This window comes from Cydia strobilella, chromosome 18 (genome assembly GCF_947568885.1).
Source record: "Cydia strobilella chromosome 18, ilCydStro3.1, whole genome shotgun sequence".
Classification (NCBI taxonomy): domain Eukaryota; kingdom Metazoa; phylum Arthropoda; class Insecta; order Lepidoptera; family Tortricidae; genus Cydia; species Cydia strobilella.
The window spans coordinates 16,264,595-16,404,934 of NC_086058.1; the positions used below are offsets into that span (position 1 = coordinate 16,264,595).

At 39.8% G+C, this 140,340-nt stretch overlaps 9 protein-coding genes across 9 annotated transcripts; 3 read left to right on the top strand and 6 right to left on the bottom strand.

Annotated features, from left to right (window-relative positions):
• Positions 1-6,673: 6,673 nt before the first annotated feature.
• On the bottom strand, positions 6,674-20,404 carry LOC134749600 (uncharacterized). The gene is made up of 5 exons (XM_063684613.1): positions 19,771-20,404; positions 16,358-19,238; positions 15,829-15,976; positions 12,130-12,445; positions 6,674-9,230 (listed from the first exon to the last, which is right to left on the bottom strand). The coding sequence occupies exon 2, from the start codon at positions 18,842-18,844 to the stop codon at positions 16,952-16,954; it is 1,893 nt and encodes a 630-aa protein (XP_063540683.1). The 5' UTR covers positions 18,845-19,238; positions 19,771-20,404; the 3' UTR covers positions 6,674-9,230; positions 12,130-12,445; positions 15,829-15,976; positions 16,358-16,951.
• Positions 20,405-25,219: 4,815 nt separating this feature from the next.
• Positions 25,220-27,776, bottom strand: LOC134749364 (pyroglutamyl-peptidase 1). Its single transcript, XM_063684284.1, has 3 exons — positions 27,402-27,776; positions 26,146-26,381; positions 25,220-25,659 (listed from the first exon to the last, which is right to left on the bottom strand). Exons 1-3 carry the CDS (start codon positions 27,624-27,626, stop codon positions 25,437-25,439), a joined length of 684 nt encoding a protein of 227 aa, XP_063540354.1. The 5' UTR covers positions 27,627-27,776; the 3' UTR covers positions 25,220-25,436.
• Positions 27,777-27,954: 178 nt separating this feature from the next.
• Positions 27,955-32,306, top strand: LOC134749363 (dnaJ homolog subfamily C member 2). Its single transcript, XM_063684283.1, has 3 exons — positions 27,955-29,075; positions 30,755-30,898; positions 31,413-32,306. Exons 1-3 carry the CDS (start codon positions 28,206-28,208, stop codon positions 32,250-32,252), a joined length of 1,854 nt encoding a protein of 617 aa, XP_063540353.1. The 5' UTR covers positions 27,955-28,205; the 3' UTR covers positions 32,253-32,306.
• Positions 32,307-35,437: 3,131 nt separating this feature from the next.
• Positions 35,438-42,747, bottom strand: LOC134749696 (uncharacterized). Its single transcript, XM_063684715.1, has one exon. It carries the CDS (start codon positions 42,449-42,451, stop codon positions 41,135-41,137), a length of 1,317 nt encoding a protein of 438 aa, XP_063540785.1. The 5' UTR covers positions 42,452-42,747; the 3' UTR covers positions 35,438-41,134.
• A 607-nt stretch (positions 42,748-43,354) lies between these two features.
• Positions 43,355-46,813, bottom strand: LOC134749697 (glutathione S-transferase 1-like). The gene is made up of 7 exons (XM_063684716.1): positions 46,696-46,813; positions 46,475-46,613; positions 46,248-46,306; positions 44,539-44,686; positions 44,149-44,345; positions 43,750-43,847; positions 43,355-43,460 (listed from the first exon to the last, which is right to left on the bottom strand). The coding sequence occupies exons 1-7, from the start codon at positions 46,734-46,736 to the stop codon at positions 43,363-43,365; spliced, it is 780 nt and encodes a 259-aa protein (XP_063540786.1). The 5' UTR covers positions 46,737-46,813; the 3' UTR covers positions 43,355-43,362.
• Positions 46,814-56,620: 9,807 nt separating this feature from the next.
• LOC134749308 (glutathione S-transferase E14-like) lies at positions 56,621-61,393 on the top strand. The gene is made up of 5 exons (XM_063684207.1): positions 56,621-56,747; positions 57,074-57,230; positions 57,308-57,505; positions 58,901-59,017; positions 61,129-61,393. The coding sequence occupies exons 1-5, from the start codon at positions 56,680-56,682 to the stop codon at positions 61,306-61,308; spliced, it is 720 nt and encodes a 239-aa protein (XP_063540277.1). The 5' UTR covers positions 56,621-56,679; the 3' UTR covers positions 61,309-61,393.
• A 174-nt stretch (positions 61,394-61,567) lies between these two features.
• On the top strand, positions 61,568-98,494 carry LOC134749636 (epidermal growth factor receptor substrate 15-like 1). The gene is made up of 23 exons (XM_063684653.1): positions 61,568-61,631; positions 62,062-62,106; positions 64,345-64,479; positions 71,825-71,923; positions 72,228-72,416; positions 73,483-73,593; positions 73,955-74,182; positions 74,452-74,738; positions 75,193-75,343; positions 79,504-79,665; positions 79,702-79,815; positions 79,852-79,965; positions 80,002-80,115; positions 80,152-80,265; positions 80,302-80,415; positions 80,452-80,565; positions 80,972-81,061; positions 81,766-81,963; positions 82,708-82,878; positions 82,979-83,155; positions 83,651-83,749; positions 84,541-84,675; positions 91,423-98,494. The coding sequence occupies exons 1-23, from the start codon at positions 61,605-61,607 to the stop codon at positions 92,230-92,232; spliced, it is 3,798 nt and encodes a 1,265-aa protein (XP_063540723.1). The 5' UTR covers positions 61,568-61,604; the 3' UTR covers positions 92,233-98,494.
• A 4,519-nt stretch (positions 98,495-103,013) lies between these two features.
• Positions 103,014-112,028, bottom strand: LOC134749340 (uncharacterized). The gene is made up of 3 exons (XM_063684259.1): positions 111,215-112,028; positions 107,134-107,364; positions 103,014-103,298 (listed from the first exon to the last, which is right to left on the bottom strand). The coding sequence occupies exons 1-3, from the start codon at positions 111,992-111,994 to the stop codon at positions 103,119-103,121; spliced, it is 1,191 nt and encodes a 396-aa protein (XP_063540329.1). The 5' UTR covers positions 111,995-112,028; the 3' UTR covers positions 103,014-103,118.
• Positions 112,029-132,873: 20,845 nt separating this feature from the next.
• LOC134749694 (uncharacterized) lies at positions 132,874-140,228 on the bottom strand. The gene is made up of 3 exons (XM_063684713.1): positions 139,954-140,228; positions 134,146-137,824; positions 132,874-133,074 (listed from the first exon to the last, which is right to left on the bottom strand). Exons 1-3 carry the CDS (start codon positions 140,226-140,228, stop codon positions 132,874-132,876), a joined length of 4,155 nt encoding a protein of 1,384 aa, XP_063540783.1.
• Positions 140,229-140,340: the final 112 nt, after the last annotated feature.

Here is a 140,340-nt window from a genome sequence, read left to right on the forward strand (position 1 = left end):
AAAACTTTTTTTAATTTCTCTTTACGCTTAAACCGCTAAACCGATTTAGATAAAATTTGGTATAGAGATAGTTTGAGTCCCGTGGAAGAACATAGGGTAGTTTTTAACCAAAAAAATGGAGACTGCGTTTGCATGGAGAAGCGGCCGTGCCCTTTCCTCTTAATAATGGTCACGAAGGTGGGTACTTTAAAAAAACATTTTTCAGTAAATGTCAAACGATTTGGGACTTAAACGCGTTACCATGCCTTCCCGAAAAAAATAGAATCTTTCGCAAAAGTCTCGCAATGCATTGCGGCCACAAGGGGCACGGTCTCAGGAGTCTGAGAAAAACCACGGTGAGAGACTCAGTGGCGCTCTAGCCAGGCAGGTCGCTTCGCTTTCGGCTGAAACGGCAAGCCAGCGCGAGTTCGATTGTGATCCCAAATATATCGTACGTAATACATATGTAGGCGCAGATCCTGACGGTGTGTGGCGCCGGAGAAGCCGTGTTCATCCCGCGTATCCTTCTCATTCCGAGCAACTTCCCGTTCCGCTTCAAGCGCCTACAGGTCCCCGTGAGCGTCTGCTTCGCTATGACCATCAACAAGTCGTAGGGGCAGATGCATTTCCCACTCCGAAAACAAAAAAAAAAGGGGCAGACGCTGCCCGTCATTTGACTGATTTGACTGGAGGACCGATTTGGATGACATGATTTTGATGGGAACACCCAAATATTCCGAAATATGTTTTTCCGATTTTTATAACCACGACTTTCATAATCCCGATTATTTATAAGTCCGAAATATCAAAATTACGATTTTTAAGAACACGATGGAATAAAATCACGAATGTGCTATTTCCGAAAACTTAAAATCCGATTGTCACTTGATAGAAAGCTTAAAGTTTCGATTTTACACTTTTCCGAAAATATTTTTTTTCCGAATTCCTAAATTCCGAAAAATCATTGTCCGATCGGAAATAAAATAATTCGGTATTCAGAAATTCGGTTTTTTACAAGATCGGAAAAATGAAATCCGTGATATTCAAATGAAGACTCACGTTTTAGTAATTATTACGGGTACCTGTCGTGCCGCATCATGTTAAATTCGGCATAAAATATGTTTGGCATAAAAATTCACTTAGGTTAGGTTAGAATTGCGACCCCCAAGAAAACGAACTGTTGCCAGAAAAGTGGGTTAGGTTAGGTTAGAACTGCGACCCCCAAGAAAACGAACTGTTGCCAGAAAAGTGGAAATTTAAAAATTGGGATATTTAAAATAGGAATCACGTTAATTCGGAATAAGGGCAATTCCGAATTCGTGATTTTGAAAATCGTAAATGTTAAATTCGGTGTTTGCCACCATCGGAATTGTTATAGTCGGAATTATGTAGTTCGGAATTTACAATATTCGGCTTTTTGGGTTTTCGGAAATAAAAATCTTCGTGATTTTCATCATTCGTAATTATGACAGTCGGAATTTTGATGGGTTATCATTCCGATTTAAAATTCGACATTCTAAAATTCGAAATAAAAAATTTCGGAATTATGTAGTGTACCCGATTTGCATAGGTACAGTCAAGGACGTAAAAATACAAAAATGGTACTGTATCGTTCGATATACACCTACTACTCTATGCCATTTAAATCACGTCAAAAATTTGAATAAGGGCAAAAAAAATATTCATTTTGTAGTGTAATATTATTTAGTGGTAGCAAAGAGGATATAATATTATAGAACGGTACTGACATAGTAAATTTTGTAACCACAGTAAATTCACTGCCATCTATCGACACACTTTAAAACTAAAAATGAAGATTTATTAAAATACGATAAAATGTATTTAAATATGGATAAATGATCTTTTTTATTTGCATTAATTATTTTTATTATTTTGACCCATGTTCTTTCACTGATATGCGTTAAAATTGTTAGATAATAACAAACGAAACCGTCAACGCCCTCTATACGAGAGTAGGCAAAAGGTAGTAGCGACATCTGATCGAGAATCAAATTTTCGTGATTTTCGAGGCACGTTTTTTCCTTAGACTGTATCCATCTATTACGGAGTTATATCTATCTTTGGTGGTAGGTACCTAATTGTAAAATATTTTATCTGGACTACAGTCCTCTAGCGTATCCATCTGTCAACTTTACTTTAAGTTCTGTCTCCAGGGGACAGGGAGATAAATTAGGGGTGAATTAGCCGCTTACTGAAACAGACCGAATTCCACGCAGGCGAAGCCGCGGGCACAGCTAGTATACAATATATCAATAGCAGCCTTATGCTCATAATTTGTACATAACTTATTTGCACATGCACATTCATGGAAACAAACAGGAAGATCTATGCTACTTAATCGCTCATGACATTCACTTGTGAACACGTCCCTCTGTTTCACATCTCGGTTACCCCAAATTACCTTATCTTTAACTATATGATCAAAAGACTGGATGTTTAAAATATTAAAATCGCATTCAATGATGAGCGGGTAGTTTTATGTACACAAAAAAGTTAAACTCTCCGTGGATGAAGGTACTAAGTTCGCAACATAGCATGTGCTTCCAATTTTACTCCGTTGACATGGAAGAACGTGTCATGTTTGGTTTGAATCATAGCATCTTCATCCATGTCGAGTTGTATTTAATTTCGCATATAAGAGTAAAGTGTCAGTATTGCGATTAGGTTATTCTTCTGTTAAAACAGTATTTTTTTATTGAACTTGAATAGGTATATGACTATGTCGAAGACAAGTTTCGAAGTAATGGAATGTTAGATCATTGAGCGAAAACAAGAGGATAAAAACATACTAAGGCAATTTTTAACGTGGATGAAGGTGTTATGTACCTTTTTTCATAAATAAATATAGTAATATGTATATTTCTAAAATAAGGATTAAATTTATTGGTCTATCAGTGTATAACTTGCATTTTCACAAAAACAACATCGTCATATCGATTGTTAAACATTTTTTACAGCTGAATAATACTCAAAATTATGTTTTTGTAACATAGCACGTTCATCCACTCACGTCTTCAATTGAATGATTAAAAAAAACCGGCCAAGTGCGAGTCGGACTCACACACGAAGGATTCCTTACCATTAACTATAAAAACGGTCACCCATCCAAGTACTGACCCCGCCCGACGTTGCTTAACTTCGGTCAAAAATCACGTTTGTTGTATGGGAGCCCCACTTAAATCTCTATTTTATCCTGTTTTTAGTATTTGTTGTTATAGCGACAACCGAAATACATCGTCTGTGAAAATTTCAGCTGTCTAGCTATCACAGATCACGAGATACAGCCTGATAACAGACGGACAGACGGACAGACAGACGGACAGCGGAGTCTTAGTAATAGGGTCCCGTTTTTACCCTTTGGGTACGGAACCCTGAAAAAGCATATTTTATCATAAATTTTACTTTATTTACATAAATAATGCCAAATAACTCAAAAGTAGCACAGGAAAAACGGTTATTAAAACGGTTAGCGAAATCTACTCCACACTCGCGTTCGCGGCTTCGCGCCGCGTAGTCTGAAGCGGGCTATAGACATAGTACAGTAGTTACCTAATCACGAGGGCCGCGAACGCGAGGGTGGAGTCGATTTCGCTGATTAGCGAACTAGACTCCACACTCGCGTTCGCGGCTTCGCGCCGCGATTCGCGCATGTGTGTGGAGGGCCCTTTTGAATGACACAAATGGAAACGTGTGTGTTTATTCACACGATGGCGGTAGCGCTTTTTATCAAGCGTTGTTGGATTATATTAAAAATTTAAATAAAACAAAAAAAAACATTTTTTTCTTCTTTTGGCCTCAGAAATGCGTGGTTAAAATCTTTCAGTTCCTCGTGTTACACCGTGTATATGAATGGGCCCTGGAGGGAAAGTACCTCAAAACCTTAAGTTAGCTCATTTTGCTTAAAGGAAACATTCTTTTATTTTTGAAAATAAACAAAACTGCGTTCAAAGATTTTTAATTTTTTTTCAATTTTGCTTGTCTAAAAATATTCTTGAATACTAAATGTTCGATTTTAATGATATTTTGTACGACGGACGAGTGTTGAGGCCGCTCCAGACTACGCGGCGTTCGCGCACTAGAGGGGGCTTAATGTATAATGTTTTTTGGATGCTGTATCGAATAGAAGAATAAAATAGCAGGTGTTTATTTTATATTTCTATCTAATAATTAATTACTTGTGATTCGTATGGATTAGTGATGATATCTACTTTATGATTTGAAAAAATCATCAGTGCTATAAAAGGCCATGCTTAGGATAGGAGATTTATTGTTTAAGTTTTCTAAGAAAGATTGCATCACTTGGTGAATTTTTTATATCTGCCGGAAGAGCATTATAAATTTTAACGCCATATACAGTGAGCGACTTACGCGTCTTGGCCAGGCGCGCGCTCGGCGCGAGCAGTAGGCGCGGGTGGCGGCGCGCGTCGCAGCCAAGAAGCTGCGCGCTGCTCATGTATGAGCTTAGATTCAGTCTGACGTACTTGCAAGCCTCAAGGATGTAAATGCTATGCAAAGTTAAGATTTTGAGTTTTTTAAATAATTCTTGCGCCGGGTAATCAACAGGTTTTCTAGTACCCGGATGGCACTTTTTTGGATTTTAAAGATCTTGTCGCGATCAGCTGCGGTACACCACAAATCGATACCGTAGGTTAGAATGGAATGAAAATATCCATAGTATGCTTTCTTTATATTATCTACAGACAGACTGGGAGCCAGCCTAGATAATGCATAGGCATAGGACGCTGAAGACAGCTTGTTACAAGTTTCATCTATATGTGACTCCCACGTTAGCCCCTCATCAATTACAAATCCTAAGTATTTTACGCTATCAACTTGCGGCACAAGTACATCGTTCAAACTTATGTCGAGCTTTGTGTTGTTAGTTTTGCGCAGCTGAAAGTGAATTATATTCGTTTTATCTACGTTTACTTTAGACACATACCATTGACTGTGAACCAGCGAGATATTAGTTTCATAACTTCTCCCAATTTGAATTTTAAGTCTAAGAAATTTTCTGCATTAACTATGATGCATGTATCGTCCGCGAACATAACATACTCTGGGCCGATACATGCTGATGTGATATCATTGACGAGCAAAAGAAACAGGTAATTTCCCATTGTCGAACCTTGGGGAACAGCAGCATAAGCCATGGTTTCCAGCTTAGACTTTGCATTTAAAACGTAGGTACACTGCTTACGATTCCTTAAAAATGATTCAATTAATTTGTGAAATTGGCCTTCGATACCGTATCGAGATTTGATGTATATTAACCATACCATAGCTATGTCCCTTCGTTTGACTTTTTTTGATTAATATTGTGAAAATTAGAAGCGAAAAACAAAATCTATCAAATTTGTGAATGCTCCTAACTTATAACAATTAAAAATTCGAAAAAAATCAAACGTAGGTGTAGCTGATACCAATGAGTGCTATTGTTTTTTTGCTCACCAGTTGGCGCCTCTGTTGATGGTGGTCCAAAAGACTAAAGAACAGCTGTCAGTCATTGAAGTGACATTTGACATTTCGAACTATGGAAAAGACCACCATCTACACTAGCGCCCCTAGCGGCGAATTCATACGCGTTAGCCCTCATTGTGTCAAAATATTTTTAAATAGAGGGTATTTGACTACTAGTCAAATCAGTTTCTTTTTCCGAACTGTCAAAACGATTTTGCTACTATGGAATTTATATGAAACACTAGCGAGTGTGGAATCTCGTTCGCCAATCAGCGAAATCGACTCCATTGGGGGAGCTTTACAACGACCGTCGTGTATGATCGTGCGAACACTGCTTAATAAAATCAAAGATATAGCTGGTCAAGCAAATCTTGTCAGTAGAAAAAGGCGCGAAATTCAAATTTTCTATGGGACGACATCCCTTCGCGCCTACATTTTTTAAATTTGCCGCCTTTTTGTACTGACAGGATTTGCTTGACCAGCTATATACACACGGTGCCCATGAGGAAAGGGAAAAAATTGAACTACGCATTCCTGGGGTCATAACGAGTAATAAATGTTATTACAACCTAGGTCGAAGAATTATGCATTTTAATTTTTAAAATTTTTCATACATAATAAATACATAACGTTTGCTTCTCTAGTATAAAAGTGCCTTAGGACGAGCTGGCAACGTTTATTATTGCTATCTCTTTTTATATTTTTACGAGGCAATGATGGAGGCATGATGGAATGGAGGCAATGTCATGAAGACTTTTTTGGGCATAGATTATTCAAAGCCGGCAACAATTACCCCACTGAATATTTAATCAAAAGGTTGGTTAATACAAAAATACGAATACGAATTATGACGTCTCTTCGTCTTTCTTGCTTCCTGTTTTGTAATATGAGTTAAGCATGAGGCGATTATCCACTAGATGAATCGTCTAAAGTTAATACAAATTAAAAATCTTTACTTACACATCACGTAACAGAATAAGTTTCAAAGATTTGAAACTGCAGCAGCGCAGAATGAGAATCTTAAGGGGGAAATTCAAAAAGCTAGTGGGGGTAACCTCGGTCAACATCGGGTTTCTAGGAGCGACGAAGGACCCCACTACACGGATCAGAAGTCAAACTGCGGTCCGCAATTTTTGCAAACGGAACTTCACTGAGAGTTCGGTCTATTAATTTATTATGTTCATGTCAATTTTATATAAATAAAACTGTAAAGTATAGCAAACATCGTTTATTTTATTTTTTTAATAGGCGTATTGACAGAATGTCATAATGAACCAAAAAGCAAGTATTGCTTCAATTTTTTTTTTAATGGCTGAATGCCATGATGCTGTGTCACAAATATATGTGAAATGGAAATTAAAAAAAAAAATAGCCACAACCGAATACAGAACCTCCTCCTTCTATGAAATTGAAGTCGGTTAAAAAGAGCTACTTTCCGGCCTAGGTCTGCAACTATGTACGAAATTTAATTAAATTCCTCTCGTCTGGCCGCACCCGAGACGTGATACTTTCCAGCCTAATATGAAGAACATAATATCAATATTTCATTGCATGTTTGAGAAATAGTACATTATTGCAGAGGCCGGGACAGGGCAATTTGTGGACCTTATCACTAAGACTCCACTGTCCATCTGTCTGTCTGTCACCAGGCTGTATCTCGTGAACCGTGATCGCTAGACAGTTGTAATTTTCACAGATGATGTATTTCTGTTGCCGCTATAATAACAAAAAAAAAATAATGGGGCCGTTTGCCGTTTATTGCGTAATGGTACGGAACCCTTCGTGTGCGAGTCCGACTCGCACTTGGCCGGTTTTTTGCTTCATCATCTAAACGGCAAATGGCGGCCACTTTTTCCGTTTAGCTAAAGAAGGCAAAGGTAAGTAATATAAAACTATACGCATCACAAATAATCTTCATCTTCTCAAATGTTTTTTTCGCCCAAGTCAATAATCTGTTATAGATGGAATCATATCAATTGAGCTAATGCACTTACCTGTTTACTCAAAGAGTCTCAAGAATACAATGCCATTAAGTGGTAAACCACAAATTAGGATAACTACCTCGTAGTAAAAGCAGATTATAACCGCCTTGATATGTTAGTATAGATTAACGACTCTATTTTTTAAATAGGCTACAAAATACACTAACTAAATAATGGCTAACATAACTTTATTTGCATTTTACAACCGTCGACACCCAAAACGAATGCACTCTGTAGAAAACCATATGTTACAACATGTTTTTATTTTAGACCATTTTAACCCCATTCAACAAGGAATAAGGTTAAAATAGTAGATTGTGTTACAAGGGAGCAAAATGACATATTTACGGCGAGGGCGTACATTGAATCTTAAACGAAGCGAAGGTTTCTATAATAGAATCCCGAGAGTAACGAAGATTCTAAAGTAGAATCCTGAGCGTAGTGAGGGATTCAAGTGTGTTACGCCCAAGATGGAAATAATTTTGCTACCATGTGACACATACTGCTTTTCACATCACCTATGAGGTAATTATGATGTTTAAAAATATTATTTAAGCTAAAAAAATAATGTGCAATTGTTTTTAAATAGTGTCCTAGAACAGAAAAGTGTTACTTTGATCCCTCCTAGCAGGGAAGAAAAGTGCCACTTTGATCCCTCCTAGCAGGGAAGAAAAAACCCTTTTTCGAATTGGTGATGTGAAAATTGAATATACATGCAATGCACTTCTAACTTATTTTGTAAGTAACTAGTTGGCGTGGCGGCTACGAGAACAAAAGCGGATAATAGTATTGTAATAATACGATGCCATTGTTAGTACAGGTGAGTGCATTAGCTCAGTTGATATGATTGGATCTATAAACAAAAGCCATTGTCTCTATTGTAACGGGCTCCAAGCTTCCAACTTTGGCACGTGGCAAAGCAACATTGCCGTTTAATAAGCAACTGAATCGCGATAGTACTAAAGTTGAAATCTTACGAGCGCTGTGTATTCTCGCCTATATCGGGGTGGTCGACCGAACCATCCACATTACGCAACCGTGTTATCTTGAATGAGCTGTCAAAAAGATTTGAACTATAGTACTATCGCGATTCAGTTGCTTTTTAAACGGCATTGTTGCTTTGCCACGTGCCAAGTTGGAAGCTTAGAGCCCGTCACAATAGAGACAATGGTTTTTGTTTAACAGATTACTTAGGTTTATAATGTATTCTTAGGCTAAAAAATGATTTGAGAAGATGAAGACTATAATTAGATTATAAATTGGGAAATAAAAAGGGCAAGAATTTTGTTATAGGTACTGATTTATACAGAAATTAATTGGTAGACAAACCAATCAAAATAATCTTAGAAAGAAAAGTCGTGAAAGTGAGAGTGAGAGTCGGACTCGCGCACGAAGGGTTCCGTACCATTATCTATTGTTTTTAGTATTTATTGTTATGGCGGCAACGGTTGTATTCACATTTGTCAAGGCTTCACGTGACGGCCGCCACACATCAGGCGGGGGCGCGGACGGGGATGGGAGTAATCTATATTATGATATTCCCATCTGTGCCCTTGGGGACTTGGGAATATACAGAGATAAAAAGGTAAAATAAAAATGTTAGCCTAGCTAGGTCCATCGTATTGTCATGTCAATTGGAGATCTAACACCGGTTGTCGTTTTTGAAGAAGGTGGAGACACGGCGGGCGCCGGTAGAGTTGTAGAGGGCGCTGGTGTCCGCTCTGCAGGGGCGAGGGACGGGGCGGGGGCGCAGGGGGCCGCGCTGGTCCCACTGCTGCTGGAGGTTGCCTGTAAATGATAGGATCGGTATCAGATGCAGTAGACGTGATTGCGGACAGTGTTGGTGGATTTGGTCAAAAACTTTTAATTTATTTAAATAATAGCCGTGTATAGTTTTTACAAGAATTCATTTTAATTTAAAAACCGGTCAAGTGCGCGTCGGACTCGCTCACGTAGGGTTCCGTACCATTATGCCAAAAACGGCAATAAATCACGTTTGTTGTATGGGAGCCCCACTTAAATATTTATTTTATTCTGTCGTTAGTATTTGTTGTTATAGCGGCAACAGAAATACATCATCTGTGAAAATTTCAACTGTCTAGCGATAACGGTTCATGAGATACAGCCTGGTGACAGACAGACAGACGGGCAGACAGACGGACAGCGGAGTCTTAGTAATAGGGTCCCGTTTTTAGGGTTCCGTAGCCAAATGGCAAAAAACGGAACCCTTATAGATTTGTCATGTCTGTCTGTCTGTCCGTCCGTATGTCACAGAATATTTTTAATTAATTCTCTGAAACTATAAGAACTATACTGTTGAAACTTGGTAAGTAGATGTATTCTGTGAACCGCATTAAGATTTTCACACAAAAATATAAAAAAAACAATAAATTATGGGGGCTCCCCATACTTGGAACTGAAACTCAAAAATTTTTTTCATCCAACCCATACGTGTTTGATCTATGGATAGGTCTTCAAAAATGATATTGAGGTTTCTAATATCATTTTTTTTCTAAACTGAATAGTTTGCGCGAGAGAAACTTCCAAAGTGGTAAAATGTGTGCCCCCCCCCCCCCTGTAACTTCTAAAATAAGAGAATGATAAAACTGAAAAAAATATATGATATACATGCAAACTTCCACCGAAAATTGGTTTGAACGAGATCTGGTAAGTAGTTTTTTTTAATACGTCATAAATCGTAAACCGCAATTTACCTTTCACTCACGTTTCGCATAAAAAATACATTGTTAAATGATGTAATGTACGGAACCCTCGGTGCGCTGGTCAGACTCGCACTTGGCCGGTTTTTACTCCTTTTCTTTTAATACACTTGATGATTTTGGTTGTCGTTTAAGTGTTTATATAAAAAACGTATTATTGATGTTTTAACACTCCCTACAAACTAAGTACTTCTTTTAGTTTCTTACACTGTATTCCAAGTACCTACCCAACATATTATGCATAATCAACCATTCTATGTTGTTGTTGACACCGGTAGTCCTTAAGACTGACGGTGATTAGTTTGACTCTGAATGAACATTATTCATGTTAATTAGTGGTAAGCGGTGTGGGCCACACATATTGTAGACATTGTAGTAATTAGTATAATATGTATTACTTGTAGTGGCTGTTTGTGTACCTAAATAAATTGAAAAAAAAACGGTGCCGAGGTGTGGGCCCGTGCGGCCGATTCTCGAGTGCGAGTTTCTCGCACGTTTTGGGTCGAGAAATCGTATGACATTATCGTATGCAATAATAGCTAGGCGAGTATCGTATAAAAATGTTTACATTCATGCGAGAAATATAAACTCGCCTACGATAATGTCATTCGATGATACTCGCACGGAGATTATCGCCAGGCGAAATAGTTTACACGAGGAGCCGCATTCTAGAGAGATATTTGCTTACGATTTCTCGACTCGTCTAAACTCGTTCTCGTATGACATTTTTTCACGTACGTGCGAGTATCGCACGAACTCGCACGAATCGGTCCGAGCCGATTTTCATACGAGTTTTGCCAGTCAACTTAAGTGATTAGTTGCTAATCATTTACCACTAGGTATACGTATAATGTAAATATTAGTAATAACAGCCTCTTGCAATGCACTCATGATGACGACTGAAAAGCATATAAACTCGGAATACGATTCTCGCATTTAAGTTTTGTTTACACGGAGACATCCAATCATCAAAGGCGAGGAGATTATCGCCCCTACTTGTACGATATCGTACGTAAAGTTTACATCATGCCATATTTTTTTTCGTGCTACGATAATCGCATGGTCGAGGCGAGAAACTCGCACCATGTAAATGGGCCTTAAACACAAGCTTTCAAAGTCAGAGCGTCCTCCGTACATTATGGGCCCGTCCGTGTATAACAGACTACCCGCAGCGGTCAGAGATGCAGCATCCACAGCTATTTTTTTAAATGTAGACTGCGAAAGTGGCTCCTAAATTTAGCTTTGTACAGCGTCGAGAAGTTTTTTGAACGTACACATAAGTTATCAATGTACTTAATACACGCTGTGTTAACTTATAATGTTACGATCGCATTGTAATGAATAATGAATATGTATAATTAATAATCTGTATGAATAATTTCGTTTGATATATTGGCTTACATTTGTACCTATTGTGACTTGTAACTTCGGCGTACATCGGTAAATAAAGATTTGTTTTTGTGTTTGTAATCCTTTATCATCGTATTTTCACGGAAACGTTGGTATTCGTCATGCTACTTCAGTCAAGACTGACTGAAATAGCATGACACGTTCGTACGTTTCCGTGAAAATACGATAAATAAATTAATAAACATTACAGGGACATTCTTACACAGATTGACTAATCCCACATACAAAACATCCATGACTCAGGTACAAATAGCTGTGCCCATCACTCGGGACATTATCGGGATTCGAACTCAGGACCATCGACTTCATAGACAGGATCACCACCCACTAGGCCAACCAAGCCCCCATGGGCCGGCTCAGCCGGCTGCCGGGGGCGCAGTCGAATGCTGATAGTGATCCTGCGGCGCTCCTCTACAAGGCGGAGTCGATATTCGTTGGTGGTTTTAGACGGTAGTCCTACGTTAAAAAAAAAAAAGGCCAACCAAGCCGGTCGTCAAAATGGTAAAGGATTATGCACTACACCTGTAATCTACCCCGTGAACTTGAGTAATACCTACCTCTGGTAACAAGGCGAGTAAGAGTATTGTGTCTATCAGTTTTTGAGAGACGTCATCATGCTCGCTTGTATAACTATTCGCATCTTCCCCTGCAACTGGCGACTGGCACCTGGCACGAAGACGTCAGACGGCGACTCAGCAGAGACTCATTCTGGCTGCCTGTATCCAGTGTTGGCCGAACGTTAATTGCAATTAACCATTAACCAGTACAAATTGAACCGTAAACCGTAACGGACAGTTACAGTTTACGGTTCAGTTTGTACTGGTTAATGGTTAATTGCATTAACGTTTCGGCCAACACTGCCTGTATCAGCTCCTGAAATTTGAGGTAAATTTCCATTAGAATCATAACTACATTGCAAATATTGCAATTGACTAATATCACTACACTACTGGTGAGCGTCAGGATGGCGGGTTGATATATATCTTGCATTATACCTACCGCACTAAAAGTATGCAGTTATATTGTACTTTCAGTGTACCTCTGTAAATATAATCACATTTAAATAAATAAAATCTTCTTCTTCTTGCTGTGCCATATCCTCAGCGGATGTCGGCGACCATCTTACGGAACTTGGTTCTATCCTGTGCCAGTCTAGACAAACTGGCAGTGTCATTAATATTGGACCAGCTTTTAATGTTGTCTATCCAGGTTAGCTTTCTCCTTCCTCTGCTCCTTTTGCCGTCGATTTTCCCTTCCAAGATGTTACGAATTATGTTATACTTGTCGTGTCTATAGATATGTCCAAAATATGAGGTTTTCCTTGTCTTTACGGTGGTCAAAAGTTCAAGTTTTTTGTTCATTCTATTCAGAACTTCAATGTTTGAAACTTTGTCTCTCCAGGAAATTTTTAACATTCTTCGGTATAACCACATTTCGAATGCATTGATCTTAGCCTCCATAATCTTATTAATGGTCCACCCTTCGACACCATAGAGAAATATCGACAGCACGTAGCATTTGACCATGCGCCATCGTAACTTTAAGTTAATATCCTTATTTGTGTAAAGTTTCTTCATTTTCATTAACGTACTTCTGGCAATTTCTATTCTGATGCGTATTTCTTTTTCTGGATCCCATTTCTCATTAAGTGAGCTACCCAAATATTTATAACATTTAACTCTTTCTATTATATTACCGTTTATAGTCAATGAGGTCGGTTCAGTTACATTCTTACCCACAATCATGCATTTGGTCTTCGCTATATTCATTCTGAGGCCGTATTCTTCTACTACAGAGTTGAGACGATCTAGTAGCTGCTGAAGTTCGTCCATTGAGTGGGCAAGAATAACGGTATCATCGGCATATCTGAGTTTCACGTTTTCGAAAGCTTCTTGAAATATAGATTCTGAATAAAGGTTGAACAACAGCGGTGACAGAATACAACCTTGTCTTACACCTTTTAGGATATTGAGGTCGCTCGTTTTCGACGTTCGACGTTGCTCGCTTGATGTTCCTACTTTTATGTTGGCTGTTTGATTCCAGTACAGGTTCCTGATGATTCTTTGATCCTTGCCGTCTACATCCGTTTTATTGAGTATTTGCATTAGTTTGTCATGTTTCACGTTGTCGAATGCCTTTTCAAAGTCAATAAAGCATGCGTAGACATCTTTGCTGAATTCCAAGCTGTTCTGAATCAAGACCTGCACTGCTACTAAAGCCTCTCGCGTTCCCAACCCGCTTCTGAATCCAAACTGAGTTTCTGATATATTTTTATCTATTTTATTGTATATTCTCATGTGTAAGATTTTCAGAAATACTTTTAGTGCATGACTCATAAGGCTTATTAATCTATGATCTCCGCATGTTTTTGCGTTCACTTTCTTGGGTAATGGGAGGAATGTGGATTTGAGCCAATCTTCTGGAAGCTGTCCTGTGTCGTAAATGTCATTGTAAAGTCTAACTAAAATTTGCATGCTTGTCTCATCCAATAACTTTAACATTTCCGAGTATATACCATCGGGTCCAACAGCTTTTCCGTCCTTCATGGTATTGATTGCCTTTTCTATTTCAGCTTTTAGGATTGGAGGACCTTCCAAAAATTCTTGTCTATTTGTGTTTACCGTAACAAGCTCTCCTCTTTAATAAATAAAATAAAAAAATAAATAAACCTTTAATAGAAATCAGTATATCTATCCCTAAAACGACCTAAGCTCAAAACAAGGCTCAAAACCTGACGTCAGGTTGGCGGGTGGACTTATGAAATCTCGTATTATTTCAAGCAAAATGTATGTAGTTATATTGTACCTTCGCTTCAGTGTACCTTCAATAAAAACCATTGTAGGTATACCTCTACCTAAAACGAGACATTTAAAAAGTAAGGGTTATTGGACACAACTTACTTTTGGAAGAGGTAAAGCTATTTTTTTTCATGTAGTTTAGTATCTTGCCTATTATTACCAATCAAAACTTTACATCTAAACATTCTAAACCCATCCATCCAGAAAAATATAAACTTTTCTATAAGACGTTTTTCGTCTCAGAGTGTACTAGTAGTCCATCATTTGGATTTGTTGATTTTTGAGTTTTGACCGAACTTGGTTTGTCATGGGCGGCACTATCATTTAGAGCCTCAAACAAACAACCAAAACCAAGTATTTGGTCAACAATCAACAACAAAGTCCGAATGATGGACTAGGTAGGTACTCGTACACTGCTACGAAAATCGTCTTATAGAAAAGATTTTTTTTTCTGGATGACATGGGTCAAAGCTTTGATTGGAATGATTGGAAATAATAGGCAAGATACTAAATTACAATTATAGTACACAATTGTATTTCTTTCATAGGGTTCTATCATCCATACTAATATTATAAATGCGAAAGTCTGTCTGTTTGTCTGTTACCTCCATACGCTTAAACTGCTGAACCGATTTACATCAAATTTGGTATGGAGATACTTTGATTCCCGGGGAAGGACATAGGATAGTTCTCACCTCAGAAATCATCCCTTATGGGGGTGAAAAGGGGGGTGGAAATTTGTATGGAAAACTATTAAAACGGATGTATGTAAGTACATATTATGTCGATGAAATTCGCATGGAGATAATATTTTTAGTTGCGAGGAAGGTTGTAGAACAGGTTTTATTTCCAAAATCATCCCGTAAGAGTGTAAGGGGGTTCTCATCTCTTCTCTTCCCGTCTCTTCTCTTTTCTTCTAACACTTAACGTGCCGCTGGTAGTGTATGATAGATGCAACTCAAGACCTGGAACACCTGGAGTGCTGCTGGGTGCAATGGATCAGGGGTAACACTCAGTATGACTACAAGCTCTTTTGATCCTTTTAAATCTTGCAGTTGTACACATACTCTAGAAGAAGGAGAGAGGCATCCATAGTCTACAGCAACTGCTTAACATCAGGCGGGCCATATGTTGATATACCAGTCTGCCCCACATTGACCTTAAGTCATTAACAATGTTGTTACATGACCATTATAAATTATCATTAAATAAAATTATTAAGTGCTTATTATTTTTATTTATATCTATGCAGTATACTTAGAGCATACATATTTTGTAAGTGTTATGTTTCTTTGTATAAAGGGGATGCACCAACATATGTATCCTTTTGTAGTTTTGCTGAACCTACAAACACAAATTTTTTGCTCTTAAGATCTAGTTTTTGATGGTGTTTGACCCATTGACCAGTGACCCAGTCCATACATTACAGGGACATTCTTACACAAACAATGGACTCACCCTAATATATTTTCCAGAGACCTGCACCTTGCTGTCTCAGCCAATTTCGATAAACCAAGATATTCTATTGAACAAATGGCCCATGTCACTGCTGGTTTCAATCTGTGCCCTTCATAATCTACATACTGCTGTCTGTGCCTCATGTAGTCTGCAAAAAAAAGTAATGTGGGGTGTCAAAGTTACCAAGCTTTGGTTTTACAACAAGATCGAAAGCTTTTTAAAAGTCAAATTAAGCAGTATCAGTGGTGCTACATGACTAAGAAGATTGCTAGCCGTACTTCCTTTTGGTACTGGTAATCACTCAAGAAATTTTCCAAATTTCTGGGAATACTTCTAGCTTGAGACAGACCGTATTTAACAATATGTGCAATAGCGGCTCCGCCAGCACCATTCTACAGTCCTTGAATACGCGCGTCCATCCGGACCAGAAGATTTTTTTTGGCTTAAGTTGTTGAAGGGCTCGCCGCACGTCTCTAGCCTGTCAACCTGAACCCGCGCCGCGCTGTTTTCGGTGCTCGCTGCCACTTACCTCCAACTTTGGCTTCTCCACGCTGACCACGGAGTGAAAAAACCTAGCAAATTCATTACTTGTTCACCGGACAAAGGTTCTCCATTAATTAATATTTTTTCCGTACCTACCTCTACTGCTTTTAGAATTCATTTAATTCCAAAACGATTAAGGATCTCTTGCCATGATTTCTTGCATACTTGTATATAATGAAGACATTAAGTACGGAAAAATATTAGGACTTTTGTTGCAAAAAATTAAAAAATTATAACAAATTGTAAACCAAACAAGTGTCAATACTGTCAATGTCACTGAAAGATGTCACTAGAAAAAACCGATTATTTTTAAGCTGTCACGAGCTCGAGTCAGAACGTCCCTACTAATTTTGACAGCTCTCTTAAAAAAAAGAATGTCTCTGGTTTTTGGCTTCCTATTATTGGGTCGTACATTATTGGGTCGGGCTTTCTCGACGTGTGCCAATAATGCGCAGCCCAATATTTGAAAGCCAAGGACTCAAATTAGTGGACGCGTATTATTGGGTCGTACATTATTGCCCTGTGAAAAGAGTGGCTTCGTATTATCGCCCCGGACCAAGCCTGCGCGGACCGAGAATGCTCAACCCAATAATACACGACCCAATAATAGACGTACATCATGGACGCCAATTATTGGGCTGTACATTCTTGGGTTGAGCATTATTTGGCTGTGTATTAGCGGTTCCCCAAAAAATATATGGTTAAGATCAGCGGGATCAGCTCCACAAATACATGCGGAGCTGGCCACACGATTTTGCAGTTTCAGGTGTTGTGGAGTACATACGTGACCCAACCTCATTCGGATTAACATACTGGTAGCCGGTTTTGACAAAGAGATTTTAGCAAACCATGGTTTGATAGGAATTGATGATTGAATGCTTCGATAGTGTAACGCAGAAGCAGTACCTGTACCAGATGTCCACTGTTTCGACCACTCCTTTCGTAGGAATAATTTGGGTAGAGCTAATAGGTCTTCAGCAACATTTTTAAATGGAAACATGTCTCCACAGATAATGGCATCTCGAGCTAATTCATCAACTCTTTCATTGCCTTTAATCCCTCTATGACCAGGAATCCAAGCAATGGAGACGGAATACCCTTTAAGATGACATTTTAACAATAGGCTACGAATTTGATATATAATTGGGTTGTTGGATTTAGATTTAAAAGGAATTTTAGATATTGCTTGAAGAGAACTTAAAGAATCCGAAAATATAATTGTTTTTTTAAGATGCATAATGATGATAAACTCTAATGCTTTCAGGATTCCAAAGCACTCACCACTGTACACAGAGGATTCGGGAGGCAACTTTATCTTTTGGTAAATATTGGATTGAATATGAAGTACTCCAATACCAACACAACCACTGACGGACATCTTAGAAGCATCGGTATACATATGGTTAGCATCCTGACAATCAGTGCCAATAAAACCCAGAAATTGTTGGTTTTGTTCTATATCATTCTTTGAAATACCTATATTCAGGAGAACTGGAGGAACTAGTGTAAGAGACTCATATTCATGCTGAAAAATGGGAAGTGTAGAAGAGCTAACAGTGGGAGCTGAAATAGATTTAAATTTTTGAAAACTTTTGATTAAACAAGGAGGACTCTTGTGTGTCCAATAGTTGGAAGTAGTTATTTGAAGAAGGAGGTTAGACAAGATTCTCCAGAGTTGATGATTAGAGAATTGGGAGCAACGGAAAAGAAATCTATCACAAAGATATTGGCGTCGTAAATGTAACGGAGGCTCTGCACACTCAACTTGCATAGCATTGATAGGACTAGAATTCATGGCACCACAAATGATTCTAAGGGCTTTAGACTGAATACGATCTAGTTTTTGGAAGCCAGCGACATAACCTGGCTCTAGCAAAAATGTCCCATAATCTAAAATACTTCTTATTAAAGCATTGTACATTAGTTTCATGCAAAAGGGATGTGAACCCCACCAAACACCAGAAACACACCTAAGAATATTAATATTTTTTTCACATTTAGAAACTATGTACTCACAATGTGGGAGACCTGTTAATTTACTGTCTAAAATGACACCAAGGAATTTAGTTTTAACTTTTACTGAAATGGAGTAGTTATCAAATTGCACTTTGATTGGAGGAGGAAACAGTTTTCTAGTAAATAAAACCACAACACTTTTAGGAACAGAAAGTTCTAAACCATTAGAATCTAACCATGACTTCAGGAAACCTAAGGAACTAGTGACTGATCTACTGGCCTGTTCAGGAGAAAGATTTGATGAATAAAGTAATAAATCATCAGCATACTGTAAGACACTAACTGTACCATTTAGCGATGCCTCTAAATCAGATGTATAGATATTGTATAACAATGGACTTAATACAGATCCTTGTGGTAATCCTCTCCACACTAAACGAGAAATTTTATTGTTGTCATCGATAAGAAGACTAATGGACCGTTCAGATAAAAGGTTTATTACAAAGTTACTCAACATTTCTGGAATGCCTAACTTGAGAAGCTTATCTTGTAACACTGAAACCAAAACATTATCATAAGCAGCACTTATATCAAGAAAAGCAGCTACTATTGACTCATTTTTAGAAAATGCCAATCGTATGTCTGCAATTAATATTGACAAACTATCATAGGTAGATCTACCTTTTCGGAACCCAAACTGACTATGAGATAGTAATTGATTCTTTTCAACAAAAAATTCTAACCTGTTTTTAATTAAGTGTTCGGCTACTTTTGCAAATACTGAGGAGAGGGCAATAGGGCGATAGGAAGAAACATCTGATGCTGGTTTATTGGGTTTTAAAATAGGAATAACTACTTGGGATCTCCATGAATCTGGTACTATACCGGACTGAATAACCAAATTTACTATGCTTAAATAATAAGAAAGTATGCCATCGCTGGCATTTACTAAAAATGAGTAAGGCACTCCATCTTCACCAGGAGCACTATCTTTTAAATTGCTTAATACACCCTTTAATTCTTCCATTTTAAAAGGGCCATTAAAGGTGGAATCTAAGCAAGGATCATATAAAAAGGTTGCAGGTTGGAACACATACTCTTCAGGAACAGATGAAGGAGCTAGTCTGTCTATAAATTGTTGTGCAAGATTAGGGGGCAATGTGCGGCTTGAGGGTTCGTTGAATGCATGTCTGAACCTTTTGATGTTGTTCCATACTATGGAAGGTTTTACATTAGGATTGAGAGACGCACAAAATCGTCTCCAACCTTCATATTTCTTCCTACGCAACAATTTCTTAGTATCACGCGCAACCTGCATGTACGATTCAAAGTTTTCAGTTGTCATAGAATGACGGTAAAGTCTTTCAGCCTCTTTTCGTTTTTTAATGGCTTGGGAACAATCCTGATCCCACCAAGGAGGAGATGGAATTTTATTAATAACACTATTTTTTACAGGAAAAACATCATCAGCTGTTTCTGTGATCACCCGGGCCAAAGCAACCGAGCAGCCAACTACGTCAGTATCATCTAAACTTGGCAAAAACAACAATTTCTTCTCTACACAGCTTTTGAAATTTTTCCAGTCAGCATTACATAAATTGTACTTAAGCCTAGGGCTAGGTTTCGAAGGTGGTCGTTTTGTTGAAGGAAATGAGACTATAATTGGAAAATGATCACTACCAAATGTAGAATCTAGAGTTTGCCAGATGAAAGAGGAAGCCAGTTCAGCGGAGCAAATGGATAGATCAACAGCACTGGGAGATTCTGTAGGCGCTGTACGGCGAGTCGGAGAGCCAGTATTTAGGACACATAGATTGTAATCATCTAGAATTTTTAAAACACGATGTCCATTATAGTTGGATGCTGAACTGCCCCAAAACTGATGGTGTGAATTGAAATCTCCTAGAATCAACAAGGGCCTAGGTAAAGAAGTGATGATTTGTTCTAATTCGTTAAAAATAGAAGATGATTGATGAGGAATATATACAGAGAGAATGCAGATGTTATTTACAATGGCAGCAACAATTGAAAAATCATCACTATGAGATGGGAGATGAAGAGATGAGAATGATTCAGAATTCCTGATGAGTAAAGCTACTCCACCCCACCCATCAGGACGGTCCTCTCTGAGGCATGAATAGCCAGTAGCTCTTAGAAGAGCTCCAGGCTTGAGCCATGTCTCAGACAGGGCAAAAACACATGGATTAAATTTATTTAATAAATGAATGAAATCATGTTTTTTATTGATTATGCTTCTGCAATTCCATTGGATTATATTGTCCATTATTTTTAATTGCAAATGTAAGAGAGTCAATCATAGGGGCAACGTGGGACGGTAAAGTAAGGTTTGGTGTGGACAAAAGAGTTCTTAGGGCCTCGATAGACTCGGCGATTACTAGTCGATCTTCCTTTTCTGTTTCCTGGCGTAAAGCACAACCGTTTGGAGAAGAAGGGATAGAGTATTCATTTATAATGGCCCGATGTGCAGCCACATCATAGCCATGGGTAGTCTTTTTAACAGTAGGACGAGGTTTCAAAAAAACAGTTTTTCTGCTGCCATGGCTAAGAGGGCGCACATTCGAACTAGTACCTGGAACTGAACTTTGCACACTGATACGAGGTAAATCTGATTGAGTATGTGGTTGTGACACTTGTGACTTAACCATGTCTGCAAACGATTTTGATATGGCTGGGTGCAGTTTAACGGCTTCTCCATAAGAGATGCAGTTATTTGCCATACTAACTTTGATTTCTTTTTGCCTTACATGTTCTGGGCATGACCTGTTTGTGGCGAAGTGAAAGCCATTGCATAAACAGCAAATGGCATCCTCCTCCTCCACTACACAGGTATTTCCAGGATGCATTTCCCCGCACTTAAAACATTTGGGCTTCGAACGACAGTTATTTTTAGTATGTCCAAATTTACAGCATAAAAAACATTGAATGGTCGGAAAAATGTACAATTCGACGGCAAGAGAGTTGTAGCATGAAAAGACTCGTTTGGGTAATACTTGACCGTCAAATGTCAAAACGACTGTCTCTGAAGGTTGCCAGGTAACAGAACCATTAACCACAACTCTGTGGTTCAAACGTCGTACTTTTAAAACTTTTCCACACCCCATAGGTACGGAAATATTGGAAACAATTTCCTCCTCCGACCACTGTGCAGGAATACCGCGAACCAAGCCCATACGGGTCACGGAAAACGACGGAATGTATGCAGTAAAATTTTCTAAATCAAGACACGTATCAGTAACAAATAAGTTCGCATCGACGTAATTTGAAAACGACATTGCTATACGTGTCCTACCAATGCGCTTAACACTTCCATTAATAATGTTTTTGAAGCCTTTTTTGACTAAAAATTTCCCAAAGGACACCGGGTGCAGAGATGATTTTGCATCAGTTTGTTTAAGTTGAACGTGTACCGTAAAGGGAGCAACATCTAAAGATGAAAATAAATTCCTGCCAACCTTGGTGCTAGTAGTGTCCTTATTTGTATTTACTTTATCCGAAGAGTTTATGGTAGACTGAATGTTAGACTTTGAAGGAGCTTGGGTGTCTTGTATGTTCTCCTGACAATCGCACGAATAATCCCCGCCATCATTTTTCCTTCTTTTTTTATTACATGTTTTGCATCGTTTGTGACTCTGACTCTTATTTCTTTTACGTTCACTCCTGCTACCTACAGAAGTGTCCGTGTCCATGGCCGAATCTATTGTGACATTACTTCCGACCTGGAGGTTTTCACCTCCAGGGTCGGGGGGGTCGTCGTCCCCCATTACATATATACAAGAAAACTTACCAACTACGACGAAATCACACTAATTATATATACAAATACAATAATATATACAAACTATGAGAAAAATTATATACAAATTACCGATTCCCTGATCTACACTATTAAAATTGAAATTAAATTTACAAGAAACCTAAAACTTGACCGCCACGTTTCACGTTTCCCGCGCTTTTCCCACAATTACGCTTAGTATACTTCTGGTCAAGTCTACCCTCGGTGCGCGAGTTAAACGAATTTGCACGACCGGTTATTTTACATAAAAGCAAGTTTCCTTGCGGTGGTTCTTAGAATGACATGACTCACAGCCCTACGTATGTGATGTTCTACTACGCATATTTCGGCCCAATAAATAAGTCATACAGAGGTGTACCTACAACCTAATCAGCGATATCGATACGTTATCAGTATCGGCGGGAATTACATAAATATCGCCAAAATTATCATATTGAGTTTACGAGGAGTGCTTACTGGGCGTCGGCTCTTTCGGAAATATTTAGTGATAGTAAATAAAGTTCTAAGTGAAACTTCGGGACTGAGGTAAGTGCATCTACTTGGGAAAAATATTAGACCAATCAGTCCTCAAAATAGAATTTCAGTGGACGACACGTCCGATCGTGCGAAGTGGAGAGAAAGGACAAGGAAAGCAGACCCCACAATCAGATGGGAATAATAATGCTAAGGAGAGAGAGCCCTCAAAATAATCAGAAAATCCTACTAGCCTAGAGGTACAATCGCCATCAAATATCGGAGTGGCGAAGGTGCTAACAACTGATAACACCGCTGTTATATGTTAAGGGCTCTCCACACTCGTGCGCGAAGCCGCGAACGCGAGTGTGAGTGGTCTGGAGTCTAGTTCGCTAATCAGCGAAATCGACTCCACACTCGCGTTCGCTGCTTCGCGCCGCGTAGTCTAGAGCGAGCTTTACATAGGCACAAAAAAAACTACCTATACCTACAGCAAAAAGTAGTATAATATATAGGACCTACAGTCTAGCAAAAAAGAGTAGAAATTAAAAAGTGGCAACACTGTAGTGTCGTCCCGTTTTTCTTAGATATATTTGAAAGGGACGACACTAGTGTTGCCACTTTATAATCTCTACTCTTTTTTGCCAGACGTAAAGTACGGACACTTAGCACGAACAATCTCATACATTCACCCGCCTGTAGATAGGAATCTATGATATTTAATTTATCTCACGCCCATAATTATATTGCCGTCTCTCTCGCAAAGTGGCATTGCCCGCCGCCATCATGGGCGGGACAGCAATATAATTGCGCGCGTGCGACAGAGATAGAAACAATGCACGAAGTTTTTCGTTCTTGGCGTCCTTACTTTAAGAGCTTATTACACTATCCTAATTTAGTGACTAACAAGAGGGACGCCGCTATACGTGAGAAACGATAGGATGTATCTCTTATCGCGTCTCACGTATAGCGGCGTCCCTCTTGTTAGTCACTAAATTTAGCAAAATGTAATAAGTCCTTTAGGTGCCACCTAGTAAAAGGCAAAAAAAAGGGTAAAAGGGTAGGGGTTGGTTGTCATTACCTATAGGGAATAAAGACGTTCGTTATAGTTTATGTTCAATTGTTTAGACATTTTTGGGTACGTAAGAGCTTATTACACTATCCTAATTTAGTGACTAACAAGAGGAACGCCGCTATCGTGAGAAACGGTAGGATGTATCTCTTATCGCGTCTCACGTATAGCGGCGTCCTTCTTGTTAGTCACTAAATTTAGCAAAGTGTAATAAGCCCTTTAGCCGCTACAATATTGTATATGTGACCAGTTTAGTAAAAAGGCCCCACTTTGTCGATGCTTTTAGTTCTATCTAATTTTAATAGTTGCAGTGTTTCAGAATGGGTCTCTGCTTATCCTGCTGCTGCGGGCCGGAACCGCCACCGCCGCATCACCACGGCCCGGGCTTCGGTCACCACCACGGCCCCGGCGGCCCGGGCTTCGGTCACGGCTCGGGACCGGGAGGGCCGGGGTTCGGCCAGCATGGACCGGGACCGGGAGGACCGGGCGGGTTTAGATAAGGGATCTACCAGACGCATTTATTGATAGGACATTTTTGTGATGCTTAATAAAGTTAGTGAATTTAACATTTTGTGATGTGACCATAAAATTTTAATACACCTAATAAAATTAAGAAACAGAGAGTTACCAATGACTACAGTAGAGTCAAACCACACCAAGTTGCCAAGTGATACGTCAAGTATGGCACTGCTTTTCTGTAATTCTGTATTAGATATGTAATTTACGGGCGGGCCGTATGCTTGATTGCCACCGACGTGTTATAAAAAAAATCTACCTACCTATGCATTGTTACTACCTAAGTCAGTGCAAAGTTGGTGTGGGCGGAGTCTGCCATAATTCTGTCCCATCCCGCATAAAACCGGAATTGGAAATTCAGTAAGAATTTGGAATTTATGCGCAAGAAAACGGTAATTAATTGAATGAGTTATTGAATGTCACTTGCGGCTGTTATGCGTCGTCGTCGTCGTCGTCGTCGTCGTCGTGGGGCACATGCGTTTTGTACATACGTAATGGGCTGTTTTCTTCGCTTTTGAGTGTAAAAGTGAATAAAAACTAACCTTTAGTTAACTATGTTTTATTTACAGATAAGTATTTAACCTAATAAAATATATTACATTCATTTATAATATAGATGATAATGTCATTGTCAGTAGGCCTGAAATGAAAAGAATTTAAAAAATGTCGAATATACACATCGGCTTTCAATACAACCTGTCTGCCATAAAGACGCATTTGAAATATAGTTTGTCAAGGGACTGTCTCATTTCAAACATAGACTGAGAGAATCATACTATCTTTGTCTTACACTAGTACTAGCACCCAAAAGAAAGGGATGAGTATAATTTTCCTGGTTGTTACTGACTGACAAATTGGTTTGACCAACTATTCAAACATTAAAATAACGCACTTCTTTAATCTGTACAATCTGGCAAAAAAGAGTAGAAATTAAAAATTGGCAACACTGTAGTGTCGTCCCGTTTTTCTTAGATTGATTTGAAAGGGACGACACTACAGTGTTGCCACTTTTTAATTTCTACTCTTTTTTGCCAGACTGTATTCATCCGAAAATGTTCCATGGTTCCTTTTACTGAAAATGACAGATTTGCAGTGCAGGGACAGCATGATTCATCGCGGCGGGCCCACGGCGTTCGCGTTCGCAACGAGATCGCCCACGTGGGACACTTCTATAGGTATCGAAGGATTGATTCACCTCGCGCGGCATCGCTCCGCTTCGCGTTCCCGTGTTTGTCGCCTACGTAGTACGTTTCGTTAAACCTCGTTAGTATCTAGTAAGCTGACTTCAGCCATCTTCCCCGCGGTGTCATTGAGGCTGTCCCGCTCGCGCAGCTGCGTGAGACAGAGAGAGACGATGCGCTCGAGGCCTCTGGTGACGCGCTCTGTGTCCCACACGTTCATGTCGGGGACGTGCACGAACAGGGTGCGCGTGTTGTCGGCGGCTAGAGATGTGTAGTAGATGTACTCGCATAGGTATCTGGAAACAATACAAGGACAGTCCAGTCTATTTGTGACCTAAATCGAATACTTAAAGATGTCAAGATGTAGAGTCAATTATATGAACGGTCGCCTGCGGTATTTCCGGACCTACACGACACAGCGTGCTTCCATCTTAAAGGCCGCCAACGCGGGGCTCTATTGTTTCTCATAAAAATTTAAGTCATAATGTATTGTTTGTCCGAATTTTCGTTAGTCATAATTTGGTTTTTCTCAGAAACGCGTAAACTTTTCACTGCGACTCCACGAAGGCAAACTTTTGCCAGAAAAGTGGGTTAGGTTAAAACTGCGACCCAAAAAAAAAGTTGCCAGAAAAGTGAGGTAGGTTAGGTTAGAACTGCGGAAATTGTGGAAAATGTCCAGTAAAACTAAAGGTCCTTGTTCTGGTTATGCTTACAACCTGGACACATCTGCACCCTTGTGTGCACCATGCCCCGACTAGACACAACAGTAGGTGTGCACTCACCGGCCCGCGTCCTTGGACTCAATGGCAGTGAGCTCCTCGTCCTGGTTGAGCTCAGCACATATCCTGGAAACATCCAGCTTCGTGTGCAGCCTGACGGCGCCCCCACCAGGGGCCGCACAGCAGTGGTTGGCGGGACACTGCTCGAGGTAGTCCTGCCGCTGGTAGCCCTTGCGGTGCGCCTGCGTCTCCAGCGTCAGGCACTCCGCCAGTCGAGATACGCCCACATGGATCATCAGCTTAAACATTGATATTTTAAATAAGATTTGTTTTTTTTTTTTTTTGCTGAGACTAGGCTCTACTAGCAATTATAGCTATGCTCTATAGCATTAGAAATATAAATTTAAATGAACATTGTACAAATTTTTACATAATCAAAATAACTGAGAACTTAAATAATTAAACATGAGAAGCAGAGAGAATAACCAACCCCCTCTCTTCACATAAAAGGAATGGTCTGATGGCAGATGAAATTAATTTAAAAACCCTTTTGAAAATCTGATAGCTTTAGAAATAGCACCTGCTTAAGGTAGTACTATTAAATAGTGCCACTGGTACTAGTAGTATCAGTGGCACTATTTATTAGTTTTGCTTAGGGTACCACTGAGGCACCCAGATCAGAATGCGAGCAGCAGTCAAACCCGCCAGGGGCCCTGAACACATAGGGTATTCATATTCATTTATTCAGTATTTATTCAGCATTGTCAGGGTGTTGACATTCTCAGTCACCTGTTGACCACGAACGCTGTAAAGGGTTCAAAACGTCAGGATGTATTATAAATTCAATATTATGCGATATAATCCGTTTTTATAGCTTTATTTCAAAAAATGTGAAGTTTTTTGTAAATTATAAACTTACTTCAAATAGTTTTATGTAAATTATAAACTTACTTCAAATACTGTGTAATTATTTTCATGTTTCATCACACCATTAATAATAAGATACCGTTTTGAAAGATATACATAGTCTGTCTAGAAAGGTTTTCTGTTGTTGAATAACATTAATAAAATCGCATTGTAGTTGTATTTTATTTACATATTTTATTTTTATAGTAAAATACCTTTTTAATATTGTGAAATGTACTCAAGATATTTCAAAACAGATTGATATCTAATATATAAAAAAACCCACTAAAATCACTAGAAATACCCATACAATACCATATACGCAGTAAATCATTAATTCAAAAACTTTAGTATTATTCAGGATTAGGACATAACGCAACGCGTGTAAATTTGCCCAGCATTGAAGTAAGTACCTTAGGCTCGTGCGTGTCCCACAGCGCCGGCACGAACTCGTCGACGTTGCTGTAGGTGACCGGCAGCTCCAGCGTCACCAGCTCGATGTTGTGCTGCTTCTCCAGCGCCTCCTTGTCCATCAGCTTAACCGCCTCCCAACTCGCGTTCACTGGGTGCCCCAGGAACGGTCCGAACCCCGTCACCAACACTATCGGCTTGAAGAACAAGTCCAAGTCGTTGCACATGTTAACCGTACACAACAGCTCTCTGTGATTATCTGAATAGTTTAATGCACAGTGCAAAAATAAAACTAAAATATTGCTTTTTGTTTCACAATGTTTTGACGGCTAATGATAAGAATTTCATTGTCAGGTGATAAGTAGTGTTAGTAGGTTGGCGGCATTGCACTGTTGAGCAAATTGTTGCCACACGAAAACATATAGGGGCATTGTACAATTTGTACATAATCGCTATCGAAATTCGCTAAAATAAATGTGTTTTGGTTACAACACTACGTGGAACAGTCTCGGCCCTTCAACCTGTCATTCAGGTTTCAACATTTATCATTCACATTCATTCGTTCATTTTAAAATGAACTAAACGTAGCCTTTGATATTTTCATGGCGCGTTTTAATTTTTATAATAAATGATGTGCTCTATAAGTTAACATTAAAATTATTAATTTATTGTAGTTATAGATTCAGTTTTAGTTATCCGTAGTACTATTACTAAATTGGCGGTGGGCAACTTAATGCCGCAGTGTTTACTCAGTTATAGGTTATGTTAGGGTCGAATCCATATTTTATAAAGAGACCTTATTTACAATGACGGAGGGCGAGACTAGTAACAATACGCGGACGGTGGCGGTGCCGTGCCCGTTCGTGAAGAGGAAAGTGGAATGCGTCGGAGCGGCGTTCCTAAGATACTTCAATATCAAATGCCACGGCGAGGATGCTTTGTTCGAAACGTCCACGGCGAACGAAAAATCTGAGGAGGTGGTGTTCGACGATGACGTGGAGTACCTGCGCAGCCTGGACCCTAAAGAATGGAAACAGCAGGACCACTACGCGGTGCTGGGGATGAAACAGCTGCGCTACAGAGCTACGGACGATGACATTAAACGCGCGTACAGACAGAAGGTGCTGCGCCACCACCCGGACAAGCGCAAGGCGCAAGGCGAGGACGTGCGCAGCGACGACGACTACTTCACATGCATCACCAAGGCGTACGAGACGCTGGGCACCCCCGCCAAGCGGCGCTCCTACGACTCCGTGGACCCGGAGTTCGACGACTCCGTGCCGACGGCCGGCGACGTCAAGAAGGAAGGTTTCTTCAAGACGTTCACCAAGCTATTCGAGCAGAACGCGCGCTGGTCGGAGAAGCGCCACGTGCCGCTGCTGGGCGACGACGACAGCCCGCGCGAGGCCGTCGAGCGCTTCTACGCGTTCTGGTACGAGTTTGATTCGTGGCGCGAGTTCTCCTACCTCGACGAGGAGGAGAAGGAGCGCGGGCAGGACCGCGAGGAGCGGCGCTGGATCGAGAAGCAGAACAAGGCGGCGCGGGCCAAGCTGAAGAAGGAGGAGATGGCGCGGATCCGGTCGCTGGTGGACCTGGCGTACGCGCACGACCCGCGCGTGCAGCGCTTCAAGCAGGATGACAAGGACAAGAAACTTGCTGCCAAGCGCGCCCGACAGGTAAGGCTACTGCCACTACTGTAAACTTCTGTTTAACTACATAAAACATGCAAAAAAAATGGATGGCTTAGTTTTTGACTTGTATGGTGTACAGATTAAAGCCGTTTGCAGGACAGCCCAATCCTGTGTCTTAGCTGCACTTTATGTAATAAATTAGAAATCTTTTTACATTTCCTCAATTCCAAATCTTGCTTAATTTTATTTGGCAATAATTTCTAACATCAAATTCCAGTGGTCGGATGCTAGATGCTATGCACCCCAGACCATAATTACCCTTTCCTACTTATTGTTTAACTGATGGCAACTAGAGGCTTGAGGGTCAAGTGGCTTCTGGAGAAACTACTGCTGAATCAAATCTTCTTAGCGGGATTCATTGCAGGACTGATAAGATTTTGGCACTGAAACCAAATTCTAATTATATTGTCATACATGCTGACTGTGAGAAACAGAAACTCAATTAGAATAGAATAGAATAGAATTTCATTTAATCAAGTATGATTTTACAACCTCTTTTGAATCGTCAAAAGTACATAACAACTAAATTAAAAAATAAATAACAGCTTACAAAATAAAAAATTCAACAATTAAAATTTACTACTACCAATACAAATACATTTCATAATTCATTCATTTACTTATAGAAGGCCATGCATCTTTATCATTATATAAGATACTATTCAACTGTGTAATATGCCTTATGCAGTAGACCAGATTTATCATATTTTTTAAGTCCAGGAAATGGTAAATGCAGTGCCTCCCTTGGTAACTTATTGTAAAACTGTATACTTGAGATCTAGTTATTGCTATTTTGTGATTATTTCTAGCACTGCATTTTCTGAAAGGTTTCTACATTTTTTAGAGCATATAAATTAGGGCATGCAGTCATATATGTATTGTGATATTTGTGATGCCATTGTTAGTATATTTATTTCTCTCAACCATTCTCTGTCGAAATTATTCCTGTCAAATCAAAATATTTTATTTATAGTTAGTTACTATACTTAATTAATTATGTATGAACCCTGTTTACCATATACTTGGCATAAGTTCTGACCTGGTTCAATCAATGCCACATTATGGGGTTCAATCTTCCAGCAATCACCTTCATATGTGCCATTTTCAACCAAGAGGGTACTTATTGTCGGTTGTCAATTAGGCGCTATTTCCATATGACTTCAATTCGAAATCAATCTTATTGACGAGCGACAATGTAATGTTTCACTATCTCTTATGGGACCCGTCAGCAACAGCAATGTCAGCATGGTTGCATTTTTATCACTTGTCACTATGCCTCTCACTTTCGCACTTACCTACTTGTTAGAATTTGACAGGCATGGTGACAGGCGATAATAATACTACCGTGCTAAGCCCGCAGGATTTTTTTGTGCATCATCCATCACATTAAAATTGTCTACATGTAATTAATATGCTGTTGCCATAAGGATGCATTTTGTTGATCATGTTACTTAAATTGATGACTCACTTGTGATAAGGAAATTCACAGAACAATATGTGAAAGATATATACATATACTTATTATGTTTAGCTGTTGTATTAGGCCAAATATAACTGCATTACTTCCTAAAGTAATTAAAAAATATATATATATGTATGTGAAATAACAGTAGTAAGTAATGTAATAACAACAGAAAAATGTAGTATTGTTTTCTACATTCCAGGATGCCGTGCAAGCGAAGAAGGCGGAAGAAGAAAGGCTCATAAAGGAGGCGCTGGCGGCCAAGCAGAAGGCCGAGGAGGCCGAGCGCGCGCGGATCGAGGCCGCCCGCGCTGAAAGGGAGCAGGTCAAAAAACTGCTGCGGAAGGTAACATTGCTTCAAAAAATATTTTTAGGCAAACTTAAGTTTTAGTTTGATTTTCCTCTTCTTCTGCTCATGTATCTGGTATTTAAGCCGACGGAAGTAAAATTGAAGTGTATGGACGCTGCAGCAGCAGGTTAGTTGCTTACTGATAGCTCCTTCAGCTCAATACACAGGTCTGTTTTTTTATTCCGTAGACTAAAATGACGTTTAATGTGTAAAAGAAATGACATTTCTTAGTACCACATGAAATATTCTACGGAATAAAAAACAGAATATATGTATCCGTAGCCACATGCATGGCTATCTGCAATTTTATTCCCATTTTAGAAGCTGCAACAAAACAACGCAATCTCATTCAGTTTGGGCTCATTAGAATCGTCTTAAAGAGTTATTGATGAACCAACCAACCAACGAAAGTACAGTCAGCTAGAAAATCGTATATCAAAAATGAATAACTATTTATTACTGAAACTCGTTATTTTTATTGCAATCTTACAATAAGTATCCTTTTAAACAGGAACGTAAAGCCCTACGAGACACGTGCAAGGCCAACAACTACTACGCGCAGACGGACGAGGAGACCGTCGCGCACATGGCGGCCGTCGAGAAGGTCTGCGAGATGATGAAGGTCCTCGAGCTGCAGGAACTCGTCAAGAAGCTGGAAGCCAACGGCCGGGACGCCTTCCTACAGACCGTCAAGGAGGCAGAGGACAGGCTCGAAGAAGAGCGTCAGTCACTCTTTGAAACTAAGAAAGAACAAGAACAGAAAGTCAAGAAGGAACTAGCATCTAAAGTACCCATTGAATGGTCCGCCGACATGACACAGTTACTTATTAAAGCTGTGAACTTATTCCCCGCCGGCACCGGCCAGCGCTGGGACGTGGTAGCCAACTTCCTCAACCAACACGGAACCTTCATAGACGATAGACGCTTCAACGCTAAAGAAGTACTCGCCAAAGCCAAGGACCTCCAGAGCTCAGACTTCTCTAAGAGCAGTCTGAAGAAAGCCGCTAACGAAGAAGCGTTTGACACATTTGAGAAGGAAAAGAAGAAGGCGGTCAGCGTTGATGACAACAGCATATCAAAGAGCGACAGTGGATCCAAGCTAGTCAACGGTACAGCCAAGCCTAAAATGAACGGAGACGTACCTAAAGAAGTCAAAGAAGTACTCTGGACGAAAACAGAGCAGGAGCTACTTGAACAGGCCATCAAGACCTTCCCGGTGAGCACTCCGGAGAGATGGGACAAGATCGCGGACTGCATCCCCAACCGCTCCAAGAAGGACTGCATGAAGAGGTACAAGGAACTAGTAGAATTAGTAAAGGCCAAAAAGCAAGCCGCCAACTTAGCTAAATAACATTAAATGACGCCTAGTTCTGTATCAAATTGTAAAATACATATTTTTATGGGATTGAAATGATTTTAGATTATAAATTTCCCCTAAAGTCTGTGGCCAATATTATTTTATTCTAAATCTAATGTTTAGGCCTTGTCCTTCGAGAAAGCGACTTAAATATGTAATTCAATTGTTTAATAGATCACAATTTTATTCCTTAATTCAATTTTAGTTTGTTAATTTTGTTATACATAAACATAACCATAATAAAAGTAGGTAAAGATGGCAATGTTCAAAATGAAACACATATTTATTTAAATATTAGCGTGTGCAGATCATTTTGAGCACCTCGCTCGCATGGCATAATTCCTTACATAAACGTCAACTTAGAATCGGCACTGACAAGAAATATCATCAAAAAATTCCTTTAGATGTGCTTTTTTACGAGGGTCGAGAATATGTCATTTTAGCTATTAATAGACTAATATTGTGTCCTCAATAACCCTTGATGGGACGTCAACGCCCATAGGACACCCCTCTTAGCGTTGAAAGTAACAATTTTAAATAATATCTTAATTTAGGTACTATTCCTTTAATAAATGATTTTGTTACCAAGCAAAGAAGCTCTAGTTTTTTATATTTACCTTTTCAACGCCACTAAACCCTTTCTAAAACCCATAACGGGAATTATTAGTTATGGCGTGCGTTGAGAAAGTAACCTAATGAGGTTGGCGTGTGCGCAACATTTTTGGATATTAAATACATACATACATATAATCACGCCTATTTCCCGAAGGGGTAGGCAGAGATCACGGATTTCCACTTGCTACGATCCTGGCATACCTCTTTCGCTTCCTTCACTTTCATAACATTCCTCATACACGCTCGCCGGTTTAGGGTGCTCTTGACCTGGCCTTTCTTCAGGATTTCCCCGATCTGATCAGAGAAAGTCCGCCGAGGTCTGCTCCTTCCAACTCCCGTTTCTGCCTCTCCCTTATACACTCTCTTTGTTAGCCTTCTTTCACTCATTCTTTCCACGTGAATAATGATATTATGCTATTTAAAATTAGTTTGTGCCTTGTGCATTGCAGGCGATTTAATTATACATTACACCTTGTTAGGTATATGAATCATAGTTACTATTACATACACTAGGTATATGATTTGAAACCGTGTTTTAAATATTGGCATATTATATGGTTACATAATAACTATCTGTAAAGCACAAACTAACTTTGACATAAATGGTATACTTATCGCGTAAACGTAAAATATTGTGATTGTAGATATTTTAAATTACATTACATAGTCTTCTTCTTCTTTCTCCTCGCCCCTTCCCGTTACGCGGGGTCGGCTTTCTTAATCTTGAGGCGCCACTTGTTAACCCTTAAATGCATGATTTATTATTTTTGGAACCCATTTTTTTTTCTGTTGAATCTGTGAGCTGTTCAAGTGTCCAATGCTTTGTATACATTTGGCAACAATATGCATTTAAGGGTTAAATTACATTACATACATTAAACTATTTAGAAACATTTGAGTAATAAAAATACGGTAAAAACATTTCTTCAATTATTTTTTAAATTAAGCCCAACCAAAAGAGGAACCATCATACGACGCGACCGACGCGAGAGGTATATATAGTATAGTTGTACTGTAGGTACATACTAATAGGTACCCAGCGATACGATACGCGGAAGACGCGTTAACTGGTCCGACTAATAGTCAGTATTTAATCTCATTCAGCAATACTGATTATACTTACCTTATTTGTACTGCCCTTGCTCGCTGTGAACGTACGTAAAGGCTTCTATAGACATTGCAACAAACGGCATGCGACTTTAGATAATTGCTGGCTAAGAAGGAGCAACGAATTCAAATTCAAGGTCAAAGTACTTAGCTTGCCCTGTCAATGCCTAGAATTGTGTCAAATTTTTGTTTTTTTAATGCCCTGGATGCCAGCCCTTAAGGCCAAATCTCATAGAAAAAGGGGCAAGCTATGATGGCGCCATCTATGCAAACCTTTGACAGCTGCCAACCCCATTGTGATCGTGATTGTGATGGATCAAATATGCCGCAATGTATCGCAAATCGCATGCGATTATCGGTGACGAAATCGGCCGACATGAGTATCTAGGTAGGTATGTTAGAACTTACCTCGTTGCAAAAGGGTTTAGGTACTTATGGTAAAATAATTATAATGTGTTGAGTTGAGGATGGTATAATTTAGCAGCACGTTGTTTGGCGCCGACACGAGTCGTTTACCACAGTGGCGCGTTATCAAGGTCGTGGTAATGGTGGTAATAGCCCCGCGACCACCGTGTATTTGCCCACTTTCTAGCTACATGTTTATTTCATCCTGGATAAGCAAAGCAATGATGAAGGCAGACAGAATAGGGAAATTTTTGTCTCTAAAAATTGAGAGTATTCGCAGGGTACGTAACGTGATCCATCTCTCGTTATTTGACTTATTTGCATCTCTATCTTTCGAATATGCCAATAAACGACTTTCTTCTTAGTACTCTGTGGGTCAATCGTCTTCTCAGTATGCCGCTGGCTAAAGAATCTGCCACACGATCACGTCATTACGTCATATACTTACACTCTCAATCTGGCGATGGCTAATCAGTGGGTCAACTTTCTGATATAATATACGTAACTCCGAAAATAATTGACACGAAATATATATGAGTTTGATGTGAGTTTCCAAATTCTTTGTACACACCTAGGTGGAAAATCTGTCGATAATTTCGTTGGGCACATCAGTAGCCGTGACAGAGCTTAGGTTTCTACGTGTTAATGCGATGCAAACGGATCAGACATAATCTGAGATTAAGATGGATCGACGCACAATGGCGGAGAAAGTGCGTCTCCTCTCCTCCGCGTCAGTTCCGCGTGATTCGGCGAGTCGTTCGTGGTTATACTACGAGTATACACCTACCCTACCTACCTATCGTTTACTGGCAGATTTCGGAGCTTGCAATTAGAAGATTGGTTGAGTGTGCAATCGTAACTATTAGAACTGCATATACTTCCTAGTATATTATTATTACCCCCTTATATTCATAAACGCACAACTTCTCAAGTACACAAGTCAAAATGATAATTATAAACGATTACGTATTAGCTAATTGGGAAACGCTTTAATATTTTCATTTCGTAAGACCTAGTCCATAGAAATGGACCAAAAAAACTAAATTCTTCTGTTAAAAACAGATTTTAATAAGTAATTCTCATTAATAATCAATCGTATAAAATAACTAAAATACAATCTCTAAATGATCATTCATTAGGAAAATTACAAAAGTTGAGTAAATAAACACCGCTTGAGAAGTTTAATTCGAAAAAATGCTAAATAAAATATCACCCTGTGTATTAATCAGAACGTTTTCATTATAGTATATAGGTAAGGTCATGCAATGCGGCCAAATCCGTCTGCGGGACATTCCGTACACGAGTGTAGGTAAGCAAATTTCTTTTCGACTAGGAAATACAGCCGATTGGCTTTTGACTGCTGAAACTAAAAGCAATTGCTGCTTTGTCGATGAAGTTAACAATCGTGGTACAAATAGCAACACTCCTAACTGTACAGTCGCCATCAGATATATAGGAGCGGCTAAGGTGCTCTCAAATATCTGAACACGCCTCTATTCTATTGTCAGGGCGTGTAGTGCGTGTTCATGCAGATATTGTGAACACTGAACACCTTGGCCGCTCTGATATATCTGATGGCGACTGTCCATCGGTGGACCTTATTACAAATGGCATAAGATGTTCCACCGATGACCCATTGGAATAGTGTGGGCAATGGTACTACTAAAAAAAAGCGCTCGTATACGTTATTTCCCGCAGACGCGCGGATTTGGCCGCATTGACTATAGTTACATACAGTCGGGTTTAAAAAGTCACTAGGGAAGTCATATATATATTTTTGCAAGCTTTTAAACTTTCGATGTGCATGATTATAAGCTTCGACTTGAGCCCGACTGTATTACGCGTGACAGGTAGGTAGTAGGTATCGCAGTACCCAAGAAACCCCTTAAAATAGTGTAAACCTTAATAAGGTTACCTTATTGCTAATTATCGAGTAAATAATAAATAATCAAGTTTGGTTCCGTTCCGTTAATTAAGGCACATCCAAGGCCAAAGATTGCAATTAAAGCTTAGTCGTTAATTAATCGTGTCAGCGAAATAAGACGGTTTTGATCACTTTGATCGTAGGTTAGGGCGCGTTTACACAAGGCAAAGGGAATCTTCCTGTATGTCGGATCACTGAAACTGAAGGCAACAGGCGCCCTCCCATGTGTAATAATACACCCGAAATAACCCAACATAAGTTAGCTAGAGTGCGTATTTCACAATGTGCAGTTTTCGAAAACTTATAGGTAATAAAAATTAGTGGGTACAAGAAATTTATAACCCGTCTTATTTCGTCACACGAGGTAGGTACAATCATTATCAACAAGATTCTTAAAATACTTGAATGTTGGTTACAATATACTTAATAAAAATTCTAAAAGAGAAAATTAAACTGCCATTCCACATTACAATAAATTACGAAAAGAATCAATTCGAACAAAATATGATCATTACAAAAATCCAAATGAAAGGAAATAACTTAAAATATACGAAGACTAGCTGATTAACTGATGTTACTTAGAGTGTCATAACTACCACTGACTTAATCATCTGTTTTTAGAACACCAGAAAGGAAAACCAAGAAAGGATACTGACCCCAGAGTTAGTGAAAAGGAATATAGAGAATTCTTCACTTACGGAGCAACAGTCTCAAGGCTCCAGAGACACCAATCTGATCCTAGTAATCAGGAGAGTGTTGACCAGCAAACTCCATTGCAGAGATCTCCAGGCGTGAGAGTGACTAATTTTACCGGTAAGAGTTGTTCAACCGAGAGATCTACTCAAGTCAATATGTCTGACGCCACCTTCAATCTGATCTTCAATGGGAAGACTGCCTTTGGTGATAAAACCACTGATGATGTCAAGACATTCTTCCAGAACTTACTCCAAAGGGCTGGCAGTGATCTGACTTCGGAGTGGGTGTTTAAATTGTTCGGATATGCTGGCTTTGATGTACTTCAATTCAGAGAGCTCATTAAGAGGAAAGTGAATGTGGAGGATGTGGGATTCCTCTGCTTCTGCTTTCTAGTAAGGGGCAACAATATTGATAGGCTGAAAGACGCCACCTTGGGAACTGATGTCAAAAATAGGATTACTAACTTGATCACCACCCTGAGGATCAAGAAAAGTGCAGCAGGAAAGAACATGAATGTGACTCTGGGTCGCATCGCAATCGCTTTCCCCGAGGCAGTGGCTTCTGTCTTGGATATTTTGCCGGACATTCCTGGGCCAGTCAGTCTAGAGCACATGAGACTGGCCTCAAGTGAGCCCTCGTTCCCAGGGATAGGGAGACAGTCTTCATTGGCGTGCCTCCTCCCAAAGGGACATGCTCACACTAACAAGATACTGAATGTATTTATGATGGCTAACCTCATGGTGTCTCAGACCATCAATCAAAAAAACGAAGATTGGAAGAAGAAGGCCAAGGAAGAGCAATTTAAACGACTCTCATCTACCAGATGAATGCTTTGAACTCAGCACTCCTGAGTGAAGAAGTCAGAATCAGATGGTGTGAGGAGTTTCACATCATGAAGACAAATGTCAATACATTCAATGTAAAAATACAATAAATAATATTCTGATTTATTATAATAACAAGTTTTCATTATTACAACAACAAAATCAAGAATAAAGTTCACGCCTCATAGGCGCGTGAACATTTACAACCTTACACAGTTGGTATAAAAAAACTAACAGAGGGCCTACCGATAACATCGAGATTTCGCTGCCTCTCTAGCGCTAGAAAATGCAAGAGCGATAGATAGAGGATAAGAGAACTAAATTTAGATTTCCGATGTTCGCGGTAGGCGCTCAGACCAATATCTACTGCTAATGAAAAGAAATAACTAGGTTAAACCCTAATAAAAGTGGTTATCAATCATAGTACAAATTAGCACAAAAGAACAGGCATTATGGGCAGAAGTATACAAGTTGATCAAATTAATCTGCGCACACTCTTATTCACTTTAATAATAAGGACATAAGAAATCGAAATCATGTGTTTACAATTGAGCACTCTATTCCATTGAGAGAAGAGACACAGCTCGAGATTTTTTTTCACCTGTGATTTATAGTAGGTAGATCGTGTTGCATACATCCGATCTGGGTCATCTGGGATGCCGAAGCCGTACCACCGTCGACAATTGACTGATCAAATTTGAATTTAATCACAAAGGCATAAGATCCTCCGATGGTTAGTTAGTGTAATACGCGGCTGTGGGGTGGTTCAAGCCCCGATTTGTTACTGGAATTATTAAGTACAGACACAGCCCCGGAGATGATGAAATAACCTCGTGAAAATCAGACGCTGGCGCTACTGCCTGGTTAGACTGTGTGACTGTCTGTCCACTGAGGCTGAGCGGATCGAACGTGTGCGGAAGGAATCAACCAATAGCATTGGTTGTAATCACAGTGGCTAGGCAAGTAGGCAGCCTTAAGCTGACGAGCAGTCAACAGAGATAACACAGCTTTCAATAGGTATCTAGTGTATCTACGCCTATAGAAACGCAGCATCTGCCTCCAACAGTTTTGGTAAACTCTGGGCGACACAGACGAAGTCTAGTTGGCTGTATATAGGTACTTATCCCGGCTACAGCTTGTATAGGAACTCGTATGGGGATTATAGTATGAAAAAGATGTTGCATGGCATGGCACTTATGGCAGGGGTACGTATAAACCGCGGCTGCTTGAATAATTAAATAAATTAATTGCGCCTAGACAAGCCACCTAAAAGATTAACATTTGACTGTTCACTGACCACTGAAAACAGTATTTGCAGTCAGCTCTTCTAAATAAAAGACTGCCGGCCCGTGGGCCCCGTGGCCTACGCCCTAGATCAGTAAAAGTTCATCTATATGATATCTAATCTATTCTATTTGTGCTAATTGCATTTTGATTGAATATCTCTAGAACTTCCGTAAACGACACACATGTTAAGTAACCATATTGACATTACACAATCGTAACGCTATAGAGTATGCATAAGCCATATACATATTAAATATCCATTGTTTTATAACCCTGTCCATATTTAGACATAAATAAGGTGATGTGAATATTTGGTCACTTCCAAGTATTACATAATATAAATAGCTATATAAATACTGATACATAATATATTATATTTTAACATTAATAATATTTGTGAGAAATACTCTGAGCACCATATACATAGAAGATTAGACAGGATGGAATGACATAAACATGTTACCATTTTTGCATCGCGCAGTTGTGTAAAAAGCTCAAAAGGAATGACTCATGTAGTTATATCCTATGGCATTATCAAAGTAGGTTTGTTAATCATAATTGTAATTACTTTTGATTATTACAACAACAATTATTACAATTCTCACTTATTGGCTTGTAATAGTGGCCATTTAATTTTGGCCAATACACCAATACCATCTAGAATCCAATAAAATCTACATTATTAGAGTAGATCTTCTTACCAGTCTGAATAATTTATCCTCTATTGAAATAAATATATTCCAGATCAAATATACCTACAGGCTATGGGTAATGATATTAAATTAATTAAATGTATGTAAATAATTCAGATTACAATTATAATTGAGAAATTTTGAGCAATCATATAATTTTTAACACTTTAGCAACTTAAGAGTTAAATGATACATTACAATATGCAATAATAGAGAGACAATTTATTAATTATTACACAGTATAGAGATTGTAGTGCCTTTAGTTTGTAGGCATGGACAATAGAGACAATGATCATAGAGTACTAGCATCATACTAGCATGAGTATCAATGTCAAGAGATTGTAGAGTGCCTTTAGTCTGTAGGCATGGACACTTGGATATATTATATTGTCATAATCAAATAAATGCAGCATACTTAATGAAATGTTATTATGATCATTGGAATAATTGACTACATTGCAATAGATCACATTTCCATGTTTATAAAACAGTGTGTTCATACTGTTCATAGCTCATCAGAAGACAAACGTGACTCAATCTGCAATTTTGTGTAACACTTATAAAATAATTATTTAATTGGAATGTAATTTTCCCCTAATCCTACAAGGCACATGGTCCTTAAAGTTACAAAAATGGCTCGTTCATTGGTTCTGCAGGTCCCTGCCAAAGAATAATAAATACTTTACATAGATAAACACATCCTTAGACATCTTATAATACTACAACATAAATTATACTTAGAAAAAGTAAGTTTGTAGACTATTTTTATATGAACAAACTATACACCATCTGAGAACTTACGGCTTCTTTTCCACTGGGGCAGAGATGAGAGGACACATGTAGGAACACTGGCAACCAAGCATTTCTCTACACCGCTCCGCTGGATTTCAACCAATGCTATTGGTTGATACCCGCATGTCTCCTCTCATCCCCGCCCTCAGCCTTATTCATATACCCAGTTCATGGTGTGAGTGTGGACAAATCTGGGAATAGCCAAGAATATTGTGAGCCCTTGTTTGAGATTCATTATTGGAATAATCGTCAATATCGTCGTGCTCACTTGCTCACTAAAGTCACAAACTTTTGTAAAGCTTTGGAACACTTTTAATGCGGCAACTAAGCATCAGGACGAATTTACCAGATACATAAAAACAATTGGAATAATCATCATCTCACTCGCTCACTAAAGTCACTAACTTTTGTAAAGCTTTGGAACACTTTTAATGCGGCAACTAAGCATCAGGCCGAATTTACCAGATACATAAAAACAATCTTTCTAACCGAGAAGAAATCAGCAAACTTGCAAGACTAAACATGTCAATAATTCTATTGTATCTTGCATCCCTTCCTCTTCTTGTGCATCTCAGCTTGCTTGCTCTTCTTTTTGGCCAGGCCCTCAGCGGTGATGTCAGATATAACGGATAACCTCTTGGAGTTGTCCTGGTGCCGGTCCATGTCCATGTGCTGCGGGCTCGGCAGGTCCGGGGGGAATGTGGAGCTGTACAGGTTGTTGTTCTCACTGTAGCTGTGTGGGATTGCCTGCGGAGGACTGTCACCGGTCTCTGCAGCATAGTGAGAAGCCGGTCGGATACTCACCGGGTCAGGAAAGCGGGGCTTCTTGCCAGATGTAGGTGGAGGTGGGGGCTGCCTGTGCTGAAGTGATGTCGTCCCAGGATTGGATGCAGTGCGATCCGATTCAAAAGACCTGGTGTGCACATGTGTAACATTGTTTATATTGACAGTGGAGGTGCCGGGTTGATCGTTGTAGTACTGTCTGGATATCTCCTTAGACTGTAGGGCGCTGGCTTTCGATTGAATATGTTCCTTTTCGAAAGGCTCTACATAATTCAAATCTGAATCCACAGATTTGCAAAGCCTTAATCTATTGTTGCGTATCATGTCCCTGGGGTTGCTGTAGGCATCGCAGAGTGTGGCCTGGCTTGTGTCAGGTGTGTCTATCTGCTGAGCGGCCAAGCGCTGCTGTTTCTTGAGGAGGGCTTTCTGGCGAGCCTTCTCCTTGGCTCGCTGGAGCTTCTTGTACTCGCGCTCCTGCAGCAGGCGCGCCAGCTCGCCGTCCTGCGCCTCCACTGCACATCGCATGTCCGCCAGCAGCACGTCCTGCTCCTGCACCTCGCTGCTCAGCTGTCTCGCAAGCCGAGCGTCTCGCTCCTCTTGCTCCAACCTCAATCTGAGTTCTTCTAGTTCCGCCGGCGACAGGCCCAGCTCCTCCGGCGCTATGCTGTCCAAGAGCTTAGGCGGAGATTTGACAGGAGCCGCCCGGGCCGGCTCAGGCGGAGTGCGCGAGGAGCTGGGCTGGATGAGGTCGGTGTGCTGGCGGCGCTGGCGGCGGAGGTTGATCTCGGCCATCTCGCGCGCGATCTCTGCGTCCACGTCGGCCTGGCGGCGGCGCGCCAGCTCGCGCAGGCGCGCCTCGTGCTCGAGACCCTGCTGCTCGCTCAGCGCCACCGGGAAGTCCTCGCGGATCTGCTGGTTGCGGAGCCTGTTTTCGCAGAGGTGCGAGGAGATCTCGCGGTCCTGCAGGCGGTGCGCCAGCGCGCCGTCCGCGCGTACCAGCCAATGCTCGCGCAGGTCCCCCACATGACCGAGTTTCGGCATCGTGTCGCTTGCTTCAAAACCTGCCATCGAATATAACTTTTCACTAAACTTCAATATTAAAAACTAGATTTCACTAAGTTTCCGAGTTATTTATTGATTAACACTTAGCTCGCCATGGCACGCACAAACAATTCCTCCAATCACTATAAAACCACTATGATAGTTTTCTCGCTTAACTTTCTTCGTTCCGTGAGAATACGCGGTGGCTTTTTACATTTTATGTGAACCGAGAACAATGGGGTAAGGTTTGATAATCTACATAATAATTAAATTACAGAACTGTGCAACGCACGAGCAAGCAATCGCGAACGAGCTCTACTTCTTCATAAACAAATTCCTGTATGACAGGTGAATTCCCACTAGTGATGTGAGTCACAAAATGCATTTCGATACAATCGACCGATTGTTCTAATATTCGAATATAAAATAAATCAAGCAAATCTTGTCAGTAGAAAAAGGCACGAATTTCAAATTTTCTATAGGACAGTAATCCTTCGCGCCTACTTTTTTTAAATTTGCCGCGTTTTTCTACTGCCAAGATTTGCTTGACCAACTACTATAAGTAATGTTATAGTCCGACAAGAAATTGTAGAAAATTATTGAGGGCGCCACTGTCACAGTCACTTTTGACGTAAATTTGATGCTTAATTATGGCAACAATGGCAATGGCATGGATTTTTTGCCGTTTTTTGCGTAATGGTACGAAACCCTTTGTGCGCGAGTCCGATTCTTACTTGGCCGGTTTTTTTAATGTTAAATTTTACTATATCTGGTGACCAGTTAAATACCAGTCCTTTGTTTTGTCACATTCTACTTAGGAACTAGAAAAAGCCTGCATAAAAAAGTTGGCATTCATAAATAAAGTTTTTATTATACGTTGGTTATTCAAAGTACAAAAAATAATAATAATAAAAAGTTCCTTTGTAGTCATATTTACGCTATGTGGTTGTGGGTTCCGTAGTTGAAACGTCGTTCCTACGATCTTCAGAGTTCCGGGGATATTTGGATTCATTGGGATTGAAACAATTGCCACATTCTAAAAAGAAGAAAAACTACATTAATTACATCAAATAACTGTATACCCAAGTATGTTGAAATAACAGTTTGAAGGACGAAAAACGCTATTAATTTACTTTAAAACTTGCGATAGTAATTTTAGTCAACAGCATACACCTAGTTTTGAGGTTTTAAGGATTCGCCTTTAACGGATCTAGCTTGTTTATGGTAGGCTGGTAGATCCCAATTATAAGGCAATTGATATTTTATATTACATCACTTATTGTGGAATACAATATAAAAGTCTTATACTAATCAACTCAACTCGCCTATTCTTCTCGTGAACTCTGAGAGTCCTTTCTTGTTAGCAGTGCAGAAGAACTTCTCCTCAGCCATGCGATGCAGCCAACAGGATAGCTTGGGAAAACTGGAAGAAAAATATTAACAAAGAAGCTTACAAGTACACAAAGCACCAAAGTATAAGAGCTTGTAAATATGTACAATACCCATTTTGGGATGCTTACTAACTTTTTTGACAAAGTGGTTTGAGTTTCCATATCCTCATCGTTTTGACCGAAGACATAGACGAAGACTACTACTACTAGGCAATATTCCTTTTCCAAGAGTCTGTTCATAGTATTCATTGGCCGGTATTACGCTGCCCTTATCTAATGGTTTTCTGCGATCTTATATCTAGAAATATTTTATAAATAATTATGATCACGAACTTGCTGACATCGATGGGCACGAGTACGTTGAGAGTGCTGACGGTGGCGGCGAGCGAAATGTCGCCGAGCGAAGGCCAGTTGCCGCTGCTGAACCAAGCTCGCTTTGCTAGCATTCGCTCCATGTCAGCGTACGCACACTGGATCTCCTCGTTCCTCTTTTCCTCTACAATGCGCAGCGTGCCACCCAGGATTGGGTTCTGAAATTTTACACGAAATCGATTTAACTACCGGTGATGATGATCGCTCCTTTAAAGGGGCCCACTGATTAACATCAGTCCGACGGACGATATCAGCCTGACAGTTAGAACAAAAGTTGACAGTTAAGAAACGTTTTATAAACATTAGCCAGGAATTAAAGATCCTTAAATGGTAGAAATCTTACAGACTTACAGATGCCGCCTTGTAAAGCGGGTAAAGCACGCTGCTGTTAAAGTGCAGGAATTGGTCGACAAGGGCGCGATTGCCAGGATCCGGCGGCAGCAAGAACTTGCTCATCTCCGTGCAGTAGCGGGACGCCAGGTACGTCGTGATGGCGTGGCTGCGACACCATGGTTTAAGGCTATATTACATCTATCCTTTTTCAAGACACTTTCTATAGCAGGCCTTAGTAGGGTGTAGGCGTACCTAACAAAGGATTTCCGATGGCCAGTGAGCTTTCAGTAGTTTCAGTTTCACGAAATATTATAACAATTTTTAACAATACTTAAAATGTAAAAGAGTATGTAGTTTGCCTCGAATTGCCAAAAAAATATACATAATGTTTAATATTTTTACGCTTAAACTCAACTATCATGGAGACTATATAAAGGAGCCAACTCTCTATGTATGAAGTGTCCATCAAAAAACAGTAATTAGGCGGCGCCACCATACACCGAAATACTACCAAAAACAACCTACGTAATTTGGTCGGGTTATTTGTTGCCTTATATGCACCTTATATGGTACATGTCATACTCATGTCCCAGAGTCTAACTAGCGCCACCGGAGAGATTAGGAACTGTTATTTAAAGCTGAAAGCGGTCACTTTGCAACAATTCTGCCTTAAGAGATTGGCATCCTTTCTATACCATCCATATCAACTATAAATGTTGATTACACACAGATATTACGTGGAACGAAAAACTGCCGTAAGGATGCTAAAGGCTTCTATAAACGTTGCAACAATGACATGCAATTTTAGATCATTGCCGGCTGAGTTGGAGCAACGTGTTTAATCGATCGATCAAATGCCGCAATGTATCGCAAATCGCATGCGATCATCGGTGGCATTTGTAGAGACCTTAAGAGTCCCCGGCATGCTCGGCCGAATTTCACCTTCCCTTCCCATACAAATGGAAACTGCACATACAATGGCATGAGGTATATCTATGCCTGTAATTAGTTTATATATCTCCAGCTTATAAAACAAATGAAATAGAGCAAGAACAAGTTTTGTATGAAATATTTAAATTTGCTTTATTTATTTAACTATGGTATCTGACTCTACATAAACTAATTAGAGGCATAGATAAACCTTATCCTATTGTAAGTACAAAGTTTCGGAGCAATCTAGCTAGTCGTTTGAAAATAAGAGCGTAACTATCTTCTTATTATTTGTACCATGTAATTTTTAATGTGTATATTTGTACAATAAAGAGTTTACTACTACTACTACTACTACTACTACGTTTGTATGGACATCCGAGCTTGACGGGGACTTTCGCAGCGTCTTACGTAAGCGGACAACTTGCAAACGCGAAGCGAAGCTGCGCGGCGCGGCGCGGCGGGCCCACGGCGTTCGCGTTCGCAACGAGATCGCGTCGCATCACTTCGCTTCGCGTTCGCGTGTTGTTCGCCTACGTAAGTAGCGTTAACTAGGATGGTAGCATCTGTTGGCCGAATTTACTACAAAATGTGTCCGGCGGCGGTATAGATGTAATAAGCCTATTAAAGTATAGTATACGTTTAATACGTTCATTTATCGCTACTTACAGTTGTGTAGTTTTTGGTTAGTATCTAAACTAAATAGATTTTAATATTATACTATAAATACTTAAAAACTAGTGGATACCAAATAAATTCTTATAATAATTTAATTTAAAATGTCAAGATAAATATACCTATCACTTATTATTAAATCTCTATCCTTTAAAATCGGCAATGTTTGAATAGGGTTCATCTGAAAGATTGTAAGTAAAATTAGGTAGTACCTACAGTTTTCACTTTAAGAGAGCGTAAGAATAAGAACACAAGACATTGCTAAGAAAATTTGAACAGGCGCCACAATTTATGTAGTGGTGTACAAAATTCAACAATCGATCGATTTAACACAAAAAAATATACAAACAGAAATTATTCCTGGACTTTTATGTTCTTCTTTATCCATGTTGACATCTACTTCACGAACATCGACGTTCATAGCATCTAATGCCATCAAAACTGCACGACTAGCAGGGCTGCGGTCTGCTTTCCACAGAGTGCAGTGCCTGAAAAATATAGTACATATAAATACCTACCAGTCAGAAGTACATACACACAGCCAGACATAGAAATTAAAAATTCGCTAACCTTAAACTAGTCGTTAGAGGCCTACTAGATGAACCCCCCATTTTAATTATTACGGATAGCCTAATTACAGAGGTAATTAATTTTGTTTATCATTTTTCAATCGGCTGAGGTTACATTTTACTATTTTATAATTAAAATTAAAAAGTAAATTTTCTACCCTCCATACATCTCAATGTCGTGAAATCATCGACATGTTGTCATGTTCATTTTTTTTTAATTATACGCTGCCAGGTTGCCATTCTTTCCTTCTTTGGAACAAAAAAGTAGGCAAGTACGTACAGTCGTGGTGATAATACCTACTAATTATACAATCTAACCGTTACCTCACGTGTTATGCTTTTTGGCATTGACCTATAGGCTATAATAATAATAATAATAAAAAATATTTATTAACCAGGATCCACATATTGTTGGTTACGTATTCTATGATTTACTTATAACTAAAAGGTTAGTAGGCTTATAATAAAAATTTAAATTAAATCAAATTAAACGTAACGTACGTGCGTAATTAATCAATTTGGGTTTTATGACGTGCCAGAAATGGACTTACATTGAAAAATCTTCACTCTCCCTTATTGGTCACTCGCGTAAAACATACCTAAAACCTAAACCAAGCATTTCCTGTAAAGTACACAGATCTAGAATGTATGTACAGTCAGCAAAACTATTCGCTTAGCACCAAAGCACCCCTGCATACAAATATGTAGGCAGGGGTGCTAAGCTAAGTTTTGCTGACTGTACACGTCCATACTAATTTACAGAAGTTTGTATGCAGGGGGGGTGCCTTTTCTCTGCAGCTGACTGACAACATGAACCTGTCTGCTAACCTTACGTTTTGTAATGCTCCAAAGTGAAAGAAATAAATAAAAAGAAAATGTTCAAAAAATACCATTAGTGAGCCGATTTGACTATAGATGGCGCTGAACAGGAGTATATTTGGTAATAAAAATTATTAAAATATACTTCTGAAATAATTCAATGTTTGTACGGAACCCTCGGACCCTCGGTGCGCGAGTTTAAGAGCCAACAGGAGTGGTCATTTCTCCATACAAACGTACTCGACTGTTTCCTCCGTGGTTTTTGAAGCTAGAGCAATGATTTTTTCAACACAGATTAATATTGTCAATATCTGTGTCGGTGTGTTTTGCTTTTTTTGATATTTTTGTTTTTTAAGGCGCTAGAGCCCTTCACACATGGCCAAAAATGGCCTCACTGACTATGCCGCAATGAGAGGCGTGGTATTCAAAACTGGTATCAATTAGCCAAAAAATCAAAACAGTCCGACACAGACAATTTCATAATCATTTAGATTTCCAAATTTGGTTATGATTGGTTAAGTTTTGGAGGAGGAAACAGTCGAGTACAAAACCTCGATTTTTGAGATTTTTACGCAGGATTTTTCGCCTAAGCTGCAGTTGTTCTTATCGCACTAATTTTAGGGGCGGGGTCAAGTTTCTAAATACGTACACAGACAGAAAAGTGATGGGCAATAGTCGACATTAAATGTCGATAATCTAGTGATGTGATAAGATCGATAAACCATTTTGAAAGTCGCGATTTGCCTCTTAGTAGGCGAAGTAAGTAAAGTGAGTATGCACTTTGGCCTCAGGGGATATCGTTTAACACTATTTATTATTCCTTGGTTCATACAAAGCTGAGCTGACGCACTAGCTACGAGATTAAGCGGGTTACCACCGCGAAAAAGGGAGGGGAAAGTCGGCTTCTGCGGTCCAGTTTGCCTCTATTTCTACATATCTGTTGCTATGAGATCAAATTTGGTATAATTATTGTGTAAATTAGGGACGAATAATTTATTTTAGAAATAATAGTTTCACATTTTCATACACAAATCTGAATATATGAACGAAACATTAAAATCATATATAATTTTTGGTCACTGATTTGCTCTTTAGAAGCAAATTGTGGTGATTTGCACTAAAAATTAATTACACAATTTAGTCCATTTATTCGTTATTTAGAAAAGTATCAGTTCTAAGTACGTATTCATACATTTGATTGTAAAAAGAATTAATAATACTTTGGTTAAAATATTGTTTTATATTTTACAATTTTCACTATTATTCTAAAATTTATTTTAAATAAAGTATTACTTTTATTAAATCGTTTATGACGTGATCTTATTAAGTATGTATATGAAAAGGGCTCCACGAGGCGAAATACTTTTTACGCCAATTATTTTCTTTTTTTTTTATTTACAACAAAGACGAAAGTTCGAGAAAAATGTGGTTACTTAATAATTGCCTAACTTGTTGAAAAAATAACTTTACATACTATCAACTTATAACCGTAGTATATTCCATGATATGTTTTAAATGCACCATATTTTTTTCTAATTTTTAAAAGAATATTTAATACCTTTAAAATAATATCTGTCTGTCTGTCTGACTGTCTGTCAATCTATCTGTCAGTCTGTATCTCATGAACCGTGATAGCTAGACAGTTGCAATTTTTACAGATGATGTATTTCTGTTGCCGCTATAACAAGAAATACTAAAAACAGAATAAAATAAATATTTAAGTGGGGCTCCCCAAACAACAAACGTGATTTTTTGCTGTTTTTTGCGTAATGGTACGTTTGCGTTTTTTGTTAATAGCTTTTGAACTTTTTTTATGTGGGAATGCTTCGAATACATTTTTCTAGACATCATTCCGAATCTAATGAGGTATCATACGTATTTTTAGGAGTTAGTATCTCTATTAGTGGCAGCCGTACAAGCCCAATTTCAAAGAAAAACCGCAAATGGATGTACAAGTTAGCCGTTTGGCATTGGCACACGCATACTGAGGTCAAAACAAAATTTTTGACCCGCAGTTCCTAAAAAAATCCCTTAGGAAGGGTGTGCTACAACATTTTTTTTTTGTATGGAAAAAAACATTTTTTTTTTCAAAAACCTATCGTGTGTGGTATCATACGAAAGGGCTTTTTGAGGCGATTCTAAAAGTATACCAAATCATTACATTTTAGCCATTTTTTTTTGTAAATTAAAACAAATAGAATTTTCAAAACATACCAAGTTTGGGGTCAAGTTAAAGGGTTAAAGAGGTATTTCCCGTTGGATATATGGATATTACGTATCCTTGTATGATTAATATGTACCGTATCTGCAGTACAGTTCCATAAGTCTCGTAAAATAGGTATTGAAGTAGAACGGCCGGTCCGGGCCGTAGCAACTACGCTCGCATTCCATTGCTAATTGTTCTGTTTATAAGTTATTGATATACCCGACAAAAAAAAAACAAAAAAAGTGTTTTTTGTTTAATTTAGTTTAATTTGTATACTTTTAGTTTAAGTCATATATGTTAATACCTACAGTATTAAGTTATTTGTTATAGGTTAAGTGTGCGCTCACCGATAAAATGTATTTTGCGTGAAAAAACAATTAATTCTCGTGTAAGTGAATATTATGTATTCTTATGAGAAAATAAAGATCTTTAAACCTAACTGTCACTTTGTATTTAAAAAAAACTAAATAAAATTATTTTTAAAATTCCTTTTTTTGGGTTAGATATGAGGAAATCACGTATCATTTTTGGTATATTGTACAAAAAAAATCAGCCATATCGTATTTGGAGGAGCCCAAACTTGGTATGTTTTGAAAATTCTTTTTGTTTCAATTTAAGAAAAATGGCTAAAATGTAATGATGTGATATATTTTCAGAATCGCTTCAAAAAGCCCTTTCGTATGATAGATATACGATAGGTTTAAAAAAAAAGTTTTTTTATACAAAAAAAAAAGATTTTTTATACAAAAAAAAGTTTCAGCACTCCCCTCCCAAGGGATTTTTTTTTAGGAACTGCGGGTCGATAATTTTGTTTTGACCTCTAGTATACGTGTACCAAACGGCTAAACTGTACATCGATTTGCGGTTTTTTAATGCGAACAGCTTACACTATATTTTTAACCACCTTGAACGTTTTGTAGACTAGACTATTGTCCCAAATTGGGGTTTCTTATTCATTCCGACCAGGATTAGGAGCTCTTCAAACATACCTATTTTAATCAAAATCTGACTCATAAATAAAAAACGGACCATTAATAAAACTGTATAATTACATCAACGTAAGAAATATCTCATGTCACATGTTTCTTTGTTATGATAATTTTATCTAACCTGAGGGTTTCTTTTTTTGTAATCAACGAAGCCGGAGAGCGACAAATTTGTTTTTCATCACACTTGCTCGAAAAGATCTTATTTCATGCAGGTGTACTGAAGGGAAAACAAAAGGCCTATATTGTTCCCGCGGGAGTTATAGCTTTCTTTTTTTAATTAGATATGTCACTAATTCATACGAAGTACGAACCAAGTAAGTTATAAGTAAAATACTTTGTTTAAAGTATAAGGGTGTGTAAGGGAGTTTTACTTCTAAAATACTGACAATTATAATTTAGTATTTTTGTTTATAATATTTAATTGGATTAATTTAATAGCCGTTTAAAATATTTTTACACAAAATTTTCAATCGTGGCTGAATGCCGAAGGTCTGTGCCTTAGATGCCTAACCTGTTAAGAAATGACAATATGGCGGACGAATATTTGAAATGTCACCGTATTTTATAATTATTTCCCTGAAAATTTAGTTTTTCATCACAAGTGTAACGAAAACCATTGTGTGTAACTCCGGGGGTAAGAATATTGTAAACTCCTCCTTTACAAAATCTCACTTACCCCCCTCGTTGCACAATGTCGGTACTAATAGCACAGCGTGTCGAAAGTTGATACTTTCCGCACGGAAACGAGAAAAGAAATGATTGTTTTTTTACTCTCCTGTAAAAGTCAAAATGTTATTTGGATTGCAGGTTGTAGAAGGATATTGAATTCAGCTACCTAAAATCAAGAAGTTAAATCACAATAACAGGAAATAAGTAAACGCTCAGTGGTGGTAGCGAGCTAAGCTAACAGAAAAAGTTTGTAAGAACTAGCTATAGCCTATGATATGCCTATATAGCGGGCCGCGACCGCGACGCGACTTGCAGGCATAAGGTCCGTGAGCGCAAATGACGTGCGCGTCTGTGTGCATGCACCACACACACGGGGATATGGCGGCGCCGCCCCCGTCAGCGCGACGGAGATAATCAGTTTGAAATCTCAAAATTGAGAATTCGCTCAGCTCCTGTTGGCTCTTAATAAACTCGCACGACCGGATTTTATTTTAGTATCTTTAACCGTAAACGTCATTCTAGGTGGTAAAATTGGTACTTATCCAATAGGGATATTTCCTGTTTAAAGTAAATTATTTTACACCATGGTCGAAATAAAGCAGAAGCTAATTATTAGAAAAACGTAGCGAGCAGATATTTTTTGACTCAAATTCTATTTAATAAATCGGATAGAACTAAAAAAAGTAGGGTAATCGTTTTGACAGTTCAAAAAAGGAAACTGATTTACCTAGTATGTAGTAAAGTACCCTATTCTAACTCTAAGGTGTTATAGCGAGTAGCCAGGCAACCAGCCATATGAATATTGCATTAGAGTCGACGTGATGATTGTCTGTCGTGGTAGCGTGGTACAAATGGGTCGGTCACGCACAACATGAAACGTGATACGTTCTAGAATGTTCAGTGCAGTTGCAGTTTTTAACCAACTTCAAAAAGAGGATGTATTCAATATTTAATACTTCGTGATATTTTTCCCGGTATTATTCATTGTTCAGGATTTCTGAAATGCGTGCGATGCCCAAAGTTTGGGCCCCAAACAGCTTTTCTTCCACAGCGGACATGAAATGAAATTCGTATCTACACAAAAAAAAGTGGCTCCCATGTTTAATTTAAAATTCATTTGTTTAGATCAAAGAGGATATAATAAAATAGAGCCACAGAATAACTAATAGTACTACATAGACCGGTACTCTTCTTCTTCCTGGCCATTATTATTCCCATCTCTAGTTGGGGTCGGCCCTCCTTATACCATTACGCCACTTTATGCGGTCTGCTGTCATACTTTTATCTATGCCTGCTGCCTCCATGTCTCCTTCAACGGTGCTGCTCCAAGTTGTGGGGGGTCGTCCTCGGCCTCGGTTACCCTCCCTTATGTTTAATACCGCTCTCGTCATGTGGCTTTCATCACGCCTCATGACGTGGCCATACCAGCGTAGGCGGCCTTCCGCCAATTTGTCGCTAATGCTAGCAACCTTAAAAGTTCCTCGGACATAGGTGTTTCGAACTCTGTCAAGTCTTGTGACGCCGCCCGCCCAACGTAGCATCTTCATCTCGGTGGTGTGAAGTTTTTTCTCGTCAGCTTTCCTTAAACCCCAGCATTCCGATCCATATAATAACGCAGGCCTTACGGCTTGTTTATAAATCTGACCTTTAGTTCTTACAGGTATTCGGGGATCACACAAAACACCAGAGAGTGATCGCCACTGAAGCCAGGCTGATGAGATTCGGTGCTGGATGTCCTTTTCTGCGGTAGCCTGCGGTGACACTATAGATCCCAGATATTTAAACGACTCCACCTGCTTGAGTGGGACTCCTTCGATACACGGCGGTGCAGTGGTATTTAGCCTTGTTTTTGTTAGGTGGCAGAACATATATTCGGTTTTCTCCCGGCTGATTCTAAGTCCCTGTGTTTCTAAAGCTGTTACCCACTCATTTAATTCAGCTTGTAGGTCCTGGAGGGACTCGGCAATTAAGACTATGTCATCCGCATATAACAGTGTCCATGGTGCGGGTTTCTGTAAATCCCTAGTTAAATAGTCCATGACTATGTTAAACAGTAGGGGGCTTAGTGCTGAGCCCTGGTGCACACCGACTTTAACTTCAAAGTCACCCGTGACGCCTGCAGGGCTTACGACTCGGGTCGTTATGTTCTGATACAGGTCCTGTATTACCTCTATATAATGTTCTGGGATGTTTTGCGCTCTTAATGCCTGCCAAATGAGTTCTCGTGGCACTCGGTCGAAGGCCTTTTCAAGATCAATAAATACCATGTGTGTATTTCTCGATTAAGATCTTGACCGTATGGATTGCGTCTATTGTGCTCACTCCGCTACTGAATCCGCATTGGTTCGGTGTTATATTAATCAGTTTCTTAAGTCGGTTAACGAGTATACCTTCATACAGTTTCAAGGTATGCGAAGTGAGTTTAATGCCTCGATAATTACCGCAGTTTGCCACATCTCCCTTATTCTTGTAGAATGGTACGAGATTGCTGGATCTCCACATGTCTGGTATGTGTTTGCTAAGAAATGTTGTGTTAAATAGCATCGTAAGCCACTGTACTCCTGCTAACCCCGTCTTTTTCCACACTTCTATTGGTATTTCGTCGGGTCCGGTAGCTTTATTGTTCTTCATTTTGGTCAGGGCGATCTTAGTTTCCGTCACTGATATATCTTGGACAGGTCCCAAGATGGGTAAAAGTGGCGTAAGCTTGTTATGTGGAAATTCTTCGTTAAGCAATTGGTGATAATACTCAAACCATCTACCATTTATATCCCCGTCGGAGGTCAATAGCTTTCCAGAGTTGTCCTTGATATATTTGTTGTGTTTAATATCTTTAGTGACATTGTTACGGTATTTAGCTAGCTTGAATATCTCAGTTCCGGTTGCAGCATCTTCAAGTTTTTTGTAAAAGTTATTTTGGGCACTGGCTTTTGTGGTAGCTACCACTTTCTTCGCCTTTTTCTTAAGGATTTTATATGTAACTCTGTCGCAGTCCAACCCCGTGTTCTGCCAGACTTTAAATGCATGTTTTTTCTCTACAAGTGTTTTTCTTACGTTATCGTCCCACCATTTTGGGTCTTTATGTGTTTTTAGTATGCCTTTCGACATTCCCAGGTGGGTTTTAGTAGTACCGGTGCAGAAATTGTGAAAATTTTGCCAAATTGTGGTAGCGCTGTTAGGAGCCTCGCTTATATCGTTCTTTAGGTATTCTACCATTTTACTGTTAACTATATCGCCTACGGGCTTAGACAGCTCTTGCCATTTTATTCGTGGCTGGCTTTTTTGCGCTTTTTGCTTAACGAACCACTTCGGCAAAGTGAGGCAGGCTACCAAAATTCTGTGTTGCGTAGTAAGAGGTTCGCCAGGGATAACCTTGCAGTCCTTTACGTATTTCAAAAAAGATCTATCGCAGAGGAAGTAGTCTATTTGGGAATGCTTTCCTCCACTCTTGTACGTGACCAAATGTTCTTCCCTTTTCTTAAAATACGTGTTCACTATAGGAAGATCGAACTGGGTCGCCAACTCCATTATGGTGGTGCCTTGGCTATTTACGGTCCCGTAGCCATAGTTGCCGTGAATATTTGAATTTGGTGGTGCTTTGTGTCCCACATGGCCATTAAGATCGCCAGCTACCAGTCGTCCCTCCCCCTTGGGCAGAGATTGCAGGAGATCACCCAGGTCATCCCAAAACTCCTCCTTTTCGCTTGTATTACAGCCCATCTGTGGGGCATATACGGAAATGATGTTCCATGCAGGGCCATTATCCAGGGCTAGTTTGATGCACATCAGCCTGTCGCTAATTCTGTTTACGTTAATCAATCTCTGCTTAAGTGTACTGTCCAGGACAATGCCGATTCCATTTCTCTTAGTTGTCGTTCCGTTGTATATAAGTTGGTAACCCCTACCAATGTCACGGGATTTACAGCCTTTCCACTTAAAGTTCTTGGATGCAGCAAATATTGATATTTCTTCTTTGTAAGGTTTCCGCCAGTTCTTGGCTACGTCCGGTCAGGGAACCAATATTCCATGTAGCTATGCGCAGTTGATTTGCGCAGTGTCTGCCGTCGCTTACAGGGTACGCCTTAGCATTTCCATTCGCATTTGATAGCCTCTGACCGTCGCTTACGGGGGACGCCCTAACTTTTATAGCATTTAATTTTTGGTGTATTTTCATGGTATTGGAGAGGTTTTTGTTTGGCTATGTGTTTTCCGGCCGGTTGCCACCTGACGCCAAGACTGTGGCCTTCCTGGAGGGCCATAACGCCGCCGTTGGCTCCGTGAAGCTCATCCGCCGCCGCATTTCTGTGCGCTCCAGCCCACGCACAGCACCCAGTCCAGCCTTAACTCAGAAGATGTCCAAGCAGCCTAGACTGGGGGGAAGTATTGTTGACGAAGTTTCCTTCTCCGGCCTGTTTGGTCCGCGGGAGGTATTTTATTTCCCTCCAGCCCCGCTTACGTTCTGAAAAGAACATCCGCAGGGCACCCCCTATCCGCCACCCGGGGACGCGTACATAGACCGGTACTGTCATAGTAAATTTTGTAACCACTGTAAATTCACTGTCATCTATCGACATACTTTAAAACTAAAAATTAAGATTTATAAAAATACGTAAAAATGTATTTACATATGGATAAATATTTTTTTTATTTGCATTAATTATTTTTATATGATTTTGACCCACTGTTCTTTAACGGATATGCGTTAAAATTATAAATATTTGGTTTAGATACATACATCCGTCTTGCGGTCACAAATGTACATCTTCTTCTTAAAATTAACATATGTGTACCAAATTGCAACTTAATTGGTCCAGTAGTTCCGGAAAAAATAGGCTGTGACAGACGGACAGACCGACAGATAGACGCACGAGTGATCCTATAAGGGTTCCGTTTTTACCTTTTGTGGTACGGAACCCTAAAAAATACTAAAACATGTTTTCACGCTTTCTTATTTTAAATCCAATAAAGCTCATTAAAACGAGGTGGATTCGTAGCAACAAGTTGCTTCAACATTTCATAAAGAGTACCTAGCTGATTCGATTAGTTAGCATACCTATACTATAATTAATTAATAATATTGTAAGGAACCCATATTTGTTTTGCAGCATTGTAGACCGCTCTCGGCAATTTGAAGCCCATACTCCTTTATCAACAATCAACATAATATGGTAACTAAACTAAGCATAATATTACATATGGATGAGAGAGCTTTTTTGTTTTTAGAAGGCGTCATCGTCACGTCATTGGTCAGTTGACCTCGGAGGAGGAAAGATTGCGTTGCGTTGCGTTTTCTTTTGGTAAAATGGCTTATTTAAATATCAATAACCTGTACAGAGTGATAACCAGATGCTGCAGTACGAACTCGACAGTGTAAGTAATTTGTTATTAATGTTTATTTTAATATTATTAAACGTTTTTTTTTACTTTGTATTATAACATTTTCTAAAATTGTGATATGAGTATCGATTCAATTTTCAACCTTAAATATCGATATATGCAATAAAGGAAAAACGTGTAGGTCTAGGTACCCTACATACTTTATTTATTTATTGTTATTGTACTCCTTTTTTTGTGTATTGTGTAATTTTTCAGATTTACAGTTTAGGTGATTTATGAGTAACTGAACAAAATATAGTTTATTCAAATTACTGAATTTGTGACTTTTGAACGTGATCAGTGAATATTATGATTTTTAGGAACAACACAATGGATAACAAATTAATCTTGTATGGGGACGAAGCATCCCCTCCCGTTCGGTTCGCCCTAATGGTTGCATCCGTGCTGAGGATTAAGTTAGATTACCAACACATAGACCTTTTTAAGGCAGATAATAAAACTCCATTTTATACAAAGGTAATGTATTATTCGCGCTTAAACAAATGTATATACCTTTATCTTGTTAAGATACGCAATTTTTTTTTGTTTTATAGATAAATCAACTACAAAAAGTACCCACGTTGCGAATCGGTGATGACGTCATTTGTGACAGCCATGCCATTGCATTATACCTGTGCTACACCGGAGATGGGCAGCGACTGTACCCAAAAAATCCCATTACAAGAGCAAAAGTCGACCAGACCATGTTCTTCAACTCTGGTACTTTGTTTCCGATTGACAGCTATATATTTGTGAGTATACCGACCTTGCTAAAATATTTCTTGTTCACTCAAACTCTTAAACTATAATGTATACAATACATTAGTTTCAGGGTTTCCGGAATATTTGGAATAAACCTTACGTATTCATTCTGCTCGACGTCATGTCACAACACTCAGAACTTACACACATCTAAAATTAAAATTAGACCCCATTTTGCTTCACGAAATAACTGTGAAGGAATTAAGAGCCAAGGGATATTGACTAAAATTGTTTCCTGATCTCGTCAATTTTTGTACTCATCCGTCCATGTACTAACAAAATAATAATTTGAAAAATAGGAAGAATGGAAAAAGGAACTTTACCGCAATCATGACTCAGTTGTGGCACCCAGACGCCAGGGCTATAACCGCGAACATCGAAGTTCGCAAATTGCGGGCATCTGTCCCTGCTTTCTAATTACGCCTTCATTAGAGTAAAAGAGCAAGATCCCGGTAATTTGCGAATTTCGGTTTTCGCGGTAGCTCCTTAGTTCACTTCTTTACCTACTGAGCTACCAAAGTTAACCCCGAGGTGCACATCACATTTATTGAGAGAAGGGGGTTTTGTAACGTTTCGTCACTTTCGTCACGTTAATTGAATTAGTGAATTATCGTGTAATATAATATATAATTAAACCTGAAGTTGTAAAATACTTACTTTTTTAAATAGAAATAGTAGTTAGTACCTACTAAGGTAGGTCATTTGTTAATTTTCCCCTCACTAGCTCGGAAAGCCGTCTATTATCCTTTAAAACAAGCGGGGAAAAACGCATTTTATCCACTAGTGGGGAAAGTAATTTGACCTTGGATAGAGCGTGTTTAAGTAGCTTGACAGATAACAAAACGTAAAACGCTCATGATAATGGTTCGTTCGATATTAATTATCATTAAATAAACGGTTTGAGAATCTAATAAAAAATACCAAATTTAGCTTTATTTAATAATTTTAAGTCATAAACCTTAAAATTCCATAAGAAATGTTAGATTTTTTGTAATGATGTTAAATATAATTCTGAACGCACAAGTTGAGTCGATGCAATTTCAAAACGCATCGTTGACATTTCTGAACGTCAGAACAGAAATGTCAACATTGTCAACAAAATTTTTACTTTACGTAAAAATCGAATTTCTAGTGTTTTCTGTTATAATATCGTAAAAAAATTAGTGATTCCAGTGATGAAGATGATCTAACGCCTGTGGATGTTGCACTTTCCTCGCTATAGTGAGGGGAAAAGTTTTGTGTTACACACGGGTGCAAATGTATTTTACTTCTCGTGTGTTGAAACACTCGCTACGCTCATGTTTCAATTCCACACTCGCGGGTAAAATACAACTTTGCACCCTTGTATAACAAATAACTATTTTTACTTTGTTTACGGTTTTTAGACGGAATACTTTAGAGGCAAATGGCCTGCCGATGATGTGAAGATTAAGGAGTGGCACTCTGCAGTGGATCGTTTAGAGCATCTTTTGGCTAGTCACATGTGGTTGGCTTGTGATAAGGTAATATTGAGTTGCATTTTATTAAGTGTATACGGGTAGTTCCGAATTCTTCAGAATGTCGGGTAAATTCGAAAATCACCCTTCATTCTATTAAATTAGAGTTGATTTTCACGGGTTACACAAAACCTTAACAAATAAATATAACTAACAAACCTTCCTCAAGAATCACTCTATTGATGGGTGAAAACCGCATGAAAATCCTTTTATAAGGGGTAGTGATTAGTGATAAATGGGTCAATTTTCAAATAAGCATTTTTTGCGTTCCTAATTCTATTAGTTCCAAATACATTGAACGAACAGTATTGCTATGGGTATATTTTCATTATATATGTTATAAACAAATAAAAAAAACCGGCCAAGTGCGAGTCGGACTCGCGTTCCAAGGGTTCCGTACATTACACAATTTAAACCATGTATTTTTTATGTGAAACGTGCGTGAATTATCTTTAAAAAACCCGTAGGGGTCGGAACAAAAACTAAGTAATTAAGTCCGACTCACGCTTGACTGCACATTTCTTATAGGTTTTCCTGTGACCTATAGGTAAAGAACTATTTTGTGTATTTTTTCCAAAATTTTAGACCCAGTAGCTTCGGACTTCGGAGATAAAGGGGGGGGGGAGGTCATTTTTTGCCTATTTTCTTGAATAACTGTTATTTATTTATTTATTTATCCTAAAATTATAAAAAATATATATTTGAGATAATCACAATGAGCTTTTTCATTTGATATAGGCTGATCAAAATAGGCTGTGACAGACGGACAGACAGACAGACAGACGCACGAGTGATCCTATAAGGGTTCCTTTTTTTCCTTTTGAGGTACGGAACCCTAAAAATATACTAATGTTCCTTAAGTATGTATTATTTAAGATAAAATCGAAATTCAAACCCTAAAAACGGTGAAATCTACCGCTATTTCGCATGTCCCACGTGCGGTTTGGCTCGTCGGCAAAAAAATCACAAGTTTGGATGTAGGCAACTTATTATTAAATACTTGATACCCATATAAAGATAATTATTTAGAGAAAAGAATAGATCTACTTATTTATAAAAAATAATGCGTTATTTAAAACTTAAAACCAGGAAAGCCTTTGTGTGGTTGTCCCGCGCGGCGGTGTTTTTGTTATGACTCAAGGATATCTTTTTAAATCTGGTTTGTCTATTGATCTATCTACCATTACATGTTAATTAAATAACTACGCGAATATCTTGAGGCCCGAGCATCTCTCAGCGTCTTTAGGCCCAAAACATACAATAAAATTCCAATTGACATAAGAAATGCAGGCAGTGACACAATTTTCAAAAATAAATTAAAGGCGTTACTAATTAAATGTGCTTGTTACGATATAAATGAATTAGAAAACCTAAGTGATAATTTGCAGTATTAAGTAGTGGATATTTGTTGCATGCATCTTTGTTTGTAATTTAATCGAATCGATGACAATGACATTTTGTAATTTAATTATTAATTTATAATTATTAATTTATAACATTATTCTATGATTATTAACTTGAACCAATAACTGACATATTGAAATTGTATTTAATTATATCTATCGTACATTTAAGTCTAATTTTAAAGCACTTGGAAATATGACGTGTAAAAAATTGTATTATTTTTACCAATAAATAATCTGAATCGGGTACATAATGTACGAAAGATAGCAGAAAAACATTTTTGTCGACATTTGTATGGCAATATTGGTACGACTACTTTGACCATACAAATGTCGACACAGTGCCATACAAATGTCGAAATGTTGTCGATATTTAAACATCCATATTCGGCTAACTATAAAAAGTAGTGATGCCTCGTACCTCGTACAGTATATTTTTTGCTAAAAACCCTTCCTAAACGACGATCTAAATCTGATTTTCTAAAAGTTTAAAATTGCCATACAAAAGTCGAAGTCACGCTCTTCAAAAATTTACCCAAATAAATGATAATGTATTATATATATAAATATTCGGTAAATTAGTCAATTTTGTATGTTAAATTTAGTATTGCGTGAAAACAGGTTATGTATTAGATTGGTTCTAATCTGTTTTCCCACTACCCAAATGATTTACCTAATCATATTTTTTTCTTGTTTACAATGTTTTTTTTTTAGGTTACACTTGCTGATTTGTGCTGCGCAACTACAGTAAGCTCGCTACAACTATTGGTACCCCCGTTGGAGCGTCATATTAAAGTTAAGCAATGGTTAGACAGGTTGCAAAAGCTCTCTTGCTATGAAACAAATTTACGTGGATTAGAGCGACTGAAAAGTTGTATTCGTAGTTTAGAATAAATATTCGATTATTAAAAGTATGTTAATTGGAGCTTTCAATAAATAATTATGTGTGAACGTTAGCTTTAATAAATCAGTTGCACAGACTGCATAGTGTTGGTTATATACTATTGGAAACCTCACCCCCACAATACCCAAAAAACTAAAATCATAAAAATTGTCTTCTCGATTGTACATTTGTGAAGTCGAAAGTTGATACTGAAAATGTTTTTATTATTGTTGGCAACATTCAAGCGAAACGTCAAAACTCTGTTGCCTATGGACTCTATTGATTGGTCAACGAGGAGATGTAAAAAATGGCTGCCTTGCATTCTCCTACTCAGGTAGAATTAATTAAAATTAAATAATCCGTGTAGTGCAAATTAAACAGAGTTATAGCACAGAAGACAATTTATTAAGTGATCTACAATATCGGCCAGTAAACGTTGCGTGAAGAACAGAAATGTTCTGAGATATTCAGTGACAAAGTTTCGTGAACTTAGTTGATTTACGCTTCTTCAAATAATATTGAAATTGACTGCTTTAAGCAGTCCGTGTTTATTAGTTATCTTCGTTATACAGTGTAGTGAATATACGTGGTGTAATATACAGTTTTAAACACAAACCAACCAGTAGTTCCGTAACTATTTCGGTTTCAGCTGAATGTCATGAACTGACCAAATGTCACACCCTTCGTGTGATAGAAAATACTTGTTTTAAAAGTTATCACGCCGGGAGTTTTGTGTTTTCAAAATGTGGCTTGAACCGTTGCAGGTGGCAGGGAACCACAGCGCTATATACGAAGCGTATTATCACCAGGTATGAGATATTTTAAGTTACTAGTGGTTGCAGTGTCTTGCATGTTTCTCGTTATAAACACTGCGTTACGGTTGATAGTGGCGTATTGATTATGGAATTACGATATCACGTCTTGTGTCCTTCGAAATCAATGTGATTTTTTAAAGTAATGGGATGCTTGGAGCTTTGTTTGGCTTTAGAATGAAATGACAAATTAGAATGGCCTCTACATGAATATCTCACAGTAAGTAGTTTCTTAATTTAATAATAGTATCATGCTTACTTATCTAATTGCAAGATAAAAGATGTTAAAAATGTTTTTCGAATTCTTATTGACTCTGCTGTTATCAGGAAATCCTAAGGTTGTTCATCTTGATAGTGAGAGGCACATATCTGATGCTAGCCAATAATAATCTCAAGTACACAAGTGTATGAATGAAACATGTAATTGGATAATTTTAATAACATATTAAAACACTTGATATAATGAAGAGCAAGAGAACCAAACATTGATACACAAATGATATCTTGCAATTGTTAGTGTGATCTAAAAGTACATGGAGTGTTCCATGTACAATCTATTGTATTATTTTTCAATAAATGGCAGTCAAGAAATATGTAACACAACTAACACAACCTATCTAAATGCATACTAGCAAGTGGCTACCAGGCAGCTACTTTTCTACCTTACAGGTCTATTGATGGGTTAACAATCAGTCATAAACTGTAGTAAAGTTGTAGTACCATTTGAATTATGTATGGTTTTATCTCCACTTGAACCTTATGCTTTTGTGATAAGGTTCACAAGTTGTCAATAGATACTGTTGATGATGGAACACACTATCTGTGTTCATACACACAATATTATAATGGTTTTGTCATTTTGAAACAGTTTTCTAATAAAATGTTGACCTTGAAGTTCTAATGGCTCCCAATCAATACAGAACTTGCAAACTATTAATACGGTAAAGTATGATTCATATAAGAAACTATTAGTGTTATCAAGTGGCTTTGAATTATTGGCCGACATGCTCTAAACTACTATAAAGACTAAATACATTACTCACCAATACATTAGGAAACATTCACTTTAGTATAAATAAACCTTATAGGATTGAGATGTCAAAGCTTTCCATGACAAATGCAATGCCATGACAAATCTCAAAAAGAAAAAACCGGCCAAGTGCGAGTCGGACTCGCGCACGAAGGGTTCCATACCATTAAGCAAAAAACGGCCAAAAAATCACGTTTGTTGTATGGGAGCCCCACTTACATATTTATTTTATTCTGTTTTTAGTATTTGTTGTTATAGCAGCAAATAGAAATACATCTGTGAAAATTTCAACTGTCTAGCTATCACGGTTCACGAGATACAGCCTGGGTGACAGACGGACAGACAGACAGATAGACAGACAGCGGAGTCTTAGTAATAGGGTCCCGTTTTTACCCTTTGGGTACGGATAGTTGAAATTTGGTACACATACGTTAATTTAAGACCCAAAGACAAATGTAAATAAATTAATTTTAAACATGGGGGCCACTTTTGGGGGATAGATGAGAAAATTAAAAAATAAAGTTTTTCAAACTATATCATGTTACATATCAAATGAAAGAGTTCATTTTGAAAATATCAAATATATATTTTTTTGTTATTTTAAAATTAATAGTTTAGAAGTCATTTAAGAAAATAGACAAAAATATACCATTCCCACCCCCCTTTATCTTCGAAACTACTAGGTCTAAAATTTTGTAAAAAATACACAAAATAGGTCTTAACCTGTAGATGACAGAAAAAGCTATAAGAAATGTGCAGTCAAGCGTGAGTCTGACTTATTCTAATACAAGCATCATTTTTACCTGGCTATGGGACAGGTTTTGATTTTCGCAATACATATGAATGTATCAACTTTACACCCAACAAATGTCTTCCTCATCCCAGCTCTTTTCCTAGAACATGTAAACTGCTAGCATGTCAGATATTTTTGTAATTTTTTGTAATCATGATTGAATCATGTAAATTATTCTTCTTCTTTCTTTGCATCCTGTTATACATATGTATAGTTTTATACCCTCTATTGGGTATAGAAGGGCTTACTTCACTTATTTGGGCCTACCGCCAACCACTTCGTTCGTTCGTCTATATTATATATGCCTCTATCCTTCGAATAGGTACGCAAGAGTTATAGAGAGGCAACGAAATTTCGATTTTCCATGTTCGCCATATGTCCTTTGGAGCCATCTACTGTGTGGTGTTTGCAGGTGGACCCGAACGCGACGGGCGCGGTGCAGGCGCCCGACGCCGCGCGCTTCCTCAAGAAGTCCCGCCTCAGCGACGTCGTGCTCTCCAAGATATGGGACCTCTCCGACCCCAATGGCAAGGGATACCTCGACAAGGTAACTAGTACTACAAGCACTTTAGTTAACTAGGCACAAGCACAGGATCAATATTATTTTGCGCTGTCTAGTTCAGGTTATCTGTGTATCTTGCAAAATAAACTGCAAATTGCAAAAAAATTGGAAAAGTGAAAAGCACTAGTTCGCGAAAACCAACTTTCCACACACTAAACAGCTACATAAAGTAGCACTTTTTGAGCAACTGTATTGAAATAGTTATTTGATTTACCCGCGAGTAGTAGAAGTAAAGTAGAAGTAAAATACATTTGCACCCGTGGTGTGTAACACAAAACTTTTTACCTTACTATATCGAGAAAAGTGCAACATCCACAGGCGTTAGATCATCTTCATCACTGGAATCACTTATTTTTTTTACGATATTATAACAGAAAACTCTGGAAGTTGTGTATTTTTACGTGCTGGAGTCGATGAGAAAAGGTTTAAAGTAAAATGTTTGAAGTTGACAATGTTGACATTTCACATTTCTGACGATGCGTTTTGAAATTGCATCATTATAAAATTATAAAAAAAAAATGTTTTTATGGAATTTTAAAGTTTATGACTTAAAATCATTAAATAAAGCTACAGTCTGTCGTCCCTTTCAAACCAATCTAAGAAGAACAGGACGACACTACAGTGTTGCCACTTTTTAATTTCTACTCTTTTTTGCCAGACTGTAAATTAGGTATTTTTTATTAAATTCTCGAACCATTTATTTATGATAATTAATATCGAACGAACCATTATTATGTTATGAGCGTTTTACTTTTTGTTATTTGACAAAAGCTACTTAAACACGCTCCGTCCAAGGTCAAATTACTTTCCCCACTAGTAGATAAAATGCGTTTTTACCGGCTTGTTTTAAAGGATAACAAACGGCTTTCCGAGCTAGTGAGGGTAAAAATATCTTTTCTCACTTTAACTTAATCCTCCTCATGTCCAATTTATTTTTAATTGACGTCCGTGAAAAAAAGTATTATGCAGTCGAAAAGTTGTCCACTTTCTTTTCGATACCGTCCTTACGTGCGGCGTGCTATGCTAGCGATGTCGGAGGATGTCTAATTACATACATACAGAGTGATAAGTGATAACCTGATAACATATCACTTCTCTGGCCGCCTATTTGCTTTGTCGCTCCGACACGTTTCAACAATCATGACATACGAATGTGGATAACAAATAACCAACAGTTTGGAGTGTTTAGTATAAACAATAATGAAACTTCAAGTTGGGTTGCAAATGAACTAACGTTTTAATAGGGGAAAAAAAACAGGTGACTACACATATTTCACACAGATGGCGCTAGTGGTAATACAAACACTATTATTTTGTTACTATGATAGAAACTAGAAAGATAGATTTACAACATCCTCTCCTAACAAAATAATCTAAAAATCACCTGAGAGTTTTCAATCTCAAAAACAACAAACAGAAGCTTACATAATATAACAGTTTTGTTTCAGAGGCTTACATTCTAGATATACCCATTAATTTCATAAATTTATAGTGCTTGTCTGCACTAAGGCTTTTTGTGAGCAAATCAGCTGGCATGTCAGAAGTTGGTACATATTCTAGTTTGACCCTATCATGCATGACACACTCTCTAACAAAATGATGTCGCACATCAATATGCTTGGTTCTCTTGTGGAACAATGGATTTGCTGCTAATTTGAGTGAACTTTGACTATCACTGTATAAGCATATTGGTGTACTCTCACAACATGGTTTTAATATATCATTTAATAAATTCTTTAAATAAATTGCCTCTTTACAAGCTTCACTTAATCCCATGTATTCCGATTCACAGCTCGACAAGGCAATAGTTCTTTGCTTTCTGGATTCATAAGATATTATACATCCCGACATTATAAAGCAATAACCTGTGTAAGATCTTCTATCTATAGTACATGCTGCCCAATCAGCATCCACAAAACCATGCAAACAACTATTACTCTTTCTATAAACTAAACCATAGCTTTTAGTTTTCTGTAAATATCTTAACAATCTTTTTAAATGTTTCCAATGAGTTTCATTATAACTATTGTTATACTGGCTAAGAAAACTTACACTATAAGCAATATCAGGTCGTGTTAGAACAAACAGGTACATAAGACTACCTATTAATTGTTGATAGGGATACCTTTTATCACAATTATTTATTTCCTTTTCTAATTTTAAATTGACTTCCATAGGAGTACTTGAACCTTGACAATTAGGCATATTAAATTTGTTTAAAATGTTTTCAACAAATTGTTCCTGGTCAACAGTGATACAATCTTTTTTAACATTTACTGTCATTCCCAAACACTGCTTCATCTGACCTAAGTCCTTTATTTTAAATGTATTAACAAGTTCTGACTTTAACTCTTCATATGAATTTTTGCAATTGTAAAACACAAAGAAATCATCCACAAATAATGCAATATATACTTTCACATTATTTTCACATTTTATGAACAGACAAGGTTCATACTTTGATTTCTGATAACCCAGTTTTAACAAACATTCTTCTACTCTAGTGTACCAGGCCCTAGCAGACTGCTTGAGGCCATAAATTGCCCTCTTTAATTTTAGTACCTTATTACCACAATTAATAAAATTTGAACATTCTGGTATTTCCATATAAACATTTTCTTTAATGAAACCATTCAAAAAAGCTGTAGGTACATCTAAGTGATTCATATTTAAATCTAATTGAACACTCAGGGCAAACAAGAGTCTTAGGGTAGAGTACCTTAACACTGGCGAGAAGGTTTCTGTAAAGTCTATGCCCTTCTTTTGCGTGAAACCTTTTGCGACTAACCTTGCTCTATAGCGCACTTCACCATCACTGTTAAATTTCTTTTTAAACACCCACTTATTTTTCACCACTGTACCGTCCTTTGGCCTATCTACCAGCACCCAAGTGTCATTATCACTGAAAGATTTTAGTTCCTCTTTCATTGCACTTTGCCACTGCACTTTTTCTGGTCCGGTCACAGCCTCGGTAAGTGAGATATTTTCACCCGGAACCTCATCAACGCACATGGTTGCATAGCCATAGTAATCTGGTTGATGTCGAACACGCTTGGACACCTCCTGCATTTCTTGCTCTGTCTCCTGTGTCGAATCCATTTCTGGCTCATAAAAGCTGTCATCCTCACTTGGAACATATGTCACATCATTGTTAGCTTCGTGAACGCTGTCATCTGTGGAACTTTGTGACATATTTCTAGACCGGCTACTCTGTGCCTCTAGAGTCGCACACTCACTATTCTCCTCTTGATTATCTTCTACCAAAAGTGTTGTATCCTTTACACCAACATTTTCCATAATTATTACGTCTCTGGCAATAACTATATCCTGAGAATTTGGATCATACAAGCGATAACCTTTGGTGATTTCTGAATAACCAACAAGGAACATCTTAGTTGCTTTCTTGTCCCATTTTCTACGCTTTTGCTTTGGGACATGCATCATTACTGGGCTACCGAAGATCCGTAGATGGCTAATGTTTGGTTTCTTGCCTGTCCACCTTTCAAAAGGTGTAGTATCTCCATCTAGTCCTGATGCCGGTGACCTATTTTTCACATACACTGCTGTGTTTATGGCCTCTGCCCAAAACTTCTTATCAAATTGAGCATCGAAGAGAAAACAGCGTGCTTTCTCTACTAAAGAACGGTTGTATCTTTCTGAAACACCGTTAGATTCTGGTGTATAAGCAGTTGTTTTCTGATGCACTATGCCGCACTGCTTCAAGTAGTTCTCCATTTCAGTTGAACAAAATTCTCCACCGCCATCACTTCTTAAAACTTTAATTTTCTTAGACTGCTGGTTTTCAACTAATTTCTGGAACTCCTTGAAGTATTTGAATGTTTGATGTTTTGATTGAAGAAAGTAAACAAAACACATTCGGCTATAGTCATCGACAAATAGGAGGTAGTATCTTGCATTTCCAAGTGACTTATTTTCCATTGGGCCGCACAAATCCGTGTGAATTAATTCCAGGACCTCCTTGCTTTTGCTTGCACTCTGAGGAAATGGCAGTCTTGCTTGTTTTCCCTCACAGCATACTTCACAGCTGGATTTATTTATCCTGCCACTTTTATCTTGAAATGATACACCTTCAACTACTCCATTATTCATTTTATTGAGATCATTTGCATTAATATGACCCAAGCGTCTATGCCAAACTTGATTCATACTTGAAGTTGCTGTTGCTGCTAGCATACTTATTTGCCTAATGTTTAAACGGTACACTCCATCTACTAAATCAGCCTTTCCAATGACTTGATTTTGTGCATTTATAATGTAACAGCCAGTTTTCTCAAAATGAACCTTGTTTCCATTCGCAATCAGCTGACTGACTGATAACAAATTCGTGGTTAGGTTAGGAATGCACAATACATTACGAACTGGAATGTCATACTCCGTATTATTCACCACTGTAGTAATCTGTGTATCTCCTGAACACACTACAGGTGCACTAGCTTTATTTGCAACGATTATTTCTTTAATTTCCGGTTGGTAACAAACATTGGATAGAATGTTTTTATTCGACACAAAATGGCCGCTCGCGCCTGAATCGACGTAAAAATCATCCGGGCTAAAATTCCCAGTTAAAAATACGGCACTAAACGCATTCATCTTCACCTTCTGCCTCTCAGGACATTGGTTTTTATAATGCCCCGGCTGTTTGCACTGGTAACAAATAATCGACGCTTTTGACGTTTTGACGTTTCTGTTGACAGCTGTCGAAGAACTCGAAGATTGCGTTTCGTTACTCCCACTGTTGTAACGGTTCTTCTGAAATGTTTTATTGCTACCTCCAATTCGTTTGAGCGAATTTTTAGCAATGAATGCGGTTTCTGATTTAACCTCAAAATCTGTACTCATATCCAATAACTTTGTTTTTATAGCATCTGCACTTATAGTTATCCCCGAATGCTCTATAGCCATAATCATCGGGCTAAATTTCTCTGGAAGACCCGCCAATAACAAAGAACCGATCCACTCATCGTTTATCTCGAAACCAGTACCTTTTAATTTCTGTGCCGTGTCCACTAACTGTGTCACGTACGCAGTCATAGACTCACTTGTTTCTAGGCGTATTGAAATTAAATTTCTGAGTAAGCTAATCTTACGCGTGTAACCGGAGTCGTCAAACAATGATTTTAGCTTAGTCCAAGTACTTCGCACTGATGCCTCGCCTTTAATATGGACGTAAAGCGATGGATCGATGGTTAAAATCATCTTAGCTCTGGCTTTTCTGTCGCTTGCGTCGTCTAGCACTTGCTGGCTGGTCAAGTCGACGCCCTCCAAGACGAGAAAGTTTTCCACAGCAAACGCCCAGTCGTCATAGTTTTCTCGCCCTTTTAACTTTGGAACGTTCACTGCATAGTTCGTTGACATTTTAATTCTGTGCACCACAAAAAAACTACCGAAAAACTAATTAAATACGAGCTGGGCCCATAACCTAATGAAACTTCAAGTTGGGTTGCAAATGAACTAACGTTTTAATAGGGGAAAAAAAACAGGTGACTACACATATTTCACACAGATGGCGCTAGTGGTAATACAAACACTATTATTTTGTTACTATGATAGAAACTAGAAAGATAGATTTACAACAAACAAGTGTTCAAGTAATGTAAAGTTTGGTTTGATAGTAATGATAGTATAGTGTTGGGTGTATAATCTTGTTTATTGAATGATGGGCGTATGTGATAAGTTCTCAGTGCTGAGCGTGGAGTTTATAAGGTACCATTTCACACTGTTTTATACAGTCCGTCGCTAAGGCTGCCTTTCCACTGAGCTGAGCCAATCCAGCGGAGCGGAGAAGAGATGTGGATTACAACGAATGCTATTGGTTGATTCCCGCACATCTCCTCTCATCTCCACCTCAATGGAAAGGCAGTCTGAGTGTTGATGTTAGTTATGTTTCAAATAATAGTTGTTGTTTCTTATTATAATAATGCTACTGGAGCCGATGTTGAAGCCGCTCTCCTACTTCCGCCCACCGTCTTCTTCTTCGCTCGAGCGTATTCCCGGCCTTGCGCCAGGGTCCGCTTTCCTACTCAATCTTCTCCACTTTGCCTTCTCCACTTTGCCCAGGTGTGTGATTGTTCTCTTCCATGTCCGCTATCACGGCGTCCAGCCAGCGTTTCCGCCCACCGTCTTATCAGTAAAATTTCCAACATCTTAATATCGCGTTTAGAATAAAGGAGATTTTTCCCTGCTTCACATCCCAAGTTTAGTTAGTTCCTAATGTTATCACCCTAAATATTTTTAACTCAACTAATTAGTAAACCCGCATTGCTGACGTAGGCGAGAAAACCCCTAAGCTCAAATGGGACTGCAGGGCCGGTCATGTCTACCGCAATGCATCCGGAGAGGTGGGCTAGATTAGCCAAGTACTTTTAGTTTTACTTGTTATAAATTTCTTACAGCAAGACTTTAATGTTTCCTCGTGATTTACGCTTCCAACAGCCAAAGGTCCCCGACCTTGTGCTGATTTGGTTACCCGCAATGGCCTTTTTACTAATATATAGCCATAGTTCTTTTAAACCAAACTATTAAATGACTTGATCGTTATTACACCATCGGACCAAAAATCCTTACATAAATTCGAGACAGCGCCTAGTTTTTACTATTATGTCCAGTCGTCGTATTTAGGAAAATTCTTTCTCTCAAACAACGTTTTTAACGTGATCGGGCTAAAAATGTAGAAAATCTAAATGGCGACCTTTTATCCAATCCACAAGGAATTTACATTTTTTTCCATCATTGTACCATTATGAAGTCTGAAATAAACGATTTATTTATTTAGGAACCAAACAGTCTTTTATAGTTATACATAGCACTGGACATTTTCTTAAAGCTAGACATACAGTTTCCTTAATGAAAATATTTTAACATCATGCTGTGTAATAAAGTTTCTACAGAGTAAAACAGAGCTATTTGTGCAAACAATAACAAAAACAATAACAACAACAGTGAAAATAAAATGCAGGAGTATCAGAGTGTTAACAATTAAATTGTATATAAACTGAATAAGTACTAAATAGGTTTTGTTATTCTAATTACTTATTAACGTTCAATACTGAGATTTTTTCCTAATAGCGCCAATTTAATGATTTGGGTTATTACACTGCATAGATAGCGTTTTAAATCTATTAAGTTTCTCGCAGAAAATATCGAGATTTAGAAATTTTTCGTTGTACAACCTGCATGCCCTTCTAATAAAACTATTTTTAAGTATTGCGACTACGGGGGATATAAAAGAGGATTTATTTTTTATTTACTGTTTCGCGAAAGCCCTTTGTATTGTTAATTGATGCAACATAATATGCTTAATTGTGTACAGACGGGGCTGTTCGTGGCGCTGAAGCTGGTGGCGCTGGCGCAGGCGGGCCGCGACATCAACATGAGCAACATCCACGCCGACACGCCGCCACCCAAAGTGGTCAGTATACCTACTTAGGTCACACTATAGTATTTTGATGTAATTTAACCTAAAGGTAATTTTGTTTTAAGCAGAGCTTTCTGTTAACGAATTTTCTTCCGTTCGGGCGAGATATGAACTCGTAGCCATCTAAACTCGGATTCTGTAGTCTCTCTGCACATGGCGTCGAGATGGGTTTGTTATTGGACTTCCACTGCGACACTGCTGCTATTTTTCAAGTGTTGGCAACTCGTGACATTGGCTTATATGTTCTATATCCAATGAAACTAATGAAAGTATCAATAAGATGAATGTTTCGCTTTAGGGCGAGCTGCCGCGCATACCGGCGCAGGGCCCCCCGCGCCCCGCGGCGCCGTCCCCCGCCCCCGCGCCCGCGCCCGCGCCCGCCCCCTCCGCCGTCTGCGACTGGTCCATCAAGCCCAGCGAGCGCGACAAGTACAACGCGCTCTTCGACTCGCTGCAACCCAGTAACGGGCTCATCGCCGGCAACAAGGTACAGCAGTAGGAATGTGTGAAGAGTTGGACGTCACCGCGCGCGATCTACGACTACGACATCAACAACAAGCCGAGCGAGCGCGACAACAACAATTTGTTCCAACTTATTTTTATTAATTCGTGTTACTGATATGAAAATCCCAGGAATACTGTTTCATACGATAAGCCTATCGTATGAAACAGTATTTGATTAAGAGCAACAAATTTTAGCTTTTAAATAAACTAACTATGATCTATTATCGATGAGAAAAACTTATAAACTGAAATAGATATCATACACTAAAGAAAAAGTGACTAAGTCCACCGGTGGCCGAGGAGGTCAAAGGCGCCTAGCCTTTCAAATCTAGGATACACCGGGTACCGCCGTGGCCGGGTGGTCTGGTGGTCAGGACGTTAGCCGCGTAAGCTGAAGACGAGAGGTCGATTTTCGCCTCGGCCACCGGTGGACTTGGATACTTTTTCTTTGGTGTATGATATCTAATTCAGTATATAATTTATATAGTAGTGTGACTACTTAAAACACAACTCAAAATATTTCATAAAATAATTCGATTTGTTCCCTAGTTGGAGAAAAACTATTTTCTTATTTTAACAAAAAACCATGGCGGAATAAGGAGGTGCGTATACTGCGATTGGCTCATTCATTTTAATACTCTTCTCTTCAGGAGTCGTTTAAATATTATAGTCAGTGTCTGTATTTAATTATAAGTAGTGCGGATACCGAAAATGATGTCCGTTTCGGAATCTAAGATGGCGGCTATTTTGCTCTTTTGTGAATGTCATGTTATTCGTTTTCAAGGTTTTCGTGGGTCTAAGATTTCTAAAATTTTGAATTCTAAGGTAGCGGGTGATAAGGGATAACGGCAGTGGCGTAACGTGAACTAATCTAGCCGTGGGCGAAGTCGCATCTGCGAGGCCCTTTTCTTTCACTGTGCCCGAAGGGGCCTCGCGTTGGGGCGCGAGGCCGCGGGCGAGGGCCTACTTCGCCCACGCCTAGCTACGCCACTGGATAACGGATTATGTGAAGTAGGTACCTAAATATTTTAGATTGATAACGTGTGCAGGTGAAGGGAGTGCTGATGGAGTCTAAGCTGCCCTTGGATACTCTCGGCAAGATCTGGGATCTAGCGGATCAGGACCGCGACGGCATGTTGGACCGCCACGAGTTTTTGGTGGTGAGTTGAGAGCAGCGGTTTTCGTAATGCTTTATTTATTTAAACTCTATTGCATAAAATATAAAACGTATGTACAAAAGGCGAACTTATCGTCGATTCTCTACCAGTCAAACTTAGGGCAAAGCGGAAAAGATGTTTTATATTAATTATGGACGGTTGACGCTATTTTTTTGTTCCGATGCCCATGACGGTGTCAGTGTACTTTCACTTTCAACCGGTTATAAAGAGTAACGGTTATCTTGTGACGGGAAGGTTATAAATATGTATACATTTCTATCTTACTTTACTGGATTAAAGGGAAAATGTATATACATATATATATTTGACACCGAGTTGACCATGATGGTCGTGGTGCCCTCAGGCGATGCACCTGGTGTACAAGGCGCTGGAGAAGCACGCGGTGCCGACCACGCTGCCGCCGTCGCTGCGCGCGCGGCCCGCGCGGCCCCCGTCCCGCCCCGCCTCGCGCCCCCCCTCGCGGCCCCCCTCGCGCCCCGCCTCGCCCGCGCCCGCGCCCGCGCCCGCCCGCCCCGCGCCGCCCGCACAGAGCAACGCGAGCTTGCTCGAGGGCCTGCTGGACTTGTCGAGCGTGAGTGTTGACTACCTGATGTAGTTCCTATGGCCCGCCCGCCCGCCGTGACGCACCGTTGTCTCGGTAACAATAAAATGGTCATATTTTTATTTTCATTTTTGTGGACCCAGAATAAAGAAGCTCCCATACTTACAAACATGAAAACATAATACTCCTTTTCTTAAACAGGCAGTAGATGCCATATAATTGTAATAAAGTAATCTGCTCGTACTAAGCGTTTGGCGTAAGTGACGCGACATAATTTGACGTAAAGTAATGTTCGGCAGCCGCCATCATCGCAGCCGCCGCTGATGGCGCCCCTGTCCGCGGCCCCTCCCGGCGCGGGCGCGCTGTCGGCCCCGCTGTCGGCCTCGCTGTCGGCCTCGCTGTCGGCCTCGCTCGTGTCCCCGGCCCCCTCGGCGGGTGGCTGGGCGGTGTCGGCGGCGGAGAAGGCCGCCTCGGACGCGCAGTTCGCGGTGGCCGACGCGGACCGCGACGGACTCGTGTCGGGGCTCGAGATCAAACACGTGTTCCTCGAGTCCGGGCTGCCCCAGCAGACCCTCGCGCACATATGGTTGGTGCTATCTATAGTATCTATACACGCTCACACTAGCTGCCTCACACTCGGGGCTGGAAACGTGTTCCTCGTGTCCGGCTATCCCACACAACACGTCATACTTGAATAGAATAGAATAGAATACCATACCATCACACGTGTGATAGTAGTTACGCAAACTTACGTAGTTAGTATAAGAGTTTCATACTACTGTGATTCTGGGGCGCTCCACGAGATAAAAAGGACTGGCTTAATTGACTCCTAATTTGTCAGGAAGACCGTGTCAAAAGCAAAAACTACATTCGGATTCACATATACATTTAAGATATTTAAGTACTTACAAAGAGAATTTAGAATGATTTATGAGCTTTTGGGAGACAATTTATTCAGTATGAATTCAATAAGTTTAAATCGACACTAAAAATGTACCTATTCGTAAATACAGTGTCTGATAATTTTTGATTATTCACAGGGCGCTCTGCGACATAGAGGGCGTGGGCAAGCTGAACCGTGGGCAGTTCGCGCTCGCCATGTGGCTCGTGAAGAGGGCACTGCGGGGAGAGGCCCCGCCCCAGCACCTGGCCCCCAACATGAGGCCCCCGCCCGAGGCCGCCGTGCCACAGGTACCTCATTGTTCACATGTAGCTCGTGAAGAGGGCGCTGCGAGGAGAGGCCCCGCCCCAGCGCCTGGCCCCCAACATGAGGCCCCCGCCCGAGGCCGCCGTGCCACAGGTACCTCATTGTTCACATGTAGCTCGTGAAGAGGGCGCTACGAGGAGAGGCCCCGCCCCAGCGCCTTGCCCCCAACATGAGGCCCCCGCTCGAGGCCGCCGTGCCAGCACCTCGCCCCCGACATGAGGCCCCCGCCCGAGGCCGCCGTGACACAGGTACCTCACTGTTCACATGTGGCTCGTGAAGAGGGCGCTGCGGGGAGAGGCCCCGCCCCAGCGTTTGGCCCCCAACATGAGGCCCCCGCCCGAGGCCGCCGTGCCACAGGTACCTCACTGTTCACATGTGGCTCGTGAAGAGGGCGCTGCGGGGAGAGGCCCCGCCCCAGCGTCTGGCCCCCAACATGAGGCCCCCGCCCGAGGCCGCCGTGCCACAGGTACCTCATTGTTCACATGTGGCTCGTGAAGAGGGCGCTTTGAGGAGAGGCCCCGCCCCAGCAGCGGCGGGCTTTTCGTAAACTGGTCTGGTGGTTGACAAAAACTGGTCTTATGGCGAAATTGGCGAGAGATTCTTGTTAAAAGCCTATAATCAAGCGGCACAGGTACTCCGGATTCACGGGATTCATTAAGGTGGTTCGACTAGGTTACCCAAAGCTTAAACCCCGCTAGATGGCGTCACTTTCGCAAATTTTCAGGTTTAATTTTTTTGTGGAATAGTGTTGGTATCTGTATACTTAAAAGTATGTTTAGCGCACTCTTTACATAAATATTGAACTATTATAATAAACATTGAATACTTCATTAGTGCAAAAAACACTTTTAAAGTCGACAGAGTGTTTCTGTAATGCTATTTCCTACTATTACTCACACATGCAAACAGTGTTTCCGTGATGCTTGTAGTAGACAATTTCATGCAGTGTAAGTATGCTGCAATGGCGTTGCGGTATGTTCGTGGAAATACGTGCAAGAAGATTCGGGTTCGAGACTGGTACTTACGTCAGGGGTACTTTTTTTTGTCCTTTTTGTGTTATCTTATGTTTCTTATACCTTTTATTCTTCGAATTCTTGTCCGATTCCGATATAACCGAAATATATTTCAGTGATATCGGAAACAGCTCTAACGATTTCGATGAAATTTGCTGTAAGGGGTTCGATCTAGCTAGGTCTTATCTCTGGGAAAACGAGCATTTTTGAGTTTTTACTTATGTTTTCTTTTTCTCCCAGATATTAAGTATTATTAATAAATTAGTTTATAACGTTTTATAAAAATATGTGACGTTTTTAACTAAAAGGTACCACATTGTCGGTTGTCGATTAGGTTGATTTTATTTTGAAGCTTTATGGAAATATGACAACAATAAGTAGGTACCCGTTTGGTTGAAAACGCCACATATATTGAAAACCTGACTTTCACAAATCTCACCTTTTTGGGTTCTTCCAACTCAGAAAGGATGGAGAATACTGACGATTCTTAGTAGCACTAGCCCAAAGAAGTCCAGGTTTGTATCAGGTGTGTCAGGTATCAGTTTTTTTTTAAAGCGCTAAATATAGTTCTACAAGTAAAGCTATCCCTTACTGCCCAGCCTCTATAGTATTTTTCAAACTGGAAGGGTACGATGATAGATTTCATCTCCATACAATTTATAACCTAATCATGCCATATGTTGCAAAATTATATTGAATTGAGATCTATCATCGTACCCTTCCAGTTTGAAATAGTTATTTACGATACAAGTGCGGAAAAGAGAAAATTCGAAACGAGTGGCGCCAGATTAAAACACGACCGCAGAGAGTGTTTTAAATCGACACGAGTTGCGAATTACCTATTCGCACGTGTATCGTACAACGTTTTACAGTACATATGGCCCTTTAAACTTTCGACATATGCATGAAAAGTGCTCTTTACGCACTAGGGCGAGAAAGTTGCACCATATGTACTGTAAAATACTTTTTAGTACATATGGTGCTACATATAGGTTACCGCCCTAGTGCGGTAATTAGTACAATACGTGCATATGTCGAAAATGTAAAGGGCCATAATTATGTACTGTAAAACGTTGTACAATACACGTGCGAAAAGGTAATTCGCAACTCGTGTCGATTAAAACACTTCCTTCGGTCGTGTTTCAATTTATCGCCACTCGTTGCCAATTTCCTACTTTTCGCACTTGTATCGTAATGTACTAATAATAAGTAGTAATTGTAAAATAAAATTAAAACTTTTTTTATATTTTTTTTTGGATTCAAGTAGGTACAGTGAGTAACAACATTGCATGGCCTTCTAATTATAACTATTATAGAAAACGGGATATTTATCATGTTTATTTATATTATTTATTTCTCGATATTTTGGCCGGTCTTGCAAGACCAGTCGTTGTGGAGATCCCTGGGGAGGCCTATCTCCAGCAGTGGATGTCTTGTTGGTGTAGATGGATTCACACAACAAATGAAATAACATTTTTTCATATTTGTTATCCGTAGTTGTCCCTGTACCTGAAAGAAAAATAATATCATGATAGCACAAAATCTCTAATGTTATAGGAAGAAAGATGATGCAACAATATGGATTCTAATAAAGTTATCATTTACTTACCTAGTAATAATTGTGTTTTTCATTCATAGACAAAATTCCATAATTTTCATCCCCAGGAAATGTTTTATTTTACTTTATTGCAGTGAGGATGTCCTGATTTTTTCTGGCTAATGAAGGAAAACATTTTATTTCCAAGAATGCCTCTTCATTTTGCACAATACCTAAAAAAACCTAGAGTTAGTGACACATTGACTATTCGGCAACCAAAACAGTAATAATTACATTATATAGGTATTGTTCACTGCTTATATCTACCATTACGGAAGAAGTGAGAATTATTTTCTAAAAAGATCGGCACGAGAAAATTACAATGTACAATGAAGGAATGAAACTGTACCTACCTTACGAAACTTCACCATCATGAATTCCGCTTCAATTGAGTCTGAATTTTTCTGGATTTTCGCGGACCAGAACACCGATGATTTTTGTAACTTGATTTAGACGTTGCTATCATTTTCAATTTATACAAACAAATTGATGTCACAATAAACATGACCCTATGTGTCAGTGTCAACACTGTCAAATAAAAATGCACTAAACATGACGGCACTGCAAATCCTGCCAGGTCGGCCAGGCAACGTCGCCAACGTCATAGAGTGGCAACGCCGCACGCAAGGTATTTGTACACGACATTTGTGACACACACATACGTAAAATTGATGAAAAAATTACGTTGATTTATGTATGATTTCTGTATGAAACAAAGTTTTTCTATTAATTTAGCGCAAACGAATATTCGAAAGTAGATAAATGAGCAAATATTTGTGTAGTAATAGTGTGTAGTGCCTTAATTAAAGCAGATTGAATTTTGTATGAAAATCGAACCACCTTAATTTGTCGCAGTGTATTGTATTTATTGGTCTGCTCGCCGATTACCGAGATAGCGTCGCTCGTAAAAGCGATTTAGTCCGTGAAAACGTTCAATCGTTCATATTTGTATTACTAGTTTTATTGTAAGTGCTGCAAAAATATGCAGGTCGACATTGAAAAAAATATAGAAATGGTAATTTCCGAATTATTTATCGTTTATCTTTGCGACTGTGATACCATAAAGTGAATATAATGAAAGATACATAGAGTTGAAGAATAGTGCTGGTTGTTATATGTTATGGCTATTAGATTTTTAAAGTCGATAATTGCTTTACTTTTTGTTTTTGATACCATTAATTCTGTGATGACTTAATGATCTGTTCCACAATGAATATCATGAATCCCTCGAGTCCTGTGGATGCGATAGCGCGTCGGCAGAAAAGTTAGGGACCTTTAATTTCCGCGGGCGCGATATCGCACACGCGATTTCATACACAATGAAAAGTCAAAAACCCCTGGACTTAGAGGTTTTTGATATCGTCTATGGGTGGCACTCGGGAGTTAAGGCTTCTTCACACTGCAGCCTGATGTACGCGCATCTCGCGCTCGGACGCAGCGAATCGCCTCGTGGTATCGGATTGAAAGCCGATGCACCGCGCTCGTGCCCCGCAAAAGTGTGACGGCCTTTAATCTATTGTATTTTCATTTACAGCTCGTGGAGGCGCCGACGCTGGGCCCGCAGCCCACGCCGGAGATGGAAGCCATCGCGCGCGAGGTGGACGCGCTGGCACGCGAGCGGCTCTCGCTGGAGGCCGAGACCGCCACGAGGACCCGCGAGCTGGCCGCCGGCACACAGGAGGCCACCGGCCTGCAGGTAACGATACAATACCTGTGTCCAACGTGACCAGAGATGGAAGCCCGCGAGGTGGACGCGCTGGCACGCGAGCGGCTCTCGCTGGAGGCCGAGACCGCCACGAGGACCCGCGAGCTGGCCGCCGGCACACAGGAGGCCACCGGCCTGCAGGTAACGATACAATACCTGTGTCCAACGTGACCAGAGATGGAAGCCCGCGAGGTGGACGCGCTGGCACGCGAGCGGCTCTCGCTGGAGGCCGAGACCGCCACGAGGACCCGCGAGCTGGCCGCCGGCACACAGGAGGCCACCGGCCTGCAGGTAACGATACAATACCTGTGTCCAACGTGACCAGAGATGGAAGCCCGCGAGGTGGACGCGCTGGCACGCGAGCGGCTCTCGCTGGAGGCCGAGACCGCCACGAGGACCCGCGAGCTGGCCGCCGGCACACAGGAGGCCACCGGCCTGCAGGTAACGATACAATACCTGTGTCCAACGTGACCAGAGATGGAAGCCCGCGAGGTGGACGCGCTGGCACGCGAGCGGCTCTCGCTGGAGGCCGAGACCGCCACGAGGACCCGCGAGCTGGCCGCCGGCACACAGGAGGCCACCGGCCTGCAGGTAACGATACAATACCTGTGTCCAACGTGACCAGAGATGGAAGCCCGCGAGGTGGACGCGCTGGCACGCGAGCGGCTCTCGCTGGAGGCCGAGACCGCCACGAGGACCCGCGAGCTGGCCGCCGGCACACAGGAGGCCACCGGCCTGCAGGTAACGATACAATACCTGTGTCCAACGTGACCAGAGATGGAAGCCCGCGAGGTGGACGCGCTGGCACGCGAGCGGCTCTCGCTGGAGGCCGAGACCGCCACGAGGACCCGCGAGCTGGCCGCCGGCACACAGGAGGCCACCGGCCTGCAGGTAACGATACAATACCTGTGTCCAACGTGACCAGAGATGGAAGCCCGCGAGGTGGACGCGCTGGCACGCGAGCGGCTCTCGCTGGAGGCCGAGACGTCTAGCTGTTTACTTTGTCACTAATGTATGGGGTGTTACGTTGACCGTCAATTTTGTGACGATAGCTAAGCAGCCGTTATTGGTACACAGTTTTGCGAAAATGTCCTTCACGTTCCCGGCAAGTTTGCTCACCTAGGACGACGCGTGACGCCCGACAGGCGGGAATTTCGAGGCCGTGGGACCGACGCAAATAACCATTACACACTCCTACTAGACTACTACAAACACCTCTAAATGTATCTTAGAGCATTCTGCACTGGTTTAAAATTTACAAGATAAATGTTTAAAAATCAAATTAATTTAATTTCAGAGTGAATTAGACACGTTGACGGCGACGCTGAAACAGTTAGAAAACCAAAAAGGAGAGGCACAAAAGAGGTTAAATGATCTCAAAGCACAGGTTAGTTTATTGGTATATTTATATTTTTAAGATAAATAAAGAAAGAAAAAACAACGGCAACTGTGTTCCTTTTCCTTGGTATATCAAAGGCATTTGACCAAGTTTATCATATGACATTTTATTTTAATTAACTACAGTATCTATTTCAATGCTAAATATTAGCCAGAGAACATCAAATGATGCCAAAATAACACCAAACAAAAACGTCTAATATGTAGAATTTATGTTTTTTTCTTTAAACATAATGTTAATGGTGTACCGCAAGGATGTATTATTGATCCGCTTCACTTTTTCCCATCCTGGCTACTGTTGCGGGCCGATACGACTCACCTATAATGCGGCATGAGTGTGTCATAACCGCTATTAAGCGATAGTTGTTAGAATGTTATTGCTGTCTGTTTTTGTTTTGTCGCTTTCTGTTTTTTGTTCCACTAACACTTAGTTTGTAATCTTAATTGTTACTAATCATTATGGGCCAGTATTGTCTTACATAAATAAATTAAATTCAAATGGAATTTTTATTTACATCAACGATACATTCACAGTATTCTAATCGAAAAAAGTTATATTTGCTGTCGATTATATTGAATAATTAAATTTTAGTATATTTGTTATTAGAAAATATTATGTTTGGATCGGATTGATGGAAATTGATTGTAATTTATTTTAAAGGAGTTTCTGACTCGTTTATTTTGTGTCCTCAGGTGGAGAAGCTGAGGTCTCAGGTGGCGGCGCAAGAAGCCGCCGCCAACGAGACCTCCGCCGAGGTGGCGGCGCGACGCCAGGCCGCCAACGGTCTGCGCGAGCGGGAGAGCATGCTGCAGGACGAGCTGGAGCGAGCGAGACGGCAGGCCGACGAGCTCACGCACGCGCACAGCCGCACCGTGCTGCAAGTCAGCCAGGTAGGGACGCCGACAGCCTGCCGAGCGAGAGATCATGCTGCAGGACGAGCCGGAGCGAGCGAGACAGCGGGCCGACGCGCTCACAGACACGCAGCCGCACCGTGGTGCAAGTCGGCCAGGTAGAGAGGCCGTTCCTAGTCGTGATCGAGTTCAAGCTGTGAACGGCCGCTTGAGACGCTGCTCCTCATCCGCTGCGCGCGCAGCGGGGCAACCGGACCACGGTCTTAGCGAATAAGAGGATAGGGGTGATCGTTTTTCCATACAAACGTAGTCTTCATTTTCCTCCCCGGATATTGACATTATTAAAAATATTTTTACACAATTTCATGTACTTTAATTATAGCTACGCGGGACCGTTTGATTTTTTTCGATTTTTACTTTATTATAAGAGTTAGGGGTTTTTAAAATTTTGTATGAAACCCGTTTTTCGCTCCTAACTCTTATAATAATAAAAAAACTGAAAAAAAAACCACAGTCGGGCACGGCTACGATCGAAATATACCAAGTTGTGTAAAAATATTTTCAATAATGTTAATATCCAGAGAGGAAAACGGGGAATACGTCCGTACGGAAAACCGGTTTCGAGGCGGTCGTCCCCTTTCGTCACGGCTGCGATATATGAAACTCCACACGACAAAATTTTACGGAAACCGTAACAGGGACGGGCGGGGCGGGGGCGGGGGCGGGGCGACCGACCATAAATGAGATCGAACGTTACAAGTATAACCGTGTATTTGTTTGCAGGCGAACATAAAGATAAGCCACCTGGAGGAGCAGCTGCGGTTGATCTCGGAGGCCGCGGAGGCGCTGTCGGCGGGCGGGGTGGGGGGTGGGGGGGCGGCGGCGCACGCGGCGCTCGCTATACGCCCCGCCATCGACCAGGCGAGCTTGGACCGGCTAGTCGGCGCCGGGGAGGTATTACTTTACCCTGTATATACCCTACTTCTCTTCTCTTACTAATGCTTTTACATGTGACAGTTGCGACTATACATAACATAAATAACTCGTGCGGCAGGAGGAGGAGCCGGCTACCAAAGGGTTCTCGGACATGAACGGCGGCTTCGCGGACCCCTTCAAGGACGACGCCTTCTCCGCGTCCGCCTCCGCCTCCGTGAATAATCACGACCCCTTCGCGCCCAAACACGGCGCCACCCCCGCCCCCGCCCCCGCCCCCGCCCCCGCCTCCGCACAGGTCAGTACATAGGTCGAGTGAGAGTGAGCCTCCTGGCTCCTCGCAGCCACGTCGTCGTGCTGACGTCGTGCTGACGTCGTGCTGACGTCGCCGGTCAGCCTGCAGCCCCCGGGTCGACGCGCCTTGTGAGGAAAAGCCTGTGTGGCCCTGCGGCGATGGGTTGCGACACCGAGTCATGTGAAAGGAATGTTTGGAACGTCATTCAATTTGAAGGATTAAACGGATTAGAATGAAATTTGGCACAAAAATCGTACAGTCTCCGGACTATAATATTATATTTATTCGATAAAGTATACCGTTTATCCCAGAATAGGTATGTACTTATATTATCAGATGTAAGGTTTTGGGTGTGCCAATGCCAGTTTTATTGACACGTATCTGCCGGTTGATATTTTCCTACCCATTTTCCCGCTGCCTCGTTCACTGACACCGTTATGCGTTATACAGAATGAACGGAAGACTATGTAGTGTAACGTGTGTTTGTGTGGTGTGCAGGACGGGTTCGGCCGGGATCCGTTCGCGTCGTCGGGCGGCGCGGAGGATCCGTTCGCCGGCGACTCCTTCGCCGACTCCGACAATAAGCAGCCCGTCGATGTGAGTACACGGCGTCGTGTGTTGCAACTTATGACGTTTTTATTGTTGTGACATAGTTATTTGGCTCTCGCTGACCGGTCTAGGCCGACCTGAAATCATTATTTCAGCACGGACCTTTCTCCGTATTCACTTGCGGTTGCGATCTCGGAATATTAGATGATAGGAAGAAATGTTATATAATATATTTTTTTAGCGAGCAGGAAAGCGTCTACAGATGTTTTTAAATGTAAAAAAAACCACCATGTAACTCCACACGGTCCAAACTTGTCAAATCCAATATTTGACGCGATCGAGTGATTTCAAAAATCCCCTCCCGGGCTCCCCGACCACGAGGCCGGCCGGCTTACAACCGCTAACTTAATGTACGTCCGTTACTAAGGGACCCTTAGTGACCGAGCGACCGGCGTCACGTCGAGTGTTCAAGGGATTCGAGCAGCGATCCAATGCACCGAGACCGTTCGCATACGTTAGCATTTATTTGCGGCGAGCGACAAGTCAAGACCAATCATACATTGCGCTCGACCAAATGTATGAGCGGCCTCGTCTTGCCGTTCGCGGCGTCCAGCCCGCGGCGGCAGCACGCACGCCCGCACGGTGCGGGTGCGGGTGCGGGTGCGGGTGCGGGTGCGGGTGCGGGTGCACCGGACGCCGCGCCGCGTCCACTCGGTTCTCACCTTTTTGGAATTGCAACGCACGGCCGCGATCGCAACCGCTAGGCTCACGTGCCTCGACCTAAAGCGACTTGTTCGATAATGTATGTACATGTACTCGTATGTGTGGCGGGCCGGCAGCGTACGTGGGAGGCGGACCCGTTCGCGGTGCTGCACGCGCCCACGCGGGGGTCGCCCACGCCGTCGCTGCCCCCCAAGCGGCACAGGACGCCGCCGCCCCGCCCCGCGCCGCCCCGCCCCAACCCGCCCGGCAAGGTACAGTACCGTCACACACACACACACACACACACACACACGAGCCTCAACACTAGTACAGTCGGCATCGAAAGTGACAGATGAGACTACGCGGCATAAGTGTACACTTCCTACTATTCTCTAAGGTCTGTTTTTTTATTCCGTAGACTAAACTGACGTTTCATGTGCATGAGATGACATTTCTTAGTACCACATGAAATGTCATTTTAGTCTACGGAATAAAAAAACAGAAAATAAACATTTTTATTCGGACCGCTGACTTTCGCACGAGGTTTAGGGTCGGTTGCACCAGACCGTCTGCTACCGTTAAAGCGTTCGCTAAATTTTATTGTATGGGAAGTTTCATAGATCTCTGCTGCTTGATGCTGATCAGTCTGTTAACTGTGGTCGGTGCAACTGGCCCTTAGTATATATATTTATATTGTGTGAAGGTTTGCAGTTTGCACGCGTGTGAATAGCGATCAGATATTCATTAGCGAATGTGAAGCGCGAGTGGTTCCGTGATTGGATTCACGAATGCATTTTGTCAGTTGATGCATAGTTGCATATGCTACTCGAATTCGTGGTTCGTGTTCTGTGATGTAAAAACACGCATATCATAAAATTCGCATAACTATTCGCATAAGAATGTGCTATAATATTTAATATTGAAAATATTTAACTATTCGCGAAAATAGCTAGTCTATACATAGTATAAATGTGGAGGAATGTGAAAGGAAAGGCGAGCCGAGGAAAAGGTGGATGAACTGTGTGAAAGATAATATGAAAAGAAATATAAATAAATGACGAAATGACGGGCGACAAAGAGGCATGGAAGAAAAAGGCATGCGGCGCCCTCCCTTCAGTAAATGACAAGGACGAGGACAAGCGGAATGATTATGAATGAAATGCGGGTTCATGTATTTGCGCAAAAGTCAATGTCCTGCACTAAAAATCTATAGATTTACACGACGCACTACACAATACAAATAACACAGCTGTGTTTACCGACCTTATAAAGAAAGTAAGAAGAACACCGCGCCCCGCGCCCGCAGTCACTTCTGCTGCTGACTGTCAACATATCGATCACGGATCAGTTCACATACTCATACTTATTGTAGATGTTTTAGAACAAATTTAATATCATTATTTAACTTGGTTTTATAAACTTTCAACAATATACATACATTCATTTTCTGAAACAAAAAATAAACTTAGATTATGATTAGATATTGTATGCCTGTCGGCGAAACATAGCGTTTTATCACACTTTTTGTAGGTACCGACACTGTTACCTATGTTTACAAATAAATGTGGTATTTTCTATAAAAAGGGACCTTATTGTCGATGGCGCTTACGCTCCGATAAACGATGCTCCGGTATAAATACAATGCCGCGCGACGCTGTGCCGCGTAAGCGCCATCGACAATAAGGTCCCTTTTCATAGAAAATGCCCCAAATCATTTGAGTTTGAATTAGGTAAATGTATTTTTTGACAAATTACTGTTTTATTTTAATTTTATTAGAATATGTGTTATGTGTGACGTTCAAAATAGGATAAATTAAATACTAAATTTAAATAAATAAACCCAGTTTTTACTTCTAAATACCTATAAGTTCTCTAGTATTATAATATTTAATTATCCTATTTTGAAAATTGTTTATAATTTAACGCTAATAGTTTGTTTACAGAGTTTATTTTGTTATGTTTCCCCCTCCCCCTCCCCACCCCTCCTAGTGTACTAGTGTAGAGTGTAGTGTAGTGTAGAGTTAGCGGTAGCGGCATGCGGACGGCGGGCGACGGCTACTTTTGTTATTATTTAATTGTTTTTCTTACTGTTTGTGCGGCAGAGAAAGTAAAATGTACGTAACTACATATATCTGCAAGCACGCGCACTGACACATAAACACAGTGATCATTACTAAACCTTATTTCATTGCAATACGATGTACAAATGGTTACTTAAATATGTCTTTAATGTCGTTTTGTTCACGTGCAAACTTTATGTTAAAAAAGCTTAATGTTTGCAAGTTAGGTATACAAAATACCGCACGGCACGAATATCTTGGTTATCAATATCATCGTACTATAACTACCTAGCTGGCTGTGGTGTGGTGTCTCAATGCTTTTGATGTGGCTTTTGATTATGCCAGTCTTGAATGTCGATACGCGCTTGGCTGTTTATAAATTTTACTTTCTCTGTTTGGATACATTTTGGAGCTTAATTTGCAAACACAGTGGTTGAAGGAGCGAGCTAACAAGTATACTAATTTAATTTAATATTTACTTTAAACGTCTTCGGTACCGTAAAACACTCCGAGCTCTTAAACATTCGACATCTACTTACTCATTGTTCCTATAAGAGTCAAGAATATTAATTAGCATTGTAAAAAGCATTTAAGGTGGTTCGACTAGGTTACCCAAAGCTTAAACCCCGCTAGATGGCGTCACTTTTGCAAATTTTCAGGTTTTATTTTTTTGTGGAATAGTGTTGGTATCTGTATACTTAAAAGTATGTTTAGCGCACTCTTTACATAAATATTGAACTATTATAATAAACATTGAATACTTCATTAGTGCAAAAAACACTTTTAAAGTCGACAGAATGTTTCTGTCATGCTATTTCCTACTATTACTCACACATGCAAACAGTGTTTCCGTGATGCTTGTAGTAGACAATTTCATGCAGTGTAAGTATGCTGCAATGGCGTTGCGGTATGTTCGTGGAAATACGTGCAAGAGGATTCGGGTTCGAGACTGGTACGGCAGGGGTACTTTTTTTTGTCCTTTTTGTGTTATGTTTCTTATACCTTTTAGTCTTCGAATTCTTGTCCGATTCCGATATAACCGAAATATATTTCAGTGATATCGGAAACGGCTCTAACGATTTCGATGAAATTTGCTGTAAGGGGTTCGATCTAGCTAGGTCTTATCTCTGGGAAAACGAGCATTTTTGAGTTTTTACTTATGTTTTCTTTTTCTCCCAGATATTCAGTATTATTAATAAATTGGTTTATAACGTTTTATAAAAATATGTGACGTTTTGAACTAAAAGGTACCACATTGTCGGTTGTCGATTAGGTTGATTTCATTTTGAAGCTTTATGGAAATATGACAACAATAAGTAGGTACCCGTTTGGTTGCAAACGCCACATACCTATTGAAAACCTGACTTTCACAAATCTCACCTTTTTGGGTTCTTCCAACTCAGAAAGGATGGAGAATACTGACGATTCTTAGTAGCACTAGCCCAAGGAAGTCCAGGTTTGTAAGTGTCAGGTATCAGTTTTTTTTTAAAGCGCTAAATATAGTTCTACAAGTAAAGCAATCCCTTACTGCCCAGCCTCTATAGTATTTTTCAAACTGGAAGGGTACGATGATAGATTTCATCTCCATACAATTTATAACCTAATAATGCCAAATGTTGCAAAATTATATTGAATTGAGATCTATCATCGTACCCTTGCAGTTTGAAATAGTTATTTACGATACAAGTGCGGAAAAGAGAAAATTCTAAAAGAGTGGCGACAGATTAAAACACGACCGCAGTGTTTTAAATCGACACGAGTTGCGAATTACCTATTCGCACGTGTATCGTACAACGTTTTACAGTACATATGGCCCTTTAAACTTTCGACATATGCATGAAAAGTGCTCTTTACGCACTAGGGCGAGAAAGTTGCACCATATGTACTGTAAAATACTTTTTTAGTACATATGGTGCTACATATACGTTACCGCCCTAGTGCGGTAATTAGTACAATACGTGCATATATCGAAAATGTAAAGGGCCATAATTATGTACTGTAAAACGTTGTACAATACACGTGCGAAAAGGTAATTCGCAATTCGTGTCGATTAAAACACTTCCTTCGGTCGTGTTTCAATTTATCGCCACTCGTTGCCAATTTCCTACTTTTCGCACTTGTATCGTAATGTACTAATAATAAATTGTAATTGTAAAATAAAATTAAAACTTTTTTTATATATTTTTTTTTTGGATTCAAGTAGGTACAGTGAGTAACAACATTGCCTTCTAATTATAACTATTATAGAAAACGGGATATTTATCATGTTTATTTATATTATTTATTTCTCGATTTTTTGGCCGGTCTTGCAAGACCAGTCGTTGTGGAGATCCCTGGGGAGGCCTATGTCCAGCAGTGGATGTCTTGTTGGTCTAGATGGATTCACATAACAAATGAAATAACATTTTTTCATATTTGTTATCCGTAGTTGTCCCTGTACCTGAAAGAAAAATAATATCATGATAGCACAAATTCTCTAATGTTATAGGAAGAAAGATGATGCAACAATATGGATTCTAATAAAGCTATCATTTACTTACCTAGTAATAATTGTGTTTTTCACTCATAGACAAAATTCCATAATTTTCATCCCCAGGAAATGTTTTATTTTACTTCATTGCAGTGAGGATGTCCTGATTTTTTCTGGCTAATGAAGGAAAACATTTTCTTTCCAAGAATGCCTCTTCATTTTGCACAATACCTAAAAAAACCTAGAGTTAGTGACACATTGACTATTCGGCAACCAAAACAGTAATAATTACATTATATAGGTATTGTTCACTGCTTATATCTACCATTACGGAAGAAGTGAGAATTATTTTCTAAAAAGATCGGCACGAGAAAATTACAATGTACAATGACGGAATGAAACTGTACCCACCTTACGAAACTTCACCATCATGAATTCCGCTTCAATTGAGTCCGAATTTTTCTGGATTTTCGCGGACCAGAACACCGATGATTTTTGTAACTTGATTTAGACGTTGCTATCATTTTCAATTTATACAAACAAATTGATGTCACAATAAACATGACCCTATGTGTCAGTGTCAACACTGTCAAATAAAAATGCACTAAACATGACGGCACTGCAAATCCTGCCAGGTCGGCCAGGCAACGTCGCCAACGTCATAGAGTGGCAACGCCGCACGCAACGTATTTGTACACGACATTTGTGACACACACATACGTAAAATTGATGGAAAAATTACGTTGATTTATATATGATTTCTGTATGAAACAAAGTTTTTCTATTAATTTAGCGCAAACGAATATTCGAAAGTAGATAAATGAGCAAATATTTCTGTAGTAATAGTGTGTAGTGCCTTAATTAAAGCAGATTGAATTTTGTATGAAAATCGAACCACCTTAATCAATTGATGCTTATTATGAACAACATAATAAAGAATAGTGAACTGTTGTACACTCTACACTGCCTGTTTGATTGCAACATTAGTGCAAAACTATCGATATGTGTATCAGTATTTTTGAGTCACTGGATTAAGTGATGACAAAAAAAGGCAGCATAAGAAATATCCACACAGTTTGACACAAAATCGCGGATTTCCTTATTCAATGACATTCGTATCTCATTGGACTTGAAACATTGGCTTTGGTATTCCGTCTCTTTGATCTTTTGGCTTTGCTTATTGTTTGTCTAAAGTAAACCGCGAATGTGTATGTTTATTATTATTTTGTGTAAGTATAATTTTATTATCATTATCACTTTATACTTTTCTGCCTGCCTTTATTTGTAATATCCGTATATTTGTATGCTCTTTCTTTAGTATATAATTTAAGTGTATTTCACTTCATAAACATTTTATAAGCGTCACTCACGCAGCAGCGACACGACACTTATAAATTATTGGCGGATCAAAATACTTATAGCTGACTGTAACTAAGCGCTATTTGCACCATCACACTAACCCGGAGTTTACAGGTTAAACCGCTAACCTACTGACAAATTTCGTAACCATGGTAACTCCAGGTTTAACCGGTTAACCCCGGGTTCGTGAATGGTGCAAGTAGCCTTAATACTAATAAAAAGTTAAATGAATACGCAACGCATGTCATAAGTTGATTTTATTTGACCCTTCTGCCATCATATAGGTGTTATTGCTGTAATCTAGTCGCACGAAATTACTGTATATATTGTATAAAACGTAGTTGAATGTATCTATTTAATCCTCATCCTTTTTTATTATTTTTTTTATTTTCTCTAATTTTCTCGACCTCTTATATGTAAATATCTGACAGTACCCCGTACCGACAACAACACACCAGGCCATTGTGGACCTTACTCCGACGAGATAAGGTCGACGAATGGTCGCTTGTGTTTGTTTGTAGGTACTGCGCACACGCCTTCACTCCTGGAGTGGAGACCAACCTACTAAACTTTTAACCTAAATAACAATTTGATTGGTTATCTCGATACTTACCATTATAACGACTTCCAATTAAAAGAAATATAGTTGGTTTTAGTCGGGTGTTTTAATAATTATCGAATCGAATTGCTAACCTCTGGAATTATTGCGATATGGAATAGCGCGGTCTCCTGGGTGCTTTATTGGTTCAAAATCTCTATCCGAAATTTAGGGTGTCTTACTGAAAATATATGTTCACTAAAATCACACAATTCCCATCAGGATGAGATTTATTCTGTTATTATTGTATCGGCTCCGGGTCGAGGCTACGGGAGTAGTTCTCATTATATCAACTCGGCGGGTATCGAGGATGCTAATCCCTTTGAACCGTGCAGGAGTGCGGCGTGATCATTATATTATAACACTGTGCACTAACATGCTAACTCGGCTCGTGCTTGTCCCCACTTGCAGCGCTAAGCGGACGCAGCTCGGAGCGGACACGTGCGTACACTTGCCCACCCCACCCTTACCCCTCCTTCACCCCCCCTCCCGACGTCATCACAACACTCGCTCATCCGCTTGTTTCGTCCAGACTGTGGACTTCGCCGAGGACCCCTTCAAGGACTACCGCTACGAGGACCCCTTTAATATCGAGGACCCCTTCAAGGACGCCGCGGACGGCAAGGACCCGTTCGCGCGCAGCAGCTCCGCCGCCATCTTCCAGCCCGACGACTTGTTCGGCGCCGGCAACCTCAACCTCAACCTCAACGGCTTCCCCCGGCCCGAGCGAGGCGGCCGCGTCTCCGCCCCGCCTCTCACCGGCGACCCCTTCTCCAGGTCGCACCCCGCCCCCGCGTCCGCACCCGCACCCGCACCCGCACCCGCACCCCCCGGCGACGACCACTGGGGCTGGAAGGACGACTGGGCCACCGACGACGCGTGGGCCAAACCCGCCACCTCCAGCGACGCGTGGAACGACAACAAAACGGACGACTGGGCCGACTCCGGCCGGAAAACTGACAACTGGGCCGATAAGACCGACAACTGGGCCAACAAAACGGACAACTGGGCCAAAAACGACTGGGCGGCCGATTTCGGCGACCAGAATAGGAACCTTAACGAGACGTGGCCGAACACGCTGCCTAAGAAGGAAAAGTCGCCGAAACCGGTAAAGTACGCCAAGAGTCTCGTTCACACTATAGGCGGGATCGGTCGCAGCAAGCAGAAGAAGCGAGGGAAGGAGGAGGGTGGCGGGGGCGGGGGCGGGGCGCCGAGCGAGGAGCAGCAGTGGGCGTGGGCGGCGGCCGAGTCCGCGCGGCTCGCCGACGAGGCGGAGTGCCGCCGCCGGCGGGAGGACGCCGAGCTGCAGCGAGTGCTTGCCATCTCGCGCCGGGACAAGTGATCGAGCGAGACGACCACATGTTCGGAGAATATCATACACGTACCATCTATACTGAGAATTCGTAAACCTTATTGTAAAGACGTGGCCCGTGCCCGCCGACGGGTAAACTGACGTTCGAGTATTGTATTTAATGAGACCGCATTATGGTATCTTATCTTGTACTTTTTAGGGTTCCGTACCCGAAGGGCATAGGTACTTTTATTTTCATCATAATTATGAGCCTTCTCATTGATATTTTTTAGATAAATGTGCTTTATTAGAAATATTTTTACAGCTGTGGAATATTCATCAAACGGCTGTCGGCATACTCCGTCTACTGTAGAGTCTAGTCTTCTTGATAAAATCTTTCAGGAAAATGGTCCCATACGTAGCGTCCGTTCGATTTGTTTGATCTAATGAAACGTTTTAACCGCGTGTATGATATTCTCAAGAAATGTTAACGGTCGCCGTACCAGTTTCGTGCATTTGAAAAATTCGTCCTATCGTCATTCGTTCTCTTTAGAACCATCACCCGGCTTGAAATGCTTGCCGATATGGAACCTATTCCCTCGCTTTTACCTTCAATTTTTGAACATGGGGAGGAAAAGTTATTTAAGGAGCATTTAAAACCTCTAATAAATGGGCTTTAGAGATATTCCAATTGTGCTCTTCTTTCCTATTTAGGCTCGTATTATATATACGCTCGAATAGGATTTTAAGTAACAAGATCGAATGTATATTTGAGAGAAGTATCAAACGTACTAAACTGTCGTCGTCACTTGTCCTCTGCTCCGAAATGTCGGTCTATTGAACGAGGAATTCCGCGCGCTAGTCATGTATCATTAAATTAGGTATATTAGGGGTCCCACGCGAACCTGTTTGGACAACTTGGCCGAAGCGAAATCAACTTTAAAACTGACTGCTTAGAGTTGTTTTTGCCTCGGCCGTCGAGCACTTATTTATCGTAAGATTCCTTGCACTTGAACCCAGTTATCTGTATTTACTTGTTTGTTTAGGACTATGCTGTTTTGCTGCTATGAAAGTTACTTGTCATTTAGAAATTACATTATTGATATCTTTACCAACAAAATAATCACACAAGGGAATTTTAATGATGATTTATTGATCATAGAAATAAAACCGCATAATCTGTTTCAAATATATATCTGAAATGTCTGTACGTGGGAAAAAAAGAGATCCACTCTACAGCAGTAGTAGGCAGTAGCTAAACGAGCGAGATTATAAACAATGATTTACACATGCTCTTTCTCTTAACAATGCATTCATGCCAAGATCATTTTGTTTTGAACATCTCGTCCTATTAGTTACTTCTGCTGCCGACTATACTACTCGAAATATGACTATAGCTTGTTTCAAATTTGGTATATATTGTTTTCAAGTACAGACTGTTCAGATATTTTGTATGTTTGTGTATTGTTAAGGCCTAAACTTCTCCACTTGTATCATTATGATGTCAACACGCCGTTTTACCCGTAGCATGTATATCTTGGGTTTTTGTTCAAGTCAAGTGTCTATTGAGATCATAAATATGCGTACAATATTATAACGATAATTATAGCATCAAGATGTGTGTACATATTTATGAGAACGATGCTTGTGTATGATGTGCTCACGGGCGTAAACTCCGGATTTGGTTTTTGTATAAAAGAGCAAGCTTAAATAATTTATAAATATACTTATTGTAAATGTGTCTCGTTGTAAAAATATATTGTTTTATATGCGTTTTCTTGTATGCCGTTTACATAGAACTATATAATGTATTGTTACGATTTATTCGCTTGTATGTTTGTTGCCATGTTCAGAGGAATGTGGCCATAAGGCCATGCTAGCTGTCTTGTTTTATGACTGCGTCATATTTCCTCTTGAGATTTCTCATCTCAAGTGGAAATATTGCGAAAGTACCTACCAGTGTTATGTAATACACACTCAAGAGCAATAAAAATATGACACTATATGGAATGGAAATATACAGTTACCTATTTTAATTGTTTTTGAGAGTAATTAATTTTAACCTTGTAGCATTATACTCTGTAAGTATTTAGGTAGATGTACATTATTATTATTTTATTTGATTATGAGAATATTACTTGTAAAATAATTTCGGTTTAGTTAAAAGTACAGACTTGGTTGCATTTGAAGTTATGATAGCTTGTAAATGTTTTCTCTGTAAAGTGGAGAGGCGCCCGGATTATTTATTAGTTGTATGTATTGTACTCGTACTGTTGGCAGTACTCGTACCGTACTCGGCATCCAAAGATCGCTGGACTCGGGTCTCGCACCCAATGCTCAATCAATTGTTAATGATGGATTTATCGTTTTCCTCGGTTAGGACGCTAGCGCAGTACCTACTGCAGTGCCTTTCCGACTTTATCAGGGAGGAGTCATTCAATAAAGTCTTATAATCTTCATATCGTCCTGTTTTAACAAATCGTAAACCTACAAATATATCCTATGGTCCAATGAGCAGTTAATCGTTTCTGTCAGTTGTACAGTCGATTTCACAATTTTCACAAACATCTTTTCAAGCCAACGTTTCAAAAGTTACACGACCTTATCGTCAGAGTGTCTCATTATAAAGGAGTATGACTGTATACTCGTACTCGTACTCGTACTCGTAGGAACCTTAGTACATTATTGCAACGTTGCACGACTTGCACGGCTCGTAAACAAAACATGTTTGTGAACTCGACCGTACAATGCCGCGTGTCCCATTATTGTTGTAGATGGCGCTGCTCAGTGGGTTCTGATCTTGCAATCACAGCGCAACGCCATCTAGTATCGAATTTTGGAAACAGATAAAACGAATGACGTTGCGCTTAATTTTTAGCACTCAGAGCGCCATCTACAACGAAATTGAGGCCTTTTATGAACATTATAACAGTTTATTAATTGATTTCTCTCTGCTGTTTATTCATCTATATGTGGTGCGGTTGAGTGAGCGAGAGGGTGTTGCAATAATTGAGGTTGTCCCGCTTCTGATCACATATCGGCTGAGTTGACCGGACCGGGGCGCCGCCGACCGCCGACCGCCGCCCGTACAAATCCTGCCACGTTTTATAGTGTATAGATAGAGGTATTAATTTTCATCAAATCGGGAACCCAATTCAAGAAGTTTTAACAAGACGCTCTACCTATTGTCAAAAAGCAGTTACAGATAGCTATCGTTCCGTCTGGATTATGTCCACTGGGGGCATATAACTATGTGACAATCGTTTTACTGCGCCACACGAAACAATTAAACAAGTTATGGAAATGATCACGTCACTGCGTTTCATCTATCATCCGGATACATTATCTTGGTTAGGCTGGGGGCTTAGTTAAGATGACAGTCGTTCGTCGATAAACACCAAAAAAAAGAATGTGTCGGGATGATGGTTGCTACGAAAACTCACGTGACTGTTTTCATACATTATTGAAGTTTCGATGGCGTATTCTCTATCAACGGTCGTCATCTTGGCTAGGCCCCCTTTTGTTACAGGTGGCAAGTTTGTTTTGTATGTGGTAATATAGGGTGGCGGGTGGCGGGTGGCGGGCGGCGCCCAGTAGTTTAATTGTTACGCTTACTGTAGCTTTAACGCTTGCGCGCACTCGCACGGGCCGCTCCGCATGCAGTCGTCACTTGTAACTTCGATACCAGTGTATGTACTCGTATGTATGTACTCGTATGTATGTATGTATGTATGTATACTGTATAAGGTGTATCCTACCGTTGTTATCTCTTCTTTAGGCGCTGTTGTTTGGTCGCGGCCGCGTGGACGCCGGCTCCTTCATATTCTTGATATTCCAAAGTTTATTTATAATAGTTGTAGAGCGATATTTTCAAAACGTTTATTGTATGTTGTCGAGTTAGAGCGTATATTTTGTGACGCCTTCATAGTCAATTGCTTCTATAGTACGTTCACGCGCCGCCGACCCGTCTGTTATCTAGTATACAATGTACCTTTCATTTATAGTGAACAGAACTTTAATTCTTGACGTTAACGTGTATATGTGTATTTAAAGCTAAAATGATATAGTAAATTTGATAAATACAGGCAAATGTAAGCTTGAGTCGGTCGGGCGTAGTCTAAGGTTCAGTATTACGGTATCACTACGCTTGTTCGCTAGCGGCGGCGACGGCGACGGCGACGGCGACGGCCGAGCGGGAGGATAGTTGTTGATAATAGATGGGTGATTAGAGTAGAAGGAATGTAAAGTTAGCACCTATACTTAGGTATATCGACCCCAGTACTGGTAATGGTAACTGGTACCGACATGTTCGCGTGAACACATATTATAGGGCTGGCACTTGCGACCATGTTATGTTTTCACGTGAACTCGCACCCTGTAAAGTACACAGTTGGTTCCCTCGTTGTTGTAATGTTATGTAATGGTCCTAGGTTCAATGCAGAATGCACCGAGGAACTGAGACGGTCTCGAACCAAGCAGATTGCACTCATATTATGACTTATTCTATCCACTTGTAGCACTGTCTTTAATTGGGACAGTTAGGAAATTAATTATTAAAATATAATTGGTGTACAAATCTAATGAAACCGCCGCGTATTTACAATAGCAAATATACACAGTGTCCAATAAGTCCGAATACCTACAGTACAAATATTTAATAAAATAAATGTACGAGTACGAATAGTTACTACAATAGTCAATTAAAATTATATTTTATTAATGTCACACTTATATAATATATTTACAACAAATGTTTTAGAATAACTCGACATTTAACTTTTTTCACCAGCCTCAAACGCTTCTCGAATGAATCACACGCAACACGCACTATTAATTTCCATTCATCCATTTCCATCCATCATGCATTTCGTCCCAAATACGCTCGATAACCTTTTTGAAATAATCCAGGTTTATGATTTTATAATCATGTAGTTCGAAAGCATGTACGACTACGACCATACAAAATCTAATACGTTCAAGTCTGGAAAACTGGGTGGCCTTTCATGTTTCGGCAAAAAATTTGTCAAATTAGCCTGACACTTGTCGCTTCGGAAATGCCATGTACTTTGCGTTTTTTATAAGCATGGCATCCAAGATCCACTCAAAATATTGTGCACCGATCTTCTTGATAATAATTTGATGTCCCGTAATCAGTATGTCTTTAGAGCCTACGTAAAAAATGTGTATTCGGACTTCTTGGACACGGTATATTTGTTCGTAAGTTAAATAAATATTTTTATTTTGCAATCATATCGTATTAGGGTTGTCTTGTTTATATCGTAGCATCGAATAGTTGACTATACACTGTTCCGTGGCCTCGTTGACCTCGCCGAGCGCGCTGAGCCCGCTCATTGTCAAATTGGGCGTCAAGTGCTATTTGTTCTGCCGTCTCAGTTCCAGGGGCGCTGAACCTTCATTTTGCAATGTCGATGTTTATTATTATATACTACATTATAAATATGTCGTTTCTTATTCGCAGCTTTTTATATATGCAACGAAATATATATCGTAAGTTTACCGTTTGTGCTTCTGTGAAGCGAAGTTTCTTGCAATACGTTTACCTACTGATTGTTGTAAAAGACTCACAGCCGAGTACCATTGTTCACACCTTTAATTGACCATTTAAAAACATACGGTTTACCGATGGTCAGTTAAAAGTTTGCTCGTATTTCATTAATTGTAGATTTCTTTCATAAGATAAAGTAAAGTTTACTTGAACTCGATGATTCATACATATATCCTCCGATTACACAAGTTTCATAAATCGATCTACTTCTACTTAAACAGTATGGTATATTTTTCTTCATATCATTATTTGTTTGGCGGTAATTTGTTTTAAGCCTTAAGCGATAAGGCTATTACTAATTGGAAGTTAGAGGATATACTTCTGCCGCCACGCCGCGCCGGCGCCGGCGCCGTGATGCTGCGACTGGTTTCTTTATCTTTCATACTTTACCTATTCAACTACAAGTATAAGTTAGTAAGTTCAATTCACGAAGACGCGGTATTCCTTGTAGTTACAAACGGAAACAACGCGATTTATATTACTTTGTTTCTAACCTTAACGCGATTATGTTAATTAAATATATTGTTTGTAATATGAATAGGACAGGACTAATAAAAAATGAAAGAATCTCGTGGATTAAAGCTAAATAGTATACGGGTTTGAGGCAGTTAATATATACCGATGCAGATATATATGCCTGAACACAAACTGTTTGTAGATAACACCGGACCGGCGCGTTAGTGTCGCCGTGTCGCTATCAACACAACATCCGTTCTTTTGAAAACGTTTCATTGTTAGTTAACGAGAGCTTATGTGTAATTGCTCCATGATATGACTTTTCTATTATGCTGATCCTATGTCAGTATAATCTAATATGCCCTGGATATATAAGTGGTCTTCGCTAGGCTAGTAGAGATGGTCGGCAAAATGACCAGTAACAAATGTTACCTATATTATACATGACCGTAAACTGACCGATATAGACGGTGCATGTGCGAACTCGCATGCGATTTTAGTAACATTGTCACCTGCAATAATATATTACTCTTTGAAGGCCGCAAAAATATGTGACACGCTGTTATGGTTCTACAAATAAGATCGCGTCAGATACTTTTGCGGCCTTCGTTGTGTAACATATTATTGCAGGTGACTGTAGTAGTAATAACGCAATGTAACGAAACTCCCATGAGAGTTCTCGCACCGTCACCGTCGTCACCTTTATAATAGTAAAATTGTATAAAGTACGAGCGTAGTGTATTATACGAGCACGAGCTAGCGGAGGTCACCGGCGCGGCGTGTGCGCGGGCGCGGGCGCGGGCGCGGGCGCGGGCGCGGGCGCGGGCGCGGGCGCGGGCGCGGGGGCGGGGGCGGGGGCGGTGGCAGAAGATATCGTGTTAAGCTCGAGGCTAAATTATAGTACAATATATCTCATATCAACTCGGTTTGGAAGGTTCTGATGATACAATAACTATCGTATAATCTTGTGATTTAGCGTTGTATGTAGTGTAATGTTAATGTATGATATAGAGTTCGTCGGTTATCTAGTGTCCGACTCTTCATTTGACGCGAAGGCCGAAGCTGACTGATAAACTAATCATACTCTAAAATTAAAACATCACCAGTTAGTGGCTTGTCAAATATTGTTCTCAATTTCATCACAATTTGTCGGCGTTGGTTCAAGTAGGGATAGAATAGAGTAGACACCATAATATTATTTAAGATGGGTTATATTATAATGTGATTGTCGTCGGACCACGTCGGACACTAGACACCCGCTGTCGACAGAGCTCCTGCCTTCGTCATATCGCCTAGTCTTGTTTGCGTATTGGTAGTTGGTACTATATTTGGTTGTACATAACGACTGTATTTTGCATTGCATCATACTTACATGCTGGATGTGTTCTATCGAGCCGTTCCCAATCCTGATTCTAAAGAGACTAGTAATAAGGGCGGTAGATAATGATTAAAAAGTATGTCTTCTGGTGATGGTTTGTACCAGAATTTGAAAAGTGTTTAGTTTTCAGTTAGAATTGGGAACGGCCCCCATGTATCGTCATAGATGTAAAATCGTTCCTTTTCGCTACAGAGGATCGATCTGCGTCGAGGCGAGGCTAATAATAATAACGCTGTTTAGTTTAACCTGCTCTGTTCTATACTATACCTGTACTGTACTGTACTGTACTGTACTGTACTGTACTGTACTCCTTGTCGTCGGCCATACTAGACGCCGCGACAACCTATCAATCTTTAACAAACGGTTCATTGTTTATGCACGTTCTAGAGGCAAATTAGAGAAGATATACTACATACCTATTTATGATATTGACTATGATAAATTAATGTTTATATATGTATACATAATGTGTACGTTAGTGTGTGCGACCAATTGTTGGATGCGGGTGATGTAGAGTAGGCCCCGCGGGCCGCTCTGTGCACGATGCCTGTAGAACAAAGGACGGAGCGTGGTGTAGGATGTAGTTGCACCAATGACGACCTAATTATAATAATGTTACGTATCAATTTTGTTTGAAGGCTGTGTTTTTGTTAAAATTGTCATTGCATTGCATTGTATTCATGCTCTGTTGGCGCTGGCCGGTCGATGGTAGGAGGGTCGCTGAGGTCAGACGCTTTTCCTCCGATCGAGGTTGCGCTCACGGCTCGAGGGCTCACGCACTGCGCTGGCCGTTGACGTTGCATAACTTAACGAGTAAAAGCGTCTAAGCTAAGCGTTTGGCATCGAATGGTAATTGGTACAAATGAATGAGTTGTCCGGGCCCTTTCACACTGCGCTTTGCTGGCCATGCAATGATTTGTCAGTGTAAAGACGGTGTGCATATACCCTTACAATTCATCGGGCATAAAATGATATACTTACCTCCCGTGTCGACAGGTCAAGGCTGGACTAGTACTAGTACCTACACTCTACAATACTTATGTATGGTAACCTGCCCCGAAACCCGCCGACACTGTACTCACTGTAACTTATGATATTAATATGGAAACAAAACAATTCCTGAGATAATAAAAGGGACAAAATATTATCAATACTGTGTTTTATTTACAAAAAGTTATCTAATACTTATACGACACCCATTAGTCCACTCCCTTATGTGACTTACTTTTATTATGTTGTTGGATATGGTATTGGATCTACAAAACTGCCGGGAGACAGCGGCGCCGGCAATCTACTTCAGCGGAATGACGTCATCAAAATGATTCCCGCTTCGTTGCGAATATTGCATGAAACCTTAATTACTACTTAATTAAATTAAAATTAACTATAGAATACGTAAATACAACAGCTTCTTAGAGCAATCAAATCAATAGCCCTCACACTACTTAGGGGCATTAAACATAAGATTTATCTACACGATGCCTAATTAGAGGCATGAAGTAATATACCTACCTGCAACCTATATCAAAAATTATTAAACACTAAGAAATATACTTATTTGTACAGATATGCTCCGGGTTTATGTATGTGTGTAAATTAAAACCTCTGACCAATTATAGAGACGTCAAAGACGAACCCAAATATGTAGATTTCGTATATGTAAGATCCTTCACAGCAATCGAGATACGAAATAGTACATTTCGATGCTAATGCGGAAAGTATGTCATTACCTCACGAGTACCGAGCCATAGGCGAGTGGCAAGACTCGGGACGAGTGAAGAATGACATTTCCGCACGTGTATCGAACGACGTTTTTTAATACAGTTGCCAAAAAATAAGAAAAGCAACAAGTAAGGAATGGAATTCGAAACTTTTATATTATTAATTCTGTGACATCATTGACATTATGAAGAGGTGTTTTTCTAGCTTTTATTCGACTAGAATAGATTTTTATTGAACCCACTTCAATGAGTTTTTTTTTCAAATGCATGTTCTATAAGACAGAAACAATTGTAAATATTAAAACATTGTACTATTATTACCTAAATATCATTATTTACGATTATTTGTATACACAAATAAAAACGTATACGTACGTATATTTATAAAAACAATATCGAATGTTGCCTTTGGAAACTTAAAAAACATTCTTGCAGTAAGAAAATACGCCTCTTCTTTGACAGGCGTTCCGTAAGTTCCGTTCCATTCAGACAACTTATTAAGAACGGTTTTTCAACATTAAAAAATAAACGTGTTATAATACTTATAATGGTGAAGAGGTAATTAATAAAATATGAAATATGCATATTTTTCGTATTCTTACATTAACAGTAGGTTCTTATGTTGATTACGACGTTTAAAGGAAACTAATATTAACACTCATCAATAAGTAGTCATGAATTGGAACAAGTAAAAATTTTAAAAAAATTGGAAAAGTAAAAAGCACTAGTTTGCGAAAACCAACTTTCCGCACGCTAAACAGCCACGAAAAGTAACACTTTCTGAGCAACTGTATTAAAAAAAGTGTTTCGAAAATTCTTTTTGTTTTAATAAAAAAAAAATGCCCGACATGTAATGATGTGATATATTTTTAGAATCGCCTCAAAAAGCCCTTTCGTATGATACCACACTCGATAGGTTTTGGAAAAAAATTTTTTTTCCATACAAAAAAAAAATGTTTTACCACCCCCCCAGCGAAATTTTTTTAGGAACTGCGGGTCAAAAATTTTGTTTTGACCTCTAGTATGCGTGTGCCAAACGGCTAACCTGTACATCGATTTGCGGTATTCCTTTGAAATTGGGGTCGAGCGGCTTCCGCTATTAATTAAAACTAGTCTCCGACGAAGGTTCGGTTTTGACTCAGTATCAGCTTTTATGCACGTGTTATAAATAATCGTTGAAAAAAATGTCCGAGGCCTATTTAAATAATAAAAACCGGCCAAGTTAATAGTGTTGGACCTGGACCACCCCTCTTTTAATTAAACTCGATAGGTTTGACAGTTTATTCGCCGAAAACGAAACATTAATTTTTAGCTGAAACCGAAACTTTGGTCGGACACTAGGTAATTAAAATTAAAACCCCTCTTGCATGTAATTGTGTACCGTTTACAAAAACTCGTTAAATAAAATTCATTGACAAACTATTCCTGTTGAATTGGTTATACGTAAAATATAAATGGTGTCTGAAAAAAAGGAGGAAGAATGGGTCTGCAGAGTGCAGACCTTATGTTGTGTTACAAATTTCAACAGGGGCCCTTATCTATGTGTATTACCTATACACCTACCTAGCTACCTACCGCACTCTATGATGTCTACTTATGTGAATCACAAATCGCATTATCTAGTTCTAGTCGACCAGTAGTCTGAGAGCCTTCGCCGCTAGAGGACGCTCCACGCCACGTAGTCGTCCATGACGCCGTTGAGCCGGTCGCCGAAGAGCGAGCTGGTCGTGACCGTGACCTGCCACGCGTCGAGGCCCATGTCGTCCGGGCGCGGCAGGTTGTCGGCCTCCACCGACCGGTAGTCCGCGAGTGGCCGCTAGAGTACGCCCCACGCCACGTAATCATCCACGATGCCGTTGAGCCGGTCGCTGTAGAGCGAGCTGGTCTTGACCTGCCACGCGTCTAAGCCCATGTCGTCGAGACGCGGCGCGTTGGCCGCCTCCACCGTCACCAGCGGCAGCACGAACACAGAGATCAGCAGCCCGTACGGCAGGCACTGAAATCAAACGTAACAATCAGGGACCGACTTCAAAAAGATTCAATATATTTTTTTTGCAGTTAAGTACAATACAAACATATGCAATTTAATGCTACTTGCTTAATAGTCGGACCAAGCAAACTCTGCACTGACTTTGAGGTGACCAAGTGTGGTTGTGAAGACTCATAAATGTGATAATAAACATCATATTAGGTATCATAGAAATTTTACATTGATGCTGGCAGTTTCACAAGTTCCACCCTTTGCATTGCAAAATCTGTGCAGAGAGAAAGCTATAGCTCGGCCCGCCTCTACATACCCTACAATACGATCGAAGGGCCCTGAATGCCCAAATAGGGCGCAGCTAAAGCATTAAATTAGGTTCTCTTTTCGTCGGGACATTTTTGGAGACGCCATGGGATGATTTGGAAAAATCCTATTATTAGTCCTTGAATTGATTTCCTACTTCGTCCTATTGTTCAATAACTTAGGGTCTACATAATAAATGGATCCAGATGGAGAAGGAAACTAACTGCTATAGGTAGACTATACTTACCTAAGTTATTAACTTTTTATTGCCTACATACTCAGTCAACACCGCAGAGATAATTTTTATTTTTGATTACAGACACGAGTGGGTATTTCATCACGAAAACAAGTTATTTATCCAGTCATCGTGTTTAAACGTCACTCGTGGCTCGTGGCCATGACCGATGTGACGAGTCACGAGAGACGAGAGCAGGCAGAGAGTAGGTAAACACATATAATACTACCTAACCGACCCGGCTACGATGTTATTCTTACTTTACCCAATGAGGATATAATAAGATAGAGCGGTACTGTCATAGTAAATTTTGTAACCACTGTAAATGCACTGCCATCTATCGACATACTTTAAAACTAAAAATGAAGATTTATAAAAATACGTTAAAATGTATTTAAATATGGATAAATGATTTTTTTATTTGCATTAATTATTTTTATATGATTTTGAACCATGTTCTTTCACTGGTATGCGTTAAAATTATAAATAACAAACGAAACAGTCAACGCCCTCTATACGAGAGTAGGCCAAAACTAGTGGCGCCATCTGATCGAGAATCAAATTTTCGTGATTTTCGAGGCACGTTTTTTTCCTTAGACTGTATCCATCTATGCTTTACCCGAACTCTAGATATCCGGCTCTAGGCAATTTGAAAACTGTTTTCGGAATAGGTACTTACTTATATGCCTACTGATGTGCCGAAGGAAAAATTTCAAAATTGCTAAATTTCCACATTGAAAAATTTCGGAAACTTCTCATATTAAATTTTTATTAATTTCCTATGAAATTTAATTAAAACTTCCGAGAACTTTTCCAATTTTTTGAAACTTTCTGCAATTTGCAGATCTGTAACTATGCTAGCTCATACTAAACTAACCGTACCGCAGTACCACCAACCGTAGCTCAAGGAAAACCACCACACCCGTAGAAACCATTATGTTAATTGTTATAGGTAATAATATTGTGTAGGTGCGGTTCAATTAGCATCACCATTTGCGATCTAGGTATTAATATGTACTTAGTCGAAAGTCCCTAAACAAAGTATTGCATTGGATTGATCATTCATTCGCTCAAATCGCTTTCTTTAACCTGTATAACTTTACGCCATGGTTTGTGTGAGTATCTAAATACCTGCAATCGTCGTCTAAAGCAACAAAAGTATTTGTCTAACGAGTAAATAATCGTCTCGTCATCATCTAATAATGTTATCAAGTACTTATGTTATGATAGGTAGGTATATAGTACCTATGGATAGGATGGTGTATATAGTATAGGTATACATCATCGTCAACACAGTTAACTTAACCAATTGTAAATCTTATTGCAACGTGTAAAGGTTCATAATTATCAATGGTCAGCGTGTTATGTTATTTGTGTAGGCAGGCAGGCAGGCTTGTATTAGTCTGTGTTTACGTGCTGGCGCTGGCAACAGGGCCGGATTTAGAGGTGTGGAGGCCCCGGGGCAACAAAGGAGTGGAGGCCTCCTGGCCCCAAATTATTTTTCCGAAGTCTATTGTGGGGGCCCCTCTATGTTTGGCGCCCGGGGCCATTGCCCCGGTTGCCCTCCCCTGAATCCGGCCCTGGCTGGCAATGACTCATTTGAATGTCACTATCATTAAACCCAGCTTTGGATGTAACGCGGAAGTTATATAATCGCCACTCTTGATAGGTAACATTTGCCGAATGAACAGGAAATGATGATGCCCTAAGCCCTATCATTTGCTATTGACTAAAGTAATACCAAGTAATACTTAACAATAGCAAATGATAAGTAGGTAAATAATTGCTTGCTAACTGTTCTTGGAAATTTTACTTGCAATACAAGCCTATTCTTTTTAGGGGTCCGTACCCAAAGGGTAAAAATGGGACCCAATTACTAAGATTCCACTGTCTGTCTGTCACCAGGCTGTATCTCATTATGAACCGTGATAGCTAGTTGAAATTTTCACAGATGATGTATTTCCGTTGCCGCTATAACAACAAATACCAAAAATTAAATTTGTACGGAACCCTCGGTGGGCGAGTCCGACTAGCGCTTGTCCGGTTTTATTTCTAACTTCTGTTTCTATCCTATATTTGACTTTGTATCCCGTATCGTTTTATTCGTATTACCAAAGATAGATATAACTCCGTAATAGATGGATACAGTCTAAGGAAAAAACGTGCCTCGAAAATCAAGAAAATTTGATTTTCGTTCAGAGGGCGCTACTAGCTTTAGCCAACTGTCGTATAGATGGCGTTGACGGTTTCGTTTGTTATTTAACAATTTTAACGCATATCAGTGAAAGAACGGGTCAAAATCATAAAAATAATTAATGCAAATAAAAAAATCATTTATCCATATTTAAATACATTTTATCGTATTTTTATAAAACTTCTTTTTTAGTTTAGAAGTGTGTCGACAGATGGCAGTGAATTTACTGGAGATACAAAATTTACTATGACAGTACCGCTCTAGGATAAGTTACTCTATGGTATTACTATGAGACTTTGATGAGACTTGATCCTCGATATAAACTCTTAAATGATGGCAGAACATAGTATAACATTTATGTAAGTATTTATAATGGCATTGTGTAAGCAATAAGCATCAGCAAGCACGCCATTGCCCATTACAAATAGGTGAGGTAACCTCTACTAGTAGCTGATGTTAGGTTTGATTGTCAATGGAGCCGTCGGCCCAGATTCGCGGAGTTCGCGAATCGAGGTCGAGAGGAAAATGATGGAGATTGCTCGTGACCGCGTGACGTTTATTATTATAGATATATAGTTGCCCTCGCTACGCGACTTAATCACTGCGATGGTGCTAGTACTGCTAGTCCCTAAGGCCACGGACTGGACACTGGACGCACGCGGCGCGCTTCTTGCGTCCAGTCCGCAGCCTAATACCAGATACGGGTATATTTGGAGGCACGGCAGTGCCGCGCCAAGACGAGCAAAGATAAAGCGCAAGGGCACTAGTTACCTACCTTTTCTCGAAGCGCTTCGTCGTTTTTTTGAACCCTCATTACTTGGCTTTGGATTATACTGACTTATAACGATGTGTTATTAATAAATTTTAATTTTCCAGATAAACATAAAAAAAAAACAATTACATAGCTCTTATACTTTAGATTTTATTCATATCTAAAAAACCCCGATTTCGTCACTCTTGGGTATGTGGCTTGGCCGTTTCGTTACTACAAAAACTATTGTATAATAAAAAATAACTAATAGTGAATCTTTCTTTTTCACCTTACGTCCATGGTGCGTCCATGTGACTGGTCGGTGTCGGTGGCTGCATGTTGTAACATACTAGACAGTAGGTACCTGCTGCAGCTCGTAGTCGAAGTCCTCCCTGGGGTATGTCACGTCAGGGTCGAGCCGCAGCCGCCGCAGCGCCGCTTGCAGCTGCGCGTAGTACTCGTCGACCAGCCGGGTGTAGTGTTGCGCGCGGAAGGCCGCGTCCGAGCCGGCGAACACCAGGTACAGCAGGTCGGTGGGCGCGCAGCCCGTGCGTACCGTCTGCCAGTCCACCGGTACCACCTCCACCGCGCCGTCCTGCACGAACATTAATCATGAGTCTCTTCACTTTAGTTAGGCCTAGGGCCTAGGGCCCGGAATTTTAGGTGCGGATTGTAGGGAGAGAAGAGAACAAGACTATAATTTTATCGGTGTTATCGACAATACAACAGTTTTTTAGGGTTCCGTACCCAAAGGGTAAACACGGGACCCTATATTTACTAAGACTGCTGTCCGTCTGTCTGTCACCAGCCTGTATCTCATCATGAACCGTGATATCTAGACAGTTGGAATTTTCACAGATGATGTATTTCTGTTGCCGCTATAACAACAAATAGGTACTAAAAAGTACGGAACCCTTGGTGGGCGAGTCCGACTGGCATTTGTCCGGTTGTTTATCGTCGACTATAATGGTTGAATTAAGATTTCGTATACCAAACGGTAATGTAATTGGGTACATACTGTTCATGTATGGGCTCCCAACTCAATTCGAAACGGTTTTGTCAACTATAATAAATTTGACTAATCACGTCGCGCCGCGGTCCAGTGGAAAATACATTTTCTCCTCACTAGCTCGGAAAGTTGTCTTTTATCCTTCAATACAAGCGGGGAAAAACGCGTTTTATCCACTAGTGGGGAAAGTAATTTGACCTTGGATGAAGCGTGTTTAAGTAGCTTGACAGATAACAAAACGTAAATCGTTTATGATAATGATTCGTTCGATATTAATAATCATTAAATAAATGGTTTGAAAATCTAATGAAAAATACCAAATTTAGCTTTATTTAATGATTTTAAGTCATAAACCTTAAAATTCCATAAGAAACGTTTGTTTTTTTATAATGATGTTAAATATAATTCTGAACGCACAAGTTGAGTCGATGCAATTTCAAAACGCATCGTTGACATTTCATACGTCAGAAATGTCAACATTGTCAACAAATTTTTTACTAAATAAAAAACTTCTCACCGACTCGCGTAAAAATACACAACTTCCAGAGTTTTCTGTTATAATATCGTAAAGAAATGAGTGATTCCAGTGATGAAGATGATCTAACGCCTGTGGATGTTGCATTTTCCTCGCTATAGTGAGGTGAAAAGTTTTGTGTTATACACGGGCGCAAATGTATTTTACTTCTCGTGTGTTGAAACACGAGCAAGCGAAAGGATTCTATAGGTGAACCACGAGCGAAACGAGTAAAATACAACTTTGCACCCTTGTATAACAAATAACTATTGTTGGCTCACGATCGAGCGCCGGGTGCCATATCTACCTCCCTTTACTTACATCCATGACCTATTCATATATTAATATGCACGCGTTGAAGTCTTTTGTACTATTGATCGAGATGTGTACTTACCTAATTTTCTTTTATTATTTAGGTTTTATAGTAGAAAAAGTATTATTTTAGATGACTCGTAGAAATAGTACATGTCGATGCTAGTGCGGAAAGTATGTCATTACTCGGGACGATTGAAGAATGACATTTCCGCACGTGTATCGGACGACGTTTTTTTAATACAGTTGCGAAAAATAAGAAAAGCAACAAGAAAGGAATGGAATTCGAAAGTCGAAACTTTTATATTATTAATTCTGTGACATCATTGACATTGACATTAGGAAGAGGTGTTTTTCTAGCTTTTATTCGACTAGAATGAACCCACTTCAATGAAAGTTTTTTTCAAATGCATGTTCTATAAGACAGAAACAATTGTAAATATTAAAACATTGTACTATTATTACCTAAATATCGTTATTTACGATTATTTGTGTATCGTATATTTATAAAAACCATATCGAATGTTGCCTTTGGAAACTTAAAACATTCTTGCAGTAAGAAAATACGCCTCTTCTTTGACAGGCGTTCCGTTCCATTCAGACAACTTATTAAGAACGGTTTTTCAACATTAACAAATAAACGTGTTATAATACTTATAATGATGAAGAGGTAAGTAATAAAATATGAAATATGCATATTTTTCGTATTCTTACATTAACAGTAGGTTTTTATGTTGATTACGACGTTTAAAGGAAACTAATATTAACACTCATCAATAAGTAGTCATGAATTGGAACAAGTAAAAATTAAAAAAAATTGGAAAAGCAAAAAGCACTAGTTCGCGAAAACCAACTTTCCGCACGCTAAACAGCCACGAAAAGTAGCACTTTTTGAGCAACTGTATTAAAAAAGTATTGTATACAATAGTGATATAATCAATAAACTTTTAAATCTCGTACCTTCATTAAGCCACTCAGCAAGCTTCGTGACCTAAACACGGTACTCGACTGAAATGCTCTCTATTATATCACGATGGTAAAATACTATTTTCAGTATCTTTATTAAATAAAACCTCATATGATGTATATTAAACTATCCGATATAGCGGAAGCCGCTCGACCCCAATTTCAAAGGAATACCGCAAATCGATGTACAGGTTAGCCGTTTGGCACACGCATACTAGAGGTCGAAACAAAATTTTTGACCCGCAGTTCCTAAAAAAATTTCACTGGGGGGGGGGAGTGGTAAAACATTTTGTTTTTGTATGGAAAATTTTTTTTTTCTCTAAAACCTATCGAAAGGGCTTTTTGAGGCGATTCTAAAAATATATCACATCATTACTTCATAACATTTCGGGCATTTTTTTAAATTAAAACAAAAAGAACTTTCGAAACATACCAAGTTTGGGCTCCTCCAGACACGATATGGCTGATTTTTTTTTGTACAATATATACCACAAATGATACGTGATATCCTCATGTCTATCCCCAAGAAAGCAATTTTGAAAATAATATCATTAATTTTTTTTTTAAATTTTTAAATTTTACAAAGTGACACAGTTCTACTTCAATACCTATTTCACGAGACTTATGGAACTATATTGCAGATACGGTACATATTAATCATAAAATGATACGTAATATCCATATATCCAACTGGAAATACCTCTTTAACCCTTTAACTGCGCCTTTTCATCAGTTGGTATAATTTGTTTAGTTATTGACACAAAATATCAAGGTTGTATCCTCCAGCTACGAAATACGAATGATACCTAATATCTTGATATCGAACCCCAAGAAAGCAATTTTGAAAATAATATAATTAACTTTTTTTTTTAATTTTTCAAATTTCGCAGCGAAATTTTTTTAGGAACTGCGGGTCAAAAATTTTGTTTTGACCTCTAGTATGTGTGTGCCAAACGGCTAACCTGTACATCGATTTGCGGTATTTTTATACGAACGGGTTAGACTAATACGTACAACGGTCAACGATGAAAAAAATATATCGGAAAGATTAATCCGTTTAATTTGCTTTATTAAAATAACTAAAATAAGTATAATTACGAAAATCTTTTTATTTAATAACTTGAGAAAAGACGACTCATCGCTGTTATTTTATTAAATTAAATTTACCGCATTGATACAATAACAGTCTAATAATAGCGATTACATCGATAAATTAGTCTTAATTGTTCTCTCCCTACAATCCGCACCCAAAATTCCGGGCCCTTTATTACATAGACACGACATCGTCACTATAATGACATTATGCAGAAATTGCAGAATTAAGCCACGTATTAACTGGAGACAATTTCTCAAACTCACCTCTCTTAGCAAAGTTGTTAAGAATTCTTACTGGTTATTTTTTTCGGTGACACGACAACTTTTGGGTTGGCGCCAATTTCTTAAATAATAACCGAATTTCACAAAAAAGTCAAACTTAAATAGCTCTATGAGTCTTGTTTATGGTAAAATATTACCAGTGTTTATAAACTACTTTTAGATACTTATTTTAGAGGATTTGTGGTTTTTTGTCCCATTACCGGTTCCACGCCCATTATAGGGTCCACTACATATGGTATAGTAGGTACTTAGTGAAATGAAACTGACCGGTTTAAGCCTGTGCATGAGGTTGTTGGGGCGGTAGTCGCCGTGCACGAGGACGGGCCGCCGCAGCGGCTCGTAGTAGTCGCGCACGCGCTGGGCGTTCTCGGCCAGGTACCGGCCCAGCCGTGCGCGGTGCCGCTCGCCGCACGCGCCCACCGCGCCGCCCACCATGCGCTCCCACATGCCCTTCATCTTCTCCTCGTCCGACTGGAACTCGTACCTCCGCTCCTTCAGCACCCGCGCGAACTCCTCCGGGTTGTCGTGCTCGTACGCGAAGGACAGCGCGTGGAACTTGGCCAGCTCGGCCACGGCGGCGGCCGCGTATGGCCAGTCGATCGACTCAAGCCGGTCGTGCGTGTCGAACCCGCGCGCGCCCAGGTCCTCCAGAACGATCGTCTCCTCAAACACTTTCGGATTGCAGCCGTAGTATTTCGGGAAGTACAGCCGGTGCTCGGCCGGCACCGAGGTCTGTTCCTCCAGTTTGCGGTAGACGTCCACCAGCGTCCCGTAGACGAATCTCTCGGTCTCGTAGAATCTGGTGATGGGCGCGTCGTCGCGCATTTTTCCTTTGATGTTGGCGACCTTGGCGAAGAGGCGCAGGTCCTCGCGGCCGGGCGCCGCGACGGTGACGAGGAAGAGCTCGGAGGTGTAGTTCCCACCGCCGGTGGAGAGCGGGGTGACGGCGACGCGGTGGTCGCGGTAGTCCTGGTCGCGGGCGACGTCGTCGAGCAGCGTGCGCAGCGCCGGCGGCGCCGCGTGTGGAGCCGCGTCCGCGTCCGCCATGTCGCGAGGAGCGCGTGCGACTGACCGAGTGACCGTCTCGCCGGTGTTGATCCACTTTTATGGGCCTGATTCGGCCCGGCCACCAGACCCGCACGGAGAGAACGCTGGAAATTTGTATTTATATATTTAGCTACTTAGTAAAATTAAAAGTATTTTGTAAGTATTAATACAATAATCGACGCGCCTCAAAACAACACATTTACTTACTTACCTACTTTTAGCTGTGATTTATCAGTGTTTTAGCATAAAAATAGAAAAGAGCATACCTTCACGACTCACGACACTTAGGTATAAGTCCTTAAAGTCCTTCTAATGATTTTTTTGACTCATTACCGGCTTAAAGCGTCCTTTATAATTTCGAAAAGTCTGCAGAGATTTTTACAGCACACGCAGTGCAGGTGTTATTTTAAACGTCAAACTTCTATGAAATTATGACGTACAAATAACACTGGCACTGCGTGTGCTGTCTAGATCTCTGCAGAGTTTTCTTGGTTAATGCCACGTATAAAATTAAGCTGAATATGGGAAATCAGCGGAAATAATTCGTGTACTTAGTTTTGAAAATTGGTACAGTTATGTCCAGATAAACATACTAAAAGTCCTCGAGGGCTGGGCGAGTGTGCTGAGGGTGTAGGGGAGGATTGAAGATACCTCTTTTTAACAAAATTTCCTACAACTGGTTATGTGTTTACTCTACGATCAACACACTCGCGTGTAAAAGTATTGCGTCACTGCATTTTTCGTCCGCACCCAATTCTGAAAATATTATACTTTAGAGCTACTGGCTGTTATAAAGTTAACAAAGAGATAAAAAATAGATGATTTAGGAATACGTCGTTTTTTCGTACCTAATTGTTCATCAAAAACCAAATTTTTAGTTTAGAATAAGCAAGCTTAGCGACCTGCTGATAAAATAAAAACCTGCCCAGAACGAGAGCATGTCCGGCCATATTAATTTTATTTACTGGAGAAACAACAGAAGTATGCGACAGGATAATATTAGGTTACATTGTCAGGTACATAGTATATTATTGAGATGAACAATTACTTCCTTAAACGCTCTCACTAACACTTATCTAAATGGCATGTTTACATACAAGTTTACCAAGTGTTGTAGATCATGCGTATTATAATTATAAATTAGGTACTATAATTGAAATGAAAAAAAAAAAACGTTGAAATTACTGACAAGTGACAAATAATCTAATCTATAAAATTAAGTACAATGAAAAAAATATTTAAAAACCTTAATGAAAAAAACCGGCCAAGTGCAAGTCGGACTCGCGTTACATTACACAATTTAAACAATGTATTTTTTATGTGAAACGTGAGTGAAATGTCTTTAAAAAACCGTAGGGTTCGGATTATAAACTAAGTAATTAAGCTCGACTCACGCTTGACTGCATATTTCTAATAGGTTTTCCTGTAATCTATAGGTAAATAACTATTTTGTGTATTTTTTTTAATTTTAGACAGTAGTGTCGGAGATAAGGGAGGGGGGGGGAATGGTCATTTTTTGCCTATTTTCTTGAATAACTTCTAAACTATTTAATAATGGGTCAGCCGCATTCGAGGGAAGCCAGTGCTGTCAAACTGGTTTAACTTGGCAGATATAATTAATACCAATTTATTTGTTGGTCACTTCTTAAAAATTGCAAGCGATGCAAGCAATACATTAACTTCAATCCTAAAATTACAAAAAAATATATATTTGAGATTCACACAATGAGCTCTTTCATTTGATATGTAACACGATATAGTTAGAAAAACTTTATTTTTTAATTTTCTAATTTACCCCCCAAAAGTGGCCGCGATGTTTAAAATTCAAATGTTTACGTTACATGTCCGTCTTTGAGTCAGAAACTTACGTATGTATACCAAATTTTAACTTAATTGGTCCAGTAGTTTCGGAGAAAATAGGCTGTGACAGACAGACAGACAGACGCACGAGTGATCTATAAGGGTTCCGTTTTTTCCTTTTGAGGTTCGGAACCCTAAAAAGGGTACTACTTTGGTCCCGTAGTTTCGGAGAAAATAGGCAGTGACAGACGGACAGACAGACAGACAGACGCATGAGTGCACGCGCTATAAGGGCTCCGTTTTTTTCCTTTTGAGATACGGAGCCCTAAAAATCACGTTTGTTATATGGGAGCCCCACTTAAATATTTATTATCTACATCAATATCATTTAAATTTATACTCGACTCGTGTGATCCTTTTATGAAACTCATTTCATTCGTTTCATAAACCCACACTCGTATTTTAATGCCATTTATTATGTAGCAGTCACATAAACTATACTATTTTATTCTGAACTATTTGGATACATTCGATTTTTTTTTAGAAACATGTTGTTACATTGTATTTTTTAAAGGTTTAGGTTAGTCTAATAGGACAGCAGTCAAGCGCAAAGGGGAGATGACGAGGTGTTGATTTGTCAAGAAGATCTGGAAAGGTCCCCTATAGACCTGTACCGCTGGCTATATTTTGACCCCTAGGTTATAAAAATATTAAAGTCAATTCTGTTTTCGCTTATGAATACTTTGTTAAGATGTAAATCTTACATTTTGTTTTGTGTCATATATATAATTTGCTTTTCTAGTAATTTGTTATTTTGTGGTAATTATTTTTTATTTTGAATTATCTTGGAGAAAAAAATATTCGAGAGAAAACATGTAACTGTGTTGCATTTAGGATAGTGTTTTTAGTGTGAAAACATAGTTTGTGTCAATTACGTCCACTGCAATCTGATACTATGTCATAATATTCTAAATGACACAAAAAAAAATTAGAGTTAAAAAAAATTACTTAGGTCGAATTTAATCGATTAAATATGTCCATTAAATGATTTTGTGTCTTATTAAGGCATAGCTTCATAAGATATTTGATGATTTTGTTGTAACAGGCTGTCACCGTTACAAAAGAATATTAAAGATATTAGAGTTTACATCTTATTAATTTGAAATGCGGGATAAATAAGATGTATGAATTTGTGTCACTTGCATCCACTGCATAAACAAATATTACAAAAATATTATTTGCGTTCAAACGAAGCTAGCGGGCGGTCTGAATGGGCAACGGATGCCGTGCAGGGTGGGGCCGCGGCGTGACCTTGCCGTACGCAACGCATGTTTACTTCGCCTGTGCGCCAAATTAACGCAACTTATTCAAAGAAGTTACGCAAACAACACAACAACAAGCAACAAGCAAGCAAAGAATGCGTCGAATTATCTTTTACCTATTTAAAACTCATAGATATTGTACAATGTCACCATTATGCAAAAGAACTGTAAGTACATGTTTGATTTGCGAGCGAGCTGGCAACATTGCGCAGGGAAATCTTAAAAATATCGCGTTTACGTGAACGCCACATACATTTGTGACAGTGATAGGGAAAAGGTACCACTAAGGTAAAATTTGGTTATTAATACCGTGACTTTCTTTCATTCTTTGATAAAAAAAATTGCTATTTATGCAACAAGTGCGGAAATCATCTTTACGCACGTGTATCATACAATGTTCTACTATGCATTGTGCGAGTAAATAAAAAAACATGTCATGGCAAATAAGTTTAATTATTAAAAGGAGTGTTTTAAATCGACACGAGTTGCGAATTACCTATTCGCACGTGTATCGTACGTTTTACAGTACATATGGCCCTTTAAACTTTCGACATATGCACGGTAAGTGTTTTTTTCCGCACTAGTGCGAGAAAGTAGCACCATATGTACTGTAAAAAAAAATTGAAAACAAAAAGCACTAGTGCGGAAAAGCAGTACTTTCCGCACGATATGGCTCCGTAGGAAACGCACTTTTCGAGCACATGCATTGTAAAAAAATATATAGGACTGTATGTCCTAAACCATGCGTCGTAGCTCGTAGCGCAAAAATAATAAAATTTTCGTTCCCCTTTATGTAACCCAAAAGTAATACATGAAAAATACAATGAAAAAAAAAAGAAACAAAATCTTTATAGGGCTGTATTAGCTGTATCTCCTATATCGTGCATCGTAGCGCAAAAATAATCAAATTATCGCTCCCCTTTAAGAAGCCCCTAATTAAGATTTAAAAACGCAAAAAAGAAAAAAAAGAGGAAAAAATCTTTATAGGGCTGCATCTCCTAAACCGTGCATCGTAGCACAAAAGTAATCAAATTTTCATTCCCCTTAAGAAACCCTTAATTAAAACTTAAAAAAAAAACCAGGAAAAAAACTTTATAGAGCTATTATAGCTATATATATAGATATAATATCTCCTAAACCGTGCGTGGTGGCGCAAAAATAATAAAAATTTCGTTCCCCTTTATGAAGCCCCAAAGTAATATACTAAAAACACAATGAAAAAAAAGAAAAAAATAACAAAAAAACTTTATAGGGCTGTATCTCCTACACCGTGCATCGTAGCGCAAAAATAATTAAAAAAATCCCTTTAAGAAACCCCTAATTAAGATTGAAAAACGCAAAAAAGAAAAAGAGGAAAAAAAATCATTTTAGGGCTGTATCTCCTAAACCGTGCGTCGTAGCGCAAAAATATTAAAATTTTCGTTCCCCCTTACGGAACCCCAAAGTATAGGTAATATACAAAAAACACAATTAAAAAAAAAAAAAAACTTTCTAGGGCTGTATCTCCTAAACCGTCGTAGCGCAAAAATAATCAAATTTTCGTTCCCCTTTGTGGAACCCCAAACTAATATACAAAAAACACAATGAAAAAAAAAACAAAAAAAAAATCTTTATAGGGCTGCATCTCCTAAATCGTGCATCGTAGCGCAAAAATAATCAATTTTTCGTTCCCCTTTAAGGATCCCTTAATTAATACTTAAAAAAAAAACAAAAAAAAACAGGAAAAAATCTTTATAGAGCTATATCTCCTAAACCGTGCGTGGTAGCGCAAAAAGAACAAAATTTTCGTTCCCCTTTACGGAACCCCAAAATAATATACAAAAAACACAATGAAAAAAAAAAACAACAAAAAATCTTTATAGGGCTGCATCTCCTAAACCGTGCATCGTAGCACAAAAATAATCAAATTTTCGTTCCCCTTTAAGAAACCCTTAATTTATATTTAAAAAAAAAACGCAAAATTTAAAAAAAAAAACATTATAGGGCTGTATCTCCTAAACCATGCGTCGTAGCGCAAAAATAATTAAAAAAAACCCCTTTAAGAAACCCGTAATTAATACTTAAAAAAAAAAACAAAAAAAAAAACAGGAAAAAAAACTTTATAGAGCTGTATCTCCTAAACCGTGCGTGGTACCGCAAAAACAATAAAATTTTCGTTCCCCTGTATGCAACCCATAATTTATATTTAAAAAAAAACGCAAAATTTAAAAAAAAATCTTTATAGGGCTGTATCTCCTAAACCATGCGTCGTAGCGCAAAAATAATAAAATTTTCGTTCCCCTTTATGCAACCCATAATTTATATTTTAAAAAAAAACGCAAAATTTAAAAAAAAAACATTATAGGGCTGTATCTCTTAAACCATGCGTCGTAGCGTAAAAATAATTAAAAAACCCCTTTAAGAAACCCGTAATTAATACTTAAAAAAAAAAAAAACAAAAAAAACCAGGAAAAAAAACTTTATAGAGCTGTATCTCCTAAACCGTGCGTGGTACCGCAAAAACAATAAAATTTTCGTTCCCCTTTATGCAACCCATAATTTATATTTAAAAAAACGCAAAATTTAAAAAAAAAATCTTTATAGGGCTGTATCTCCTAAACCATGTGTCGTAGCGCAAAAATAATAAAATTTTCGTTCCCCTTTATGAAACCCCAAAGTAATATACAAAAAACACAATGTAAAAAAGAAAAAAAGAAAAAAAAACAATAAAAAAATCTTTATAGGGCTGTATCTCCTAAACCATGCGTCGTAGCGCAAAAATAATAAAATTTTCGTTCCCCTTTATGCAACCCATAATTTATATTAAAAAAAAACGCAAAATTTAAAAAAAAAATCATTATAGGGCTGTATCTCTTAAACCATGCTTCGTAGCGCAAAAATAATTTAAAAAAACCCCTTTAAGAAACCCGTAATTAATACTTAAAAAAAAAAACTAAAAAAAAACCAGGAAAAAAAACTTTATAGAGCTGTATCTCCTAAACCGTGCGTGGTACCGCAAAAACAATAAAATTTTCGTTCCCCTTTATGCAACCCATAATTTATATTTAAAAAAACGCAAAATTTAAAAAAAAAATCTTTATAGGGCTGTATCTCCTAAACCATGCGTCGTAGCGCAAAAATAATAAAATTTTCGTTCCCCTTTATGAAGCCCCAAAATAATATACAAAAACACAAGAAAAAGAAAGAAAAAAATAATAACAAAAAAACTTTATAGGGCTGTATCTCCTAAACCGTGCATCGTAGCGCAAAAATAATCAATATCCGTTCCCCTTTAAGAAGCCCCTAATTAAGATTTAAAAACGAAAAAAAGAAAAAGAGAAAAAAACCATTTTAGGGCTGTATCTCCTAAACCGTGCGTCGTAGCGCAAAAATAATAAAATTTTCGTTCCCTTTTATGAAACCGCAAAGTAATAACAAAAAACGCAATGACAAAAAAAGAAAAAAAAAACAAAAAAAACTTTAGGGATGTATCTCCTAAACCGTGCATGGTAGCGAAAAATAATCAAATTTTCGTTCCCCTTAAGAAGCCCTTAATTAAGATTTAAAAACGTAAAAAAGAAAAAGAAAAAAAATCTATATAGGGCTGTATCTCCTAAACCGTGCGTCGTAGCGCAAAAATAATCAACTTTTCGGTCCCCTTTATGTAACCATTAATTTATACAAAAAAAAAAACGCAAAAAAAGAGTTTTTTTTATAGGGCTTGATCTCCTAAACCATGCGTCGTAGCGCAAAAATAATTAAATTTTCGTTCCCCTTTATGAAACCCCAAAGTAATATACAAAAAACACAATGTAAAAAAGAAAAAAAGAAAAAAACAATAAAAAAAAACTTTATAGGGCTGTATCTCCTAAACCGTGCGTCGTAGCGCAAAAATAATCAAATTTTCTTTCCTCTTTATTCAACCCTTAATTTATATTTAAAAAAACGCTTTCACTAAACTGCTGTAACTCGGAAACTTAGAATCCACAAAGGGGACTTTACTAAATTATGACACATATTAAAGCCTGACCAGTAATATATGATCATTGTCAAGAGGGCGCTGTTCATTCTCATGTATAGGGTGACAGTTCAGTATAGTATGAAAAAATATTGTATTTAATGAACATCATCATCAATGTAATTAATGTTGCTTGCCACGCTTAAACATAACAAAAATCACAATAAATTGCGTCTTAAAATAAACTTAAAAAGTCTACTAAAAATCGAAACAAAAGTAATTTTTAAGTCGCTGATGTGACATTCTCAATCAAAAGGTAGGTACCACTTTGTCGTTTACCATAAAGACGAAATTTGATTATATCTTTATACAAATAACCTGTCAGAGAAAGTGGTACCTTTTGATTAGGAACGTCACAAATGTTGGTCAGTATGAGGAGTGCAGCCTACAGTTTATTTTTAATTATATTTATATACCTACTACGGTAAGATTGATAAGACAATGTAATTATGCCTCCGAATGAAATAAATCCACTGTATCGCAAAACTAAGTGGCGAGACAGCTCATAATGCCATCTCTTGGTTGGTCTTAACAAGGGTAAAGGAGATAGTATTAAGATCTCAGTCGCCAGCTGATATTGCGGCAAGTATAATAAGCACCCCACCCGCGTAGGTACCCTTCCCCGCGCACGCCCTTCTTGCTCAATTGAGTTTTATTTTGCCAGATAGTAAAAAAACCGTGGATCAAAATGACCCAAATTATGAATGATGTCTCAATGTGGTATTATAATATTGTAGACGTAAACTTAATAATATGAATTTTTTTTTGTGGCAGATACAGGGTGTTAATTAGAAAAAAAATTTTTTTAAATAAAAGCGGTGGATGAATTTGACACAGATTTGTTTGAATAACATATAACAATGTTCTGTAAAGTACAACACTTCACTTACCGACTCTAATATTTTTTTAGGCGTTTTAGGATCAATATTAGGTATTTATTAAATGCCATTATACCCGTGGATGAAAATGACACAAAATGCGTGTGTACGTCGGAAGCCACTTTGCCTTTACAGGGAAACAAAGAATTTCGTCTCGAATATTTTTTTTACAGAATGCTGATTGAAAAAAGAAATACCTAAATTTCTACCTAAGCAAATACCTAGGATGACACAAAATCTTATTTTTAGGTTTAGTATATGGTCTGGAAACTATATATAAAAAATAAGCAACATTAATATTCTTATAACCTCAGAAGTTATTGGTACAGGTCTACTACTCGCCAGAGGGTAAGCACTACGCAGTCCGTTCGCCTAGTGACAAAAGCATGATAAAGGCGCCGAAAAAGTTACGTTCTTTATAATTTTCTAAGGCTCTAAGCAATTAGATCTAACAGTTAGAAGGTCGAACTCTCTCTTCTGATGGTCTGTTCTACCTTTGGGATGCCCAGGGGGCGCCATAAGCCTTCAGTAAGAAGTGCAAATACTTGGAAAATTTCGACCTATGCCGCCGTGGCCCGGTGGCCTAATAGCACAGGCACCTGCCGTGATATGTGATAACAGAGGACGCTGGTTCAATTCCAGCCTGGGGCACTGGAGGCCTTGGTCACATTTTCTTAGTATATGAAATTTATTACAGTTTAAAATGTCGCATGTTAATAAAAAACAGGCCAAGTGCGAGTCGGACTCGCGCACAAAGGGTTCCGTACCATTACGAAAAAAAACAGCAAAAAAATCACGTTTGTCGTATGGGAGCCCCATTTAAATATTTATATTATTCTTTTTCTGAAGAGTGAAGAGGTATTGATTTGACAAGAAGGTCCGAAAAGCTGTCCGTTCGCCTAATGACTCTTATTCTCAACATTTGCAAAAATCGCTTCATCGGGTCCTTAATCTCGGAAAAATCTTAACACCGTGAAGTAGACTCAGCAGGCGCGCTGTACAGTGACATCTAGTGAGATTGTTTGGTAAACAGTTGTTGTACAAACATGCAAATTGTTTTTATATGCTAAACTATTTGGATCTGATTTGGATACATTCAATATATTTTTAGGAACATGTTACATGATGTTCTGTATTTATTACAGGTTTCAGAAGTCAATAATGACGAGATAAAATGGCGCACTAATGCCATCTCTGTGTACATAGATGAATTATATATTTACTAATAGGTTGACAAGGTTACATTAATCTATATCTATACATTTGCTACGTTGTAGTAAAATAAAAGTACTATGAAATGGGTGATTTAGCAATTTTAAAGATTCATACACTAAGATTGAGATCTAAAACTGTTTACCCGTAACGCCATCTCGTAAGGGCACATTAAGCTATAGTTTATAAAGGAATTGGCTATTTCCTATTTTACAATAATCTTGATTTGCACATTCGTTATATTTGCATTAAAAACTAGTCATCACATAACACAAGTTACACGAGGCTTTGGAATTTTAAAGCTACGGGAAAGATAAAATATGGCCAATGTTTACATCGAATTCGTGGCCTACTAGCGCCATCTAGTAACCTTCATGTGAACTAAACATAGCATATGGTCTATTTGAGAAAGTTTGCCTTACAGTCACCCCCTCTGGAACTGCAGACGACCCGGCGCGGTGACAGGAAAGGCTTCGTTGCGTTGAGGCCGTTGGGCACACGTCCACGTCCGCTCGTGGTTGCTGGTACAGGGGTGGACTTTTGGGGAACCCTCTCCCTCTTCCATAAGACTGCACGTACGTTTCTGAATTTGTTTGACTACTCCGGTAGGGCATATAGTTAATTCGTGACGTACATAACCCGTTACCGGGTGAAACTTGACTTGAAAGGTGGGTACACTTTCTTTATAAGGTGTGGCCGGTCCTACTAGGTTCCGGAAACAGCTCCAATGAGTGTGGTTAGGAACAAATCTGTAGCACGCGAAGTCACGCTGCGACGGTGAAGGTGCTCATATTTCCGTTGTAGTAGAGGCAGTGGCTGTGGCTGGTAGCAGCGCTTTAGCTATCAGTGTCCCTCGGGTTGGTGCACGGTGCTGCTTCTTCCTTCCTGCGGTCTCGATATCAAAATAGTACATTTCGATGCTAGTGCGGAAAGTATATCATTAATTGACGAGTATATGAATGACATTTCCGCACGTGTATCGAACGGCGTTTTTTAATACAGTTGTGAAAAAATAATAAAAATAACAAGGAATAAAAACTTCGAAAACTAACTAACTAAAAAAAACGCCTCTTTTTTGACAGGCGTTTCGGCAGCTATTCCTACCTCTAACTTTCATAGCTATTCCGTTCCATTCAGACAACTTATTAAGAACAGCTTTTCAATATTCAATATTTAAAAAAAAACGTGTTATAATGATGAAGAGGTAAGTAATAAAATATAAAATATGTATATTTTTCGTACTCTTACATTAACAGTAGGTTTATATGTAGATTACGACGTTTAAACGAAACTAATATTAACACTCATCAATAAGTAGTCGTGAATTGGAACAAGTATAAATAAAAAAAAAATCGAAAGTAAAAAGCACTAGTTAGCGAAAACTAACTTTCCGTACGCTAAACAGCTACGTTAAGTAGCACTTTTTGAGCAAATGTATTAAAAAATGTTATTAATTGGAATAACGAGCAAACAGAATGCATGAGTTAATACATAGAGTAACTTATACTAGAGCGGTACTGTCATAGTAAATTTTGTAACCCCAGTAAATTCACTGCCATCTGTCGACACACTTTAAAACTAAAAATGAAGATTTATAAAAATACGATAAAATGTATTTAAATATGGATAAATGATTTTTTATTTTTGCATTAATTATTTTTATATGATTTTGACCCATGTTCTTTCACTGGTATGCGTTAAACTTATAAATAACAAAAAAAACAGTCAACGCCCTCTATACGAGTGTAGGCCAAAACTAGTGGCGCCATCTGATCGAGAATCGAATTTTCGTGATTTTCGAGGCACGTTTTTTCCTTAGACTGTATCCATCTATTACGGAGTTATATCTATCTTTGGTTAATATAACAAATCGCATAACAACATAAACATAAAAAACATAAAACATATTTAATCCTCTTTACAAAGTTTATGCTTAGACATAAGTACAGTGCAGAATTCGAAAGAACAGGGTTTGTGCCTTCCAGTTGACCTGGTTCCTACACTAGGCGGGGCCTGGGAAACCAGCTTACATCCGAGTTTCACAATTTGGCGCACATGATGCCGATAGATGGCGCTCACCTATATAAAATATCGGACATAGATCGCGCTATTAAGATTTTTTCGCAAACTCCCTGGTCGTTTGGACAAAACACAGGTTAGGTAAGGTTCGGAGTTAGGTTAGGTTTTGAGTTAGGTTAGGTTTTGAGTTAGGTTAGGTTTTGAGTTAGGTTAGGTTTTGAGTTAGGTTAGGTTTTGAGTTAGGTTAGGTTTTGAGTTAGGTTAGGTTTTGAGTTAGGTTAGGTTTTGAGTTAGGTTAGGTTTTGAGTTAGGTTAGGTTTTGAGTTAGGTTAGGTTTTGAGTTAGGTTAGGTTTTGAGTTAGGTTAGGTTTTGAGTTAGGTTAGGTTTTGAGTTAGGTTAGGTTTTGAGTTAGGTTAGGTTTTGAGTTAGGTTAGGTTTTGAGTTAGGTTAGGTTTTGAGTTAGGTTAGGTTTTGAGTTAGGTTAGGTTTTGAGTTAGGTTAGGTTTTGAGTTAGGTTAGGTTTTGAGTTAGGTTAGGTTTTGAGTTAGGTTAGGTTTTGAGTTAGGTTAGGTTTTGAGTTAGGTTAGGTTTTGAGTTAGGTTAGGTTTTGAGTTAGGTTAGGTTTTGAGTTAGGTTAGGTTTTGAGTTAGGTTAGGTTTTGAGTTAGGTTAGGTTTTGAGTTAGGTTAGGTTTTGAGTTAGGTTAGGTTTTGAGTTAGGTTAGGTTTTGAGTTAGGTTAGGTTTTGAGTTAGGTTAGGTTTTGAGTTAGGTTAGGTTTTGAGTTAGGTTAGGTTTTGAGTTAGGTTAGGTTTTGAGTTAGGTTAGGTTTTGAGTTAGGTTAGGTTTTGAGTTAGGTTAGGTTTTGAGTTAGGTTAGGTTTTGAGTTAGGTTAGGTTTTGAGTTAGGTTATAGGGTCTATTCTCGGTCGATTTCGTTCAAATTTGGCATAGGGGTTTTTTTTTACCTGATCTATCTATGGTCTTTCGCTTTTGGTATTGAATCGCCCTGCGTCTGGTACCTCCCATACATTTTTTTTGAAAATTTGCGGTTTTTAATTTTTTATTAAAAACTTATAATAATTAGGTGTTTGGTTTCTACCCTACCCCAAAATTTCTATAATTGCGCATCGAATGACGTTTTTTACATTAAAATCGGATAATAAATAAAGATTTTAGACCCGGGTTAGATTATTTTTGCATTTTTTTTAATTTTTTTTTAGCGTCCAAAAATTTTGAAAAAATATATAAGGTAGGCATGCCGTACCTCGTGCACCTACTACGTGGTGCCGATAGCTCGAATTTCAAGTCCATTTTTTTTTATCTCTTACCGTTTTTGAGATATTAATTTTTTAGAGGTAAAAATATAGAGAAACATTGCTATTACCTTCATCAGGCGCCTCGACCAATTTTGTATGGAAAAAGCTAATTCCGACTCGAACTTGACCGAAATTCAGTTTGAGGAAAAATTCTGTATCTTCTAAACGGCTGGTCCGATTTTGATAGGACTTTCAACATTGGTCATGGGATGGAAAATGTAGTTTGACGCATCTGTCAAAACTGTTAAAATTGACAGTTTGAGAGTTTTTGTCATTTTTACTGAAAATTAACATGTTTTGTTATTGTTTGGTACTAAGTGACATAGTTTAATGTACTTAGTGTTGTTTGACATATCTGTCAAATTTGACAGTTTGACAGTTTTTGCCATTTTCAGTGAAAATTCTCATTTTGGGATATAATTTAGCACCAAGTGACATTGTAAAGTGTAGATTTATACTATCTGTCAAATCTGTCAAAATTGTCATTTTGTGAAATTTTGACAGTTTTGGGTCCAAAATCGAAACGGCTGGTCCGATTTTGATAGGAACTTCAACATTAGTCATGGGATGGAAAATGGAAAACCTATTAGGTTAGGTTAGGTTAGGTTAGGTTAGGTTAGGTTAGGTTAGGTTAGGTTAGGTTAGGTTAGGTTTTTTTTTTTTTTTTTTTTTTTTTTTTTTTTTCTCTTTGTATCCTCCAACATGATCGGAGCCTATGTTAGCGTGTATCTTTCATTCCAGTTCTCGCTTTTATTCTTCTCGCACTTTCATGCTTCATACTATCTTTCTTTCATTCATCGTCTTGCATTGCTTTTTCTGGGTGGGACTCCCAGCTACGTTTGCCTGTTCTATACTATATATTTATTTCTTCCTTTAATTGTTTTAGGGGTTGTACTTGGTGGTCTTTCCATTGGGGGTTGTAAATAATCAAGAATACAAGTTGTTGTCCATTCAAGGTGGTTCGGGTTTTACATTTCTCTCTTTGTAAGTTTTTCTGTTTACGCTATTCACATTTTTGTTTCCTTATTCTATTATTTTATGCTTATTAACCTTATTACTATGGGTCGGGAGTAGATTTTACATAGGTGGTTTTTTGTTTATTGTACATATTGCATTGTCTTTTACATTAGAGCTATACTTGTTTACTCCAGATAAACATCATGTTTATTATTATAATATACACTGTTTATCCTATATCTACTTATTTCTATTTATTACTATTCTTACAATTTTTGCACAATATTCTAAGAACGTATCTCTAATATTCTTGTTTTGCATTATTTTACTGATATTTTCTATCTCAATCCCTTCCTCAATCTTATTTTCTATATCGTGCCTTTGTGTGCTAAACTGAGGGCACTCCGCTATTAAATGCGGAATGCTCTCCGGTTTGCCGGGTTCACATATGCATGATGGGTTCTCCTTGCACTTAAATCTGTGTAAATACTCGGAGAATCCACCATGCCCTGTCATTAGCTGTGTCATTGGATTCGTGAATTCGATTTTGCGCACCGTCCTGTACGCCGCCACCGCATCCGGGAAGAACAACTTTGTTGTTGAGGCTGTCTCGCCTGTCGTGTATCTCCGATTCCATTCGTCAAGCGTCGCCATACGAATGTTTCGCTTGACGAATGAAACCGGGCACTGGTCATAATCACGCTTACGTTTGGAGTCTGCAGCTGCTCTCTTGGCGAGTTCATCCGCCCTTTCATTACCTTCCAACCCCGCATGTGCTTTTATCCAATGCAAAGCGATAGTTTTGCCTTGGTGGGATATTGCTCTTATATTATCTCTCGCTTCGACTGCTAAGGGGTGTAGGCAACTATAGTTCTGGATGGTTTGGAGGGCTGCCATGGAGTCGCTGTAGACTCCAAACGTGTTTGCTTTGTTGTTCTTAACTTCTCTTGTGGCCACGCAAATAGCCAGAAGTTCCGCCTGGTAGACAGTGCAGAACTTAGGTAAAGTCAGTTGTCGGGCTTTTATCTCGGTTTCACCCCGCCATATAGACAGTGAGGCTCCGACTCCGCCCCCGATCTTACTACCGTCAGTGTAAATTCGCACTTCGTAATTACTGTAATTGTTAACGTCGTTTTGGTCTGTCAGGCATGTCAGTTTCAGTTCTTCGCGTTCCGCGGGATGAGGCATTTCTTCTGCTGGCGCCATCCTCTCCACCTCCCAGTCACCCAACCCTGGCTGGGGTACGCCTCTTTTGGCCTCGTATAACGAGGCCGCCTCGCGGACTCGGAGGTCAAGAGGGAGCACCCCTGCCAGGATGAGCGCAGAGTTAAGGGAGACAGTGCGGTACGCTTTGCACAGCTTTTGCGCTATCCCTCGTTGCACCGCTGCCAGCTGCTTCTGGATGCTTATTTTTGTTGCGGCCGGGGCCCATACGCTTGCGGCGTACAGGATTATTGGTTCCACAGTCGCTACGTATATGGTCCTAATAACCTCGGGGTGAAGTCCCCAGCTTGCCTTTGCCGCTCTGGAGAGCTGCTTGTGGATTCCCACTGCCTTTTTGCAGACGTTCGAGACATGTGCGTTGAAAGTGAGCTTGTCATCGATGGCAACACCTAGCATTTTTATTTCCTTGACCATCTCTATGTTTATCCCGCCCATGCACAGGCGTGGGGTGTCGTACTTCAATTTCCGTGTAATGAGCATTGCATTGGTCTTGTGCGGCGCGAATTTCAATTTGTTTCTGACTCCCCATTCACGAGCATGTTCGAGAGCTGAGTTGGCCTTGGCCTCGATTTCCATTGCGGTGTCTCCATCGACTACAAGTGCTACATCGTCCGCGAACGCCTGGCAGTAGTCGCCCCTGCTTTGGAGGCTTTTGAGCAGTGGGTCCAGCAGCAGATTCCAGAGGATGGGTCCTGCTATCGACCCTTGCACGCAGCCTTTACTAGTTGCCACACCATGCTGTTCACCCGCATACCGCACCGTGACGCTTCTGTCCTTTAGGTAACTGTCCATCATTTGTCTCAGACCAACGGGGCAGTTTTCCTCGGCCAGTCGGACCCTGATGGCGGGCCACCATGCGCTATCGAAGGCCCCCTCTATATCCAGCGAGATCAGTGTGACGATCTTCTTTTCGCCTAGTTTTTTCTTGATTCTCTGCATAAGGGTATATAGGGAGTCCTCCGTACTGCGCTGCGGCATGAATCCATATTGACAGGTACTGGTCCTCGGTATTAGGTGGGACTTTAGCCTGGCAACCAGCATCTTCTCTAAGATCTTTCCGAAGATTGGCAGCAATCCTATCGGTCTATACGATTTTGGGCTAGTATAGTTGTCCTTTCCCGGTTTCCTGAGGACAACCACCGTTGCCTCTTTCCAGCTCTTAGGGAAATAGTGATACTCGAGACATTTATTTAGTAGAGTAAGGACCATCTCTGGGTTTCCTCGAATGGTGTGGGAACATATATCAGCCGTGAAACCCTCAGCGCCTGGTGCCTTTTTTGGGTTAAACGACTCGCACGACCACATTAGTTCAGTCATCGTGAAGGGTAGCTCGCAAGTTCCATTTTGCTCGCCATCATTCACTGCGGCTGCCTTCATGCGGATTTGTCTGTGGTGGTCGTCATCGCTACTAGCAGAGTCCTCTGGATAAAAGGTCTCCGCCAGCAACTTCACCGACTCTTTTGCACTCAGGGTTTCGCCATTCTTCTCCAGAAGTACGTCCTCCACTCTCTTTGTGACTCTGCCTATAACCCTATATATACCTTCCCAGAGCCCTTCCTTATCCTGCTTCTTGCAAAAGTCTTTCCAACTCTCAACTTGAGCTTTTGCTGCTTGACTTTCATAGTGTTCCTTTGCTTCAAGGTACTCTTTCACGACCCTATCTCGTCTTACTGGGGCTGCACAGCGGATTCTGCGCTTCCTGGTGGTGACTGATCGTTTCATCTCTTCGAGTTCTGGCGACCACCATGGTAGTTTGGGGTTCTCTTTATTTTTCTTTTGTGGTATGGTTGTTTTACATGTTTCTATTATTATTTGTGTTAATTTATTTACTGTTTCTTCAATTTTTTCTTTTGTATCTATTGTTTCTATATATGATTTAATTAATTGGTTTTCTTGCAATAATTGTCCGAGTTTCTCATGAAAATCGGCCCAATTTGCTTTTTTGGTGTTGTATAACCTTGTGGTTCTTTGTATTTTGATACCTGCTGATTTTTTGAGCTGAATTTTAAAGAGAATCCCATTGTGGTCCGAACTCGTGAGACCCTCGTCGATCTTCCAGTCGTCAACCAGGTCCAGCATCTCTGTTGAGCAAGCTGTTATGTCAACGAAGCTGCTGAAGCGCCTGTCTCCCCTCACGGTATCGAAGGTCGGGATGTTTCCAGTATTTAGCACGTTAAGGTTGAGCTCGTTGAGGGTTCCCATCAGGTCTTCACCCCTATAATCCGTCTGTGGGCTACCCCACCATACACTTTTGGCGTTGGCGTCACCTCCTATGATCCACATATTCGAGTCTATTTCTTTTCTTATTTTGGATAGGTGTTCCAGGTAGGGTTCAATGGGCTGATCTGGCTCGAAATAAATGGACACGAGTGTAATCCTCCAAGCAACGGTGCTAATCCCCACCACCACGATGTTATTTGTGGTGAGTTTTGGGTGTTGTTCAACATTAAGATCATCATCAAATACGGCTATTGCCGCCTTTACAACACCCTCTTCAGCACCGTCGCTCTGGTAGATTCTCACTCCTCTGTGGTTCCTCATTTCTTTGCCAGCCCCCACATAGGGTTCCTGCAAAAGCGCAAGGGCGATTTTTCGCCTTTCCGCTTCTACAAGTAACTCATTCGTGGCTAGTTTCTTCCTCTGGAGGTTTGCCTGCGCTACCCGGTAGGGCGTTTGTGCCTTTATGGAGCCCTCAGCAATGGTAGGCCACCGTTGACCGAACTATGTTGTCCCATTTCTGTCGTAGAGGGCATACAAGGTCGAATGCGTTGTGCTCTGCGTTTCCCAAGTTCGCCTTTGTGCAGTTGTGGCATCGGGGCGGTACTTTAGCGTACCACTCTTCACACTCAGTTTTTAGGTGGGGTCCTCCACAATGGCCACATAGATCGGCTAGTTCTGTGCAAAAGCGTTTGCCGTGACCAAATCCCAAGCAGCGAGTGCACTGCACCAGCGGGGACTGGTCCTCCACTTTAATTCTTTGGAGATCTATGTGGACATTTCCCCTTTTTAATGCTCTCTGATAGATGATGGGTGAGACGCTGATCACTATATGTCCCGTGTGAGGGTTTCTGGCCCTTTTCCGGTATTTGATTGCCACTCGGTCTTCCTCTTCGCCGAGGTCATGGAAAACATCCCGATTCTGGTTCCTAAGAGCTTTTAGAACGTCCTCATCCGTATTGACCGAGAGGACGCTCCTAAGGACCAAAAGCGGGTCCTTGTTCTTCACTTCCTCTACGGTGAGGTCGACTCCCTGGCTCTCCATCCTCTCTCGGAATTTATCCCTCTCCCCTTTAGTTCCGAATCCCATGAGTACCTTTCTATCCTTTGCCTTCCTTACCCTTTCCACCCTAATCCATCCCTCCTTGGCATCAGTTGCTTTCCTTATTTTGTTCAGGACTTCCTCACCTGTTTCGGTTTCGTTTTTGGAGGTGACCACGACGGAGTGCAGGGTGCTCCTTGCCGTTGGTCTGGCATTTGGAGCTTCCGTAGGTTTCCCCGCTGCCACACTGGCATATGTTGTTGCCGCTATGGTCATCCCCTCTATCACTGTTTTTTGGGACTCAAAGCCAGCCCTCAGCTCGGCCTTTAGCTCGTCTATCTTTAGAGCGTTGTCTCGGATAATTTTAGTCTGTTCCTCCAATTTTTCTACGTACTCACCTTGCTTTCTTTCATTTTCCTTCAGCAGGTTTTCCATCCTGTCCACCATTTGCTCCTCTCTATCAGCTCTTGGGCTTGTCTCCGACACGCTGGGGAGCGCGCTGCTCTTTTCGGACTTTTCTCCTTTTCCTCTCTCCCTTTCCAACTCTGCTTCCGCTTCCTTCACCAAGGTATATAATCGCTCAATAGCCTGTGTCACCTCTACCTTTATGATGGTTTTTATGTTGCCCGATTCGGCGAGGCGCATCTTTGCCCTGTTGTTGTTGGCTTTTGCTTCCTCAACACGACTTGTGTAATTTTTCTTTTTGTCGTCTCTAGCTGGTGACAACAGCGGCTTAGATGATTTCGCGTCCTGAGCTTTTGTCCGGGGTTTTTGTGTCGCTGTCGAGACTATTGGGACTGTTGGGGCTGTCAAGACGGTCGGTGCCGTCAGGACCGTCGGAGCTGTCGAGACTGTCAGGGCTGTCGAGGCTGTTGTGGCCCCCGTGGCTCCCGGAGCCTTCGGGTCCGTCAAAGTCATCGAGGTCGTCTGGTTTGTGTTTTCTGGCGATAGCCGAAACGTCTTACCAAGCTCCCAGTCCCCAATGCTCCGCCTCACTGATGGTAAAGGTCCGGATTTCTCCGGCTTTGGGGGGGAGGCTTTGGGGGCTGGGTTCTTGGCGGGTGTTCTGAAGCCGGACATCATCTTGTCGTGATGAAGAAGACACGAAGTCCTTTAAGAAGGGAGGGAGGGAAAGACACACAATATAATAATAGTCCTAGCAGTTATTTTATCCCGTACCAGTACGGTTATCAATTGCTTACACTAGAAAGGGGTAAAGAAGAGGTGAAGAAAAAGCTTATATACTATAACTTTACAAAAAAAAATTTCTTTTATGTAGAGTCGCAGACTCTATCGTACTCTTATCTCCCCAAATTGGGTTAGAGGGGGTCTCTGTCTCCTTCTGTATACTTATTTGTAATTTCCAACTCAGAAGAAATTTCGACTCTATGTAGAGTCGATTTGTGGGCCTCACGAGATAGCCCTCCTTCAGCCCTTTTTAACGATACCAAACACGGCTCTACTATTACCACTGGTTTCGGAGCTACAGCAGTACAAAGTTTCTGGTTTCGGTACTAAAACCGGTTTCCAGATTCGGTATCTGTTTGTATCTCCGCTTCCGCCGGTCCTAGAGATCCGTGCCTGGGCTCGTTTTTCTCGGCTCGAGGAGCTCTATCCAGTGGAATCACTTTCAGGGAGGGAAAAATTTTCAGTTTTCAGTTTCCTGAAAATAGCTGGAGGGTCCTGAAAACCTCTCCCTCACCTGCTGTCGACCCCACTAATATCCGCACTGAAAACCACGATCCTCTGCGACCCTTCGTTCGGGAGATATCGCTGTTTGAAATTTTCCAAAATGGCGGCGGGAGCTGTCAAAGTTGAACTTTGGTCGCTGATATCTCCGGTTCCCGGCGTCGCAGAAAGCCCGGGTTTTCGACGGCTTACATAAACTTAACCTACGCAATCGATTGGGACCACTTTCAACTCTCGAAAATTTTCAGGAATTTTCAGTTGTAAATTTTCCTGAAAATTCCCGAAAAGTGCCGGATGTGCTAGTCAATCCTATGCCTTCCTGCAGGGAAAAAACCGCGAGTCTCCAGGCCACTCAGTCGTCGAGATATTATAGTTTGAAAAAAGGCAAGATGGCCGCCGAACTGTCAAACTCAATGTTTGAGGGTCGATATCTCGGGAGTGGGTTGCCGGAGAAACTTCGGGTTTCCTTTCCTGCAATTGGCTTTTCCTCCTCTATCGTTTGAGAGTGGTCTCAAGCCTTAAAGTTACTTGTCGAGATTTTCGCCTGAAACCGGTAAAGTTCGGTTCCTGCTCAAAATACACTGTCTAAGGCGAAAATCCGACTTTTCTATGTCAAGCGGTTACCGAGTAATTTACAATTTAATTTTGATACCGTAAAAAACAAAATGGCGGTTTTTCGGTTTCTGCTCAATTTAAGTGGGACAAGGTTCGCGTTTTCGGTATCCCTGGGTAATATGACTGTTCTAAAGCTGATTTTAATGTGAAATTTAGTTATTTATTATTAATTTTGAATATATGACCAAAAATAGGTTAAAATTCTATAACTTTGGAACCGCTTGACATAAAAATACACAAAAAACGTCAAAATTAAGGGCACACCAATGCCTACAATACACAATAATATAATAATACAGTTCTATAGAAATTTATTTTGAAATTTACAATTTTAGAAAATTTTGAAAAAGTTCGTTTTTCCGGGTGGAAAACTGTCGGAAATTTGTCCAGATGCTGTGGTCCTCTTCTTTATACTAGCGCGCAACAGATTTCACCAAGAAAAGTATATGGTCTGACTGAAAGTTTTTTGTTTTTTCACTTTGAATTTTGGATTTTGAAAAGTCTATATCTCAGAAACTAAGTGTCCAAAAATTAAGATCTAAATACCGTATTTGTCGGCAAAGTGTACTCCTTCTGATGGCGTCCTCCAAATTAGCCGCACGACGCTGGATCTTCGACCACGCCGCCACGTGGTTTTTGTTTTTTTGGCTTTTGTGCTCCAACGGTGCGTCGCCCGGAGGCGTGCGGGGTGTCAAATTGTGGGGCTCGTTGAGACGCTTCCGGCGATGTATCGCAAGTAGCGATACCGATGTCCTGTGAGGCTGTAGACGGCTGTTTGAAGGTGTTTAACCTCTAAAAACGTGGTTTATTGCACTTTGCGGTTTTCACTGAGCACTGCCGTACACTCACTGTAATCCAATAGATCGGCCGCACTATTCCGCACACACTGACGTTTATTTTGTCCCGATCGGGTAAGAATTGCCACGTCCACGAATTTTTAACTGCGGAGCTCGGCGGAAAAGATGTTGCTACGACGCAGGGTGGCACGTGACTGGTTAGGTTAGGTTAGGTTAGGTTAGGTTAGGTTAGGTTAGGTTAGGTTAGGTTAGGTTAGGTTAGGTTAGGTTAGGTTAGGTTAGGTTAGGTTAGGTTTTTTTTTTTTTTTTTTTTTTTTTTTTTTTTTTTCTCTTTGTATCCTCCAACATGATCGGAGCCTATGTTAGCGTGTATCTTTCATTCCAGTTCTCGCTTTTATTCTTCTCGCACTTTCATGCTTCATACTATCTTTCTTTCATTCATCGTCTTGCATTGTGTACCGGTCGATGAGAGATGTGGGAGAATTAAAAATGCAGCGTTCATGCAGATAGGTAGTGCAAGACTCTTTATTGAAGTAAACAACTATAATTGATGATTTTTAGGACCCGTAACGCCATCTGTTCGCGGTAATGAGTATTAGCACATAAGATTGATAGGTTTACATGCAAAATTAGGACTTTTAAATTATTGTACATACATAGTAGATGGCGTAAACATCAAATAGTATTAATTACTTGAACATACTCCCCCGGAAAGGACGGAGTCCTTTACACAAGGCAAAACACATAATTTAGTTATAGATCTTTGTATAACACCAGACACTGTTCGTATTTCATAAGTCCGAGTTAAGCCATCAGGGCCAGGATGTTTTCCTATAATACGACCCATCGGCCAGCTTCCAGGCGGGAATCGTTGGTCTTTGACCAGTACCAAATCGCCTATGTCCAGATCTTTGGTTACGCGGTTCCACTTAGGACGTTGCTGAAGACGGGTTAAAAATTCCTTCTGCCACTGTCTCCAGAAATTTTGCAACATCTTTTGAGTTAACTGCCATCTAGATAGCTGATGAATCTTAGAGTCAGTATAGTCGTCATCAGGGATACTCACAATCTGTTCAGTGGTCAAAAAATGACCTGGGGTTAACGGCTGTAAGGAGTCAGGATCATCATTGAGAGGGTACAAGGGCCGAGAATTCAGACAACCTTCAATCTGGGCGAGTAGAGTAGATAATTCCTCAAATGTGAGGGTTGAGTTTCCTATGACCCTTTTCATATGGTATTTGATAGATTTTACGCCGGCCTCCCATATACCACCAAAGTTTGGAGCTGCAGGAGGAATATACTTCCATTTTATTCTCATGTTGTCCAACTGGGCTGCAAACTCATCTGGGATTTTGGCTTGACCTTGGCGCCACATGGCTATCAAGTCTTTCTTGGCTCCTATAAAATTTGTGCCATGGTCGCTCCACATCTCTGCGCATCGTCCTCGTCTAGCTACGAAACGTCTTAGAGCTGCTAGAAATGCCTCTGTGCTTAAACTACTCACGAGTTCGATGTGAAAAGCTCTGGTCACCATGCAGACAAAGAGAGATATGTACGCCTTATTGGACTTTGCCCCACGGCCTTTGCTCATACGCACGTTTATAGGTCCAGCAAAATCTACTCCACTGATCAAAAAAGGCTTTGCGGGCTTTACTCTTATGGCAGGTAGATCTCCCATGAGCTGACTGCCAGTTTCTCCTCTCTGCCGGATACAAACGATGCAATTGCGTACATATTTCTTTATTTTATTAGTCATGTTGATTAGCCAGTATTTGGATCGAAGATACATCACCATCAACTGCGGACCGCCATGAAGAGTACTGCTGTGTGCTTCTGCTAGAAGAAGAGGTAACAGAGCATTGTCCTTCGTGATCATAATGGGGTGCTTCTGTTGAGCTTCTAAATCTGCATGGCGTAGTCGGCCGCCTACTCTCAACACACCCTTTGGATCTAAAAAGGGGGCGAGTGACAACAATCGACTTTTTCTTTTCAGCTGTCTCTTACTCTTTAAATCTTCAATTTCTTCTTGAAATTCGATTTCCTGGGATCGTCTTAAGCAAATGGTAAGTGCTTCATCTCTCTCTTCAGTCGTCAGGTAAGTTGGTAAGTGATCTTTATTTTCTCTCTTTCTTTTCAGGTGCAGCATCCATCTACGACAGTATGCGACTATTCTCACCAGTTTTCCGAGCGACGAGTATTTAGCCATCAAGGTAAGTATTAAATCCTCTTCATTTTCTTTAGTTGCAGTAACTAATGTTTTAATAACCTTTCTACGTTCCAAGTCTGTTTCAGGTACTTCGGTTCCCGGCAGTTCTATGGCTGGCTCTTTGAGAAAAGCCGGTCCATCCCACCAGAGTGTATTTGTCAAGAGCTTTTTCGGCGAAACTCCTCGTGAGGCTGGGTCTGCGGGATTGTGTTTAGTATTGACATAATACCATCCATTTATCTCATTCATTTTCTTAATTTCAGTGACTCGATTTTTTACAAAAGGAGTCCATCGACCTGGATCGCCTTTTATCCATGACAATACAACTTGTGAATCTGACCAGGCAAAAACTTGATGTTTTTGAACCTTTAATATGCTGACTACATGTTTCAGGAGTCTACACAGCAGAACAGCAGCGCACATCTCCAATCTTGGCATGGATATTTGCTTCAAAGGCGCTGTTTTCGTCTTAGCCGTAAGTAGAGATACTTGTACTTGCCCGTCTGTGTCGATGGCTCGGACGTATACTACTGCTGCGTAAGCACTCATCGAGGCGTCAGCGAATCCATGAACCTCAATCGAGCTTTTGTCTGCATTGGTATGTATCCAGCGATTTATCTTTACTTCTGTCAATGCAGGAATCTCGTTTCTAAACTTCAGCCACTCTTCCTTCGCGTCATCTGCGAGTTCTTCGTCCCAAGCAACCCCTAATTGCCATAATTTCTGCATGAATGTTTTAGCGATGACTACCGCGGGCGCCAGCCAACCCATCGGATCAAATAGTGAAGCTATATCAGCTAAAACATTCCTCTTCGTGATTGGTTGTTTAGGTAAGTCTTTCAAATTATTCGTTATTTGTAATTTGTCTTCTTTAGTGTTCCAAATTATACCCAAAGTCTTAATACTGTCTCTACCATCTACTTCTCTTTGGGCCTTTGGTGATCGTTTGACAGGTTCAATCTCTTGCATGAATGTTTCACTATTTGAACTCCACTTTTGAAGTTCAAACCCACCCTTTTTGAGAATTTCTGTGATTTCCTTTTGATTTCTTTTAGCTTGATCTTCTGTTTCATGCCCCGACAGGACGTCGTCCATGTAGAAATCCTCTAGTATTATACGCTGTGCTTCAGGATACTCTTGACCATCATCTATCGCAACTTGACGTAAGGTTTTGATGGCCAAGTAGGGAGCGCAAGAGGTCCCGAAGGTAACGGTAAGTAGTTTGTAATCTTCTATCGGTTTGTTAACATCGGTTCTCCAAACAATTCTTTGATAATTTGTATCTGCTTCATTAACTTCAATCTGTCGATACATTTTAATGATGTCTGCGACATATGCGATCTTGTGGGTTCTCCATCTCAGCAGTATATCGCGTAAATCTTCTTGCAGAGTAGGGCCTACAAGTAACGCATCGTTTAAGGTAACCCCATTAGTTCCAGCGCATGAAGCATGAAAAACAACTCTAACTCGTGTAGTTTGTTTGTCGTCTCGTATAACAGCATGATGTGGTAGGTACACGCAATTCTCGGTTAGTTCTTTATCATCTACTTTCTTCATGTGTTGCAGATCTAGGTACTCTTGTAAGACGTCGTTGTAATCTTGTTTCAAGCTTGGATTCTTATCTAATCTTCTTTCTTGCGACATCCATCTCTTCACGGCTATCTCTCGTGAGTCACGTGGTAGCACAGGTGGTATTTCTCTAAATGGCAACCTGACCACGTAACGACCATCTTCTTTTCTTTGGTGTGTCTTCTCATAAATGTCTTCTGCCTTCTTTTCGTCTGAGGTTAGTGTATTGTTTTCTTCTTCTATGGTTTCTAACTCCCAGAACTTCTTCAGCATGTTGTTAAGATCAACATTTAGATGCATGCTGACGATGTTTTTTGTGGCAGTGTGCTCTGTCCTCACATTTCCGCAAATGATCCACCCCAGGTGACTGTCTTGAGCTATAGGTGTTCCTGAGGGGCCATTGATCACTCCAGGTTTAATAACTTCGCTCCAAACTTCGACTCCTAAAAGCAAGTCGATGTGACCTGGAGTGTGACATGTTGGATCTGCAAGGCACAACTTCTCGACATGTTTCCAGTTTTCCATCTTCACTTCATTCTCCGGCATAATGTCGGTGATGTGACGTACAACGTACGTAGTTGCTTTCATCTTCATCTTAAGCTCGATTCTTGATGAGAACTCTATTTCCGTTAGATACTTGAGGGTAGTCTTCATTTTCTCAACTCCCGTGACATGCCCACTTACTGAGGTACGTCGTAAACGAAGCCTTTGTGCTGCGGCCTCAGTTACAAAAGATTCTTGTGAGCATGGGTCCAACAGCGCTCTCATCAAGTGTTTTTCTCCGTTCTCAGCGTATACTTGCACTAATGCAGTTGGCATCAGCCGCGCGTGACTCCCCGTAGTGAGGTGAGATATAATATTCTTTTTATTTTTATCTTCTTTTTCTTCCTTGATATCTTCTTTATCCTCTAAAGGCGGCGCTGATGTCTCCGGAGCCGGCGCAGGCGTCTGAGACTGCGGGCTCCACGTGCTGTGTAACAGAGAGTGGTGTTTTCTCCCACATCGGCGGCAAGAAGATCGATGTTTGCAGAACTTGACTGAATGCCCCGGTACCAGGCAATTAAAACAAAGCCGCCAGCCTTGCACATATTCCACTCTCTTATCTACTTCCAGTTTCGTAAACTCCTTACAAGTGTATAATAGGTGGTCTTGGTTACAAAAAATGCATTTCTGTTCGCTTTTATTTACATGAAAACTTCTTTTATTTACAGGTGCACTCGACGATGGAGCTTGTATCATTTCCAAAACACGAAATCTTTTTTCCAGGAACTTGTTCAACATGTTTAGAGTTGGCAATTCACTAATCTCTAGGGACCCAAGCTCGAGTTCCCATTCTTTGTGTGATTCGGCGTCTAATTTATTTACAATTAAATGAATTACCAGTGTATCCCATGTATCAACTTGTATATCTTGATTTTTCAATTTATTCATACATTCACTTGTGGTGTCTAACAAATCTCGTAACCCTTTCGATGTTCCCGTCGCTAATTTTCGTTGATTTACTAATCGTGCCAAAATGGTGTTTACAATAATTCGTTTGTTGTTGAATCTTTTTAATAAAATATTCCATGCCATGTCGTAATTACTCTCGCTTATAGGTATATGCTTAAGTAATTGTTCCGCCTCACCTGATAAACAACTTTTTAAATAATGCATTTTTTGCACTTTGTTGAGTGTGGTTTTATTGTGTATTAACGATGTGTACATATCGTGAAACGAAGTCCATTCGTGATAACTGCCTGAGTACTGTGGAATATTAATTTTAGGCAGACGGACTTCATCACTAACACTAGTGGCAGTTGGAGGGTTATGTGAACTCGGTGCACTTTCTCCGATACGTGAATTTAACTTCAACAACAAGTCCATCATATCTGACCGTAGCTCGATGTATTGTTCTTCGACTTCCATAAAATAATCTTTTGTGTAATATTCATACTTTCCGCGATCTTGTTTAGGTACCAATTTCAACATTTCCATGTGATTGCTGTGAAACTGAGTCCAATATTCGGTCAATATTTCCATCCGTAACTGTACATAACCACTAGTTAATCTTTGTTTCGGTGATTTCTTGTAATTTGCAATCGTGTTCGACAACAACGCGTACACGTTTTCTTGTTCCGTTATATAGTTCTCCATAATGAAGATATACACACACCAACGTTTGTATACACTTATCAAGTCTATTTATCACTTATTATACAGTTTTTTCACTTAAATTTCTTCTTAAATCCATTTAAATTCGTAAAAACGTAAACAGCAATTGAGGTTAGTTTCGATGTCACTCTAATATAGTTCTTATATCCGTTCGGTAAGGACCACTTTTGTACCGGTCGATGAGAGATGTGGGAGAATTAAAAATGCAGCGTTCATGCAGATAGGTAGTGCAAGACTCTTTATTGAAGTAAACAACTATAATTGATGATTTTTAGGACCCGTAACGCCATCTGTTCGCGGTAATGAGTATTAGCACATAAGATTGATAGGTTTACATGCAAAATTAGGACTTTTAAATTATTGTACATACATAGTAGATGGCGTAAACATCAAATAGTATTAATTACTTGAACACATTGCTTTTTCTGCGTGGGACTCCCAGCTACGTTTGCCTGTTCTATACTATATATTTATTTCTTCCTTTAATTGTTTTAGGGGTTGTACTTGGTGGTCTTTCCATTGGGGGTTGTAAATAATCAAGAATACAAGTTGTTGTCCATTCAAGGTGGTTCGGGTTTTACATTTCTCTCTTTGTAAGTTTTTCTGTTTACGCTATTCACATTTTTGTTTCCTTATTCTATTATTTTATGCTTATTAACCTTATTACTATGGGTCGGGAGTAGATTTTACATAGGTGGTTTTTTGTTTATTGTACATATTGCATTGTCTTTTACATTAGAGCTATACTTGTTTACTCCAGATAAACATCATGTTTATTATTATAATATACACTGTTTATCCTATATCTACTTATTTCTATTTATTACTATTCTTACAATTTTTGCACAATATTCTAAGAACGTATCTCTAATATTCTTGTTTTGCATTATTTTACTGATATTTTCTATCTCAATCCCTTCCTCAATCTTATTTTCTATATCGTGCCTTTGTGTGCTAAACTGAGGGCACTCCGCTATTAAATGCGGAATGCTCTCCGGTTTGCCGGGTTCACATATGCATGATGGGTTCTCCTTGCACTTAAATCTGTGTAAATACTCGGAGAATCCACCATGCCCTGTCATTAGCTGTGTCATTGGATTCGTGAATTCGATTTTGCGCACCGTCCTGTACGCCGCCACCGCATCCGGGAAGAACAACTTTGTTGTTGAGGCTGTCTCGCCTGTCGTGTATCTCCGATTCCATTCGTCAAGCGTCGCCATACGAATGTTTCGCTTGACGAATGAAACCGGGCACTGGTCATAATCACGCTTACGTTTGGAGTCTGCAGCTGCTCTCTTGGCGAGTTCATCCGCCTGGTTAGGTTAGGTTAGG

What these genes read in the sequence shown, in the direction of transcription:
- LOC134749340 (XM_063684259.1), bottom strand. Translation starts at nt 111,994, where the DNA reads ATGGCGGACGCGGACGCGGCTCCACACGCGGCGCCGCCGGCGCTGCGC. An exon ending in TCATGCACAGGCTTAAACCG is followed by an intron (nt 107,365 to 111,214) that starts GTCAGTTTCATT and finishes ATGTTCGTGCAG; the next exon opens with GACGGCGCGGTGGAGGTGGT. An exon ending in TCGACTACGAGCTGCAGCAG is followed by an intron (nt 103,299 to 107,133) that starts GTACCTACTGTC and finishes GTTTGATTTCAG; the next exon opens with TGCCTGCCGTACGGGCTGCT.
- LOC134749363 (XM_063684283.1), top strand. Translation starts at nt 28,206, where the DNA reads ATGACGGAGGGCGAGACTAGTAACAATACGCGGACGGTGGCGGTGCCG. An exon ending in CTGCCAAGCGCGCCCGACAG is followed by an intron (nt 29,076 to 30,754) that starts GTAAGGCTACTG and finishes TCTACATTCCAG; the next exon opens with GATGCCGTGCAAGCGAAGAA. An exon ending in TCAAAAAACTGCTGCGGAAG is followed by an intron (nt 30,899 to 31,412) that starts GTAACATTGCTT and finishes CCTTTTAAACAG; the next exon opens with GAACGTAAAGCCCTACGAGA.
- LOC134749696 (XM_063684715.1), bottom strand. Translation starts at nt 42,451, where the DNA reads ATGGCAGGTTTTGAAGCAAGCGACACGATGCCGAAACTCGGTCATGTG.
- LOC134749636 (XM_063684653.1), top strand. Translation starts at nt 61,605, where the DNA reads ATGGCTGCCTTGCATTCTCCTACTCAG. An exon ending in CCTTGCATTCTCCTACTCAG is followed by an intron (nt 61,632 to 62,061) that starts GTAGAATTAATT and finishes GAACCGTTGCAG; the next exon opens with GTGGCAGGGAACCACAGCGC. An exon ending in TAAATGATCTCAAAGCACAG is followed by an intron (nt 81,062 to 81,765) that starts GTTAGTTTATTG and finishes TTGTGTCCTCAG; the next exon opens with GTGGAGAAGCTGAGGTCTCA.
- LOC134749694 (XM_063684713.1), bottom strand. Translation starts at nt 140,228, where the DNA reads ATGGCGACGCTTGACGAATGGAATCGGAGATACACGACAGGCGAGACA. An exon ending in CCTCAGTTTAGCACACAAAG is followed by an intron (nt 137,825 to 139,953) that starts GCACGATATAGA and finishes TCTGTTACACAG; the next exon opens with CACGTGGAGCCCGCAGTCTC. An exon ending in TTTTGACCACTGAACAGATT is followed by an intron (nt 133,075 to 134,145) that starts GTGAGTATCCCT and finishes CCACGTTTTTAG; the next exon opens with AGGTTAAACACCTTCAAACA.
- LOC134749600 (XM_063684613.1), bottom strand. Translation starts at nt 18,844, where the DNA reads ATGTTGAGTAACTTTGTAATAAACCTTTTATCTGAACGGTCCATTAGT.
- LOC134749308 (XM_063684207.1), top strand. Translation starts at nt 56,680, where the DNA reads ATGGCTTATTTAAATATCAATAACCTGTACAGAGTGATAACCAGATGC. An exon ending in TGCAGTACGAACTCGACAGT is followed by an intron (nt 56,748 to 57,073) that starts GTAAGTAATTTG and finishes TATGATTTTTAG; the next exon opens with GAACAACACAATGGATAACA. An exon ending in AAACTCCATTTTATACAAAG is followed by an intron (nt 57,231 to 57,307) that starts GTAATGTATTAT and finishes TTTGTTTTATAG; the next exon opens with ATAAATCAACTACAAAAAGT.
- LOC134749364 (XM_063684284.1), bottom strand. Translation starts at nt 27,626, where the DNA reads ATGTGCAACGACTTGGACTTGTTCTTCAAGCCGATAGTGTTGGTGACG. An exon ending in GGGACACGCACGAGCCTAAG is followed by an intron (nt 26,382 to 27,401) that starts GTACTTACTTCA and finishes TCAATGTTTAAG; the next exon opens with CTGATGATCCATGTGGGCGT. An exon ending in GAGTCCAAGGACGCGGGCCG is followed by an intron (nt 25,660 to 26,145) that starts GTGAGTGCACAC and finishes TATTGTTTCCAG; the next exon opens with ATACCTATGCGAGTACATCT.
- LOC134749697 (XM_063684716.1), bottom strand. Translation starts at nt 46,736, where the DNA reads ATGGGGGGTTCATCTAGTAGGCCTCTAACGACTAGTTTAAG. An exon ending in CCTCTAACGACTAGTTTAAG is followed by an intron (nt 46,614 to 46,695) that starts GTTAGCGAATTT and finishes TATATTTTTCAG; the next exon opens with GCACTGCACTCTGTGGAAAG. An exon ending in AGAGTTCACGAGAAGAATAG is followed by an intron (nt 43,461 to 43,749) that starts GCGAGTTGAGTT and finishes TCTTCTTTTTAG; the next exon opens with AATGTGGCAATTGTTTCAAT.